The 127,406-nt window shown below is 68.1% G+C and overlaps 5 protein-coding genes across 11 annotated transcripts; 1 reads left to right on the plus strand and 4 right to left on the minus strand.

Moving 5' to 3' along the window:
* Positions 1 to 7,103: 7,103 nt before the first annotated feature.
* Positions 7,104 to 13,978, minus strand: LOC123357300 (HAUS augmin-like complex subunit 7). The gene is made up of 9 exons (XM_045000581.1): positions 13,807 to 13,978; positions 13,399 to 13,548; positions 11,697 to 11,823; positions 10,744 to 10,805; positions 10,057 to 10,166; positions 9,206 to 9,364; positions 8,541 to 8,637; positions 7,361 to 7,463; positions 7,104 to 7,270 (listed from the first exon to the last, which is right to left on the minus strand). The coding sequence occupies exons 1-9, from the start codon at positions 13,927 to 13,929 to the stop codon at positions 7,200 to 7,202; spliced, it is 1,002 nt and encodes a 333-aa protein (XP_044856516.1). The 5' UTR covers positions 13,930 to 13,978; the 3' UTR covers positions 7,104 to 7,199.
* A 2,309-nt stretch (positions 13,979 to 16,287) lies between these two features.
* DUSP9 (dual specificity phosphatase 9) lies at positions 16,288 to 29,681 on the minus strand. Of its 3 annotated transcripts, XM_045000590.1 has the most exons (5): positions 29,668 to 29,681; positions 28,425 to 28,545; positions 20,248 to 20,978; positions 19,608 to 20,024; positions 16,288 to 18,684 (listed from the first exon to the last, which is right to left on the minus strand). In XM_045000590.1, the coding sequence occupies exons 3-5, from the start codon at positions 20,573 to 20,575 to the stop codon at positions 18,338 to 18,340; spliced, it is 1,092 nt and encodes a 363-aa protein (XP_044856525.1). In that variant the 5' UTR covers positions 20,576 to 20,978; positions 28,425 to 28,545; positions 29,668 to 29,681; the 3' UTR covers positions 16,288 to 18,337. The 3 variants fall into 3 exon arrangements, with proteins under 3 accessions (XP_044856525.1, XP_044856527.1, XP_044856524.1); XM_045000592.1 differs by lacking the exons at positions 28,425 to 28,545; positions 29,668 to 29,681 and adding an exon at positions 29,212 to 29,304; XM_045000589.1 differs by lacking the exon at positions 29,668 to 29,681 and having other exon boundaries at positions 28,425 to 28,650.
* Positions 28,561 to 33,237, plus strand: CCNQ (cyclin Q). 4 transcript variants are annotated; one of them, XM_045000595.1, is made up of 6 exons: positions 28,561 to 28,577; positions 30,596 to 30,704; positions 31,026 to 31,212; positions 31,545 to 31,677; positions 31,892 to 32,119; positions 33,001 to 33,237. In XM_045000595.1, exons 2-6 carry the CDS (start codon positions 30,611 to 30,613, stop codon positions 33,088 to 33,090), a joined length of 732 nt encoding a protein of 243 aa, XP_044856530.1. In that variant the 5' UTR covers positions 28,561 to 28,577; positions 30,596 to 30,610; the 3' UTR covers positions 33,091 to 33,237. The 4 variants fall into 4 exon arrangements, with proteins under 4 accessions (XP_044856530.1, XP_044856529.1, XP_044856528.1 ...); XM_045000594.1 differs by lacking the exon at positions 28,561 to 28,577 and adding an exon at positions 29,549 to 29,822; XM_045000593.1 differs by lacking the exon at positions 28,561 to 28,577 and adding an exon at positions 29,894 to 30,033 and having other exon boundaries at positions 30,596 to 30,700.
* A 2,369-nt stretch (positions 33,238 to 35,606) lies between these two features.
* LOC123357305 (plasma membrane calcium-transporting ATPase 3) lies at positions 35,607 to 88,924 on the minus strand. Of its 2 annotated transcripts, none has more exons than XM_045000587.1 (23): positions 88,824 to 88,924; positions 71,756 to 71,936; positions 71,168 to 71,423; positions 68,075 to 68,272; positions 63,766 to 64,023; positions 63,348 to 63,473; positions 61,547 to 61,672; positions 59,318 to 59,359; positions 58,466 to 58,630; positions 57,919 to 58,133; positions 56,954 to 57,196; positions 51,922 to 52,160; positions 51,192 to 51,426; positions 50,355 to 50,534; positions 49,685 to 49,772; positions 49,360 to 49,466; positions 48,883 to 49,074; positions 48,215 to 48,428; positions 47,488 to 47,699; positions 46,945 to 47,052; positions 46,188 to 46,370; positions 43,051 to 43,164; positions 35,607 to 36,734 (listed from the first exon to the last, which is right to left on the minus strand). In XM_045000587.1, the coding sequence occupies exons 3-23, from the start codon at positions 71,370 to 71,372 to the stop codon at positions 36,462 to 36,464; spliced, it is 3,723 nt and encodes a 1,240-aa protein (XP_044856522.1). In that variant the 5' UTR covers positions 71,373 to 71,423; positions 71,756 to 71,936; positions 88,824 to 88,924; the 3' UTR covers positions 35,607 to 36,461. The 2 variants fall into 2 exon arrangements, with proteins under 2 accessions (XP_044856522.1, XP_044856521.1); XM_045000586.1 differs by having other exon boundaries at positions 43,008 to 43,164.
* A 3,971-nt stretch (positions 88,925 to 92,895) lies between these two features.
* Positions 92,896 to 110,929, minus strand: BGN (biglycan). The gene is made up of 8 exons (XM_045000588.1): positions 110,667 to 110,929; positions 103,572 to 103,819; positions 103,143 to 103,255; positions 101,511 to 101,724; positions 99,179 to 99,289; positions 98,790 to 98,883; positions 96,338 to 96,476; positions 92,896 to 95,256 (listed from the first exon to the last, which is right to left on the minus strand). Exons 1-8 carry the CDS (start codon positions 110,903 to 110,905, stop codon positions 95,059 to 95,061), a joined length of 1,356 nt encoding a protein of 451 aa, XP_044856523.1. The 5' UTR covers positions 110,906 to 110,929; the 3' UTR covers positions 92,896 to 95,058.
* Between the last annotated feature and the right edge of the window lie 16,477 nt (positions 110,930 to 127,406).

Consider the following 127,406-nt stretch of genomic DNA (forward strand, 5'->3'; position numbering starts at 1 on the left):
GCCCCCTCCCCCCCCGCCCCTTCCCCCCCCCCGCGTCCCGTCCCGGCCCCCTCCCCCCCATCCCGTCCCGCCCCCCGCCTCTGCCCCCCCCCGTCCCGTCCCGGCCCCATCCCGCCCCCCCTCCGCGTCCCAGCCCCCTCCCCCCCCGCCCCTTCCCCCCCCCCGCGTCCCGTCCCGGCCCCCTCCCCCCCCTCCCGTCCCGCCCCCCCGCGTCCCAACCCAGCCCCCTCCCCCACCATCCCGTCCCGCCCCCCCCGCGTCCCGTCCCGATCCCGCCCCTTCCCCCCACCATCCCGTCCCGCTCCCCCCCCCCCGCGTCCCGGCCCGGCCCCATCCCGCCCCCCCGCGTCCCATCCCGCCCCCCGCCCCTTCCCCCCACCATCCCGTCCCGCCCCCCCATCCCATCCCATCCCATCCCCCCCGCGTCCCGGCCCCATCCCGCCCCTTCCCCCCACCATCCCGTCCCGGCCCCCCGCGTCCCGGCCCGAGCCCGCCCCTTCCCCCCACCATCCCGGCCCGCCCCCCCCCGCGTCCCCGCCCGGCCCCAGCCCGCCCCCCGCCCCTTCCCCCCCCATCCCGTCCCGCCCCCCCATCCCATCCCATCCCCCCCGTCTCGGCCCCCTCGCCCCACCGTCCCGCCCCCCCATCGCCCACGGATGAGATCAGCGCCTGGCCCCATCCCTGGGGTGGGAGACGGGACCTTCGCGTCTAGGGGGCGTCACTGCCCTCAGTGACCCCCCCCCGGGCAGCTTCCCCCCAGGCCCAGCCAAGTCTCTGTCACCCCAGGTGACTCATGGCTGGGCGAGGTGGGGGGAGGGTCTGACCCATGGGCGTGGGGTCAGGGTGCGGCCCCGAGGAGAGTGGGTTTAGGTGGGGGACTGGGGGTGGATGGGGGTTGAATGGGTGGGGGGCTTGTTATGGGGGGAGAGGACTGCAGGGCTGGGGGCTGGCACAGGGCTGGGGGGCTGGCACAGGGCTGGGGGCGGATGGGGGGCTTGTTATGGGGGGACAGGACTGCAGGGCTGGGGGCTGGCACAGGGGTGGGGGCGGATGGGGGGACAGGACTGCAGGGCTGGGGGCAGGCACAGGTCTGGGGGCATTGTTATGGTGTGACAGGACTGCAGGGGTGTGGGGCTGGCACAGGGGTGGGGGCTGGCACAGGGGTGGGGGCTGGGGGTGGATGGGGGGCTTGTTATGGGGGACAGGACTGCAGGGCTGGGGGCTGGCACAGGGCTGGGGGTGGATGGGGGGACAGGACTGCAGGGCTGGGGGCTGGCACAGGGCTGGGGGCTGGGGGTGGATGGGGGGCTTGTTATGGGGGGACAGGACTGCAGGGCTGGGGGCTGGCACAGGGCTGGGGGGCTTGTTATGGGGGGACAGGACTGCAGGGCTGGGGGCTGGCACAGGGCTGGGGGGCTTGGTATGGGGGGACAGGACTGCAGGGGTGGGGGGCTGGCACAGGGGTGGGGGCTGGCACAGGGGTGGGGGCTGGGGGTGGATGGGGGGCTTGTTATGGGGGACAGGACTGCAGGGCTGGGGGCTGGCACAGGGCTGGGGGTGGATGGGGGGACAGGACTGCAGGGCTGGGGGCTGGCACAGGGCTGGGGGCTGGGGGTGGATGGGGGGCTTGTTATGGGGGGACAGGACTGCAGGGCGGGGGGGAGGCACAGGGCTGGGGGGCTTGTTATGGGGGGACAGGACTGCAGGGCTGGGGGCTGGCACAGGGCTGGGGGGCTTGTTATGGGGGGACAGGACTGCAGGGGTGGGGGGCTGGCACAGGGGTGGGGGCTGGCACAGGGGTGGGGGCTGGGGGTGGATGGGGGGCTTGTTATGGGGGGACAGGACTGCAGGGCTGGGGGCTGGCACAGGGCTGGGGGTGGATGGGGGGACAGGACTGCAGGGCTGGGGGCTGGCACAGGGCTGGGGGCTGGGGGTGGATGGGGGGCTTGTTATGGGGGGACAGGACTGCAGGGCTGGGGGCTGGCACAGGGCTGGGGGCTGTGGGTGGATGGGGGGCTAGTAATGGGGGTACACGACTGCAGGGCTGGGGGGCTGGCACAGGGCTGGGGGGCTTGTTATGGGGGGACAGGACTGCAGGGCTGGGGGCTGGCACAGGGCTGGGGGGCTGGCACAGGGCTGGGGGGCTTGTTATGGGGGGACAGGACTGCAGGGCTGGGGGCTGGCACAGGGCTGGGGGGCTTGGTATGGGGGACAGGACTGCAGGGCTGGGGGCTGGCACAGGGCTGGGGGCTGGCACAGGGCTGGGGGTGGATGGGGGGCTTGTTATGGGGGGACAGGACTGTAGGGGTGGGGGACAGGCACAGGGCTGGGGGCTGGCACAGGGCTGGGGGGCTGGCACTCCAGCAGTGGGGCAGGAAATGAGGCGGCAGAGCGGGAAAGCAGCCTGTGGTTGATAAGGGGTGCCCGGGTCATGCCTGCGGGCCCTAGATAAAACCGGGGGTGTGGGGGGAACGCACCCGCCCCATGGCCTGGCCCTGATACCAGCCCCCAGGGCAGCCCAGGGTCTCCATTGGCTACTGTCAGCTCTTTCAGGGGGACGTTAGTGTCGGGTCTCTCGGAGCCCCATGGCTGAGCTGGGGGCCGGGGTCTTTTCTCCCAGCCGCCCCTAGACAGGGCAGGGGAGGGACCCTCCAGGGACCCCCAGCTCCTGCCCGGCTCCTTCCAGGGCTCGGAAGCCGGCGGGTTCGGTTGTTTTCTGCTGAAGGAAGGAGCGGGGGAGACACGTGGGGGGGACACGTTTCACCTTGCCCCACCCCCCTCGTGCCAGAGTTCACTTTGCACCAGCACGTGCCAGGCTAGGGGTCAGCAGCACGGGTGGAGGTCAGAGGTCAGCGGGCCCGTGCGAGCCAGCAGGGTGGGGGTGTCAGCGCTCCCTGGTGGAGGGAGGGGATGGGAGATGCTGGGGGGTGTCCCTGTGCGTGTGTGCGCAGCACACGCGTGTTCCTTGGGGTACGGTGCACACGGCCCTGGTTCCTGTGCACACGTGACACGGGGACCCGCTGTGCAGGGCGAGTTTGAGGGCCAGTGTCTCAGTGCGTGCAGGGGGGGGCTCACAAGTGCACTGACCCCCCAGCTCAGGGCTCCCCTCAAACACAGCGACTCCCCCCTGCTCACCAGACCAAGATGCAGAAATGAACCGTCAGGGTCACGCCCACGTCCACACCCGGCCACACTCTGACACGCGGCCCCACGGCCGACACCTTCACACCCTGCTCGAGCCCCAGCCAGGGGGCACCGGCCCCAGCCCCAGGGCAGGGACTGGCTGGCGCAGGGGGGCGGGGAATGGGGCAGGGGCCTGTTCCCTTTGGGGGGCACCAGCCCCGATCTGGCCCCAGGGCAGGGACTGGCTGGCTCAGGGGGGCAGGGAATGGGGGGCAGGGGCCTGTTCCCTTTGGGGGACACCAGCTCCCACCCGGCCCAAGGGGGGGGGACTGGCTGGCGCAGGGGGGCGGGGAATGGGGCAGGGGCCTGGCCCCTCTAGGGGACACCAGCTCCCACCCGGCCCAAGGGGGGGGACTGGCTGGCGCAGGGGGGCGGGGAATGGGGCAGGGGCCTGGCCCCTCTAGGGGACACCAGCTCCCACCCGGCCCAAGGGGGGGGGACTGGCTGGCGCAGGGGGGCGGGGAATGGGGCAGGGGCCTGGCCCCTCTAGGGGACACCAGCTCCCACCCGGCCCAAGGGGGGGGGGACTGGCTGGCGCAGGGGGGCAGGGAATGGGGGGCAGGGGCCTGTTCCCTTTGGGGGGCACCAGCCCCGATCTGGCCCCAGGGCAGGGACTGGCTGGCGCAGGGGGGCGGGGAATGGGGGGCAGGGGCCTGGCCCCTCTAGGGGACACCAGCTCCCACCCGGCCCAAGGGGGGGGGACTGGCTGGCGCAGGGGGGCAGGGAATGGGGGGCAGGGGCCTGGCCCCTCTAGGGGACACCAGCTCCCACCCGGCCCAAGGGGGGGGACTGGCTGGCGCAGGGGGGCGGGGAATGGGGGGCAGGGGCCTGGCCCCTCTAGGGGACACCAGCTCCCACCCGGCCCAAGGGGGGGGGACTGGCTGGCTCAGGGGGGCGGGGAATGGGGGGCAGGGGCCTGGCCCCTCTAGGGGACACCAGCTCCCACCCGGCCCAAGGGGGGGGACTGGCTGGCGCAGGGGGGCGGGGAATGGGGGGCAGGGGCCTGGCCCCTCTGGGGGACACCAGCTCCCACCCGGCCCAAGGGGGGGGGACTGGCTGGCGCAGGGGGGCAGGGAATGGGGGGCAGGGGCCTGTTCCCGGGGGGGGGCACCAGCCCCGATCTGGCCCCAGGGCAGGGACTGGCTGGCGCAGGGGGGCGGGGAATGGGGGGCAGGGGCCTGGCCCCTCTAGGGGACACCAGCTCCCACCCGGCCCAAGGGGGGGGGACTGGCTGGCGCAGGGGGGCGGGGAATGGGGGGCAGGGGCCTGGCCCCGCGAGGGGACACCAGCTCCCACCCGGCCCCAGCGGGGGGTCTGGCTGGCGCCGGGGGGCGGGGAATGGGGGGCAGGGGCCTGGCCCCTCTAGGGGACACCAGCTCCCACCCGGCCCAAGGGGGGGGGACTGGCTGGCTCAGGGGGGCGGGGAATGGGGGGCAGGGGCCTGGCCCCTCTAGGGGACACCAGCTCCCACCCGGCCCAAGGGGGGGGACTGGCTGGCGCAGGGGGGCGGGGAATGGGGGGCAGGGGCCTGGCCCCTCTGGGGGACACCAGCTCCCACCCGGCCCAAGGGGGGGGGACTGGCTGGCGCAGGGGGGCAGGGAATGGGGGGCAGGGGCCTGGCCCCTCTAGGGGACACCAGCTCCCACCCGGCCCAAGGGGGGGGGGACTGGCTGGCTCAGGGGGGCAGGGAATGGGGGGCAGGGGCCTGTTCCCTTTTGGGGGCACCAGCCCCGATCCGGCCCCACAGCAGGGACTGGCTGGCTCAGAATGGGGCCGGACCCCAACCCCGGGGCCGAGGCTCAGTCCCGGCGCTGGCCCCCTGCCAGATGTGGTCACAGAGAGCTGGGGGGGGGGCAGCGGCCCTCCCTCCCCTCCCTCCAGCCCCATTACCTCAGCCCCTCAGGAATCCCGGCCCCAGAGGAGGTGGAAGGATCCTTGAGAAACATCAGCTGGGGCAGGGAACTGGAGTTAACAGGCCAGAGCCCGGATGCCTGGGTCCTCCCCCGACTCGGGGAGGGGAGTGGGGGCTGCTGGGATAGAGCAGGGGGGCAGGAGCCCCAGGACTCCTGGGTTCTCTGCCCAGCTCAGGGAGGGTGGCTGGTGGTTAGAGCAGTGGGGTGGGGGGACCCCAGGACTCCTGGGTTCTCTGCCCAGGTCAGGGAGGGTGGCTGGTGGTTAGAGCAGGGGGGCAGGAGCCCCAGGACTCCTGGGTTCTCTGCCCAGCTCAGGGAGGGTGGCTGGTGGTTAGAGCAGTGGGGTGGGGGGACCCCAGGACTCCTGGGTTCTCTGCCCAGCTCAGGGAGGGTGGCTGGTGGTTAGAGCAGGGGGGCAGGAGCCCCAGGACTCCTGGGTTCTCTGCCCAGCTCAGGGAGGGTGGCTGGTGGTTAGAGCAGTGGGGTGGGGGGACCCCAGGACTCCTGGGTTCTCTGCCCAGGTCAGGGAGGGTGGCTGGTGGTTAGAGCAGGGGGGCAGGAGCCCCAGGACTCCTGGGTTCTCTGCCCAGCTCAGGGAGGGTGGCTGGTGGTTAGAGCAGTGGGGTGGGGGGACCCCAGGACTCCTGGGTTCTCTGCCCAGCTCAGGGAGGGTGGCTGGTGGTTAGAGCAGTGGGGTGGGGGGACCCCAGGACTCCTGGGTTCTCTGCCCAGCTCAGGGAGGGAGGCTGGTGGTTAGAGCAGTGGGGTGGGGGGACCCCAGGACTCCTGGGTTCTCTCTCAGGCTGTGGGGAGCCAGAGGCAGGACCTGTGAAGCCGCCGCCCGGTCTCACTGGGGAAGTGAGAAACCCGGCAGGGTGGGGCCGGCCCCAGCCCCTCGTGTGGTTTGGGCTCCTCCCAGGAAGCCTCACCCACCCGGGCCCAGGGGGTGAATACGGCTCCCACCCTCTGCTGCCGAGAGCCGAGCCGGGGGGGGAAGGGGGGGAGCCAGGACTCCTGGGTTCTCTTTCCAGGGGGCTCTGGGAGGGGAGTGGGGGGTCCCTGTGCCTCAGTTTCCCAGCATGGGGCTCTGGCTCAGTGATCCTACCCAGCTCCCCCCCCCTTCGCTCCCAGGGCAGAGGAATTCGGCTCAGAGCTGAGTCATGGTGGCTCCCTGTAAACACGGCCCCAGGCTGGAGCCGCTTCCTTCTAGGGCAGAGATTCTAGCCCCCGCCAGCGCCCTGCTCCCTCCCCGTGCCAGAAATAGAACCCAGGCATCCGGGCTCCCAGCCCCCACTCCCCTCCCCGAGCCGGGAGAGAACCCAGGAGTCCTGGCTCCCAGACCCCCCTTCCTCCCCGAGCCGGGAGAGAACCCAGGAGTCCGGGCTCCCAGCCCCCCCTCCCCTCCCCGAGCCGGGAGAGAACCCAGGAGTCCTGGCTCCCAGACCCCCCTTCCTCCCCGAGCCGGGAGAGAACCCAGGCATCCGGGCTCCCAGCCCCCACTCCCCTCCCCGAGCCGGGAGAGAACCCAGGAGTCCTGGCTCCCAGACCCCCCTTCCTCCCAGAGCCGGGAGAGAACCCAGGAGTCCGGGCTCCCAGACCCCCCCTCCCCTCCCCTCCCCGAGCCGGGGCAGAACCCAGGCGTCCGGCTGCTTACGCAGGCTCCCTACAGCTGAGCGCCCTCTAGTGTCCGAACTGGGGCTGGGACTTGAGCGGGCCCTGCCCATGGGGGGGGGGGGGGGAGGGGAGCCGCTGTGGTCTCTGGCTCCCCCTGCTGGTCAGACACAGACATGCAGGGATCTCGAAGCGGGGGCGGGGCGAGGAGCAGAGCTGCAGGACACCTGGGTTCCCTTCCTGGCCCTGCCTCAGTTTCCCTGGCTGGGAAAGGGGAACGATGATCTGTCAGAGTGAGCTCCTTGGGGGCAGGAACCGCCCAGGGGGGCCCAAACCTCAGTTGGGGGGGGGGGGCAGGCTCCGCACGGGGGGGCGAGCTGGGATCGTTACCAGTAGTTGATAATTAATGACTCTTTTATTATCCCAGGAACAGCGGGACAGCAGCTCCCTTGTGGGATGGGGGCCCTGCAGCCCCCCAGCCCAGTCCTGGGGTCACCCCGGCAGCCCCCCGGCAGCGGCCAGGCGGGCCTGGTAGCGCCGGCGCAGCTCCTCCATCTTCGCGGCTGGAACAGAAACAATTCACGTCAGTTCAGCAGCTGCCCCCCAGCCCCGCCCGGACGCCTGGGTTCTCTGCCTGCTCTGGGGCAACTTACGCAGCGTCGCTGGGGGGCCGGTGCCTTCGTCGCCGTGTCTCCGCTCCGCCGTCTGCACCACCTGCTCCGAGGTGTCGCTCAGCTGGGCCAGCGCCTGCAGCCCCTGGGGGAGGCTCTGGGGGTGAGACCCTGGCCCCATGGACCCTCCCCTTCCACCCACCTGGAGGGGGACCCATAGAGACCACGCCCCTTCTCCTGTAGCTCCGCCCCTCCCCATATTGCTCGGTCAAAGGGCCCCGCCCCTAGGGGCGTGGCTAGCGCCTCCCCAGCCCCCTCAGTACCTGGGTGCAGAGGGTGAGGGCCTGGTGCAGCTGCTGGGCCAGGGGCCCACAGGGGCTGAGCTGTGGGGGGGCCGCGGCCGCAGTGTTCCCGCAGCTCCGTCTCGTACACCTGCCCGAAGGCCCCCATCAGCTGGTGCGAGTCGCAGGCCGCCAGCGCCAGGGTCTGCAAGGCCAGGCCAGGGTCCAGGGGCTCCGCGCCCCCCCGCAGGGAGGAGCCCTGTGGGGAACGGGGGTCAGTCCGGGTGCCCCACAGGGCTCCCTTGGCCAGCAGAGAACCCAGGAGTCCTGGCTCCCAGCCCCGCCTCCCCTCCGGGAGCCGGGGAGAGAACCCAGGAGTCCTGGCTCCCAGCCCCCCTCCCCTCCGGGAGCTGGGGAGAGAACCCAGGAGTCCTGGCTCCCAGCCCCCCACTCCCCTCCTAGAACTGGGGAGAGAACCCAGGAGTCCTGGCTCCCAGCCCCGCTCCCCTCCCAGAGCCAGGGAGAGAACCCAGGAGTCCTGGCTCCCAGCCCCCCTGCTCCAACCACCAGCCCCCCGTCCCCTCCCAGAGCCGGGGAGAGAACCCAGGAGTCCTGGCTCCCAGCCCCGCCTCCCCTCCGGGAGCCGGGGAGAGAACCCAGGAGTCCTGGCTCCCAGCCCCGCTCCCCTCCCGGAGCCGGGGAGAGAACCCAGGAGTCCTGGCTCCCAGCCTCCCTCCCCTCCCGGAGCTGGGGAGAGAACCCAGGAGTCCTGGCTCCCAGCCCCTGCGCTTCAACCCACCAGCCCCCCTCCGCTGACGGAGCCGGGGAGAGAACCCAGGCGTCCTGGTTCTGAGTCCCTACCCAGAGTGCACAGGGATCTCACTCTGTTCCCGGATGTACGGTTCCCCCAGAAGTCTCGGCTCCCCCCCCAGCGAGCCCACCTCTGCGCTCAGCCGCTCCAGTGTGGCGTTCGCCTCCTCCAGGGTCCTGGAGAGCTCAGCCAGCGTCTTCCCACTGGATCTCCCTGACAGCCGGCTCCTTCGGAGAAACGGGGGGTGGTTACAGCACGCAGCAGGGAGCCCGGACGCCTGGGTTCTCTGCCCAGCTCAGGGACGGGAGCGGGGGCTGGTGCGTTAGAGCAGGGGGCGCTGGGAGCCAGGACTCCTGGGTTCTCTCTCTGGCTCTGGGAGGGGAGTGGGGGCTGGGAGCCAGGACTCCTGGGTTCTCTCTCTGGCTCTGGGAGGGGAGTGGGGGCTGGGAGCCAGGACTCCTGGGTTCTCTCTCTGGCTCTGGGAGGGGAGTGGGGGCTGGGAGCCAGGACTCCTGGGTTCTCTCTCTGGCTCTGGGAGGGGAGTGGGGGCTGGGAGCCAGGACTCCTGGGTTCTCTCTCTGGCTCTGGGAGGGGAGTGGGGGCTGGGAGCCAGGACTCCTGGGTTCTCTCTCTGGCTCTGGGAGGGGAGTGGGGGCTGGGAGCCAGGACTCCTGGGTTCTCTCCCCAGCTCTGGGAGAGGAACTGGCAGAGTTAGCAGAGAGGAAATCTCCATGGAGCAGGATGGGGGCAGGGCCCAGCCTTGGCTGGGGAGGGTGGTCGGTGGAGGGGACAAACCTCGTGTGGGGGGCTGGCTCCTCCAGCAGCAGGGGCTTGATGTCGGCGGTGCAGGGGGGCAGGCTGGGGGCCAGCAAGGCCGGCAAGCTGGGGCTGGAGAAGACCTCGCGCAGGAACTCCTCATTCCTCCTCGCCGCCCCCCGGAGCGACTCCTCCCTGCTGCAGGGACAGGCAGGGTCAGCCAGGACTCCTGGGTTCCCTCCCTGGCTCGGGCGGGGGGGCTGGGAGCCAGGACTCCTGGGTTCCCTCCCTGGCTCGGGCTGGGGGGCTGGGAGCCAGGACTCCTGGGTTCCCTCCCTGGCTCGGGCTGGGGGGCTGGGAGCCAGGACTCCTGGGTTCCCTCCCTGGCTCGGGCTGGGGGGCTGGGAGCCAGGACTCCTGGGTTCCCTCCCTGGCTCGGGCGGGGGGGCTGGGAGCCAGGACTCCTGGGTTCCCTCCCTGGCTCGGGCTGGGGGGCTGGGAGCCAGGACTCCTGGGTTCCCTCCCTGGCTCGGGCGGGGGGGCTGGGAGCCAGGACTCCTGGGTTCCCTCCCTGGCTCGGGGCGGGGGGCTGGGAGCCAGGACTCCTGGGTTCCCTCCCTGGCTCGGGCTGGGGGGCTGGGAGCCAGGACTCCTGGGTTCTCTCCCGGCTCTGGGAGGGGAGTGGGAGCTGGTGGGTCAGAGAAGGGGGGGCTGGGAACCCGAACGCCTGGGTTCTCTCCTGGCTGTGGGAGGAGAGGGGGGGCTTGTAGGCTGGAGCACCCCCTAGTGCCCCCCCGCAGCACAGCACCCCCTAGCGCCCAGCACTGCCTGCCAGAGGAGAGCCCCCCGCAGACACCCCCCAGAGCTTGCAGCGCGCAGGCCCCCTGGACCTGGAGGTGGTCGAGTCCCCAGAGTCCGTCCCAGTGATGGCGTCCAGGTACCGGATCACATCCAGCAGCTGCTCCATGAACCGGAGCTGCCGCTCGGCACTGGCCTCTCCCTGCAGAGAGATGGTGGTGAGAGCGCCCCCTGCAGCTCGCTGCTACGCCACCCCCCTCCCCTCCCCTCCCAGAGCCAGGAGAGAACCCAGGCGTCCGGGCTCCCAGCCCCCATCCCCTCCCAGAGCCGGGAGAGAACCCAGGCGTCCGGGCTCCCAGCCCCCCTCTCCTCCCAGAGCCGGGAGAGAACCCAGGCGTCCGGGCTCCCAGGCCCCCTCCCCTCCCAGAGCCGGGAGAGAACCCAGGCGTCCGGGCTCCCAGGCCCCCTCCCCTCTCAGAGCCGGGAGAGAACCCAGGCGTCCGGGCTCCCAGCCCCCCTCCCCTCCCAGAGCCGGGAGAGAACCCAGGCGTCCTGGCTCCCAGCCCCCCTCCCCTCCCAGAGCCGGGAGAGAACCCAGGAGTCCTGGCTCCCAGCCCCCCTCCCCTCCCAGAGCCGGGAGAGAACCCAGGCGTCCGGGCTCCCAGCCTCCCTCCCCTCCCAGAGCCGGGAGAGAACCCAGGCGTCCGGGCTCCCAGCCTCCCTCCCCTCCCAGAGCCGGGAGAGAACCCAGGCGTCCGGGCTATCCTAGACTCCAACACCTTAATGAGATCGAGCTCGTCGGATCGACACAGCAGCAGGTCGGAGCCCAGTTTGGCCATTTCTGTCAGGAGAGAACAGAGCCAGTGAAACCCTCACGCTGGGACGGGCCTGCCCCGCCCCTGGGCTGGGGCCTGGTGGTAAAATCCAGAGCAGGGGGCTGGGAGCCAGGACTCCTCGGTTCTCCCCCCAGCTCTGGGAGGGGAGGGGGGGCTGGTGGGTTAGAGCTGGGGGGCGGGGCTGGGAGCCAGGACTCCTGGGTTCTCCCCCCAGCTCTGGGAGGGGAGTGGGGGCTGGGGGGGTTCGAGGGGGGCTGGGAGCCAGGACTCCTGGGTTCTCCCCCCAGCTCTGGGAGGGGAGTGGGGGCTGGGGGGTTACAGGGGGGCTGGGAGCCAGGACTCCTGGGTTCTCTCCCCAGCTCTGGGAGGGGAGTGGGGGCTGGTTGGTTAGAGCTGGGGGGCGGGGCTGGGAGCCAGGACTCCTGGGTTCTCCCCCCAGCTCTGGGAGGGGAGTGGGGGCTGGGGGGTTACAGGGGGGCTGGGAGCCAGGACTCCTGGGTTCTCTCCCCAGCTCTGGGAGGGGAGGGGGGACGGGGGGGTTAGAGGGGGGCTGGGAGCCAGGACTCCTGGGTTCTCCCCCCAGCTCTGGGAGGGGAGGGGGGGCTGGTGGGTTAGAGCTGGGGGGCGGGGCTGGGAGCCAGGACTCCTGGGTTCTCCCCCCAGCTCTGGGAGGGGAGGGGGGGCTGGGGGGTTACAGGGGGGCTGGGAGCCAGGACTCCTGGGTTCTCCCCCCAGCTCTGGGAGGGGAGGGGGGGCGGGGGGTTAGAGCAGGGGGCGGCGCTGGGAGCCAGGACGCCGGGGTTCTTTCCCGGCTTTGGGAGGGGACGGGGGGCTCTGGGGGCTGGGAGGGGGGTCAGCCCTCATACATGGGCAGCTCTGGGTTGAGCTGGACACACCTTGAGTTTTCTCCTCCGTCTGCGAGTCCGTGAGGGTGGCGAATCGCTCCCGGAGGGGGGGGTCGCTCTGGGGGCCAGGGGGAGAAAGCGTCACCGCAGGAGCCAGGCTGACGTGCCCAGCCCAGCTCTGGGCAATTCACCCCCCGCTTCGCCCTGGGGAGCTAAGGGGGGTCCCGGGGGGCGCTGGGGGGTGCGAGGGAGGTCCCAGGGGGGCACTGGGGGTGTCCCAGGTACTGGGAGGGAGGTCTGGGGGGGCTCTAGGAGAATCCCGGGGGCACTAAGGGGATCCTGGGGGGGCGCTGGGGGGGTCCCAGGTACCGGGAGCTGGGGGGTCTGGGGGCACTAGCGGGAGTCCCGGGGGGCGCTAGGGGAGGCGCTAAGGGGGGTCTCGGGGGGGGCCCGGGGGGCAATAGGGGGGTCCCGGAGGGGCGCTGGGGGGTCTCGGGGGGTCTGGTACCAGGCACTAGGGGGGCACTAGGGGGGGTCCCGGGGGGCACTAAGGGGGGGTCCCGGGTACGGGGCGCTGGGGGAGGCGCTAAGGGGGGTCGTCGGGGGGCACTAGGGGGCGTCCCGGGTACGGGGCGCGGGGGGGGGTCTGGGGGAGGCGCTAAGGGGGGTCTCGGGGGTTCCGGTACCGGGCACTAGGGTGGCACTAGGGGGGTCCCAGGGGGCGCTGGGGGGGCGCTAGGGGGAGTCCCTGGGGGGGCACTAGGGGGGTCCCGGGTACGGGGCGCTGGGGGGGGTCGGGGGGCACTAGGGGGAGTCCCGGGGGGGCACTAGGGGAGGCGCTAAGGGGGGTCTCGGGGGGGGCCCAGGGGGCACTAGGGGGGGTCCCGGGTACGGGGCGCTGGGGGGGTCTGGGGGGGCGCTGGGGAGGAGCTAAGGGGGGTCTCGGGGGGTCCGGTACCGGGCGCAGAGCCAGGCCAGCAGCTCCAGGCGCTGGGGGGGTCGGGGGGGCACTAGGGGGGGTCCCGGGGGGGCGCGGGGCGGGTCGGGGGGGGACTCGGGGGGGTCACGGGTACGGGGCGCTGGGGGGGCGCGGGGGGGGGCGCTAAGGGGGGTCTTGGGGGGGGCCCGGGGGGCACTAGGGGGGGTCCCGGGTACGGGGCGCTGGGGGAGGCGCTGAGGGGGGTCTCGGGGGGGGCCCGGGGGCACTGGGGGGGGTCCCAGGAACGGGGCGCTGGGGGGGTCTGGGGGAGGCGCTGGGGGAGGCGCTAAGGGGGGTCTCGGGGGGGCACTAGGGGGGGTCCCGGGGGGGCGCTGGGGGGGGTGGGGGGGGCACTAGGGGGGGTCCCGGGGGGGCGCTGGGGGGGTCCCGGGGGGGCACTAGGGGGGTCCCGGGTACGGGGCCCGGGGCGCTGGGGGAGGCGCTAAGGGGGGTCTCGGGGGGGGGGCCCGGGGGCGCGGGGGGAGGCGCTGAGGGGGGTCTCGGGGGGGGCCCGGGGGCACTGGGGGGGGTCCCAGGTACGGGGCGCTGGGGGGGTCTGGGGGAGGCGCTGGGGGAGGCGCTAAGGGGGGTCTCGGGGGGGCACTAGGGGGGGTCCCGGGGGGGCGCTGGGGGGGTCGGGGGGGCACTAGGGGGGGTCCCGGGGGGGCGCGGGGGGGTCCCGGGGGGGCACTAGGGGGGTCCCGGGTACGGGGCCCGGGGCGCTGGGGGAGGCGCTAAGGGGGGTCTCGGGGGGGGGCCCGGGGGCGCTGGGGGAGGCGCTGAGGGGGGTCTCGGGGGGGTCCGGTACCGGGCGCAGAGCCAGGCCAGCAGCTCCAGGCGCTGGGCCGAGGGGGCGCAGAGGAGCCCCAGGGCCGCCCCAGGCTCGGCCAGGAAAACTCCGTCCAGCAGGGGGCAGCGCAGCTCCTGGGGGGACACAGGGGGTCAGATGGCTCCCCCCCACCACGGCACAATGGTTCCGCCCGCCTGGCCCCCCCGTGTGATCCTCCCGCCCAGCACCCCCCTACCCCCACTAGGTGCGATGGTCCCGCCCGACAACCCTCCTCGGCACAATGGACTCACCCAGGTGCGATGGTCCCACCCGGCGCCCCCCTCCCCCCGGAGGTTTGATGGTTCCGCCCGGCGCCCCCTTCCCCCTCCGGGTGCGATGGTCCCGCTCGGTACCTTCAGTTGCTCATACACCGAGGCTGCCGCGAGCGCTGCCATCTTTCCTGCAGCCCGCGTAGCGCTGAGCCCCGCTCCAATTGGCCAGCGCAGCTGCCACTCACACTGACCTGCAGCGGTCATTGGCTGATGGCGTCACGAAAGCCACGCCCCTTTCCTATCCCGCTCCACTGTGCAGAGAGGGGCGGGGCCGGGTGACGATTATCGGGGCGGGGTGAAGGGCCGGGGCTGGGTTAAGGTTGGGGGCGGGGCCGGGTTAAGGTTATCATCGCGGGGTAAGGGGGCGGGGCCGGGTTAAGGTTAGCAGGGCCGGGTTAAGGTTATCGGCGCGGGGTAAGGGGGCGGGGCCAGGTTCAGGTTATCGGTGCAGGTTAAGGGGGCGGGGCCGGGTTAAGGTTACCGGTGTGGGGTAAGGGGGCGGGGCCAGGTGAAGGGTAGCAGGGCGGGATGAAGAGGCGGGCCGGGTTAAGGTTATCAGGGCCGGGTTAAGGTTATCGGCGCGGGGTAAGGGGGCGGGGCCGGGTTAAGGTTATCGGCGCAGGTTAAGGGGGCGGGGCCGGGTTAAGGTTATCGGCGCGGGGTAAGGGGGCGGGGCCGGGTGAAGGTTAGGGGTGGTGTTATTAGCAGGGCGCAGAGTCCGCAGCATGGGGGGGGGGCTGTGCCAGGCAGCTCTTGCCGTTAGCCCCTCCCCCCTCTGGCCGGGGGGGCCGGTCCATGGGCTCAGAGGAAGCAGCGTTTCCTCTGCTCACAAAGGCAGGAAGCCGGAGGCGCTGCAGGAGGGGGGCACTGGGGGGGGCCTGTGGCTCTTCCAGGCTGGATGGGAAGTCAGGGGAGATTTGGCCAGGGGAGAGCGCCCCCCGCCGAGGCCCCCAGTGCCCAGCCCTGCCCGCCAGAGGAGAGCTCCCCCTGCCCCCCCGCCGAGCCCCCAGCCGGTGCCCCCCAGCACCCAGCCCTGCCCGCCAGAGGAGAGCTCCCCCTGCCCCCCCGCCGAGCCCCCAGCCGGTGCCCCCCAGCTCCCAGCCCTGCCCGCCAGAGGAGAGCTCCCCCTGCCCCCCCGCTGAGCCCCCAGCCGGTGCCCCCCAGCACCCAGCCCTGCCTGCCAGGAGAGAGTGCCCCCCACCCCGCCAACGAGCACCCCCTGCCAAACACCTGGCCCCGCGCCCCCCGCCGAGTCCTCCGCCCGGTGCCCCCCAGCACCCAGCCCTGACTCCAGAGGAGAGCTCCCCCTGCCCCCCCGCCGAGCCCCCCAGCCGGTGCCCCCCAGCACCCAGCCCTGCCTGCCAGGAGAGAGTGCCCCCCACCCGCCAACGAGCACCCCCTGCCAAACACCTGGCCCAGCGCCCCCCCGCCGAGTCCTCCGCCCGGTGCCCCCCAGCGCCCAGCCCTGCCCGCCAGGGGAGAGCTCCCCCTGCCCCCCCGCCGAGCCCCCCCGCCGGTGCCCCCCAGCACCCAGACCTGCCTGCCAGGAGAGAGTGCCCCCCACCCTGCCGACGAGCACCCCCTGCCAAACACCTGGCCCAGCGCCCCCCGCCGAGTCCTCCGCCCGGTGCCCCCCAGCGCCCTGCCCTGACTCCAGGGGAGAGCTCCCCCTGCCCCCCCGCCGAGCCCCCCAGCCGGTGCCCCCCAGCACCCAGCCCTGCCTGCCAGGAGAGAGTGCCCCCCACCCTGCCGACGAGCACCCCCTGCCAAACACCTGGCCCAGCGCCCCCCGCCGAGCCCTCCGCCCGGTGCCCCCCAGCGCCCAGCCCTGCCCACCAGGGGAGAGCTCCCCCTGCCCCCCCGCCGAGCCCCCCAGCCGGTGCCCCCCAGCACCCAGCCCTGCCTGCCAGGAGAGATTGCCCCCCACCCCACCAACGAGCACCCCCTGCCAAACACCTGGCCCAGCGCCCCCCGCCGAGCCCTCCGCCCGGTGCCCCCCAGCGCCCAGCCCTGACTCCAGGGGAGAGCTCCCCCTGCCCCCCCACCCAGCCCCCCAGCCGGTGCCCCCCAGCACCCAGCCCTGCCTGCCAGGAGAGAGTGCTCCCCACCCTGCCGACGAGCACCCCCTGCCAAACACCTGGCCCAGCGCCCCCTGCCGAGCCCTCCGCCCGGTGCCCCCCAGCGCCCAGCCCTGACTCCAGGGCAAATCTCACAGTTCTGCTCCCCCAGCTCCGGACGCAGCTGGCTGCGCAGGGGAAGGGCGGTGCTGGGAAGGGAAGCTGCAGGATGGATGGGGATGGGGGGCTGCTCAGGGAAGGGGGAAAAGGCCTGATACAGGTTCCCTCCCCCGGGGCAGGCTCCAGGGACTGATCCCCAGCTTGATCCCCACCCACAGCCAAGGCCCAGCGAGAAACTGGCCATGGCCTCTGCTAGGGGAAAAGTGAGGTTCTGACCCACCAGCCCCACTCTGCTCCCGGAGCCAGGAGAGAACCCAGGAGTCCTGGCTCCCAGCCCCCCCCTGCTGTAACCACCAGCCCCCACTCCCCTCCCAGAGCCGGGAGAGAACCCAGGAGTCCTGTGCTGGGGAGAAGAATCCCCTGCTGGAAAACACTGCAGGAAGAGGGGGTTTAAGTCCAGCTTTATTGTCCCTGCTGGTTCCCAGCCCCGCCCCCCCTTCACAGCCCCTGGACACCCCGACAACAGCACGTCTGCTGCACTAGGTGGGGGGAAGTGTTAGAACAGTGAAAAAACAACCCCCCCCCCCAGCCACGGGCCCAAGCATCGGCTAGTGAGGATCAGTGTGACTGTCTGGCACCTGAACACACACACACGCATGGCACATCCCCTCCGGCAGAGACACGCCAGGGTTCCTCTCCTCCAGCAGGGACACGTACGTGGGGACACCCATGGGACAGCTCCTCCAGCAGGGATGGACAGACGGACACCGTTCTTTCCTGGCTCCCAGGTCTCTGCTGCAAACCCACCGCAACACAATCTGGTTTTCAGGCCGGGAACCCTACTGAGAACTGGTTCTAGAGTTGCCAACTAGCCCCAGTTCCAATCCAGTTGTTCAAAACCCACGAGCACATGGCTGGACGTGGTCCAGGTCAGCGTTCAGTCTCGGGGTGACATTCCAGTGTAGGCATTGCGGTGAGGTCTGATGGGGAAGTGTCCTGATTCAACTTCTGGAGCTGCAAGTTCTAGACTCCAGCAGCGTAGCCTAACTGGCTCTAGAACCAAAAGAGACCAGCAAGGCAGGCGACTGGGCTCTGGATCCTTGTTCTAGGGCCCAGGTTCCAGACCTGGCACTGGAGATCACTCGACCCACTTCGAGATCTGCCGGTTCTAGACTCTGGCATGATTATTACTCTCATGGTGGCTCTAGAACCAATGGTCCAAACAAGATGGGCATTCTCTAGCTTTGTTGTATAGCCAGGGAGGTTCCAAACCTGGCCCACATGGCTTTTAAAGGATAATGCTCAAGCAATAAGGTTCTAGATAGGGTGGATCACCAATCCTGGCTACAGGTCCCAGACCTGGCACTGGAGAATCCTGAACATGGTTCTAGGGCTGTAGCTTGTAGGTTCCATCATAGTAGATTGGTAGCTTTAGAACCAAAAGGTCTCAACAAGGCAGGTAAATGTTGGCTCTGGATCCTGGTTCCAGAACTGCTGTTCCAGACCTGGCACTGGCTAATGGGGATTCCTTCACCCACATCTAGAGCTGCAGGATCTAGATTGTGGAATGGTAGCTCAGTGTCTTATAACTCTCACTGTTGCTTTAGAGCAAAAGAAGGCAGTTAATATAGGTCCTCTGTCTTTGTTTTAGAGATGCATATTGCAGACCTGGTTCTGTAGATTCCTTAATCCACTTCTAGAACTGCGGGTTCTAGACTCCACCTTGGTGGTTTCTAACTCTTATTATGGCTCTACAACTACTGGCTCAAACAAGGCAGACAATTGTTGGTTCCACATCCTGGTTCCAGAGCTTCAGGTTCCAGATCTCGCATGTGGTTTTGAAATGGTAGTTCTGGTGCAATCAGATTCTAGGTGCAGCTGATCTCCCCCATTCTAGAGGCCCAGATTGCAGACATGGCATTAGCAGTCAAGATTTCTTAATCTGCCTCTATAGCTGCACGTTCTATGCTCCAGCATGATCGTTTACTGGCTTAATATTCTCCTAATTGAACCTCTAGAACCAAATGTCCAAACAAGATAGTTGATGCAGGTTCCAGGTTCACGTTCTGATGGTTCTGCAATGGCTCTGGGGCACCGCTGAATTCTAGAGGTCCAGGTTCCAGACGTGGCATGGCATTCAAGCTCCCATCTGTAGAGCGAAGAGTTCTAGGCTCCAGCATGACTTCACTGGGTTTTATTTTCCTTGTAGTTCCGGAACCAAAAGTGCAAACAAGGAAGTTAATTGCAGCTTCTGGGTCCCTATTCCAGAGCTGCAGGTTCCAGACCTGGCTCCAGAGCACAGATCCCAGAAAAGGCAGGTCTAGATTCATCCCCGCAGGTTCTAGCGTCCTGCCAAGGCCTAGGTTAGCCACATATCCCCTGGTAACCCCACCGACGCCTAGATTAGCCATGGGGCTCATGGGGGGTGGCAGGGGCTACGTGGGGTAACGCTGGAAGCTGCCACCCTCTTGCTCACATTCGGAGGGTGGCGGTGTGAAGAAGCAGCCTGGGGAGGAGGTGGGTGTCTGGCCGTGGCCGTCGGGGGCTCCGGGGGTCGCTGGCGATCCCTCGGCCAGCCCCAGTTCCCTTTCAAAGTCCAGCAGCTGCCCCATGAAGTTGAAGTTGGGCGAGATGTCGGCCTTCTTGCGCTTGACCAGGTCGTAGGCGTCGTTGAGCGACAGGTTGAGGCGCTGCATGAGGTAGGCCACCGTCACCGTCACCGAGCGGCTCACACCCGCCAGGCAGTGAACAAGGATGCCGCAGTTCTGGGACACGGCCTCGTCTGGGGAGGGGGAGAGACGGGGATGGGGATGGGGAGGGGGGTTACGGGAGCGTCGGCATTGTCGGCACCCTCTCTAGGGTATGGCCGTCGTTAGCAGCCCCTTGAAGTCAGAGAACTGCATAGACGAGCTCCGCTGGGTTCTCCAGTCCCTGGGGGAGGACGGGGGGAAGGGCTGGACCATGGTCAGTGAGATGGAGAGGGGGCTCATGGGGTGGGATGGGAACTCAGGCAGTGGGGAGGAGGAAGGGGGATGGAATGGACCACGGTCACTGGTCCATAGGGAGTCGGGGGACTGAAGATGGGAAGGACATACAGGGACATACGGGGCAGACCAGACCACGGTCAATGAGCCATGGGGGCAGTGGACGGGATGGACCACGGTCTCTGAGGTATGGGGGCAGGGGGAACAAGGAGAGGATGGATGGACAACAGCCAATGCGAGGCAGAGGGGGCTGATGGGATTGCAAGGAACCAAAGTCAATGAGCTGAGGGGGACATGGGGAAGGATTGGGAGGGGGTAGAGAGGGTTTACTGGGGGTGAGGGTACAGATGGGGGGCGCTGTGGGGGCGTCGTGGGGCCAGCAGGGCTCCCGGGCACGGGGGGCAGAGAGGCTGCACTGGGACTGGAGGCACAGGTGGGGGCACCGTGGGGGGCGCCGTGGGGCCGGCAGGGCTCCCGGGCACGGGGGGCAGAGAGGCTGCACTGGGACTGGGGGCACAGGTGGGGGCACCGTGGGGGGCGCCGTGGGGCCGGCAGGGCTCCCGGGCACGGGGGGCAGAGAGGCTGCACTGGGACTGGGGGCACAGGTGGGGGCACCGTGGGGGGCGCCGTGGGGCCGGCAGGGCTCCCGGGCACGGGGGGCAGAGAGGCTGCACTGGGACTGGGGGCACAGGTGGGGGCGCCGTGGGGCACCGGCACTCACCGATGAAGGCGATGGCCTCCGGGAAGAAGCGGGCCAGGTTCTGGCTCCAGTGGTCCGAGATGGGGATCTGCTTGTAGCGGAAGCCGCCCTGCTCCTCAAAGAGGTTGGGCAGGTTGGGGGTGACGTTGAGGATGTAGCGGATGCCGAGCCGGGCCAGCGTCTCCATGTTGGCCGAGTCTCGGGCGCTGCCCAGGTAGAGGTGAGGCAGGATCTGCACCGGGTAGGACGGGGGGCTGGCTGCCTCCGAGTCCCCCCCCCCGCCGCTCAGGGGTCCCGAGTCCCCGTCCGAGCCCAGGCTCAGCCCCCCCAGCCCCACCACCGGGGTCCCTGTAGGAGCGGGGGAGCTGCTGGCGCCGGGCACCTCCGGGCTGGTCTCGCAGTGATCTGGCCACTCGGACTGGAACTTGGAGAAGCCCCCTGCGGGCGGAGCAGGTGTGTTAGTATCAGTGATATTCTAGTGGGCCCTGGGGCAGGGCCGTCACCCCCAGCTCCGCTCAGACCCCCCTCTCCCGCCTGGGATCGCACCGGGGAAACTGAGGCACAGCCAGACCCTCCCCTAGGCCGCTGGGCCTGTGTCTCTGCTCTGCAGTGAGCGGGGGCGGGGGGCAGCGAGGGGCGGGGGCCCGGCCGCGGCACCGACCTTGCAGGTAATACGCCGTGCAGCCTTCCTCCCGCAGCTTGCGCAGGAGCGTGGCCAGCACCGACTCCTGGCCGCAGCGCGGCAGCGTGGCCGTGGCCTCGTCGTACAGCAGGACGGCGCCCGGCGCGGGCGGGAGCAGCGCCCGCACCGACAGCTTCCCCTTGCGCAGCCGCCTCAGCAGCAGCCCCGGCAAGGCCACGCTCAGCGCCCGGGCCACGTGGCAGGAGTCGTAGCGCTCCCGGCTGCGGCAATCCAGGATGTGCAGCCGGGCAGCCGGGGACGCCAGCTCCCCGCAGAGCCACAGGGTGGATTTCCCCAGGGCTTCCATGGGGACAAGCCGGTCCTGTCCCACGGCGCCACGGCTCAGCGTGGACCCGGGCTGGCGAGGCGGCCGCCTGGACTCAGGTCACCGGCTGCCCATCCGCCTCTGGAGGGGCCAGCGGACGCCCCCGTCGCTGTCCCCGTCTGTGCGCGTGGGGGTGAGGCCAGGGCAGATCTCAACCCCTGGAGCGAGGGCAGCTCGGGGTCACGGCTCCAGCCCCTGGCGGCTTCGCAGGGAGGCGTCCCCCGATCCCAGGAGCAGCTTCCTCTCCAGTCGCCGCTGCCTGGCTGGGCTGCAGAGCCTGGGGTGGCCGGAGAAAGGCCTCAGCCCGGGATAGAGCCGGGGCACAGGGGGCATCTGGGTGGTGAGGGAGACGAGGCCCAGCTGCCACTCGGGGCTCCACGCAGACCTGCCAGGGAGAGCGGATGGGAGTCAGCGAGCCGCAGTGGGGGGAGGGAGAGCAGGAGATCCTAGCACCATGCCGGCCCCCTGCATCCTGCCCCAGAGCCGTGACACATCCCCTGGGAGCGCAGGCCGTGGGGCGGGAAGTGTGACTGCTGGCGCCCCTCACTCCCGACCCGCAGCCCCTGCCAGCCCAGCCCTGCCCCCCCAGCCCTGCCGGTGCCCCTCACTCCCGACCCGCAGCCCCTGCCAGCCCAGCCCTGCCCCCCCAGCCCTGCCGGTGCCCCTCACTCCTGACCCGCAGCCCCTGCCCCCCCAGCCCTGCCGGTGCCCCTCACTCCCGACCCACAGCCCCCTGCCCCGGCTCCAGGCTGTAGCTGGCTCCCTGCGCAGAGGATGTGGAGGGCGTGGGGGGAGGGGAGCGGCTCAGCTGGCGTCCATGGGCCAGGCCCGGTGAAGGGCCCAGCCGAGGGTCTGGCCAGCTGCCAAGCGCTGATGTCAGCGTTAATTTGGCACCGGTATGAATAATTGATACTAACAGGAACCACAGACGTCCTCCGCCAGAGCATCCCCCTGGGACCCTGCCTGGGCTGGGGGGTCAGGATGCCTGGGTTCTCTCCCAGCTCTGCGAGGGTAGTGGGGCCTGGGGGTTTAGAATGTGGGGGGAGGGCTGGGGGTCAGGACACCTGGGTTCTATCCCCAGCTCTGCCCCCATGCTGCTGTGTGACCTTGGATAAGTCGCCTCCCATCTGTGCCTCAGTTTCCCCTATCACTTCTTTGTCTGTCCATGGCAGCGTGCCCTGGTGGGCAGAGCCCGGGACTCAGGACTCCTGGCTCGTATTCCCTGCTTTGCCACTGCCCTCCGGGGTGAACGTGTGCAATTCACAACACCGCTCTGTGCCTCGGTTCCCCCACCGGGCAGGATGCCGCCGAGCCCCTTGATCCAGCGCTCCAGGAGCGGCTGCTGAAATGCGCTGGACAGGAGCAAGTCGCCGTGCGGGGTCCCAGGGGACGACGGTTCTAGTGCGCAAACGGGGTAGCGCACAGGCCCAGGAAGAGGGGCTGAGTGGGCAGGACGGTTCTACCTCTGTGCTCTGCCAGCACCTGTGGCCTCACCTGCGCTGGCTCCTGCTCAGCAGTGCCCTGTGAGGTGGGGGCAAGCAATGCTCACTGCAGGTGGGAAAACTGAGGCACAGAGCAGGAAAGCAATTTGCTCACCTCTGCTCTAGTCCTGAATCTGTCATCAGGAGTCCTGGCTCCCAGCCCCTCCTGTTCTAACCACCAACCCCCTCCCAGAGCCGGGGAGAGAACCCAGGAGTCCTGGCTCCCAGCCCCTCCTGTTCTAACCACCAGCCCCCTCCCAGAGCCAGGGAGAGAACCCAGGAGTCCTGGCTCCCAGCCCCTCCTGTTCTAACCACCAGCCCCCTCCCAGAGCCGGGGAGAGAACCCAGGAGTCCTGGCTCCCAGCCCCTCCTGTTCTAACCACCAGCCCCCTCCCAGAGCCGGGGAGAGAACCCAGGAGTCCTGGCTCCCAGCCCCTCCTGGTCTAACCAGCACCCCCCACTGCCCTCCCAGAGCCGGGGAGAGAACCCAGGAGTCCTGGCTCCCAGCCCCTCCTGTTCTAACCACCAGCCCCCTCCCAGAGCCGGGGAGAGAACCCAGGAGTCCGGGCTCCCAGCCCCTCCTGTTCTAACCACCAACCCCCTCCCAGAGCCGGGGAGAGAACCCAGGAGTCCTGGCTCCCAGCCCCTCCTGTTCTAACCACCAGCCCCCTCCCAGAGCCAGTGAGAGAACCCAGGAGTCCTGGCTCCCAGCCCCTCCTGGTCTAACCACCAGCCCCCACTGCCCTCCCAGAGCCGGGGAGAGAACCCAGGAGTCCTGGCTCCCAGCCCCTCCTGTTCTAACCACCAGCCCCCACTGCCCTCCCAGAGCCGGGGAGAGAACCCAGGAGTCCTGGCTCCCAGCCCCTCCTGTTCTAACCACCAGCCCCCTCCCAGAGCCAGGGAGAGAACCCAGGAGTCCTGACTCCCAGCCCCTCCTGTTCTAACCAGCACCCCCCACTGCCCTCCCAGAGCCGGGAGAGAACCCAGGAGTCCTGGCTCCCAGCCCCTCCTGGTCTAACCAGCACCCCCCACTGCCCTCCCAGAGCCGGGGAGAGAACCCAGGAGTCCTGGCTCCCAGCCCCTCCTGTTCTAACCACCAGCCCCCTCCCAGAGCCGGGGAGAGAACCCAGGAGTCCTGGCTCCCAGCCCCTCCTGGTCTAACCACCAGCCCCCACTGCCCTCCCAGAGCCGGGGAGAGAACCCAGGAGTCCTGGCTCCCAGCCCCTCCTGTTCTAACCAGCACCCCCCACTCCCCTCCCAGAGCCGGGGAGAGAACCCAGGAGTCCTGGCTCCCAGCCCCGCCTGCTCTAACCCACCAGCCCCCTCCCAGAGCCGGGGAGAGAACCCAGGAGTCCTGGCTCCCAGCCCCTCCTGTTCTAACCACCAGCCCCCTCCCAGAGCCAGGGAGAGAACCCAGGAGTCCTGGCTCCCAGCCCCCCCTGCTCTAACCACCAGCCCCCACTGCCCTCCCAGAGCCGGAGCCGGAGAGAACCCAGGCGTCCGGGCTCACTCACCACAATGACCCCAGCCCCTGTCCGTCTGGATCCTGCTCCGCTCCGCTCCGCTCCCCCTGGCCGCTGCCCGCCGCCCACAGTCCGCGGAGCCCCTGGGCCCCGCCCGAGGCCCCGCCAGGCTCCCGGCGCTGGGGCTGCGGCGGGCGGTGCGCAGGGCCCGCCCGGCTCCACGTGCGGGCTGTGTACAGCCCGGGGCCACGCCCAGCCCGGCCCGGATTGGTGGGGAAGAGCCTGAGTGGGCGGGGCGTGACAACCTGAGGGGCTGGGAGCCAGGACTCCTGGGTTCTCTCCCCGGCTCTGGGAGGGGAGTGGGGGCTGGTGGGTCAGAGCCGGGGGGCTGGGAGCCAGGACTCCTGGGTTCTCTCCCCAGCTCTGGGAGGGGAGTGGGGGCTGGTGGGTCAGAGCCGGGGGGCTGGGAGCCAGGACTCCTGGGTTCTCTCCCTAACTCTGGGAGGGGAGTGGGGGCTGGTGGGTCAGAGAGCAGGCGGGGCTGGGAGCCAGGACTCCTGGGTTCTCTCCCTGACTCTGGGAGGGGAGTGGGGGCTGGTGGGTCAGAGAGCAGGCGGGGCTGGGAGCCAGGACTCCTGGGTTCTCTCCCTGACTCTGGGAGGGGAGTGGGGGCTGGTGGGTCAGAGCAGGCGGGGCTGGGAGCCAGGACTCCTGGGTTCTCTCCCTGGCTCTGGGAGGGGAGTGGGGGCTGGTGGGTCAGAGCAGGCGGGGCTGGGAGCCAGGACTCCTGGGTTCTCTCCCCGGCTCTGGGAGGGGAGTGGGGGCTGGTGGGTCAGAGCGGGGGGGCTGGGAGCCAGGACTCCTGGGTTCTCTCCCTGGCTCGGGGGTGGGGGCGTGTCTGGTGGGGGAGAGGAGGGTGGGGTTCTCCTCCTGCCTGTGGAACAGAGGAAGCGGCAGGACTCCTGGGTCCTTTACCTCTCCATGCCTTTGGAGGCAGGCCAAATCCCATGGCCTCTGTGTGTGACTCAGTTTCCCTGTTGGGTGCTCTGTCAGGCCCGGGCTCGGCGCCCCGCAGGCTGACTCAGAGCACCGGGGCGCGGGGAGACAGGAGCCCAGAATAGTCGAACAATCTCACCCTCCCACAACACAGCTCCTGTCGCCTTGGCAACAAGCAGAACTCCTCCAGCCGAGTGGGAGGGGGCTGGGGGGAGGATCGCTCGCTGGGAGGCTGACCCCTCATCGCCAGGTGTTAATTAATCCCAGCCACAGGGCAGGTAACAAATGCGGAAACTGAGTCACAGGCCTGCAGCCATGTCCCCCTCCCCCAGGAGGGGTGAGTCAGAGGCACGGGACGGCCTGATGCTCACTCCCTGTTCTGGCAACCAAATCAGACCCCTCTCTGCAGCTGAGGGGACCCAGGAGTCCTGGCCGCCAGCCCCGCACCCCCTGCTCTGCCCAGGCCCCGGCTCAGTGCTAGTTAGTCACCCGGAGCGGGCGGATGGTGTCATCTGGGCCCATGACGAGTCCCCAGAGACACGCTGGAACTCAGCGACTCATGGCAAACCCACGCAGCCTGCAGTGCACCCCCAGGACACGCGCTCACATCCGCCCCCCAGCACCCTCACACACAGGGCCCCCTGCTCTGCCCCACCTGACACACAGCCCTCCTGGAGCTGGGAGAGAACCCAGGAGTCCTGGCTCCCAGCCCCCCGCCCCGCTCTACCTCACCAGCCCCCACCCCCCTCCCAGAGCCAGGGAGAGAACCCAGGAGTCCTGGCTCCCAGCCCCCCTGCTCTAACCCACCAGATGCCACCCCCCTCCCGGAGCCAGGGAGAGAACCTAGGAGTCCTGGCTCCCAGCCCCCCTGCTCTAACCCACCAGATGCCACCCCCCTCCCAGAGCCAGGGAGAGAACCCAGGAGTCCTGGCTCCCAGCCCCCCTGCTCTAACCCACCAGATGCCACCCCCCTCCCAGAGCCAGGGAGAGAACCCAGGAGTCCTGGCTCCCAGCCCCCTACCCCACCCTATTAAAGCCATAGCTTTCTCTCCAGCCCTGCCACCCCCCTCCCAGCTCCAGGCTCGCTGCTGAGATAATCTTCAGGGCTGGGGGAGGGGAGACACGCCAGCAGTGGGGGCGGGAGGGAAGGGTGGGCACAGCCCCCTCCCTGCCCACAACATGCTGGCTGGCTGGGAGGGCCACCAGCCCCACAGGGTCCCGCTAGGGAGGGAGCAGGACGAATACGTTTGGCCGCTGAGCCACAGACTTTCTCGCCTCCCGGGGCCATGACTCCTGCAGTGCTGGGGGGCACTGGTCCCCTCTGGGGGGCGCCAGCTCCCATCCGGTCTCAGTGCAGCACTGCCCGGGGCAGGGGGGCAGGGAATGGGACCCGGGGCCTCTCCCCTTGCGCCAGTCCTTAACCACCTGCCTGGGCCAGAGCGGGGCCGAGCTTGGAGATGGGCTACCGGGCTCGATGGGCCTCGCGCCAGCCTGCCCTTCCTGCAGGCACAGCCTGGGCTGCTTCCTGTTTCTCCTGCGGCTCTAAATTTAGAGCGAGAGCAGAGCGGGTCCATGTGCCATCAGCTTCCCATGCAGCCCCGGAGCCGCAGGGCGCGGCAGGAGGAGATGCCTGGGGGCTGAGGCAGCCCCAGAGACGGGGGCCGTGCAGTGACAGGCCAGAGGGCACTGGGCTGAGAAGTGGCACCTCCGCAAGACCAGAGGGGAGGGAGAGGAGGGTCATTGGGGCCTGAGAACGCTCACATAGGGCCCCAATCTCGGCCGGGATCTGGGCGGCACCAGCACCGGGGGTCACGATCTCGGCCGGACTGTGGGTGGCACCAGCACCGGGGGCCCGGATCTCGGCCGGGGTGTGGGCAGCACCGGGGTCCCGGATCTCGGCCGGGGTCTGGGCGGCGCCGGCACCGGGGCCCTCGATCTCGGCCGGGGTCTGGGCGGCGCCGGGGGCCCCGATCACGGCCGGGGTCTGGGTGGCGCCGGCACCGGGGCCCCCGATCTCGGCCGGGGTCTGCGCTGCGCTGGCACCGGGGCCCCCGATCTCGGCCGGGGTCTGCGCTGCGCTGGCACCGGGGGCCCTGACCTCGGCCAGGCTGTGGGCGGCACCGGGGCCCCCGATCTCGGCCGGGGTCTGGGCGGCGCCAGCACCACGCTCACGCCTGCTGCCATAGTGTGCCCTGCTCGGCTGATGGACGCTGGGCCGTAGAGAGCTGGAAATGACGCGGCCCCGAGAGGCCATTATAAATAGACAGCGATCGATACCTCGCAGACCAGGCCTCGTGCAGGAGGAACCCGCTCCCGTTTTCCTGCAGCCTCTGCCCGCCTCAGAGAGCCCTGCCCGGAAGGCCCGAGATCAAGGCCCGACCGAGATCAGGGCCCCGTGGCCCCCCAGGCCCCAACCGAGATCAGGGCCCGTCACCCCGGGCACCCCCCAGACCCCGGCTGAGATCAGGGCCCGTCACCCCGGGCGCCCCCCAGGCCCCGGCTGAGATCAGGCCCCGTCGCCCCGTGGCCCCCCAGGCCCCAACCGAGATCAGGCCCCATCGCCCCAGGCGCCCCCCAGGCCCCGGCTGAGGTCAGGCCCCTTCGCCCCGGGCGCCCCCCAGGCCCCGGCTGAGATCAGGCCCCGTCGCCCCGGGCGCCCCCCAGGCCCCGGCTGAGATCAGGCCCCGTCGCCCCGGGCGCCCCCCAGGCCCCGTCTGAGATCAGGCCCCGTGGCCCCGGGCGCCCCCCAGGCCCCGGCTGAGATCAGGCCCCGTTGCCCCGGGCGCCCCCCAGGCCCCGGCTGAGATCAGGCCCCGTGGCCACGGGCGCCCCCCAGGCCCCGGCTGAGATCAGGCCCCGTCGCCCCGGGCGCCCCCCAGGCCCCGGCTGAGATCAGGCCCCGTCGCCCCGGGCGCCCCCCAGGCCCCGGCTGAGATCAGGCCCTGTCGCCCCGGGCGCCCCCCAGGCCCCGGCTGAGATCAGGCCCAGTGGCCCCGGGCGCCCCCCAGGCCCCGGCTGAGATCAGGCCCCGTCGCCCCGGGCGCCCCCCCGGCCCCGGCTGAGATCAGGCCCCGTCGCCCCGGGGCCCCCCAGGCCCCGGCTGAGATCAGGCCCAGTGGCCCCGGGCGCCCCCCAGGCCCCGGCTGAGATCAGGCCCCTTCGCCCCGGGCGCCCCCCAGGCCCCGGCTGAGATCAGGCCCCTTCGCCCCGGGCGCCCCCCAGGCCCCGGCTGAGATCAGGCCCCGTGGCCCCGGGCGCCCCCCAGGCCCCGGCTGAGATCAGGCCCCGTGGCCCCGGGCGCCCCCCAGGCCCCGGCTGAGATCAGGCCCCGTTGCCCCGGGCGCCCCCCAGGCCCCGGCTGAGATCAGGCCCCGTGGCCACGGGCGCCCCCCAGGCCCCGGCTGAGATCAGGCCCCGTCGCCCTGGGCGCCCCCCAGGCCCCGGCTGAGATCAGGCCCCGTCGCCCCGGGCGCCCCCCAGGCCCCGGCTGAGATCAGGCCCCGACGCCCCGGGCGCCCCCCAGACCCCGGCTGAGATCAGGCCCCGACGCCCCGGGCGCCCCCCAGACCCCGGCTGAGATCAGGCCCCGTCGCCCCGGGAGCCCCCCAGGCCCCGGCTGAGATCAGGCCCCGTCGCCCCGGGCGCCCCCCAGGCCCCGGCTGAGATCAGGCCCCGTCACACAGAGATTAACCTGGCTTTTGCTGCCAGCAGCTGAAATGGGGAAACTGAGGCACACTGCTGTGTGGCTGTGGCTAAGCACCCAGCTGAAACTGGGGAGTAGAATGGGGGAAACCGAGGCACAGCGGAGTGCTAGAGGTGACTGTAAGCACCACTTAGCATCTTTCCTGTCCGTAACCCCTCATTTCTCAAGGAGACCTGTTGCTCTCAGACCTGGGCCTGGTTCTGGGGCAGCCTCTTGGATCCGGCGGATTTGGGGTCGGTCCCGGTGCAGGAACCCAGCTGAGGGATCCACTTGTTCTCTGTGCTGCTCACTCCCCCCCACCCCCGCCGCCTGTGAATGGAAACCATGGCAACAGCAAGCGGGTGAGGATGAACTGAGTCATCTTCCAGAGCCCAGCCTGGTTCGGGGCTGCGGGACTGTTGATTCGGGGGGGGGGGATATTAACAGCCCCCCCAGCCCTGCCGGTGCCCCTCACTCCCGACCCGCAGCCCCTGCTAGCCGAGCCCTGCCCCCCCGCAGCCCTGCCGGTGCCCCTCACTCCTGCCCCTGCTCTCTAGGCCCCTCTCAACCCCTGCAACTCCTCCCCCTGCTCTCTGGGCCCCTCCCCCAACCCCTGCAACTCCTCCCCCTGCTCTCTGGGCCCCTCCCCCAGCCCCTGCAACTCCTCCCCCTGCTCTCTGGGCCCCTCCCCCAACCCCTGCAACTCCTCCCCCTGCTCTCTGGGCCCCTCCCCCATCCCCTGCAACTCCTCCCCCTGCTCTCTGGGCCCCTCCCCCAGCCCCTGCAACTCCTCCCCCTGCTCTCTGGGCCCCTCCCCCAGCCCCTGCAACTCCTCCCCCTGCTCTCTGGGCCCCTCCCCCTGCCCCTGCAACTCCTCCCCCTGCTCTCTGGGCCCCTCCCCCAGCCCCTGCAACTCCTCCCCCTGCTCTCTGGGCCCCTCCCCCTCCTCTCTGGGCCCCAACCCCTGCACCTTTCTAACCCCTCCCCCTGTCTTACAGCCCCAACCCCGCTCCTCTGCTCCGCCTCTCGTCCTGGCTGCTCCTCATGCGATTGGCCAGTGCCGCCTCGCGCCTCGCCTCGAGGTTGGCCAGTTCTCCCTTCCCGCCCAGCGCGGGAGGCGGCGTCGTGTGATTGGCCGCCGCTCAGGCCTCAGGGCCAATCAGAGGAAGGCGCGAAACCGCACGGGGAGCAAGAGAGCCGCCACACTCCGCCTCTTCCAGTTGGCCAGCCTGCCTCTGCCTCTAGCCAATCAGAGGCAGGAAAAGGCACCGCCCTTACGGAGGACCCCAGGGTCGGCTGACATGGCGGGTGCCTGTCCCGAAGTGGACGCGGACGGACGGAAGGGAGAATCCCACAGCTCCCCCGCATTGCGGAGAGCGGGGAGTCCAGTCACCAGCTCCGCCGAGATCGGGCGGCGCGGGTTATTATCAGGCACTTGTGGGTGACACCTACATCCGGACGGGAAGGACCCCGCAACCCGGAAGTGGGGGCCTCCCTGTCGTACAGAGCCGGCTACATCCGGGCACCGGCGCCGCGGGGCCTAGCGGTGACCGGAGCCCCAGGCTGGTTCATGGGGACGGCTCAAGCCGGCGAGGGCTCCTGATTGGGTGAGGGGCACAGGTCACGTGGCCCCAGGGCGGCGGGAGGAAGTGACGCGGTGGGCACGGAAGGGTCAAGGGCCACACGTGATGTCATCAAAGTATGCGGTGACGTCACTGTGTTGTGTCACATGACGCCGTTGTGAGGTGTATGCTGTCATCTCACTGCAGAGTGATGTCACAGAAGGGCGGGACGTCATGCCTCTCGACTGTTGTCATGGTGACAGTGCACAGCTGGTGATGTCATGGCACTGGGGTGATGATGTCTTGCTGGCTGATGTCATCGAGCGAGGTCACCAGCCCACCTGATGTCACACAGGGTCGCGGCAGTGCTGGGTGATGTCATCGAGCGAGGTCACCAGCCCACCTGATGTCACACAGGGTTGCGACAGTGCTGGGTGATGTCATCGAGTGAGGTCACCAGCCCACCTGATGTCACACAGGGTTGCGACAGTGCTGGGTGATGTCATCGAGTGAGGTCACCAGCCCACCTGATGTCACACAGGGTCGTGGCAGTGCTGGGTGATGTCATCGAGTGAGGTCACCAGCCCACCTGATGTCACATAGGGTCGCGGCAGTGCTGGGTGATGTCATCGAGTGAGGTCACCAGCCCACCTGATGTCACACAGGGTCGTGGCAGTGCTGGGTGATGTCATCGAGTGAGGTCACCAGCCCACCTGATGTCACACAGGGTCGTGGCAGTGCTGGGTGATGTCATACCAAACGCGGTCATGGTAGCGGGTGGTGGCGCCGGGGAGTGACTTGCTGGTCTCTCTGCACAGGCAGCGGCGGGCGCCATGGAGCCCGACCGGGCGGCGAGCGACCAGATTGGGCCGGGAGCCATCGAGACCAAGATCCATTTCAAGGTCACCCGGTTCATCATGGAGGCAGGTAAAAGCTTGGGGGCTGCCGTGCTGGGGGAGAGAGGAGGGTGGGGCGGTGTGGGGTACAGGGGCGACCGTGCTGCCGGGGGGGCAGTGCCTACTGGGGGATGGGAGGCCCTGCCAAATGGGCAGAATGGGAGGGACAAGGGGCAGCCGACCAGTGTGGGGCATAGACGAGGTGGCCAGTCAATTGGGGGATGCCTAAGGGGAAGCCGGCACCATATCCCTGAGGGGGAAGGGGGGCCATGCCAGTTGGGGAAGGGGTGGGTGGCATGTCGGTTGGGGGTGGCTCCCCCCTCCCTCACAGTGACACCCCCCTCCCCCCCAGGGGTGAAGCTGGGCCTGCGCTCCATCCCTGTGGCCACGGCCTGCACCATCTACCACAGTTTCTTCATGGCCACGGTGGCCCCAGGGCCCTATGACCCCTACCTGGTGGCCATGGCTGCGCTGTACCTGGCGGGGAAGGTGGAGGAGCAGCACCTACGCACCCGGGACATCATCAACGTCAGCCACCGGTAACCCCAGCCTGGCTCCGGCCCGGGGTCTGCACCCCGCATCCTAGGGGGTAGAGCTGGGGGCCGGGAGCCAGGACTCCTGGGTTCTCTCCCCGGCCCTGGGAGGGGTGGGAGTCTGGTGGCTGGGAGCCAGGATTCCTGGGTTCTCTCCTTGGCTCTGAGAGGGGAGCTGGGTCTGGTGGGTTAGAGCAGGGGGGAGCTGGGAGACAGGACTCCTGGGTTCTTCCCCAGCTCTGGGAGGGGAGTCGCGTCTGCAGGGCTAGAGTAGGAAGGGTGGGGGCCAGGATTCCTGTCTCCCCCGTCCCAGCCCCCGCTAACCTCCCCCTCCCCAGGTACTTACACTCCCAGAGCGACCCCCTGGAACTCGACTCCCATTTCTGGGAGCTGCGGGACAGCATCGTCCAGTGCGAGCTGCTCATGCTGCGGGTGCTCGGCTTCCGCGTCTCCTTCCGGCACCCCCACAAGGTGGGTCCTCAGGACGGGCCTGGGGGCGCAGCGGAGGGACACAGGGGATTTGCCCTGAACCTGCCGCTCTGCCCTGCAAGGAAGGGACTGGCAATGGAGGCTAGGATGCCTGGGTTCTATGGGGAAGGGGGGGCTGGTGGGTTGGAGCTGGGGGCTAGGAGCCAGGACTCCTGGGTCCCCCCTCATCCCATCATCCCCCCATCTCTCCCTGCAGTACCTGCTCCATTACCTGCTCTCCCTGAGGCAGTGGATGAACCGGCACAGCTGGGAGCGAACCCCTGTCTCGGCGGCAGCCTGGGCACTGCTCCGGGACAGCTACCACGGGGGGCTGTGTGTGCGCTACCCCCCTCAGCACGTGGCGGTGGCCGTGCTGTACCTCGCCCTGCACTGCTACGGGGTGGAGGTGCCCGCCCACGCACAGGCCCAGAGACCCTGGTGGCAGGTAAGAGAGGCAGGGACTCAGCCCGCACCTTGGGGCCCTTCTCCTAGGGAAACTGAGGCACAGGGGGAAAGTGGCTGGCTCAGGGTAACAGAGAACCAGTGGCGGAGCCCGGGACAGAACCCAGGCGTCCTGCCTCCCAGTCCCCCCTTCTCTGATGCTCTAAAACAGCTTTGCCCCAGCCAGCCAGTCCCTGCCCTGGGGCCGGGTGGGAGCCTGCGCCCCCCAGAGGGGACAGGCCCCTGCCCCATTCCCCGCCCCCCTGAGCCAGCCAGTCCCTGCCCTGGGCCTGAGTGGAAGCCGGCGCCCCCTAGAGGGGACAGGCCCCTGCCCCATTCCCCGCCCCCCTGAGCCAGCCAGTCCCCGCCCTGGGGCTGGGTGGGAGCCGGCGCCCCCTAGAGGGGACAGGCCCCTGCCCCATTCCCCGCCCCCCTGAGCCAGCCAGTCCCTGCCCTGGGCCTGAGTGGAAGCCGGCTCCCCCTAGAGGGGACAGGCCCCTGCCCCACTGCAGAGCTCCCCAGCGGTTCATAGGATCTCAGGGTTGGAGGGGACCTCAGGAGGTATCTAGTGCAGTGTCTCTCAGACTTTTCTACTGGTGCCCCCGGTCACACAGCAGCCTCTGAGTGCGACCCCCCACCAATAAATTAACAATACTTTTAAATATATTTAACACCATTATAAATGCTGGAGGCAACGCAGGGTTTGAGGTGGAGGCTGACAGCTCACGACCCCCAGTAATAACCTTGCGACCCCCTGAGGGCTCCCGACCCCCAGTTTGAGATCCCCTGAACTAGTCCAATCCCCTGCCCCAAGCAGGCCCAATCCCCAGCTAAATCAGGCTGCGGTCCCTGCGCCGCTGCTCCCCTCGCTTTCCTCCTCTGCAGGTGTTCAGTGAAGATCTCAGCCAGGCTCAGATTGACCAGATCGTATTGGACCTGATCCAGATTTACACCTTGGATGCGGAAATCTCCTAATGGGGTCCGGAGAGCGACCCAATGCTGGGGAGGGGACAGGCCCCATTCCCACCCCCCCAGCCAGCCAGTCCCTGCCCTGGAGCCAGATCGGAGCCGGCGCCCCCCAGAGGGGACAGGCCCCTGCCCCATTCCCCATCCCCCTGAGCCAGCCAGTCTCCACCCTGGGGCCAGATCGGAGCCGGTGCCCCCTCAAGGGGAAAGACCCCAGGCCCCATTCCCAGCCCCCTGAGCCAGCCAGTCCCTGCCCTGGGGCCAGATCGGAGCCGGCGCCCCCAGAGGGGACAGGCCCCAGGCCCCATTCCCCATCCCCCTGAGCCAGCCAGTCCCTGCCCTGGGGCCAGATCGGAGCCGGCGCCCCCAAGAGGGGACAGGCCCCAGGCCCCATTCCCCATCCCCCTGAGCCAGCCAGTCCCTGCCCTGGAGCCAGATCGGAGCCGGTGCCCCCTCGAGGGGAAAGACCCCTGCCCCATTCCCACCCCCCTGAGCCAGCCAGTCCCTGCCCTGGGGCCAGATCGGAGCCGGCGCCCCCAGAGGGGACAGGCCCCTGCCCCATTCCCCATCCCCCTGAGCCAGCCAGTCTCCACCCTGGGGCCAGATCGGAGCCGGTGCCCCCTCAAGGGGAAAGACCCCAGGCCCCATTCCCAGCCCCCTGAGCCAGCCAGTCCCTGCCCTGGGGCCAGATCGGAGCCGGCGCCCCCAGAGGGGACAGGCCCCAGGCCCCATTCCCCATCCCCCTGAGCCAGCCAGTCTCCGCCCTGGGGCCAGATCGGAGCCGGTGCCCCCAGAGGGGACAGGCCCCAGGCCCCATTCCCCACCCCCCTGAGCCAGCCAGTCTCCGCCCTGGGGCCAGATCGGAGCCGGTGCCCCCTAGAGGGGACAGGCCCCTGCCCCATTCCCACCCCCCTAAGCCAGCCAGTCCCTGCCCTGGGGCCAGATCGGAGCCGGTGCCCCCAGAGGGGACAGGCCCCTGCCCCATTCCCACCCCCCTAAGCCAGCCAGTCCCTGCCCTGGGGCCAGATCGGAGCCGGTGCCCCCAGAGGGGACAGGCTCCTGCCCCATTCCCCACCCCCCTAAGCCAGCCAGTCCCTGCCCTGGGGCCAGATCGGAGCTGGCACCCCCGAGGGTAAAGACCCCAGGCCCCATTCCCTGCCCGTTCCCCAGCTGTGGAAGCAGAGTGCTAGTTGCCTTCTGGGTGGCCTGTCCCACGGCCGTTCCCCTCGTTGCCCGTGCTCCTCCCGCGGGCTGGCTGCGCCTCGAGAAGGCCATCGGCCCCGAGCACCGTGCCAGCTCCGAGCCGCCAGGCCGCACACTCCAAAGCGCCACATTCCGCGTGGACCCGGGGCTCCTCTTCGTCCTGCTCCGGCGAGTAAAGCTGGGCCTGGGAACCAGCTGTGACCGGGTGGTTCTTTGGGCTTTGCCCCGGCACCCATTTCGCTTGCTGATGCCTGGGCCCGTGGAACGGTGCTGGGGCGCAACGGGGGCGTCGGTATAATCCCCACAGCCATGAGGCTGGTGGTGGGGGGGCCCCACACGTGTACCCGACTCTGCCTGAGTTTGCGGAGAGCCTGCATCACCCTCGTCTTACGGCTCCCCCCCCCGCCCCCCCGCAGGAGGAGAAAGGCGGCCGGGAGGGGTATTTTAGTAATTTTTAATAATATGAACAAACGTGATCGAGCCATTCAGTTGGGTTATATGCTTTGATCCGGAAATGGGCATGGGCGGGGGTGGTCACAATTTCAGTCCGAAATCCGCCCCCACACTGGGGAAGGGGGGGCACCCATAGAAACCTTGAATTGATTTTTGTTCCTTAAAAAACCCAAAACCATCTGTGTGTGTCCCCGGCCAAACCAGAGCGGCTCCTCCGCGTGGGCGTGGTTAGACCCGGCGCGGTTCTCACGGCTGAAAAGTGAGCGGGGAGTGGGGGGGGTTAACGGTTGGTTTGTTTTAAATATAGATCTATATATTCAGCCCCCCCCCCCGCCCATCAATATATCTACAATATTGAATGCGAACAAGCTGGCTGGCCGGAGGTGAGATTTCCTGCATTCGGCCCCCGGGGAGGCGAGGGGCTGGGCTGGGGGGGTACCCTTAGCCAGAAGGCTTTGGAGAGTGCTGGCGCTGGTGGTTGGACGCAGGCTTAGGTGTGGAAACAGAACAGGGGCCTCACAGGAAATATGGGACCCCCCCCACTCCTGCCTCCCACAGGGGGCTTTTGAGGATTGTGGCAGAAGGGGAAATTGAGGCAGCAGCAGCTACTTGCCCTGCCAGAGCCAAGGGTGGAACCCAGACATCCTGGCTCCCAAGCCCCCCTACTCTAACCACTAGACCCCACTTCCCTCCCAGAGCCAGGGAGAGAACTCAGGAGTCCTGGCTCCCAGACCCCCCTGCTCTAACCACCAACCCCCACTCCCCTCCCAGAGACGGGGAGAGAACCCAGCAGTCCTGCCTCCTAGACCCCCCTGCTGTAACCCACGAGCCCCCACTCCCCTCCCAGAGCCGGGGAGAGAACTCAGGAGTCCTGGCTCCCAGCGCCTCCTGCTCTAACCACCAGCCCCCACTCCCCTCCCAAAGTGGGGGAGAGAACCCAGGAGTCCGGGCTCCCAGCCTCAGGGGGGGGAGCTGAAGGTCCATAGGTAACACCTGAGGGCCAGCCCTAGCTGGTGTGAATGGGGCAGCTCCATCCACCCCCAAGGGCAGCTGAGGGGCTGCTCCTGTGCCACCCCCAATCTCCATGGGGACTGGTGGGTGCCCCGAAGAGGCGGGGGGGGCCTGGGCGCCGGGCAGTGCCGCCGGAGGGGTGTTGGGAACCAGAGCGGATGCCCCTCCCACGCTGTAGCGTCCCCTCCCCAGCAGTACTTGGGGGCGGGGGGGGGCTGCCTCTCACCCTGTATCTGCGCAGCACCCGGCGGGACGGGCGTCTCCCATCTGGCTCGGGGGGGTGACGCAGCGCAGCGGGGGCCCTGCTCGTGGTTGGGGGGCCGGGCAGGGTCCAGTGGGACAGGCCCCGATCCCCAGGCCCTTGTTACACAGCGGCTCCAGCGCCCGACGACTAAAAAGCAGCCAAAGAACCCGCCCCGCCCGCTGCCCAGCGCCTGGGCTGCCATGGGCCCGGGGGTGCTGGATGGGGGCCGGCATGCGCCGGGAGACAGGCCGTCGGTATGGTATAGAGTGAGGCTCTGGAGCGGTAACTGGGCCCTCGCCCCGCCCGCGGCGGGCCCTTCCCGGCCGGCGCTGGCCCCACAAGGAGTCTGCGGGCCCCGGGGCGCAGGCCTGGGCTGGGCGTGGGGCTCCCCACAGAAACGGGGGTGGCTCCCAGCCCCAGCTCGGCGCGGCCGAAGGAGCCGGTGGACTGGCCGCCCCGGCCGGCGGCGTCAGAGGGAGGTCTCCATGCTGTGCAGCGGGCTGGCGCAGGGAGCCGGCTTGGAGCCCTCGGCGCGGTGGCTGGCGTTGTTGTTGGTGTTGGGGGGGGGCCGGCGGGCGGCCTCGCTCTCCTCCACGTCGGTGTCGTCGATCAGGGGGATGTTGTGGGTGTAGTCGTTGAGCAGGAACTCCGGGGGGGCCATGAACTGGTGGATCGAGGTCTTGGAGTCCGGCTTCTCCAGGCCCTCGTAGAGCGAGCTACGGAACGCCTTCACCACGCGGATCTGGGCGCCGGGGGCAAAGCGGGGGAAAGCCGGGTGAGTCCTCGGTGCCAAGCCAGGCGACGGGGCGACTAGTGCTCCAGACGAGAACCCAGGAGTCCTGGCTCCCAGCCCCCCCTGCTCTAACCACCAGCCCCCACCCCCCTCCCAGAGCTAGGAGAGAACCCAGGAGTCCTGGCTCCCAGCCCCACCTGCTCTAACCACCAGCCCCCACCCCCCTCCCAGAGCTGGGAGAGAACCCAGGAGTCCTGGCTCCCAGCCCCCCCCTGCTCTAACCACCAGCCCCCACCCCCCTCCCAGAGCTGGGAGAGAACCCAGGAGTCCTGGCTCCCAGCCCCCCTCTGCTCTAACCACCAGCCCCCACCCCCCTCCCAGAGCTGGGAGAGAACCCAGGAGTCCTGGCTCCCAGCCCCACCTGCTCTAACCCACCAGCCCCCACCCCCCTCCCAGAGCTGGTAGAGAACCCAGGAGTCCTGGCTCCCCGCCCCCCCCTGCTCTAACCACCAGCCCCCACCCCCCTCCCAGAGCTAGGAGAGAACCCAGGAGTCCTGGCTCCCAGCCCCCCCCCCCCGCTCTAACCCACCAGCCCCCACTCCCCTCCCACAGCTGGGGGGAAAACCCAGGAGTCCTGGCTCCCAGCCCCACCTGCTCTAACCCCCAGCCCCCACCCCCCTCCCCCCTCCCAGAGCTGGCAGAGAACCCAGGACTCCTGGCCCCCAGCCCTGAGAATGCACAATTACCTCTAGCGTGATCTCTCTGTCCACCCCTTGTTCTGCACCCTCTGTATCTAACCCCAAACACGCCCCTGTGCAGCCACCCACCCCATAGACGCCCCGTCTGTATCTATCCTACCCCATCCATCCCCCGCTCTGTCCTACCCCACATCCATCCATCCACCCACCCCATAGACGCCCCGTCTGTATCTATCCTACCCCATCCATCCCCCGCTCTCTGTCCTACCCCACATCCATCCATCCACCCACCCCATAGACGCCCCGTCTGTATCTATCCTACCCCATCCATCCCCCGCTCTCTGTCCTACCCCACATCCATCCATCCACCCACCCCATAGACGCCCCGTCTGTATCTATCCTACCCCATCCATCCCCCGCTCTCTGTCCTACCCCACATCCATCCATCCACCCACCCCATAGACGCCCCATCTGTATCTATCCTACCCCATCCATCCCCTGCTGTGTCCTACCCCACATCCACCCACCCACCCCATAGACGCCCCGTCTGTATCTATCCTACCCCATCCATCCCCTGCTCTGTCCTACCCCACATCCATCCACCCACCCACCCCATAGACGCCCCCTTCTGTATCTATCCTACCCCATCCATCCCCTGCTCTGTCCTACCCCACATCCATCCATCCACCCACCCCATAGACGCCCCGTCTGTATCTATCCTACCCCATCCATCCCCCGCTCTGTCCTACCCCACATCCATCCATCCACCCACCCCATAGACGCCCCGTCTGTATCTATCCTACCCCATCCATCCCCCGCTCTCTGTCCTACCCCACATCCATCCATCCACCCACCCCATAGACGCCCCGTCTGTATCTATCCTACCCCATCCATCCCCCGCTCTCTGTCCTACCCCACATCCATCCATCCACCCACCCCATAGACGCCCCGTCTGTATCTATCCTACCCCATCCATCCCCCGCTCTCTGTCCTACCCCACATCCATCCATCCACCCACCCCATAGACGCCCCATCTGTATCTATCCTACCCCATCCATCCCCTGCTGTGTCCTACCCCACATCCACCCACCCACCCCATAGACGCCCCGTCTGTATCTATCCTACCCCATCCATCCCCTGCTCTGTCCTACCCCACATCCATCCACCCACCCACCCCATAGACGCCCCCTTCTGTATCTATCCTACCCCATCCATCCCCTGCTCTGTCCTACCCCACATCCATCCATCCACCCACCCCATAGACGCCCCGTCTGTATCTATCCTACCCCATCCATCCCCCGCTCTCTGTCCTACCCCACATCCATCCACCCACCCCATAGACGCCCCGTCTGTATCTATCCTACCCCATCCATCCCCCGCTCTCTGTCCTACCCCACATCCATCCACCCACCCACCCCATAGACGCCCCGTCTGTATCTATCCTACCCCATCCATCCCCTGCTCTGTCCTACCCCACATCCATCCATCCACCCACCCCATAGACGCCCCGTCTGTATCTATCCTACCCCATCCATCCCCTGCTCTCTGTCCTACCCCACATCCATCCATCCACCCACCCCATAGACGCCCTGTCTGTATCTATCCTACCCCATCCATCCCCTGCTCTGTCCTACCCCACATCCATCCACCCACCCCATAGACGCCCCGTCTGTATCTATCCTACCCCATCCATCCCCTGCTCTCTGTCCTACCCCACATCCATCCACCCACCCACCCCATAGACACCCCATCTGTATCTATCCTACCCCATCCATCCCCCGCTCTCTGTCCTACCCCACATCCATCCATCCACCCATCCCATAGACGCTCCGTCTGTATCTATCCTACCCCATCCATCCCCTGCTCTGTCCTACCCCACATCCATCCACCCACCCACCCCATAGACGCCCCCTGTGCCTGGCCGTGCCCCCCACAAAGAACAGGAGTGAGCCCAGCCTGCGGATAGTGCCCACGGGCCGTACGCTGCAACAGAGGGGATGGGGGGGGTGGAATGAGCATCGATTGGACACAAAGAAAGCGCAGCAACAGAAAAGTGGAAGCGCCTGTTTTCTGGGTTCAAGATCCCCGGCCCCCTGGGTTCTCAATGGCCCCCGCAGGCAGGGGAGGGGTGTTTACAGCCTCCCCACCCTTTGCTGGGCTCTTTCAACGCCCATTAACCCTGCCCCCCTCCCACGAGGTCAATGGGCCATCGCCCCATGGGGTCAGTGGGGCCAGAGCCCCAGGGGGGGTAAAGCACCGTCCCCGTTACACCTCCCACCCCTCGTGTGGGGCAGGGGTTGCCCCATTTGGGAGCTGTCACACCCGGGGGAGGGGGGGGCACAGGCTGGGCATGGGGGGGGCCCTGCACTTGTTTCGGGCTGTGCCAAACTCAGCCCTGGGGTGGGTCCCTCTGCCGCGGCTGTGCAGTGCATTGTGGGTAGGGCCTGCGCCCAGCCAGGGGACGGGGCGGCCCCCCCCCCGGGAGACAGCGCATGCTAGAGCGGGACGCCCCCCCCCCCCGGCCAGCAGGACCCAGCGCCAGGCCAAGCTGCTCGCGCTGGAGCAGGGGGGTTGCAAGCAGAACAGGGCCCTGACCCCCCACCCCACTAGCCGCCCTGGGAAGGGGGCTGCGCTCACGGGCTGGGAACTAGGGAGGCAGTGTGTGTGTGGCGGGGGCTGGGCGGGGGAGCGGGAGCCAGGACTCCTGGGTTCATTCCCCCGCTGGGGAAGAAGACTGGTGGGTCAAGTGTGTGGGACTCCTGGGTTCCATCCCCGCCTCTGTCCCATTCTCCACTCTCAACCCCCCTCTGTCGGGGGCGGGGCTGACCCATCCCCTCTCTGAGCTCTGTGGGGCAGGGCCCAGCCCCCTGCCACCCACCGCAGCCGGCCGGGTTTTTGGCAGCGCTGCCCCCTCGCCAAGCCGTGCCCAAGCCGAGCACAACAGGGCGCCCTGGGCGGGCAGAGCAGGAGGCCTCGCTCCCGGGCTGCCGTGGGGGGCAGGCGAGAGTGCGGGAAACGTTCGGGGCTTCACGCCCACCCTTGCCGGCTCTGAACGGGAGCCGGGGCCTCCAGGCCACGCACCCCACCCCACCCCCGGGGCAGCCAGTGAAGAGGTGCCGGGGGGGCGGTTAAAGAGGCTGGGACAGCAAATAGAGCCCAGTCCCCCCCTCCCGTTCTGGCTGGGGGGTGTCGGGATTGGGTCCCTGCAGAGGCAAAGGGGGGGAGGCGGAGTGGGAGAAAAGGGGGGCAGAGGTGGGGTGGACGTGGGCAATGAGGCGGGACTCTCCGCAGCTGTGCACTAGGTGGATGCCCCCCCCCGCCCCCCAGTGACCCCGGCTCACAAAAGCGGCTCAGAGGGAGGCTGGTTTGGGAGGCTGGAGGCTCAGGGCTCCTAGCTTGGGCTGGCTGCTGGGGCACATTGCCTCAGTTCCCCCCTCCGTCTATTCACCCCGTGAGCTCTGCGGGGCAGGGCCCCTGAGCGGGGGCAGGAGTGGGGGTGTCTCTAGGGGCCAGTGTGACAGAGGCTCCCGATCTCGGGGGGGGAGGGGGGGGTCCTGTGCCGCTCCTGGCACGAGAGGGGCTCTGCGGCCTCCTCCCATCGCTACGGGGTCAGGTTGGCGCTAGCAGCCCGGGTGTGGGGGATCTCTCACCCCTGGCCGTGAGCAGAAAGCAAAGTCAAGGATGGGATGGGGGTGGTCGGGGGATGAGGTGTGATTGAAGGACAGCCCCCCTCCCCCCCCCCAACACTCAAAAAGCACCAGACTCCTGGCGGCCAGACAAGTGGCTCCGTCCCGGCTCCTCGTGGCAGCTGGAAGGGGGGGAAAACGGGGCTTGAGGTGGAAGGATAGTGGGGGGGGGGGCAGGGATGGGAGGAGCGTCGGGGGTGACGGTTTTGAAAGGGGGGGGCGTCCCGGGAGGAAGGGGGGGCAGCTCGCTGCCAAGCGGGCCCTGGGAATGGGCAAGCACAGGGGTGTGTATTTGTCGGGGGGGGTGGCAGCTCCCGCCCCCCCAGATACGGAGTCTCCCGGTCTGGCCAGTGGAGCCAATGCCCCTGCCCTTGTCTCGAGGGCGGGGGCCGTGCAGCGCCCTGTGTGACGGGGGGTCCCCCATCCTGGTGTGGCCGGGACCGCGCTGTGCTAGGTGCTGCACGTGCGCCTGGGAGAGCTTCCGCTCAGAACCCCACCACCTTGGCCACCCTCAGTCCCCACCCGGCTTGACCCACTGCGTAATTTACGAAGGGCCGGATCTGAATTGACATTACTTTGAGCCTCGCCTGGGACGGGGGAAATTACACCCAATCCCCACCCCCTTCTTATATTCTGGAGGGGCCGGGGTGGGGGAAAGGTTCAGATTCGGTTTCCAATGGCTCCTGAAATGACCCTGCCAGGCCGCCCGGCCGCTGATCGGTTCCTAAAAGAAATCCAGCCTTTGCCACGACCCCGCTGGGCGCCATCGGGGGGGAGGGATGCGCCAGGACGGGGCGGGGCGGGGGGGTGGGGCAGAGGCGAACGAGACCCAGAGCTGTGTGGAGAGAAAAAGCAGCTAGAGAGAGAGAGAGATTGGGAAAAAAGACTCGCCAGCCAAAAGGGGGAGGGGTCCTGCGCGAGGGTTCCCCTGCCGGGACCGGGGCGCCAGACGCAAACGGACGACACCCGGCCACACGAGAAGGCACCAAGAGTCCGGCCCAAGCAAATCCCACATACCCCCCTGGAGGGATTTCTGCCACCCAGGACGCCGGGGTTCCGCCCCGGGGGAGGGAGCGACAGGCCCCGCCTACCTCGCCATGCGCTTCTCAGAGGAGGAGAAAGGAAGTTTATCGGGGGAGGGAGCGCCCCAGATTTTGAGGGAGGCTGGGGGAGAGGGGGGCTGAGCGGCCCATGCAGGCCCATCTAGCCCGGTATCCCGCCTGCCCCCATCTCAGAGGAGAGGACTAGAGACCACCCCCGTCTGAGTGCAACCCCGGCTAACCTAGCCCCCCGGGAGACCGGAATTCCTGATCTGGTTTCTCTAACCCACTCATGCCCCAGTAGCCCATTGATAAGCTTGGCTCATGTGAAGTGAGTCACTCCAGATTCACACCAGGTCAGAATCCGATTCACGGGTGTGTTCGGCAGTAGAATCTGGCCTGTTTGGGGGTCCCCAAGGGGCCAGGGCAGCATGGAGGTCTCTGACCTCCCCCCACTCCCAAACGGGCAGGCACAGAAACACGGAGAAAAGGACACGGACACAAACACCGACCGCGAATGGGGCCAGATCCCCAGCTGGCGTCAACCGTTCCATTTCAGCGGGGGAAGCCACCCCCGAGGGACAGAAGAGGGAGCCAGTAAAGGGGTGTGGGGCAGGGCGGGGGTCTTGAATCAACCGGCTAAAGGCAAAAGAGAGAAAGTGACCGTATGGCTTTAGGAAATGGAAATCCGGCTCGCCTGAGGTCGGGCAGAGAGCAGAGAGAGAACTGAAAAAAATAGAGAGGAGACCAGCAGTGAGCATGGGGGAGCTGGGGCGGGGGGGAGGAGGGGGGACGTTAAATCTGTCTGGTTTTGTTGTTCAAAAGCACACAAGCAGTAAGAGCAAAACGGTCACTCACTCCCGATGGTGGCAGAAGTGGGATTGCCAGCGGAGAGAATTACGTGAGTAGGGGTAGAAAGATTGGTTACTTCGTGCAGCTGGCTGAGGACCGAGGAGCGGCGCCGCACGGCCCCCTGAAAGGAGCCGCTTCTCTTGAAGGTGCTAACTACTTCCATCTACGAGAGAGAAAATGAGATACACAGAGACGTCGTCCACGCGTGGCACTGAGCATCGGGGGGGACAGCTGCAGAGATCTGGGGGGGCTTTAACAAAAAGCCCACGTCGCCGGCTGGGGTCGAGGGGATCTCGGCTTGGGGTTAAACCAACAAACCCGGCTCCAATCAGCTGGTGGCGGTGGAGAAACGCGTGGGAACGGGGCGCCCACCAGCGGCTCGGGAAGGGGCTGCAGAAGGAGCGGCCCCGTTTCCCAGCCACGCTTATGATTTGGGGGGGTTCCCCCTCCCCCAAGCCTATGGCTGGAGCCGAGGAGGCTGGGGAACCGGAGGGGGGGGGCGTGTGTCCATTGACGGCGGCTGGCTTGTGCAGAGCTTCCTGCTGGCTAAGGGACCGTGGGACCATCTGTCGGTAGAGAAACGTCCCAGCGTGATTTACACTGCGAATCCCCTTGGCGTTACGCAGCGGCCCCCTCGGGCCAGCCTGGTTCGACCGGCGGCTGCTGGCCCACGGGGAGGCTGCCCCCAGGCTCAGGGCCGGGCGACTGCCCGTGGGGAGGGGTGCCCTGTGGCTGCCGGCGAGGGTCAGAAAGTGTTGCCGGCTGGCAGGGGAGAGCTGCATGGGGGGGACCCTGATTTCTGGGAGCCAGGACTCCTGGGTTCTCTCCCGGCTCAGGGAGGGCAGTGGGACCCAGCAGTCAGAGCAGGGGGCTGGGTGGGTGCAGGGATGCACAGACGAGCGTCTCTCTGTCCTAGCACCACAAGCCGGGCTCTGCCCCTCACGTTAAGAAAGGAAGGAAACAGGTTACGAGTCGCCACGTCCCAAGAGATGCCGGCTGCAATCAGAAGGCAGGTTAGTAACCCAGGTCCTCTGAGGAGAGGCCCCGTACGCGGCCTCCTGCCCTCGCCCAGCCCCTGACCCCGGATTGCCGGAGCTCGGGTCACACCCTACACCGGCCGCGCTCACTCAGCTCTCCAGAGCCCAGAGCTGGGCCCAGAACGGGAGCCGGGGCTTTCCCTCGCCACCGAAAAATTCCAGGCAAGTTTCCCCCCCCGTTTTCCACAACATTTTCTGAGGAAAATTTCAACTTCTCCTGTTGCTGTAAGAAAGGGGGATTGGCAGAAAAATACAAACGTTCAGCCCCTATTTCAAAAACTGCTCAGTTTGGTGACTGAAAACGGGATCATTTGGGCCATAAACGGCCAAAAGTGGAGTGTTTGGGGCTGAAACCCCAATATTTTGGTCTGAAAATGACCCAAACTGTAATTTTTGGCCAAAACCAGTATTTTGGATGGAAAAAAATATATTTTCATCAACCATTTTTGGTTGAAAACTTCTGAAAACTGGATATTTTTGACCAAAAATGGCCCAAACCAATGTGTGTTTGACCAAAAACTGCATTTTTGGTCTGAAAACCAATTATTGTCATTCCAAAATGTGCCCGAACCAGAATGTGTCTGACCAAAGCCACATATCTGTGGCCCCCAAATGGCTGAAAACTGCCTTGTTTCACTCCAGCATTGAGTATTTTGTGCCCAAAATCGAAACATTTTTCAGGCCAAACCTATTCTTTTCCCCAGCAACCAAACAATTTGAATTTTTCCCACTGAAAACCTTAGGGGTCCGTCTCCGAAACAAAATCCTTGTTTTGTAGAAAACACTGGAGGAATCGTCTACCATTCGCCGATATTCCTCAGCTTTCTCCGATCGCATCTGCTGACCTCCTGCCTGGGGAATTCCTTCCAGCTCCCAAACAAGGATGCCCGGGGATGGCCCCAGGGTGAATTGGGCTGTCACCCCCTTAAGAACTGGCACCTTATAGCCAGCCACAGTCAGTCCGGCTCCCTCTCCCGCGTCCAAAATAACCTTAACTCTGCCCACTCCCCACACCCTGGGGTCAGAGGTGCATGATGGAGTGCAGTGGGCTCAGGAGGGGGCCATGCAGAGGGAAGAGTTAAGGTTTGGGGCAGGGGAAATCACATCTCCCGTCTGGGGCTCATTCGGCTACAGGGCCAGGGCTGAAATCCATCCCCCTAAGGCAGGGGTCCCCAACGCGGTGCCCGTGGGTGCCATGGCGCCCGCCGGGGCATGTAAGTGTGCCCGCATCCTGGCCAGCGGACGAGCATCCGCTGAAATGCCGCTGACAAGCTGCGTCATCCACAGGCATCGATGCCGAAATGCCGCCAATTTTCAGCGGTATTTCAGCGGCGACGCCTATTGACGTTACCGCTTGTCGGCGGAATTTCGGCGGATGCTCGTCTGCCGCCACGGTCCTCCCCGGCTTGTCATCTGGCGCCCACCAGACGAAAAAGCTTGGGGAGCACTGCGCTAGGGTATAAGGTCTGTGCAGAGCCCGACTAGGGGGCACTACGGGACTACACATAAAGGATGGTTGGAGAAAAACTCTCTGGGCAGAGGGAGGGTCAAATGACAGCAAAACCCCCGGGGTCCTGGCTCCTCACCAGCCATGCCTGAGTTTGCAGAGAGCCTGATCCAATCACTCAGAGTGGGGGAGCTGCCCCATTCACCTCACTAGGGTGCAAACACCGATGCCCAGTGCCCGCAAGTTAGAGGGGGCAGGTTATGAACTGGGCGACAAGAAACACCCCATTCTGGTGTCCTGAGAAGCCTCCCCACCCACCAATGGCTAATACCACGGGTGCCCATCTTGCCCGGTTTCCTGCCTGCTGCCCCAGATCAGACTCAGGACATCTGGGTCTCCTATTGGTTTGAGCGGGAATTGAAGGTGGAAGCAACAGGGCCATGAGCCAAGTGGCCACTGGCTCCCCTGCTCGGGGTTAGGAGATTCCTGGCCGTCTCTCCTCCCGTCATCTCTAGGCACAAAAGCAAAAAGGGGAGCGGGGAAGGGGGAAGGTGGGAAGGGGAGGGGGCGAGCTTGTTACACGTTGGTGGGGAAAGTGGGATCCCACATTCCAGGCATGAGCGTGAAGGGGCGTGGAGGGGAGATCAGAAAGGGAGGCGGATTAATGCGTTGGTGGGGGCAGTGGGATACCCCGGGCCCTACCTGGGTCTGGATGCGGTTGAGGCCGCGGAACCAGAGGATCTGGCCTCGGCGCAGCTCCCGCTCGGCGTGGTCTATCTCCTCCTCGTCCTCCGCCATCTCCTCGTCCGTGATCTCGTCCTTGCTGGGACCGTGCCCTGCCTCCTTCAGGCATTTCAGGTGGCTGGTGGGGACGGTGGCGATCACCTGCAGGGGCAGTCAGAGAAGGGGTTAAACCCACCCCCAGGAGCACACAGAACCCTGAACCCCTTCCCCTCCCAGTCACCATCCTGGAGCCAGGGAGAGACCCCAGGAGTCCTGGCTCCCAGCCCCCAAGCTCTGTCCAACTCTGGCTGACGTCTATGACTCCACACACGGTGAGCACCCTACTGAAAGCCTCAGCTCCGCTGCCGGCGAGTCACTGAACGGACAATGGGTGCCGTGATGTATGAACCCGGACGCCTGGGTTCCCTCCCCAGCTCTGGGAGGGGAGTGGGGGCTGGTGGGTTAGAGCAGGGGGGGCTGGGAGCCAGGACTCCTGGGTTCGCTCCCCGGCTGTGGGAGGGGAGTGGGGGCTGGTGGTTACAGCGGGGGGGGGGGGGGGGGGGGGGGGGCCAGGACTCCTGGGTTCTCTCCCGGCTCTGGGAGGGGAGCGGGGGCTGGTGGGTTAGAGCAGGGGGGGCTGGGAGCCAGGACTCCTGGGTTCGCTCCCCGGTTGTGGGAGGGGCGGGGGGAGGGAGCGGGGGAGCCGGGCGCTAGGGAGGCGGGTCGGGCTGCTCACCTGTCCCCACACGAGCTCGCCGACGCCCACGAAGAGGCACCAGAGCCATTGCTCGGCGTTGAGGGGCGAGCAGCTGAACGGCTTCCCCCCGAACTGCACGATGACGATCTGCAGGGAAAGGAGATGGGGGCTGAGCTGGGGAACAGCCTGGGACAGCTGGGCCGAGCCTTGGACAGGGCCCGTGCAGCGCCTGGCCCGGCCGCGCTCTGGCCCGGGGGGGGCAGGGTCTGTGCAGCGCCTGGCGCGGCAGCGCTCTGGCCCGGGGGGGGGCAGGGTCTGTGCAGCGCCTGGCGCGGCCGCGTTCTGGCCCGGGGGGGGGGCAGGGTCTGTGCAGCGCCTGGCGCGGCCGCGCTCTGGCCCGGGGGGGGGCAGGGTCTGTGCAGCGCCCGGCGCGGCCACGCTCTGGCCCGGGCGGGGGCAGGGTCCGTGGAGCGCCTGGCGCGGCCGCGCTTTGAGTCGGGGGGGCAGGGCCACGCTCTGGGTCGGGGCGGGGGGGGCAGGGCTGCACCCTGGCCCGGGGAGTCTGCCCGGCCCCCCAGGTACCTGGATGCCGAAGGTGCCCAGGACGATGGCGCAGAAGATGGGGTTCCCGAAGACGCCCTGGAAGACGTTCCGCTCGCCGTGGATCTTGCGGGCGTTGACCTCGTTGAAAAGCTGCATCAGGACGAAGGTGTTGAAGATGATGGTGTAATGCTCCGACGGGGGCGCGTGCAGGGGGGCGTTCCGCCCGCTGTCGATGTCGAAGATCATCTCCCCTGGGGGAGGGCAGGACGGGGCGTCAGGGGCAGACCCAGAGACCCCTGCTCCCCCGGCAGCCCTGGCACCCCCCCAGCCCCCCACGGGCCCGTCTGTCCCGGCATCCCACCTCCCCCTCCCCCATGGGCCCCTCCGCCCTGGCACCCCCCCAGCCCCCCATGGGCCCGTCTGTCCCGGCATCCCACCTCCCCCTCCCCCATGGGCCCCCCCAGCCCGGCTCCCCCCCCAGCCCGCCTCCCCCCCCCGCCCGCCCGCCCCCCCCCACCCCGGCGCCGCCCCCCGCAGGCCCGGCCCCCCCCCCCGCCCGGCTCCCCCCCCCGCAGGCCCGGCCCCCCCCCAGCCCGGCTCCCCCCCCCGCAGGCCCGGCTCCCCCCCCAGCCCGGCTCCCCCCCCGCAGGCCCGGCCCCCCCGAGCCCGGCTCCCCCCCCCCGCCGGCCCGGCGGCCCCCCCCCCCCCGCGGCCCGGCCCCCCCCCCCCCGCGGCCGGCCCCCCCGCGGCCCGGCCCGGGCGCTACCCGCGAAGAGCAGGCTGAAGATGATGCTCAGCTGGTAGACGCTGTGGCCCAGGATGCTTTTCATCATGGTGCGGGAGATGAGGGGCTTGTTGCGCCCGTAGGGTTTGCGCAGCAGCAGCGACTCGGTGGGCGGCTCCGTGGCCAGCGCCAGGGAGGCGAACGTGTCCATGATGAGATTGACCCAGAGCATCTGCACCGCCTTGAGCGGGGAGTCCTGGGGGGAGGCGGGGGCGGGGTCAGTGCAGGGAGGGGCGGGGCCAGGGCATGGAGGGGGCGGGGCCAGGGCATGGAGGGGGCGGGGCCAGGGCACGGGGGGGGGGTCAGCACAGGGAGGGGCGGGCCCAGGGCATGGAGGGGGCGGGGCCAGGGCACGGGGGTCAGCACAGACAGGGGCGGGGCCAGGGCAAGGAGGGGGCGGGGCCAGGGCATGGAGGGGGCGGGGCCAGGGCACGGGGGGTCAGCACAGAGAGGGGCGGGGCCAGGGCATGGAGGGGGCGGGGCCAGGGCATGGAGGGGGCGGGGCCAGGGTACGGGGGGGTGTCAGCACAGAGGGGGCGGGGCCAGGGCATGGAGGGGGCGGGGCCAGGGTACGAGGGGTGTCAGCACAGAGGGGGCGGGGCCAGGGCATGGGGGGCGGGGCATCCCTCTGTCCACGCCCCCCGCCCCACCTGGGTGATGCAGGCGCCGGTGAAGGCCACCACCACGGCCACCACGTTGACGGTGAGCTGGAACTGCAGGAACTTGGAGATGCTGTCGTACACGTTCCGGCCCCACATCACCGCCTTGACGATGCTGGAGAAGTTGTCGTCGGTCAGGATGATGTCCGAGGCCTCCTTGGCGACGTCGGTGCCCGCGATGCCCTGGGGGGGGGGGACGGCGGGGTCACGGGGGGGGCAGCGGCCCAGGGCCCCCCCAGCGAGGGCAGGGCTGGGAGCTCGGCCGCTCACCCCCTCCCCGGACGGACAGACGGACGGGGGGTGTTGGGGTGGGGACGGACGGGCACGTGCACCAATGCATTGTGGGAAATCCCCTTTCTGGGGCGGGTGGGGGCAGTGTGGGGGAGGCGCAGCTGAAGCGCTTGGGGCTTCGGACACCGGAGGGGCGCTGGAGCTTGCGGGGGGGGGGGGCGCCCAGGGGCATCTCACCATAGCAAAGCCGACGTCGGCCTTCTTGAGCGCCGGCCCGTCATTGGTGCCGTCCCCGGTCACGGCCACGACCTGCCGCTGCTCCCCGATGGTGCTGTCGATGATGCCTGCGGGTGTGGGGGGCTCAGCTGGGGGAGGGGGGCCCATAGCCCCCCCCCGTGCCCCCGGCTCCCCCGCCAGCTCCCCACCCCGCATGGGCCCCCCTCCCCCATGACCCCATCTCGGCCCCCTCCCCCCAGACCCCCAAAGCCCGCTCCTCCCACGGTGCCATAGCCTCACCCCCCCCCACGCCTGCCTGCGGGGCGGGGGGGAGGGGGGTCTGTACCTTTCACCAGGGTGTGTTTGTCAGTGGGGGACGATCGGGCCAGGACCCTCAGCTTGGGCCAGATCTTATCCAGTCGCTCCTGCTCGATCTGGGGGGCAGGGGAAACAGCTGAGACAGCGGCTCATGGAGGGGGACTCTCCCCACAGGGCCACCCCCCAACCCCAAAGGATGAACCCTCCCCCACTGGAGCTAGGGCAGTGGCGGGAGCAGCGGCATTATCCCCCGTGGGGCCGTTATCCCCTGCGCAGCTGGCGGCGGGAGCAGGGCCGTTATCCCCCGCGGGGCCGGGGGCGGGAGTAGGGCCGTTATCCCCCGTGGGGCCGGGGGCGGGAGTGGGGCCGTTATCCCCCGTGGGGCCGGGGGCGTTATCCCCCGCGGGGCCAGGGGCGGGAGCGGGCTGGAGGCGGGAGCAGGGCTGTTATCCCCCGCGGGGCCGGGGGCGGTAGTAGGGCCGTTATCCCCCGTGGGGCCGGGGGCGGGAGTGGGGCCGTTATCCCCCGTGGGGCCGGGGGCGTTATCCCCCGCGGGGCCAGGGGCGGTAGTAGGGCCGTTATCCCCCGTGGGGCCGTTATCCCCCGTGGGGCCAGGGGCGGGAGCAGGGCCGTTATCCCCCGCAGGGCCGTTCTCCCCTGCGCAGCTGGCGGCGGTAGTAGGGCCGTTCTCCCCGTACCTCTCCCTTCTCGTTGCGGATGCGTCGGTTGAACTCCTTCCCCTCCAGGCAGAGAAAGTCCTCCCCGGGCTGGAGGATCCCACACTTGGCGGCGATGGCCCGGGCCGTGTTGATGTTGTCGCCCGTCACCATCCGGACGGTGATCCCGGCCTTCTGGCACTTGCGGATGGCCTCGGGGACCTGGCGCGGAGGAGGACAGCAGGACTGGATGGAACCCAGGAGTCCTGACATCTCTCTAAACCCCTTCCCCTCCCAGAGCCGGGGAGAGAACCCAGGCGTCCTGGCTCCCAGCCCCCCTGCTCTAACCACCAGCCCCCACTCCCCTCCCAGAGCCGGGAGAGAACCCAGGAGTCCTGGCTCCCAGCCCCCCCTGCTCTAACCACCAGCCCCCGCTCCCCTCCCAGAGCCGGGGAGAGAACCCAGGCGTCCTGGCTCCCAGCCCCCCCTGCTCTAACCACCAGCCCCCCTTCCCCTCCCAGAGCCGGGGAGAGAACCCAGGAGTCCTGGCTCCCAGCCCCCCCTGCTCTAACCCACCAGCCCCCACTCCCCTCCCAGAGCCGGGGAGAGAACCCAGGCGTCCGGGCTCCCAGCTCCCCCTGCTCTAACCACCAGCCCCCCCCTCCCCTCCCAGAGCTGGGGAGAGAACCCAGGCGTCCTGGCTCCCAGCCCCCCCTGCTCTAACCACCAGCCCCCCCTCCCCTCCCAGAGCTGGGGAGAGAACCCAGGCGTCCTGGCTCCCAGCTCCCCCTGCTCTAACCACCAGCCCCCCCCTCCCCTCCCAGAGCCGGGGAGAGAACCCAGGAGTCCTGGCTCCCGCCCCCACAGAGCCGGCGGTACCTCGGGCCGGACGGGGTCCTCGATGCCGACCACGGCGATGCAGGTGAGCTCCCCCACGATGTCGTTCTCGTTGTCCCAGTCGGGCTCCGGGCCGGCAGCGAAGTCCCGGAAGGCCAGGCAGATGGTGCGCAGCCCCTCGCAGGCCATGGGCTCGATCACCTTCTTCACCATCTCGTCCCGGTCCCGCGGGCGGAAGCTGCGCAGCTCCCCGCTGCTGCTCAGGATGCTGGAGCACCTGGAAGGGGAGTCGCCTGGCTCAGAGCCGGCCCCTCGGGGGCGGGGGGGCTGGGAGTACGGGGCCCCTCGGGGGCGGGGGGGCTGGGAATACGGGGGCTGGGAGTACGGGGCCCCTCGGGGGCGGGGGGGCTGGGAATACGGGGCCCCTCGGGGGCGGGGGGGCTGGGAGTACGGGGCCCCTCGGGGGCGGGGGGGCTGGGAGTACGGGGCCCCTCGGGGGCGGGGGGGGCTGGGAATATGGGGGCTTGGTACACAGGGCCCCTCGGGGGCGGGGGGGCTGGGAGTATGGGGCCCCTCGGGGGCGGGGGGGCTGGGAATACGGGGACTGGGAGTACGGGGCCCCTCGGGGGCTGGGGGGCTGGGAATACGGGGGCTGGGAGTACGGGGCCCCTCGGGGCGGGGGGGGCTGGGTATACGGGGCCCCTCGCCGACAGCAAGGTGCAGCCACCTCTGGGGCAGGGCGCGGGGGCCACTCGCCGCGGCCGGGACTCACTTTTTGAGCAGGATCTCGGAGGCCCCCTTGCTGAAGACGCGGAAGCCGCCCTGGGGCAGGCGGGTGACGGTGCTCATGGACTTGCGGACCGAGTTGAAGGTATAAACCTTGTAGAGCTTCTCCTCCGGCAGCCGGTCGCGCACGGGCTGGTAGTCGCGGCGCAGCTCCAGCACCAAGCCCAGCAGGGCGCACTCCGTCTTGTTGCCCACCTGCCGCGGCAGCCCCCCGTCCTCTGGAGGCTGCGGGGCGACGGGCGTGAGGCCGGCGGGTTCCCCCGGCCCTTCCGCGTCCCCGTCCCGGCCCCCCAGCTCCGCCCTCCCGGCCCCCTCCCAGCCCCCCAGCTCCGCCCTCCCCAGCCCCCCAGCTCCTCCGCGTCCCCCTCCTGGCCCCCCAGCTCCTCCGCGTCCCCCTCCCGGCCCCCCAGCTCCGCCCTCCCCAGCCCCCCAGCTCCTCCGCGTCCCCCTCCTGGCCCCCCAGCTCCTCCGTGTCCCCCTCCCGGCCCCCCAGCTCCGCCCTCCCGGCCCCCCAGCTCCACCGTGTTCCCCTCCCGGCCCCCCAGCTCCGCCCTCCCGGCCCCCCAGCTCCTCCGTGTCCCCCTCCCGGCCCCCCAGCTCCGCCCTCCCGGCTCCCCAGCTCCTCCTCGTCCCCCTCCCGTCACCGCTGCTCCGCCGCGTCCCCCTCCCGGCACCCCAGCTCCGCCCTCCCGGCTCCCCAGCTCCTCCTCGTCCCCCTCCCGGCCCCCCAGCTCCTCCACGTCCCCCTCCCGGCCCCCCAGCTCCGCCCTCCCCGCTCCGCAGCTGCGCCCTCCCGGCACCTCAGCTCCTCCGTGTCCCCCTCCCGGCCCCCCAGCTCCGCCCTCCCGGCCCCCCAGCTCCTCCGTGTTCCCCTACGGGCCCCCCAGCTCCTCCGCGTCCCCCTCCCGGCCCCCCAGCTCCTCCGCGTCCCCCTCCCGGCTCCGCAGCTCCGCCCTCCCGGCCCCCCTGCTCCTCCCTCCCGGCCCCCCAGCTCCTCCGCGTCGCCCTCCCGGCCCCCCAGCTCCTCCGTGTTCCCCTCCCGGCCCCCCAGCTCCTCCGCGTCCCCCTCCCGGCCCCCCAGCTCCTCCCCTTCCCCCTCCCGGCCCCCCAGCTCCTCCGCGTCCCCCTCCCGGCCCCCCAGCTCCTCCCTCCCGGCCCCCCAGCTCCTCCTCGTCCCCCTCCCGGCCCCCCAGCTCCGCCCTCCCGGCCCCCCAGCTCCTCCACGTCCCCCTCCCGGCCCCCCAGCTCCTCCCTCCCGGCCCCCCAGCTCCACCGCGTCCCCCTCCCGGCCCCCCAGCTCCTCCCTCCCGGCCCCCCAGCTCCTCCCCGTCCCCCTCCCGGCCCCCCAGCTCCTCCCTGTCGGCCTCCCGGCCCCCCAGCTCCGCCCTCCCGGCCCCCCAGCTCCTCCACGTCCCCCTCCCGGCCCCCCAGCTCCTCCCTCCCGGCCCCCCAGCTCCACCGCGTCCCCCTCCCGGCCCCTCAGCTCCTCCCTCCCGCCCACCCCGCTCCTCACCGGCGCCCTCACGGCCGCCCAGCTCCTCCACGTCCCCCTCCCGGCCCCCCAGCTCCTCCACGTCCCCCTCCCGGCCCCCCAGCTCCGCCCTCCCGGCCCCCCAGCTCCTCCACGTCCCCCTCCCGGCCCCCCAGCTCCTCCGCGTCCCCCTCCCGGCCCCCCAGCTCCGCCCTCCCGGCTCCCCAGCTCCTCCACGTCCCCCTCCCGGCCCCCCAGCTCCGCCGCGTCCCCCTCCCGGCCCCCCAGCTCCGCCCTCCCGGCTCCCCAGCTCCTCCACGTCCCCCTCCCGGCCCCCCAGCTCCGCCCTCCCGGCCCCCCAGCTCCTCCGTGTGCCCCTCCCGGCCCCCCAGCTCCGCCCTCCCGGCCCCCCAGCTCCTCCCCGTCCCCCTCCCGGCCCCCCAGCTCCTCCGTGTTCCCCTCCCGGCCCCCCAGCTCCTCCCTCCCGTCGCCCCAGCTCCTCTGTGTTCCCCTCCTGGCCCCCCAGCTCCTCCGCGTCCCCCTCCCAGCCCCCCAGCTCCTCCCTCCCGGCCCCCCAGCTCCTCCGCGTCCCCCTCCCGGCCCCCCAGCTCCGCCGCGTCCCCCTCCCCGCCCCCCCGCTCCGCCCTCCCGGCCCCCCAGCTCCTCCATGTTCCCCTCCCAGCCCCCCAGCTCCTCCCTCCCGGCCCCCCAGCTCCTCCGTGTTCCCCTCCTGGCCCCCCAGCTCCTCCACGTCCCCCTCCCGGCCCCCCAGCTCCGCCCTCCCGGCCCCCCAGCTCCTCCGTGTTCCCCTCCTGGCCCCCCAGCTCCCACGCGTCCCCCTCCCGGCCCCCCAGCTCCACCCTCCCGGCCCCCCAGCTCCTCCACGTCCCCCTCCCGGCCCCCAGCTCCGCCCTCCGGCCCCCCAGCTCCTCCCCGTCCCCCTCCCGGCCCCCCAGCTCCTCCGTGTGCCCCTCCCGGCCCCCCAGCTCCTCCTGGTCCCCCCCCCGGCCCCCCAGCTCCTCCCTCCCGGCCCCCCAGCTCCTCCACGTCCCCCTCCCGGCCCCCCAGCTCCTCCCTCCCGGCCCCCCAGCTCCTCCACGTCCCCCTCCCAGCCCCCCAGCTCCGCCCTCCCGGCCCCCCAGCTCCTCCGTGTTCCCCCTCCCGGCCCCCCAGCTCCGCCGCGTCCCCCTCCCAGCCCCCCAGCTCCTCCCTCCCGGCCCCCCAGCTCCTCCGCGTCCCCTCCCCGGCCCCCCCAGCTCCGCCGCGTCCCCTCCCCGGCCCCCCAGCTCCGCCCTCCCGGCCCCCCAGCTCCTCCTCGTTCCACTCCCAGCCCCCCAGCTCCGCCCTCCCGGCCCCCATGCTCCTCCTTGTTCCCCTCCTGGCCCCCCAGCTCCTCCACGTCCCCCTCCCGGCCCCCCAGCTCCGCCCTCCCGGCCCCCCAGCTCCTCCTGGGTCCCCTCCTGGCCCCCCAGCTCCCCTTCGTCCCCCTCCCTGCCCCCCAGCTCTGCCCTCCCGGCCCCCCAGCTCCTCCACGTCCCCCTCCAGGCCCCCCAGCTCCGCCCTCCCGGCCCCCCAGCTCCTCCACGTCCCCCTCCCGGCCCCCCAGCTCCTCCGTGTTCCCCTCCTGGCCCCCCAGCTCCTCCGCGTCCCCCTCCCGGCCCCCCAGCTCCTCCCTCCCGGCCCCCCAGCTCCTCCACGTCCCCCTCCCGGCCCCCCAGCTCCTCCCTCCCGGCCCCCCAGCTCCTCCACGTCCCCCGCCCCGCCCCCCCGCTCCGCCCTCCCGGCTCCCCAGCTCCTCCGTCTACCCCCTCCCGGCCCCCCAGCTCCTCCGTGTTCCCCTCCTGGCCCCCCAGCTCCGCCGCGTCCCCCTCCCGGCCCCCCAGCTCCTCCGCGTTCCCCTCCCGGCCCCCCAGCTCCGCCGCGTCCCCCTCCCGGCCCCCCCAGCTCCTCCGCGTCCCCCTCCCAGCCCCCCAGCACCGCCGCCTCCCCCTCCCGGCCCCCCCGCTCCGCCCTCCCGGCCCCCCAGCTCCTCCGTGTCCCCCTCCCGGCCCCCCAGCTCCTCCCTCCCGGCCCCCCAGCTTCTCCGTGTTCCCCTCCTGGCCCCCCAGCTCCTCTGCGTCCCCCTCCCGGCCCCCCAGCTCCTCCCTCCCCGCCCCCCAGCTCCTCCACGTCCCCCTCCCGGCCCCCCAGCTCCGCCCTCCCGGCCCCCCAGCTCCTCCACGTCCCCCTCCCGGCCCCCCAGCTCCGCCCTCCCGGCCCCCCAGCTCCTCCACATCCCCCTCCCGGCCCCCGAGATCCTCCCTCCCAGCCCACCAGCTCCTCCCGGCCCCCCAGCTCCGCCCTCCCGGCCCCCCAGCTCCTGCGCTTCCCCCTCCCGGCCCCCCAGCTCCTCCGCGTCCCCCTCCCAGCCCCCCAGCTCCGCCCTCCCGGCCCCCCAGCTCCTCCACGTCCCCCTCCCGGCCCCCCAGCTCCTCCCTCCCGGCCCCCCAGCTCCTCCGTGTTCCTCTCCTGGCCCCCCAGCTCCACCGTGTCCCCCTCCCGGCCCCCCAGCTCCGCCCTCCCAGCCCCCCAGCTCCTCCACGTCCCCCTCCCGGCGCCCCAGCTCCGCCCTCCCGGCCCCCCAGCTCCTCCGTGTCCCCCTCCCGGCCCCCCAGCTCCGCCCTCCCGGCCCCCCAGCTCCTGCGCGTCCCCCTGCCGGCCCCCCAGCTCCTCCCTCCCGGCCCCCCAGCTCCTCCGCGTCCCCCTCCCCGCCCCCCAGCTCCGCCCTCCCAGCCCCCCAGCTCCTCCGCATTCCCCGCAGCCCCCCAGCACCTCCTCCGTGTTCCCCCGGGTACCGAGCTCCACTGTGTTCCCCTCCCGGCCCCCCGGCTCCGCCGCGTCCCCCTCCCGGCCCCCCAGCTCCGCCCTCCCCGGCCCCCCAGCTCCACCGCGTCCCCCTCCCGGCCCCCCAGCTCCGCCGTGTCCCCCTCCCGGCCCCCCAGCTCCGACCTCCCAGCCCCCCAGCTCCGCCGCGTCCCCCTCCCGGCCCCCCAGCTCCGCCCTCCCCGGCCCCCCAGCTCCGCCGCGTCCCCCTCCCGGCTCCCCAGCTCCGCCCTCCCCGGCCCCCCAGCTCCTCCGCGTTCCCCCAGGTACCCAGCTCCACTGTGTTCCCCTCCTGGCCCCCCAGCTCCACCACGTTCCCCCCGTCTTTCTCTGGAGGCTGCGGGGCAACGGGCGTCAGGACTGCGGGTTCCCCCCGGCCCTTCCGTGTCCCCCTCCCGGCCCCCCAGCTCCGCCCTCTCCAGCCGCCCAGCTCCGCCGCATCCCCCTCACGGCCCCCCAGCTCCGCCCTCCCCAGCCCCCCCACGTTCACCCTCCAGCCACCCTGAGACTCACCCAGCTGAGGTCCCCCCTCCAGCCTCCCAGCTCTGCTGAATCCCCCTTCGGGGAGGCCCCGGGGGAGGTTCGGAGGGCACCAGGGGAAGATGGATTGGGAGGCTTGGGGTGGGAGGTTCGGGGGCACCCCAGAGAGACGGGGGGGCAGGGGGCTCGCAGGGCCCCCACTCACTAGTATCTTGGTGGTGTAGGCACTGTTGATGGCGATGGCGTGCACCAGCAGGTCGAGGATGCGGGGCGTCAGGCTGCCGGGGTCGGGCGTCTGGCGGTAGTGGGTGTCGCCCAGGTAGGCCTGCACGACCGTCATGCGGTTGGTGGTGAGGGTGCCCGTCTTGTCGGAGCAGATGGCTGTGGCGTTGCCCATGGTTTCGCAGGCGTCCAGGTGCCGCACCAGGTTATTGTCCTTCATCATTTTCTGAAGGGCAGAGAGGACCCCCCCACCCCCGCGTCAGCCTCAGACCTGACCCCGACGCCGGGAGCCAACCGGAGACACCGGGGGCTCTCCAATGTGCTCTCATTATGGGGAGGGAGCCGGTTTCAGCTGTGCCCACTAGGGGGCACTCTCCCGGCACAGAGTCCCCGTGTACCACGTTCCCGGTGCCCACGGGGGCGCTGTGACACAGACCCGGAGCGACCCCCATGGGGCAAACCTCGGGATCCCTCTCTCCTGGAACTCTCTGGGCTCCCCTCCCCACGCCCCCTTCCTTCTGTCTGCTCCTGTGCCCGCCACCCCACAACAGCCCGGCTACATCTGCCGGCTGCATCCTTCAGCACCAGCGATGGACGGGCACAACCCAACAGGGCCGCGCCAGTGCACGGATGGGTATAATCCCAAATGACGTCCATCAGTGGATGGACGCAAGCCAACGTGCTGCCCAACAATGGATGGATACAAATCAATATGGCCGCACCAATGAGAAAAGCCAAAATGGTGCCCATGGATGGATGAGGTGGACAGGCACATGGCGGCGCCCATGGGTCAATGGGCACAAGCCAACATGGCGGCGCCCATCTATGGATGGACCCAAGCAAATGTGGCAGCACCAGTCCGTCAGTGGGCGCCACCCGAGAGGGCGGCAGTGCCAGGTGCACAGACACAAGCCCACGAGGCCGCCCCCCGCCCCGTCGCCCCCTCACCTTGACGGAGTAGGCCAAGGAGATGGTGACGGCCAAGGGCAGCCCTTCGGGCACGGCCACCACCAGCACGGTGACGCCGATGATGAAGAACTTGACGAAGTACTGGACATAGACGGGGGTGCACTCGGCCAGCCACACCCGCCCGTCCAGCACGAAGGTCTGGATCACGAAGTACAGCACCAGGATGATCACGGTGATGGCCGACATCACCAGACCTGCCCGGGGGCGGGGGAGGGGTTAGTGGGGGGGAGAGGGTCCAGCCCCAGATCACAGCTGGCCCCCCCGGAGGGGACAGGCCCCTGCCCCCTTCCCCGCCCCCCGAACCAGCCAGCCCTGCCCTGGAGCCAGATGGGAGCCGGCGCCCCCCAGAGGGGACAGGCCCCTGCCCCATTCCCCACCCCCCAAACCAGCCAGCCCCCACCCTGGGGCCAGATGGGAGCCGGCGCCCCCCAGAGGGGACAGGCCCCTGCCCCATTCCCGCCCCCCCGAGCCGGCCAGTCCCGCCCTGGGCCGGGGGGGGGGGTGCCCAGCACGGAGGGCTCAGCACCTGCTTTCCCGATCTGCACAGCCAGCTTGGTGAGCTTGCCCTGCAGCACCGATTTCTCTTTCTTGGGCGCGCTGCTCCTCTTCTTCTCCCGATCCTCCAGCTCGCCGCCCTCCGCGCTCTTCAGCGGCTGCATCTCCATGGCCACCGCGCCGTGCTGCTGCCTGGCTGCGCACAGGGAGGGAACCAGCTCAATGCCCCACCAAAGCGGGAGAGGAGGGGGGTTCGCCTCACCCGCTCCCAGAGCCGGGAGAGAACCCAGGAGTCCTGGCTCCCCGCCCCCACTCCTCTCCCAGAGCCGGGAGAGAACCCAGGAGTCCTGGCTCCCCGCCCCCCCGCTGTAACCACCAGCCCCCACTCCCCTCCCCAAGCCGGGAGAGAACCCAGGAGTCCTGGCTCCCCGCCCCCCGCTTTAACCACCAGCCCCCACTCCTCTCCCAGAGCCGGGGAGAGAACCCAGGAGTCCTGGCTCCCCGCCCCCCCGCTGTAACCACCAGCCCCCACTCCCCTCCCCAAGCCGGGAGAGAACCCAGGCGTCCTGGCTCCCCGCCCCCCCGCTGTAACCACCAGCCCCCACTCCTCTCCCAGAGCCGGGGAGAGAACCCAGGCGTCCTGGCTCCCAGCCCCCACCAGCCCCCACTCCCCTCCCAGAGCCGGGGAGAGAACCCAGGCGTCCTGGCTCCCAGCCCCCCCGCTGTAACCACCAGCCCCCACTCCTCTCCCGGAGCCGCGGAGAGAACCCAGGAGTCCTGGCTCCCAACCAGACTGTGAACGTGCAGAGCGTCCCAGTTCAAGTCCTCCCCCACCCCCCCAGCCTGAGACCCCAGCCGGCCCCGGGGCCCCCTGGCCCGTTACCTTTGTTCTGGATATTCTCCACCACACCGTCCTGGGGCTTCCCTACAGCAGAAAAGGGGCGACAGAGACAGGACACTTGAGCCCAGACAGACGGACGGGACAACACAGACGATGGAGCAACAGACACTGGAGCCCACGAGAAGCCGGCGCTGGGGGGGGGGGACTCCTGTCCGGGGGGGGGGCAGGCAGCGCTGGAGCTCTGAGTTCGGGGAGATAGCAGGGTCCCCCCAGCGCCGCTTAGAACTGAGGGTTCCCCGGGGTGTCCCTGCCGCCCCTGCTGGAGCGGATGAGCCCTGCCCTGTGTGTCCACGTCCGTCCGTCCGTCTCCGCTCTGTGCTGGGGCGGAATCTCGGGTGGGACTCCAGGGAAGTGGAAATCAGAACCCGGCCCTGCCCCCATTGTAAATCAGGAGTGACTCTGGATTGACACCGGGCAACTGAGCTCAGCAGCCAGCGCAGCCCCCATTGCAATCTGGGGTGACTCCGGATTGGCCCCGGGGGAGCTGAGCTCAGAACCCAGCCCTGCCCCCAATGCAATCAGGGGTGACTCTGGATTAACACCAGGGGAGCTGAGCTCAGCACCCGGCCCTGCCCCCATTGCAATCAGGGGTGACTCTGGATTAACACCAGGGGAGCTGAGCTCAGCACCCGGCCCTGCCCCCATTGCAATCTGAGGTGACTCCAGATTGGCCCCAGGAGAGCTGAGCTCAGAACCCAGCCCTGCCCCCATTGCAATCTGAGGTGACTCTGGATTAACACCAGGGGAGCTGAGCTCAGCACCCGGCCCTGCCCCCATTGCAATCAGGGGTGACTCTGGATTAACACCAGGGGAGCTGAGCTCAGCACCCGGCCCTGCCCCCATTGCAATCTGAGGTGACTCCAGATTGGCCCCAGGGGAGCTGAGCTCAGCACCAGGCCCTGCCCCCATTGCAATCAGGGGTGACTCTGGATTGACACCAGGGGAGCTGAGCTCAGCACCCGGCCCTGCCCCCATTGCAATCAGGGATGACTCTGGATTGACACCAGGGGAGCTGAGCTCAACACCCGGCCCTGCCCCCATTGCAATCTGAGGTGACTCCAGATTGGCCCCAGGGGAGCTGAGCTCAGCACCAGGCCCTGCCCCCATTGCAATCAGGGGTGACTCTGGATTGACACCAGGGGAGCTGAGCTCAGCACCCGGCCCTGCCCCCATTGCAATCTGGGGTGACTCCAGATTGGCCCCGGGGGAGCTGAGCTCAGCACCCGGCCCTGCCCCCATTGCAATCTGGGGTGACTCTGGATTAACACCAGGGGAGCTGAGCTCAGCACCCGGCCCTGCCCCCATTGCAATCTGGGGTGACTCCGGATTGGCCCCAGGGGAGCTGAGCTCAGCACCCGGCCCTGCCCCCATTGCAATCTGGGGTGACTCCGGATTGGCCCTGGGGGAGCTGAGCTCAGAACCTGGTCCTGCCCCCATTGCAATCTGGGGTGACTCCGGATTGGCCCCGGGGGAGCTGAGCTCAGCACCCGGCCCTGCCCCCATTGCAATCTGGGGCCGTGCTAACGCACATTGATTATGTGGAGTGAACACAGGCTGGGGATTGGGATGGTCAATGTGAACTGACGGGGAGTCAATACATGAGGGTGTCCGTCTGGACGGGTGTTGTGTCAGAGCTCTTCACCACCGGAGCCTTGGGCTTCAGAGGCCACAGCGGGGAGTGGAAGGGGGGTCGGACTGGCAGAGCTCTGCTTGGCAGACGGCTGTTTAGTGCGGTTGTCGGGTGCAGTTTGCAGTTGGGTTGGAGTCTATTGCTAGGACTGTGGATGTAGCTGCTGTCAGGGCATCCAGAAGAGGCACCTTGAACGGACAATGAAAGCCCGTGAGGCTAAGGCCAGCACCATCGAGCCAAAGCGGCGGGACACTAAGCCAGCGTGGGCTGGAGCTGGGGCAACAGGCTCTGCCCAAGGAAAAGGCTTTGAGTCCACATGGACCGTCGCTGGCAACACCAAACTCATGCAGCCAACGTGGGCTGGTGCAGACTCAAATGTCACACAAGCTGGGGCAGAGTCTCCATGAGCAACGTTGAGTCCACACGCCAGGAGGTGCCATCGGGAGCGGACGGAGCCTGCGCCAGGCACGACATGGCGGAGACCTTGCCCACGGCGCAGCAGGAGCTGGTAGAACCAGCTCAGGAGGAGACGATCATGGACACTGAGCCCGAGCCCAGGGAAGACCAAAAAGGCCCCTCACCTTTCTTCTCCTTCTTCTCCTCTTCCTCCCCACTGGCTCCCAGCAAGGTGAAGATGATCCCAGTCTGGGAGTTCACCCCGACGGCCGTGACGACCATGCGCCCCGAGCCCTCCATGACGTGGGTGCCTGGGACAGCAGAGGCCGAGTGAACAGGAAGCGACGCGCGCTCGGGCCGTCACGCAGGACACCTGGGTTCCATTCACGGCTCTGCGGCAGAGTCGCCGGCTGCCGGGGGAGAGCGCCCCCCACTGACCCCCCGCCCCATAGCACAGCACCCCATAGCGCCCAGCATGGACTGCCGGGGGAGAGCGCCCCCCACTGACCCCCCGCCCCATGGCGCAGCGCCCCATAGCGCCCAGCATGGACTGTCGGGGGAGAGCGCCCCCCATAGAGCCCCCTGCCCCATAGCGCAGCGCCCCATAGCGCCCAGCATGGACTGCCGGGGGAGAGCACCCCCCATACAGCCCCCCGCCCCATGGCGCAGCGCCCCATAGCGCCCAGCATGGACTGCCGGGGGAGAGCGCCCCCCACTGACACCCCACCCCATAGCGCAGCGCCCCATAGCGCCCAGCATGGACTGCCGGGGGAGAGCGCCCCCCATATAGCCCCCCGCCCATGGCGCAGCGCCCCATAGCGCCCAGCATGGACTGCCGGGGGAGAGCACCCCCCATAGAGTCCCCCGCCCCATGGCGCAGCGCCCCATAGCGCCCAGCATGTACTGCCGGGGGAGAGCACCCCCCATACAGCCCCCCGCCCCATAGCACAGCGCCCCATAGCGCCCAGCATGGACTGCCAGGGGAGAGCGCCCCCCACTGACCCCCCGCCCCATGGCGCAGCGCCCCATAGCGCCCAGCATGGACTGCCGGGGGAGAGCGCCCCCCACAGACCCCCCGCCCCATCGCGCAGCGCCCCATAGCGCCCAGCATGTACTGCCGGGGGAGAGCGCCCCCCATATAGCCCCCCGCCCATGGCGCAGCGCCCCATAGCGCCCAGCATGGACTGCCGGGGGAGAGCACCCCCCATACAGCCCCCCGCCCCATAGCGCAGCGCCCCATAGCGCCCAGCATGTACTGCCAGGGGAGAGCGCCCCCCACTGACCCCCCGCCCCATGGCGCAGCGCCCCATAGCGCCCAGCATGGACTCCCGGGGGAGAGCGCCCCCCACAGACCCCCCGCCCCATAGCGCAGCGCCCCATAGCGCCCAGCATGTACTGCCGGGGGAGAGCGCCCCCCATACAGCCCCCCGCCCCATAGCGCAGCGCCCCATAGCGCCCAGCATGGACTGCCGGGGGAGAGCGCCCCCCATAGAGGCCCCCTCCCCATGGCGCAGCGCCCCATAGCGCCCAGCATGGACTGCCGGGGGAGAGCGCCCTCCCATAGAGCCCCCCGCCCCATGGCGCAGCGCCCCATAGCGCCCAGCATGGACTGCCGGGGGAGAGCGCCCTCCCATAGAGCCCCCCGCCCCATGGCGCAGCGCCCCATAGCGCCCAGCATGGACTGCCGGGGGAGAGCGCCCCCCATAGAGCCCCCCTGCCCCATGGCGCAGCGCCCCATAGCGCCCAGCATGGACTGCCAGGGGAGAGCGCCCCCCACTGACCCCCCGCCCCATGGCGCAGCGCCCCATAGCGCCCAGCATGGACTGCCGGGGGAGAGCGCCCCCCATAGAGCCCCCCTCCCCATGGCGCAGCGCCCCCCAGCACCCACATGGACTGCCTGGGGAGAGCACCCCCCGCCCCATAGCGCAGCACCCCATAGCGCCCAGCATGGACTGCCGGGGGAGATCGCCCCACACACACACCCACCTGAGAGCAGCATGGGATCTTTCTCCACGGATTTCCGCACATGGTCCGATTCCCCGGTCAGGGAGCTCTCATCAATCTTCAGGTCGTTCCCCTGGATCAGAATCCCATCAGCAGGGAGCAGGTCGCCTGGCCAAGGGGAGAGAATGGCCCACATGGGACCTGTGAGCTCCTCTGCCCTGGTGTCGGGCCTCCCTGGATCTGCCCCCCTACATGGAACCTGCATAGCCCAGATGGCACCCACATGCCCCACAACCCCATCTCGGATCACACCGCCATGGCCATCTGCCCCAGCATCAGGCCGGCTGGGATCAGCGCCACATGCAATCTATTCCTTCCATGATCAGTCCCACGAGCCCCTCTGCCCTGGCCTCTGGGCTGCGCTGGATCACCCCCCGAGCCCGGCGTCGGGCACACTCACCGTATTTGATCTGGGCGATGTCTCCCACCACCAGCTCGGCCACGGGGATCTGGATCTGCTGCCCGTTGCGGACGACGGCGAATTTCTGCTCCTGCTCGATGCGGCTCTGCAGTCCCCGGAACTGCTTCTCCTTGCTCCAGTCGTTGAAGGCCGTGACCAGCACCACGCAGATGACGGAGAGCAGGATGGCCGCCCCCTCAATCCAGCCGGCCTCCGACTCGCCCTCGTCCTCCGCGCCCGAGGCCAGGTTCCCACAGGCTGCGCCGCACCACGGGGCAGGGACCACGGCAGAGCAGGAGAGAGAGAGAGAATGGGACAGGAAGGAGGAGTGGGAGGTCAGGCCAGAGCCAAGGAAAGGGAACATGCATTGAGGCTGACAGACAGGGACAGTGGAGGAGGAAGTCGTCCCCATGGTCCTGCTTCCCTCCCCCCGCAGGCCAGGTGGCATTAGGGTGGGGAGCCCCCAGCCAGGGGTGGGAAGGGTCTGCAGTGGGTGGGCTGATGGGTGAGCACAGGGACGGGGCAGGGGATGGATGGGTGGCTGGATAGGTGGGTGGACCGCTGCCCAGACGGATGGATTAGCGGCTAGCCGTATGGATGGATGGGTCAGCGGATGGACGGGTGGGTCAGTGGACGGACAGATGGACGGATCGATGGGTCAGTGGTTGGATGGACGGATAGATCAGCAGATGGACGGGTGGGTCAGTGGATGGACGGACGGATGGACAGGTCAGTGGATGGACAGACGGATGGATCAGTGGACGGATGGGTGATCGGACGGACGGATGGATGGGTCAGCGGACAGACAGGTAGGTCACTAGATGATCGGACGGATGGATGGATGGTGGAGTGGTTGGATGAACATGTCAGCAGTTGGATGGACAGACGGATCAGCAGACGGACAGGTGTGTCAGTAGACAGACGGACGGACGGATGGATGGAGGAGTGGTTGGATGAACAGGACAGTGGTTGGATGGACGGATGGATCAGCAGACGGATGGATGGATCAGCAGATGAACGGATGGACATAGGCGGCAGGTTTGTATAATTTTTGGTGGGGCCCAAAATGATGGTGCCCCCCCCCCACTCCCGCCCTGTAAGCCGATATAAAATGAAGCTACAACGCGTCAGTGCCACAAGATTACAAGGTTGGAGAAGGGGTAGGGGGTTCCAGGGGCCAGTCAAGGGACAAGGAGCAGGGGGGGTTGGATGGGGCAGAGGTTCGGAGGGGCAGTCAGGGGACAGGCAGCAATTGGATAGGCATGGGAGTCCAGGGGGTTTATCAGGGGACAGGTAGGGGGTGGGGTCCTGGGGGGAAGTTGGGTGGGGTCTCAGGAGGGGGCAGTTGGGGACAAGGAGTAGGGAGGCTTAGATAGGGGCTGGGGTCCCAAGGGGCAGTTAGGGGCAGTTGTCTCGGGAGTGGGTAATTGGGGGACAAGGACCAGTGGTGCTTAGATAGGGGGTGGGGGTCCTGGGGGGCAGTTGGGGCAGGGGTCTGGGGAGGGGGCAATCAGCGGCCAGGGGCTGGGATTCAAAGGGCTCTGAGCTGCTGGCAGCCGCGGGGAGCCCTGAGCCCTTTAAATCCCAGCAGCCGCGGCTGAGATTTAAAGGGCTCTGGGCTCCCCGCCGCAGTGGGCAGCCCAGAGCCCTCTGATTCCCAGCCGCGGCTGAGATTTAAAGGGCTCTGGGCTCCCCGCGCTTGCAGGCAGTCCAGAGCCCTCTGATTCCCGGCCGCGACTGGGATTTAAAAGGCTCTGGGCTCCCCGCTGCTGCCGGCAGCCCAGAGCCCTCTGACTCCCGGCTGTGGCTGGGATTTAAAGGGGCGAAACCTAGCTCCAAATATTGGTGGAGCAGAGCCCCTGATTGTGAATATTCCTGGGGCTTTAGCTCCACGAGCCCATATAAGTTGGCGTCCATGCGGATGGACTAATTGATGGAGGAGCAGACAGATAGATGGATGGGTCAGCAGACGGCCAGCCAGACGGATCAGTGGCCGACCAGATGGATGGAGGAGTAGTAGATGGACCGGGCTGGACGGATGGATGGGTCAGCGGCTGGCTGGATGGGTGGGTCAGTGGATGGACAGATGGATGGAGTAGCGGATTGATGGACAGACGGACCAGTGGATGGATGGGTGGGTCAGTGGATGGACAGATGGGTCAATGGTTGGATGGACGGACGGACGGACGGATGGAGGCATAGCGGATGGACGGACCAGGAGGTGGACGGACAGATGGAGCAGCGGGTGGACAAATAGATCAGAGGATGGATGGATGGAGGCATACCAGATGGACGGATGGATGGGTCAGCAGGTGGACAGCTGGATGGAGCAGCAGGTGGACGGGTAGGTCACTGGACGGATGGATGGAGGCATAGCGGACGGATGGATGGACGGGTCAGCGGGTGGACGGCCAGACGGAGCAGTGGGTGGACGGCCAGACGGATGGAGATGTAGCAGACGGATGGAGGCGTGCCAGACAGACAGATGGATGGGTCAGTGGCTGGACGGACGGATGGGGCAGTGGGTTGATGGGTAGGTCAGTGGATGGACGGATGGAGGCGTAGCGGACGGACGGGTCAGTGGCTGGACGGATGGATGGGGCAGTGGGTTGACGGGTAGGTCAGTGGATGGACGGATGGAGGTGTAGCGGACGGATGGACGGAGCAGCAGGTGGATGGATGGACGGATGGAGATGTAGCGGACGGATGGAGGCATGCCGGACAGACGGACGGATGGGTCAGCGACTGGACGGGTAGGTCAGTGGATGGACGGATGGAGGCATAGCGGCTGGACGGGTTAGCGGCTGGACGGACGGACGGGGCAGCGGGTGGACGGACGGAGCAGCGGGTGGATGGATGGACGGATGGAGATGTAGCGGACGGATGGAGGCATGCCGGACAGACGGACGGATGGGTCAGCGACTGGACGGGTAGGTCAGTGGATGGACGGATGGAGGCATAGCGGCTGGACGGGTCAGCGGCTGGACGGACAGATGGGGCAGCGGGTGGACGGACGGAGCAGCGGGTGGATGGATGGACGGATGGAGATGTAGCAGACGGATGGAGGCATGCCGGACAGACAAATGGATGGGTCAGCGGCTGGACGGACAGACGGGGCAGCGGGTGGACGGCCAGACGGAGCAGTGGGTGGACGGCCGGATGGATGGAGATGTAGCAGACGGATGGAGGCGTGCCGGACAGACAGATGGATAGGTCAGTGGCTGGACGGACGGATGGGGCAGTGGGTTGACGGGTAGGTCAGTGGACGGACGGATGGAGGCGTAGTGGACGGACGGACGGAGCAGCGGGTGGATGGACGGACGGATGGAGGCGTAGCGGACGGACGGAGCAGCGGGTGGATGGACGGACGGATGGAGGCGTAGCGGACGGACGGATGGAGGCGTAGCGGACGGATGGACGGAGCAGCAGGTGGACGGACGGAGCAGTGGGTGGATGGATGGACGGATGGAGATGTAGCAGACGGATGGAGGCGTGCCAGACAGACAGATGGATGGGTCAGCGGCTGGACGGATGGATGGGGCAGCGGGTGGACGGGTAGGTCAGTGGACGGACGGACGGAGGCGTAGCGGACGGACGGACGGACGGGGCAGCGGGTGGACGGGTAGGTCAGTGGACGGACGGACGGAGGCGTAGCGGACGGACGGATGGAGGCGTGCCAGACGGACGGACGGGGCAGCGGGTGGACGGGTAGGTCAGCGGACGGACCGATGGAGGCGTGCCAGACGGACGGATGGAGGCGTAGCGGACAGATGGACGGACGGAGCAGCGGGTGGATGGACGGACGGATGGAGGCGTAGCGGACGGACCGATGGAGGCGTGCCAGACGGACGGATGGAGGCGTAGCGGACGGATGGACGGACGGAGCAGCGCGTGGATGGACGGACGGATGGAGGCATAGCGGACGGACCGATGGAGGCGTGCCAGACGGACGGATGGAGGCGTAGCGGACGGATGGACGGACGGAGCAGCGCGTGGATGGACGGACGGATGGAGGCATAGCGGACGGACCGATGGAGGCGTGCCAGACGGACGGATGGAGGCGTAGCGGACGGACGGATGGAGGGGTGCCAGACGGACGGACAGAGCACCAGAGGAACAGTCATGTCTCCCTTATCCCACCTTGCAGCCCCGTGACCCAACCACACCTGAGCTACCTCCCAGGTGTGGAAAACGCCCCCCACCCGCCTCCTTCCTTCCCCACACCAAGCTGCTGTCCCTGGGATCTGGCTCCATGGAGGCGGCCTCGCCCCATCTTGGGGGGGGGGGGACGCCCCAGGCCAGGACTGACCTTCGCTCTCCTCTCCCGGGGGGGCGTAGAAGGAGAGACCCAGGGAGATGATGGCCGCGATCTCCAGGATGATCAGCGTCACGTCCTGCAGAGCCTCCCACACCAGCTGCAGGAAGGTCTTGGGCTGCTTGGGCGGGATGAAGTTCTGGCCGTAGATCTGCCGCCGCTTCTCCAGGTCGGCCGCGTTGTCCGACAGGCCTGAGCAGGGCCAGAGAGAGGGGAGATGAAGGTGGAGCCAGGACTCCTGGGTTCTCTCCCAGCTCTGGGAGGGGAGTGGGGGCTGGGGGGTCAGAGCAGGGGGCTGGGAGCCAGGACTCCTGGGTTCTCTCCCAGCTCTGGGAGGGGAGTGGGGGCTGGTGGTTAGAGCAGGGGGCTGGGAGCCAGGACTCCTGGGTTCTCTCCCGGCTCTGGGAGGGGAGTGGGGGCTGGTGGTTAGAGCAGGGGGCTGGGAGCCAGGACTCCTGGGTTCTCTCCCCAGCTCTGGGAGGGGAGTGGGGGCTGGTGGTTAGAGCACGGTGGCTGGGAGCCAGGACTCCTGGGTTCTCTCCCTGGTTCTGGGAGGGGAGCGGGGGCTGGGGGGTCAGAGCAGGGGGGGCTGGGAGCCAGGACTCCTGGGTTCTCTCCCCCACTCTGGGAGGGGAGTGGGGGCTGGTGGGTTAGAGCAGGGGGGGCGGGGAGCCAGGACTCCTGGGTTCTCTCCTGGCTCTGGGAGGGGAGCGGGGGCTGGTGGTTAGAGCAGGGGGGCCTGGGAGCCAGGACTCCTGGGTTCTCCCCCACTCTGGGAGGGGAGTGGGGGCCGGTGGGTTAGAGCAGGGGGGGCTGGGAGCCAGGACTCCTGGGTTCTCTCCCCGGTTCTGGGAGGGGAGTGGGGGGTGGTGGTTAGAGCAGGGGGCTGGGAGCCAGGACTCCTGGGTTCTCTCCCCGGCTCTGGGAGGGCAGTGGGGGCTGATGGTTAGAGCAGGAGGGGCTGGGAGCCAGGACTCCTGGGTCTCTCCCTGGTTCTGGGAGGGGAGTGGGGACCAGTGGTTAGAGCAAGGGGGGCTGGGAGCCAGGACTGTGGTGTATTTCTCTGCGGGTCACAGAGCCAGGTCAGTGCTGTGGAGAATTTTCAGATGGTCCCTGGGCCTGGTGACATTTTAAATATTTAACGAGCTGGCAGGTGAGAGCAGGCGGGGGGGGGGGGCATGGCCACCGGGGGCCTTTGATCGCCCAGGGGGTCGGATCCTGTCTTGGGCAGCTGGACCTCCTCCCCCGCCCCTGCCCCCCTTTAAAATCAATGAACCACACAGGGGCACTGGGGCTGCCTCTGCAGAGCAAGGCACAGATGTCACAGAGCGAACCCAGGAGTCCTGACTCCCAGCCCCCCTGCAGCCGGGCAGAGAACCCAGGCGTCCTGGGCGGGGGGCGCTCTCCCCTGGCAGGCGGGACCAGGCTCGGGGGGGGCTGTGCTGCAGGAGGGTCACGGGGGGGGGGGGGTGTGGGGCAGGTCGCTGAGCTCCGGGCAGGGGGGGGTCCTGCCGCCCCCCCGGCCCGGCCCGGCCCGGCTCGGCTCTGCCGCAGCCTGAAGGGCGAGTCAAGGGGAACCCGGCGCAGGAGCCGACGCTGCAGCTCTGCTCGGAGACCCCCCCCCCCGCCGGCCAGCCCCGCCCCCCCGGCCAGCCCCCTCCCAGGCTCCGTCCCCGCCCCCTCGGCCAGCTCCGCCCCCCCGGCTCCGTCCTCGCCCCCGCCAGCTCCGCCCCCCCGGGCCAGCCTCCCCCAGCTCCGTCCCCGGCTCTGGGAGGGGGGTGAGGGCTGATGGTTAGAGCAGGGGGCTGGGAGCCCGGACGCCTGGGTTCTCTCCCGAGCTCTGGGAGGGGACTGGGGGTTAGAACAGGGGGGGCTGGGAGCCAGGACTCCTGGGTTCCCTCCTGGCTCCGGGATGGGAGCAGGGTGGGCTGGGAGCCCGGACTCCTGGGTTCTCTCCCGGCTCTGGGAGGGCAGTGGGGGCTGGTGGTTAGAACGGGGGGGGCTGGGAGCCCGGACTCCTGGGTCCATGGGCGCCAGGTTTATATAATTTTTGGTGGTGCCCAGAATGGGTCCAAGCAGAGCTGTCCGGTCCATAGGATGGATCAGGGTAACGTCCCCAGGCCCCGTGCTTTGGGGGGAGGGGGGTGCCATGCTTCAGGGCGACGCAGGGTCCAGGGCAGCCTGGCGGCTTAGCCGAGGGCCTGGCGCTGGCTGCAGTGAGCGCCCCGGCCCCGGCCCCGGCCCCGGCCCCGGCCCCAGCCCGCTCTGCTCCATCCTGCTGGATCCTGCCATGGTGGGGGAGGAGGCGTAAGGCGGTGGAATGGGACGGGGAGGGGTCAGAGCAGGGGTGGGGAAAGGTAGGGTGGGGGTGGAACAGGGGTGGGAAGGGGTGGAGTGGGGGCGGAGGCGGAGCAGGGACGCTCACTGCTGCAGGCGCCAGGTACCCCGCGTCCCCCTGAAGCACGGGGCCCCCCCAAAGTTCATGGCCTGGGGAGGGTGCCCTGGTCCATCCTATGGATGGGATGGCTCTGAAAATATCAGCCCAAATATTGGTGGAGCCAGTCCCACGTTCCTGAATATTGGTGGAGCACAGGCACTACGGGCCCATATCACTCGCCACCCATGCTCCTGGGTTCTCTCCCGAGCTCTGGGAGGGGACTGGGGGTTAGAACAGGGGGGGCTGGGAGCCAGGACTCCTGGGTTCTCTCCCAGCTCTGGGATGGGAGCACGGGGGGCTGGGAGCCCGGACTCCTGGGTTCTCTCCCAGCTCTGGGATGGGAGCAGGGGGGGCTGGGAGCCCGGACTCCTGGGTTCTCTCCCAGCTCTGGGATGGGAGCAGGGGGGGCTGGGAGCCCGGACTCCTGGGTTCTCTCCCAGCTCTGGGATGGGAGCAGGGGGGGTGCTGGGAGCCCGGACTCCTGGGTTCTCTCCCGGCTCTGGGAGGGGAGTGGGGGCTGGTGGTTAGAACAGGGGAGGGCTGGGAGCCCGGACGCCTGGGTTCTCTCCCAGCTCTGGGATGGGAGCAGGGGGGGCTGGGAGCCCGGACGCCTGGGTTCTCCCCCACACCATGGACAGAGGAGCCAGTACCTTCAGTCGGGGAAGTTTTGAGCCGGCGGCAGAGCCCACTGATGTCGCTGTAGCCATCCTGGATCTTCTGCAAGGCCTCAGCCCCGCGCAGCTCCATGAGGCCCCGCAGCTCGGGCAGGGTGCAGCCCAGGCCGCCCGCATGGTTCAGCGCCCGCCGCTGGCTCCTGGGGTAGAAATCCAGCGCGCTGTTCGCCAGCTCACCCATGGCGGCGGGAGGGAGCCGGGCCTGGCGCTGGGGCGGGGCGGATGGGGAAGCCTGCACAGGAGCAGAGGAAGGAGTGAGGGAGGGGGCTGGGCAGTGGGGGGCCGGGGGCTGGGGGGGGCAGGGTGGGGGGCTGGGCAGGGGGCGCTCTCCCCCGGCAGTCAGGGCTGGGTGCTGGGGGGGGCAGGGTGGGGGGCTGGGCAGGGGGCGCTCTCCCCAGGCAGTCAGGGCTGGGTGCTGGGGGGCCCGGTGCTGGGGGCGCAGGGTGGGGGGCTGGGCAGGGGGCGCTCTCCCCAGGCAGTCAGGGCTGGGTGCTGGGGGGCGCAGGGTGGGGGGCTGGGCAGGAGGCGCTCTCCCCCGGCAGTCACACCCCTTCCCTCACTCACCGGTCAGCGCCTGCTCTGTGTCGGGGTCTCCATCCTCCGAAGCCGGGTCCCCCCTAGCAGCCGTGGCCAGCGAGCAGAGCGCGGCCAAACGGCCAATCCATGGACCAAGCTGGGCCGGTCAGTATGGGGGGACCCTGGTCAGAGCTGGGCAGCAGCCTGCCCCCCGCCGCTCCGGGGGCACCTGGGGGACTCACATGGAGAGGAGTGTCAGTGTGTGTGTCAGACCTGGGGGGAGCCCCCTCTAGCACCCACATCTGTCCATGCATCCCCATGAGCATCCACCCACCTAGCGGCACCCCGTCCAGCCCCCTCAACAGCGTCACCTTCAGCCACCCAGCCACCCAACAGCACCTTCACCCACCCACCCACCCACCCAACCCAACAGCACCTTCACCCACCCAGCCACCCAACAGCATCTTCACCCACCCACCCACCCAGCTGAACCTTCACCCACCCAGCCACCAACCCACACACCCACCCAACCCAACTGCACCTTCACCCACCCAGCCACCCAACTGCACCTTTACCCACCCACCAACCAACAGCACCTTCACCCACCCACCAACCCACCCAACCCAACAGCACCTTCACCCAGCCACCAACCCACCCACCCAACAGCACCTTCACCCACCCACCAACCAACAGCACCTTCACCCACCCACCAACCCACCCAACCCAACAGCATCTTCACCCATCCACCAACCCACCCACCAACCAACAGCACCTTCACCCACCCACCAACCCACCCAGCCACCCAACTGCACCTTCACCCACCCACCAACCCACCCACCCAGCCCAACAGCAGCTTCACCCACCCACCAACCCATCCAGCCCCCCACTCAACAGCTTCACCTTCACCCACCCAGCCACCCAACTGCACCTTCACCCACCCACCCACTCACCAACCCACCCAGCCACCCAACTGCACCTTCACCCACCCACCAACCCACCCAACCCAACAGCACCTTCACCCAGCCACCAACCCACCCACCCAACAGCACCTTCACCCACCCACCAACCAACAGCACCTTCACCCACCCACCAACCCACCCAACCCAACAGCATCTTCACCCACCCACCAACCCACCCAGCCACCCAACTGCACCTTAACCCACCCAACAACTAACAGCACCTTCACCCACCCACCAACCCACCCAACCCAACAGCATCTTCACCCAGCCACCCAACTGCACCTTCACCCACCCAGCCACCCAACTGCACCTTCACCCACCCACCATCCCACCCAACCCAACTGCACCTTCACCCACCCAGCCACCCAACTGCACCTTCACCCACCCAGCCACCCAACTGCACCTTCACCCACCCACCATCCCACCCAACCCAACTGCACCTTCACCCACCCAGCCACCCAACAGCAACTTCACCCACTCATCCACCAACCCACCCAACCCAACAGCACCTTCACCCACCCACCAACCAAAAGCACCTTCACCCACCCACCAACCCACCCAACCCAACAGCATCTTCACCCATCCACCAACCCACCCAGCCACCCAACTGCACCTTCACCCACCCACCAACCAACAGCACCTTCACCCACCCACCAACCCACCCAGCCACCCAACTGCACCTTCACCCACCCACCAACCCACCCACTCAGCCCAACAGCAGCTTCACCCACCCACCAACCCATCCAGCCCCCCACTCAACAGCTTCACCTTCATCCACCCAGCCACCCAACTGCACCTTCACCCACCCACCCACTCACCAACCCACCCAGCCACCCAACTGCACCTTCACCCACCCACCAACCCACCCACCCAGCCCAACAGCAGCTTCACCCACCCACCAACCCATCCAGCCCCCCACTCAACAGCTTCACCTTCACCCACCCAGCCACCCAACTGCACCTTCACCCACCCACCCACCCACCAACCCACCAGCTCCGGGGGCACCTGCGGGAGTCACATGGAGAGGTGTCAGGGTGTGTGTCAGACCTGGGGGGAGCCCCCTCTAGCACCCACATCTGTCCATGCATCCCCATGAGCATCCACCCACCTAGCGGCACCCCGTCCAACCCCCTCAACAGCGTCACCTTCAGCCACCCACCCACCAACCAACAGCACCTTCACCCACCCAGCCACCCAACTGCACCTTCACCCAGCCACCAACCCACCCAGCCACCCAACTGCACCTTAACCCACCCACAAACCAACAGCGCCTTCACCCAGCCACCAACCCACCCAACCCAACAGCACCTTCACCCAGCCACCAACCCACCCACCCAACAGCACCTTCACCCACCCACCAACCAACAGCACCTTCACCCACCCACCAAACCACCCAACCCAACAGCATCGTCACCCACCCACCAACCCACCCAGCCACCCAACTGCACCCTCACCCACCCAGCCACCCAACTGCACCTTCACCCACCCACCCAACCCAACTGCACCTTCACCCACCCACCATCCCACCCAACCCAACTGCACCTTCACCCAGCCACCCACCCACCCAACAGCACCTTCACCCACCCACCAACCCACCCAACCCAACAGCACCTTCACCCCCCCACCAACCAACAGCACCTTCACCCACCCACCAACCCACCCAACCCAACAGCATCTTCACCCATCCACCAACCCACCCAGCCACCCAACTGCACCTTCATCCACCCACCAACCAACAGCACCTTCACACACCCACCAACCCACCCAGCCACCCAACTGCCCTTCACCCACCCACCCACCAACCCACCCACCCAACCCAACAGCATCTTCACCCACCCACCAACCCACCCAGCCACCCAACTGCACCTTCACCCACCGAGCCCAACAGCAGCTTCACCCACCCACCAACCCATCCAGCCCCCCACTCAACAGCTTCACCTTCACCCACCCAGCCACCCAACTGCACCTTCACCCACCCACCCACCCACCAACCCACCAGCTCCGGGGGCACCTGCGGGAGTCACATGGAGAGGAGTGTCAGGGTGTGTGTCAGACCTGGGGGAGCCCCCTCTAGCACCCACATCTGTCCATGCATTCCCATGAGCATCCACCCACCTAGCGGCACCCCGTCCAGCCCCCTCAACAGCGTCACCTTCAGCCACCCACCCACCAACCAACAGCACCTTCACCCACCCAGCCACCAACCCACCCAACCCAATAGCATCTTCACCCACCCAGCCATCCAACTGCACCTTCACCCAGCCACCAACCAACAGCACCTTCACCCACCCACCAACCCACCCAACCCAACAGCATCTTCACCCACCCACCAACCCACCCAGCCACCCAACTGCACCTTCACCCACCCAGCCACCCAACTGCACCTTCACCCACCCACCAACCCACCCAACCCAACAGCATCTTCACCCACCCACCAACCCACCCAGCCACCCAACTGCACCTTCACCCACCCAGCCCAACAGCAGCTTCACCCACCCACCAACCCATCCAGCCCCCCACTCAACAGCTTCACCTTCACCCACCCAGCCACCCAACTGCACCTTCACCCACCCACCCACCCACCAACCCACCCAGCCACCCAACTGCACCTTCACCCACCCACCCACCCACCAGCTCCGGGGGCACCTGCGGGAGTCACATGGAGAGGAGTGTCAGGGTGTGTGTCAGACCTGGGGGGAGCCCCCTCTAGCACCCACATCTGTCCATGCATCCCCATGAGCATCCACCCACCTAGCGGCACCCCGTCCAGCACCCTCAACAGCGTCACCTTCAGCCACCCACCCACCAACCAACAGCACCTTCACCCACCCAGCCACCAACCCACCCAACCCAATAGCATCTTCACCCACCCAGCCACCCAACTGCACCTTCACCCAGCCACCAACACACCCAGCCACCCAACTGCACCTTAACCCACCCACCAACCAACAGCACCTTCACCCACCCACCAACCCACCCAACCCAACAGCACCTTCACCCAGCCACCAACCCAGCCACCCAACTGCACCTTAACCCACCCACCAACCAACAGCACCTTCACCCACCCACCAACCCACCCAACCCAACAGCATCTTCACCCACCCACCAACCCACCCAACCCAACAGCATCTTCACCCAGCCACCAACCCACCCACCCAACCCAATAGCATCTTCACCCACCCAGCCACCCAACAGCATCTTCACCCACCCACCAACCCACCCAGCCACCCAACTGCACCTTAACCCACCCAGACACCCAACTGCACCTTCACCCACCCACCCAACCCAACTGCACCTTCACCCACCCACCATCCCACCCAACCCAACTGCACCTTCACCCACCCAGCCACCCAACAGCACCTTCACCCAGCCACCCACCCACCCAACAGCACCTTCACCCACCCACCCACCAACCCACCCAACCCAACAGCACCTTCACCCACCCACCAACCAACAGCACCTTCACCCACCCACCAACGCACCCAGCCACCCAACTGCATCTTCACCCACCCACCAACCCACCCAGCCACCCAACTGCACCTTCACCCACCCAGCCCAACAGCAGCTTCACCCACCCACCAACCCATCCAGCCCCCCACTCAACAGCTTCACCTTCACCCACCCAGCCACCCAACTGCACCTTCACCCACCCACCCACCCACCAACCCACCAGCTCCGGGGGCACCTGCGGGAGTCACATGGAGAGGAGTGTCACGGTGTGTGTCAGACCTGGGGGGAGCCCCCTCTAGCACCCACATCTGTCCATGCATCCCCATGAGCATCCACCCACCTAGCGGCACCACGTCCAGCCCCCTCAACAGCGTCACCTTCAGCCACCCACCCACCAACCAACAGCACCTTCACCCACCCAGCCACCAACCCACCCAACCCAATAGCATCTTCACCCACCCAGCCACCCAACTGCACCTTCACCCAGCCACCAACCCACCCAGCCACCCAACTGCACCTTAACCCACCCACCAACCAACAGCACCTTCACCCACCCACCAACCCACCCAACCCAACAGCATCTTCACCCAGCCACCAACCCACCCAGCCACCCAACTGCACCTTCACCCACCCAGCCACCCAACTGCACCTTCACCCACCCACCATCCCACCCAACCCAACTGCACCTTCACCCACCCAGCCACCCAACAGCACCTTCACCCAGCCACCCACCCACCCAACAGCACCTTCACCCAGCCACCCACCAACCCACCAGCACCTTCACCCAGTCACCAACCCACCCAACAGCACCTTCACCCACCCACCAACCAACAGCACCTTCACCCACCCACCAACCCACCCAACCCAACAGCATCTTCACCCACCCACCAACCCACCCAGCCACCCAACTGCACCTTCACCCACCCACCAACCAACAGCACCTTCACCTACCCACCAACCCACCCAACCCAACTGCACCTTCACTCACCCACCAACCAACAGCACCTTCACCCACCCACCCACCCACCCAACCCAACAGCATCTTCACCCACCCACCAACCCACCCAGCCATCCAACTGCACCTTCACCCACCCAGCCCAACAGCAGCTTCACCCACCCACCAGCCCATCCAGCCCCCCACTCAACAGCTTCACCTTCACCCACCCAGCCACCCAACTGCACCTTCACCCACCCAGCCACCCACCAACCCACCCAGCCACCCAACTGCACCTTCACCCACCCAGCCACCCACCAACCCACCCAGCCACCCAACTGCACCTTCACCCACCCAGCCACCAACCCACCCAACCCAATAGGATCTTCACCCACCCAGCCACCAACCCACCCAACCCAATAGCATCTTCACCCACCCAGCCACCCAACTGCACCTTCACCCAGCCACCAACCCACCCAGCCACCCAACTGCACCTTCACCCAGCCACCAACCCACCCAGCCACCCAACAGCACCTTCACCCACCCACCCACCAAACCCAACAGCATCTTCACCCACCCACCCACCAACCCACCCAACCCAACAGCAGCTTCACCCACCCACCAACCCACCCAGCCACCAACCCACCCACCAGCTCCGGGGGCACCTGGGGGAGTCACATAGAGAGGAGTGTCAGTGTGTGTGTCAGACCTGGGGGGAGCCCCCTCTAGCACCCACATCTGTCCATGCATCCCGATGAGCATCCACCCACCTAGCGGCACCCCGTCCAGCCCCCTCAACAGCATCACCTTCAGCCACCCAGCCACCCAACAGCACCTTCACCCACCCAGCCACCCAACTGCACCTTCACCCAGCCACCCACTCAACAGCGTCACCTTCACCCACCCACCATGGAAATGGACACAGGGGGAAGCCTGTGGGGAACATGGAACGTGAGGCTCCTGCTACGCAGCCAGACACTCATCACACTAGGCTGGGCTTGGACCCCCACTTCCCTAAGAACAGTGGGACCCTAGAGCCAGCTGGCCTGGACGAGCCTCCCGCAGGGGGCTGGCTGGGCTGGGCTGGCTTCACTCCGGAGAGGCACAGGGAGCACTGGTGTCAAAGACCCGTGGGCCTCCCCTGGGGCAACTGTGTGGGGCCTTGGGGCCCGGTGTGCTAAAGGGGTCACTCCCGGGAGACTGGCTACAGGCTGGGGCATAGACCAGAGCTTGTGGATCTGTGACACCCTGTCCAGCCATCCACCCAACAACTCTTCCATTCATCCATCATGCAGCTCTGCCGACGCCCCTCACTCCCGACCCGCAGCCCCTGCCAGCCCAGCTCTGGGCTCCCACCAGCTCTGCTGACGCCCCTCACTCCCGACCCGCAGCCCCTGCCAGCCCGGCTCTGGGCTCCCCCTGAGCCCTGCCAGTGCCCCTGTCACAGAGTGTGGGGGAGTCTGGCCCTGCACCCCTCTTCCTGGGACTCACAGGGACTCTCAGCCAGTCAGTAAAACAGAAGGTTTATTGGACACAGGAACACAGGCTACAGCAGAGCTTGTGGGCACAACCAGGACCCCTCAATCGAGTCCTTCTGGGGGTTCAGGGGGCCTGGATCCCAGCCTAGGATTCCCTGAACTCCCCCCCCCAGCCCCAAACCGACACTGACCCCCCCCCCCGCTCGGCTCCCTGCCTTCGACCTCCCCTCCCCCCTGCCTAGCTCAGGTTACAGGCTCAGGTCCTGTCCCTCACCCAAAGTCCTCCCCAGCTCTCCCCTCCCCCACACAGATAGCCCCTGCTCCATCACAGCCCCTCACTCCTGACCCGCAGCCCCTGCTAGCCTGGCCCTGCCGGTGCCCCTCACTCCCGACCCGCAGCCCTGCCGGTGTCCCTCACTCTCCCGCTGCAGTCATTGCTCAGGTGTCTGGGTGGCTCCAGCCAGGCGCTGAGCCCTGGCTGCAGCGGGGCTGTTTACTCATTAGTGCATTGAGAGCAGCTGCTGGGAACTACCAGTGCAGCTGAAAGCGGCTGCTTGGGGGAGGGGGGGCAGGACCCCGGGGGCTGCTGGGGCCAATCCCGCCCTGGGAAAAAGGGAGCGAGATCGAATCCCAGTGGAGCAACGGGCCCGTGGAGTGTCAGGTTGCGGTGATGTGTCGCTCTAACCACCAGCCCCTACTCCCCTCCCAGAGCCGGGGAGAGAACCCAGGAGTCCTGGCTCCCAGGCCCCCCTGCTCTAACCACTAGCCCCCTACTCCCCTCCCAGAGCTGGGGAGAGAACCCAGGAGTCCTGGCTCCCAGCACCCCCTGCTCTAACCATCAGCCCCCACTCCCCTCCCAGAGCTGGGGAGAGAACCCAGGAGTCCTGGCTCCCAGCCCCCTCTGCTCTAACCACCAGCCCCCACTCCCCTCCCCTCCCAGAGCCAGAGAGTGAACCCAGGAGTCCGGGCTCCCAGCCCCTCCTCCCCCCCCTCCCCGCTCTCACCCACTAAAGTGGGGCCAAGGGATCTTTTCCTTTAGCAACCTCGGACCATCAGGAAATGAATTTTTTCCCCCACTGGAAATATGGCAAATTCATTCCCTAAAAGTGACCAGCCCCCTCCCTGCCCCCCAGCATGGTGCCCCCCAGCGCCCAGCCCTGCTGCCAGGGGAGAGCACCCCCCACCGAGCCCCCCATCCTGCAGCACAGGGCTCCCTGCTGTGACGAACTGGGACTGTTCTTAATGTTTGCTCTGAATCCGGTGTTGGTGCCTCAGTGTCCCCTCTGCAGTTCTTAAGTATCCAGGTGGTGGGGTCAGGGGGGGCGATTGCTGCAGAGGAAGGGGCCAGTGCACCTGAATGCCTGGGACTGTCTCCTAGCAACTGCTGGCCTGGGCCCCTCCTCTGCAAAGGTGCCGGCTGAAGGTGCTGGAGACAGAGGGGTCAGGAGACCCCTGGCCCGGGGAAGGGGCTGAGCAGAGGAGGGGCTGGGGGGGTCAGTCTGGGGACGAGGAGTGAGGGCAGACGGGGGGGTCTGGCTCCCTGCCCCCCAGAATGGACCCGGCCGAGGGGTCCGGCTCGCGGTACCTACAAGCTCTGGGTTAGCCCCTGTTCCTGGCATCGAATAAACCTCTGTGTCCCCGGCTGGCTGAGAGTCACGTCTGCCTGCGCCGTGGGGGGGCAGGACCCTGTGGCCCCCCCAGGACCCCGCCGGGGGGACTCGCTGGGGGAAGCGCACGGGGGGGCCGAGTGTCACGGAGTGTGGGGGAGTCCGGCCCTGCCCCCCCCCCCGGGACTCCCCGGGACTCCCAGCCGGCCAGGAGCACAGCAGGGTTATTGGACACAGGAGCACAGGCTACAGCAGAGCGCGTGGGCAGGGCCAGGACCCCTCACTCTGGCCCTTCTGGGGGTTCAGGGGGCCTGGATCCCAGCCTAGGATCCCCTGAAACCCCCCCCAGCCCCAAACCGAAACCTGACCCAACCCCCTCCCCTCATCTCGTTTCCTTTGTCTAGCTCCCGGGCAGAGGTGAGACCTCCCCTCCCCCAGGCCAGGCTCATGTGACAGGCTGAATACCTGGCTCTCACCTATCTCCCACACAGACCGCCCCCACTCCCCTCCCAGAGCCGGGGAGAGAACCCAGGAGTCCTGGCTCCCAGCCCCCCCTGCTCTGACCCACTAGAGCCCCCTCCCCTCCCAGTGCCAGGGAGAGAACCCAGGAGTCCGGGCTCCCAGTCTCCCCCACCCCTCCCAGTGCCGGGGAGAGAACCCAGGCATCTGGGCTCCCAGCCCCTGCTCCCCAGTCTAACCCACTAAGCCCCCATTACATTTTTCCATGGGTTGGAAACAGAGCTCTCAGTCCATGCCTCTGAACCTCCCAGCTGTCGCCCTTCTCGTGCCTCAGTTTCCCCAGCTAACGTGCCTCCCCCTTCGCACCCGGCTTCACCCTTGTGAGTCTGTTGGGTGCCCGTAGCCCGGTGGCCAGGAGCCGTGGCAGAGTCGCCGCTGACCCATCAGCTGCCACGTCCGTCCTGTGGAGTCAATCAGCCCGGATCAGAGGCCCGGGGACACCAGTCTGGAGCCCAGGGCTTCCGATCGGAGGCAAAGTCATGGGATCCGAATCCCCGAGTCGCAGGCTTCCAGCCCAGCAGGGACCCTGCTACCATCTCTTTCCGCCTCCCGCCGTGGGCTCTGTTCAGGGTCGCTCTGTCCTGAGCCCAAGGATTTCCCATTCCCCCCCCACCCGAGGTAGCCTGGGGGTTAATGCCACTGTCACCGCTGGAGAGGGGGCAGTGGGTGAGGGCGGGGGCCAGAGTTTGAAGACGCACCAGAGATGCCCGGCTGGTGGGTCATGGTGCGAAGTCGGTGACACGCCTGGCGGATGAGAACCGGGGCAGCTCCCACTCCAAGGCATTTCTCCCACTTCCCGCTCAGGCCCACCCCAATGGCCCAGGCTTCACCCCCCCCCCCCCCCCGAGAAGGGCCGTGACACTGGCGGGGGCTCCTCCAGGGTCGTAGGGAGCCGAGGGAGACCGAGGCTGGGACTGGCCGGACAAACACGTCTGCGTTTGCTTTCCTGACACAATGAAAAACCCACCAAAAACCCAGCTATGGGGGAGGGCAGGGGGGACCCCCATTGGTTTTTCCCTCCCCAATTTTTTCCCACCCAAATGTGAATCCCCCCCCTGCCCCCCCCCCCCCCCCCACACAAGGAGATTTGTTCTCCTGGGAACTGCCAACAGTTTTCACGGCGTCTCAGGCCACCAGAAAGCAGCCGCTTCCCGGGAGCAAAGAGCAGGAGGAGCCATTGGACGATCGAGTCCTGTCCAAGCTCCTGCCTCTTTCACTTCAGCCCATCTGCCCCGGCACTGGGATGCTGTCGGCAGCCACGGCAGACGCCCGGCTCTCCGCTCCTGCGACCCCTCGTCTGACTCCCCACAACGCAGCCCCCAGACCTGCCCAAACGGGAGGGAGCCTCCCCCGACCCGGGTTCCTCGCCCCAGGGTCACGTCTCTCCTGCCCGGCTTTGTGCAGCGTCACTGTCCAGCCTCTGGATCTCGTCAGAGCGTCTCTGGCCCCGACCTTCTCCAGCTGACGGGCACCCCGGGCGTCTCCCCCGCTAAGGCAGCGTTTCTGCTCCGTCACTCCCGGCTTGTGTCTGACCCCGTCCTTCCCGTGGGCACCGGATCCCAGCCGCGGTCATGCCAGGGCCACGCCCAGAGGGGAAACAATCTCCCCGTTGAGCCGGCCTGGACGCCCTGGAGCCCACAAGCCAAGAGAAGCTAAAGACTCCACCATGATGCCGGGAAATTCGTCCCTCTTCCTGGGACCAGCCTGACCCTTGTTCCTAGTCGGGTTTGTCTCGCTGCGGTTTCCAGCCCCTGGCACCCAAACCCTCCTCTGGGGACTCGCGCTGGGGCGAAATACAAGAACTTCTGCTCTTTGCTGGGGGGACAGGAGGCGAAGAAGCCGTGTGGCTCCGTCAATCCCCCTGAGCCCTCGATGGGACGCGGCTGCAACCCACCAACGGAGACTGGGACGTCGGGTGCCAGGCTGGGAGCCCTGTGCCCAGCGGGCAGAGACCAGGGGCACAGGGAGACTGGGACGTCGGGTGCCGGGCCGGGAGCCCTGAGCCCAGGGGGCAGAGACCGGGGGCACAGGGAGACTGGGACGTCGGGTGCCGGGCCGGGAGCCCTGAGCCCAGTGGGCAGAGACCGGGGGGCACAGGGAGACTGGGACGTCGGGTGCCGGGCCGGGAGCCCTGAGCCCAGCGGGCAGAGACGGGGGGCACAGGGAGACTGGGACGTCGGGTGCCAGGCCGGGAGCCCTGTGCCCAGCGGGCAGAGACCGGGGGGCACAGGGAGACTGGGACGTCGGGTGCCGGGCCGGGAGCCCTGTGCCCAGCGGGCAGAGACCGGGGGGCACAAGGAGACTGGGACGTCGGGTGCCGGGCCGGGAGCCCTGAGCCCAGCGGGCAGAGACCGGGGGGCACAAGGAGACTGGGACGTCGGGTGCCGGGCCGGGAGCCATGAGCCCAGTGGGCAGAGACCGGGGGGCACAGGGAGACTGGGACGTCGGGTGCCGGGCCGGGAGCCCTGAGCCCAGCGGGCAGAGACGGGGGGCACAGGGAGACTGGGACGTCGGGTGCCGGGCCGGGAGCCCTGAGCCCAGTGGGCAGAGACCGGGGGGCACAGGGAGACTGGGACGTCGGGTGCCGGGCCGGGAGCCCTGAGCCCAGTGGGCAGAGACCGGGGGGCACAGGGAGACTGGGACGTCGGGTGCCGGGCCGGGAGCCCTGAGCCCAGTGGGCAGAGACCGGGGGGCACAGGGAGACTGGGACGTCGGGTGCCAGGCCGGGAGCCCTGTGCCCAGTGGGCAGAGACCGGGGGGCACAGGGAGACTGGGACGTCGGGTGCCAGGCCGGGAGCCCTGTGCCCAGTGGGCCGGGGGCAGGGACAGGAGCTGATGTCCCGAGGGGTGCTTGGGCTGGGCTGGGCTGGGCTGGGCGACCCCAGGGATCCGGGGGGGCTACAGGACCTGCTGGGGAGAAGGTGCCCAGGGGCCCGCGGGGCCGGGAAGAAGACGGGTCCGACCCCTGGCGGGGGGAGGAGATGGAGCTGGGGCGGGTTAGGGGGGGACAAGGCCACGGGAGGGTCTGGGACAAGCTCCCCCCCCGGCCCGGGCCCTTCCCATCCGCTGCTCCAAGCTGGGAGGTTTCCCCAGCGGCAGCTCCCCCCGTTCCCAGCTGGTTGGTTCGGTTCCATTGGGAACCACCTGTAACCTCCCGACCCCCCCAAATCCTTCCATGGGCTTTGCTAGGCAGCCCAATGGGGAGACCGTACGGGAACGCAGCCCCCCCCCAGCCCGGCCGGTGCCCCCCACTCCCGACCCGCAGCCCCCCCAGCCCGGCCGGTGCCCCCCACTCCCGACCCGCAGCCCCCCCAGCCCTGCCGGTGCCCCTCACTCCCGACCCGCAGCCCCCCCAGCCCTGCCGGTGCCCCTCACTCCCGACCCGCAGCCCCCCCCTCCGGCGGGCAGAGCGCTCGGCCTCTCCTCCCCCACGGCCACCCCCCGCCGCTGTCACTCACGGCGCAGCAGCCAATGGGAGCCGCGCAGAGACCGCCCTGATCCCGCCCCCGCCCCTGCAGCTGCGAGTGCAGCCGGCCGGAGCAATGCGGCAAAGCGCGGGGGGCGAGACCCCCCCGGATCCAGTCTCCGCCCCCCCAAATCCGACCCCCCCGGATCCAGCCACGGACCCCAACAACTTCCTGGGTCCATCCTCTGCCCCTCCAGCATCCAGCCACCCCCAATATCCAGCCACTGGCCCCCAAACCAACCCTCTGCCCCCCACGATCCAACCAGTGACCCCCAAGTTCCATCCTGTGCACCACGATACCCGTCCACCCATCCTCTGCCCCCGCATCCCTGCCCTGCGCCCACCCCCGCGGCCCCCCGTCCGTCCGTCCGTCCCTCCGTCCCTCCAGCACTGCCCACCCGCTCAGCCAGCCGCCCTACCGGTCCCCAGGCGCCCCCTCTACCTACCTAGCTACCCCCGTCCACCCCATCCATCTATCTACCCCCATCCACCCCCTCTACTACCTACCTACCCCCGTCCACCCCATCCATCTATCTACCCCCATCCACCCCCTCTATCTACCTACCTACCTACCCCCGTCCACCCCATCCATCTACCTACCCCCATCCACCCCCTCTATCTATCCATTTATCCCCATCCTCCCCATCCTCCCCATCTATCTATCTATCTATCTATCTATCTATCTATCTATCTATCTATCTATCCTCATAAATACTCCTCTATCCATCCATCTACCCCACTACTTTCAATACCCTACATCCATCCATCATTTAGAGAGTCCAGCGGAGGGCAACAAAAATGATCAGGGGGCTGGAGCACATGACTTATGAGGAGAGGCTGAGGGAACTGGGATTATTTAGTCTGCAGAAGAGAAGAATGAGGGGGGATTTGATAGCTGCTTTCAACTACCTGAAGGGGGGTTCCAGAGAGGATGGAGCTTGGCTGGTCTCAGTGGTAGCAGATGACAGAACAAGGAGCAATGGTCTCAAGTTGCAGTGGGGGAGGTCTAGGTTGGATATTAGGAAACACTATTTCACTAGGAGGGTGGTGAAGCACTGGAATGGGTTCCCTAGGGAGGGGGTGGAATCTCCTTCCTTAGAGGCTTTTAAGGTCAGGCTTGACACAGTCCTGGCTGGGATGATTTAGTTGGGGTTGGTCCTGCTTTGAGCAGGGGGTTGGACTAGATACCTCCTGAGGTCCCTTCCAACCCTAATCTATGAGTCTATGATTTATGGATCTAACTCCTAAATATTCCTCCATCCGTCCATCCATCTAACCCCATACTTACCTGTCTGTTGATCTATCTGACTTTCTAACGCCCACGCATAGCTCTCTATCCATCCATCCATCCAAGCCCATAAATTCCTCTCTCTTCATCCACTCATCCATCTTTTCCCACTATCCTCCTGCATCTATCCATCCATCCATCTACCCCCATATCCATCCATCCATCTACCCCCATCTCCATCCATCCATCTACCCCCATATCCATCCATCCATCTACCCCCAGCCATCCATCAACTATGGATCTAACCACTAAGTGCTGCTCCCTCCATGCACTGCCACCAAGCTTACGCATCCATCCCACCAAAGTACACCCCATTTACCCATCCATCCCACCAAAGTACACCCCATTTACCCATCCATCCCACCAAAGTACACCCCATTTACCCATCCATCCCACCAAAGTACTCTCCATTTACCCATCCATCCCGCCAAAGTACACCCCATTTACCCATCCATCCCACCAAAGTACTCTCCATTTACCCATCCATCCCGCCAAAGTACACCCCATTTACCCATCCATCCCACCAAAGTACTCTCCATTTACCCATCCATCCCACCAAAGTACTCTCCATTTACCCATCCATCCCGCCAAAGTACACCCTACTTACCCATCCATCCCACCAAAGTACTCTCCATTTACCCATCCATCCCACCAAAGTACACCCCATTTACCCATCCATCCCACCAAAGTACTCTCCATTTACCCATCCGTCCCACCAAAGTACTCCCTACTTACCCATCCATCCCACCAAAGTACACCCCATTTACCCATCCATCCCACCAAAGTACACCCTATTTACTCATCCGTCCCACCAAAGTACTCCCTACTTACCCATCCGTCCCACCAAAGTACTCTCCATTTACCCATCCATCCCGCCAAAGTACTCTCCGTTTACCCATCCATCCCACCAAAGTACACCCCATTTACCCATCCATCCCACCAAAGTACACCCCATTTACCCATCCATCCCACCAAAGTACACCCCATTTACCCATCCATCCCACCAAAGTACTCTCCATTTACCCATCCATCCCGCCAAAGTACACCCTACTTACCCATCCATCCCACCAAAGTACTCTCCATTTACCCATCCATCCCACCAAAGTACACCCCATTTACCCATCCATCCCACCAAAGTACTCTCCATTTACCCATCCATCCCACCAAAGTACACCCCATTTACCCATCCATCCCACCAAAGTACACCCCATTTACCCATCCATCCCACCAAAGTACTCTCCATTTACCCATCCGTCCCACCAAAGTACTCCCTACTTACCCATCCATCCCACCAAAGTACACCCCATTTACCCATCCATCCTGCCAAAGTACACCCTACTTACCCATCCATCCCGCCAAAGTACACCCCATTTACCCATCCATCCCACCAAAGTACACCCCATTTACCCATCCATCCCGCCAAAGTACACCCCATTTACTCATCTGTCACGCCAAAGTACACCCTATTTACCCATCCATCCCGCCATCTCCACCTCTCTCCCAACCCAATATACCACTCTGTATTCATTCCTCCAGCCATCCCAGCCCACCAGTTCCCAACTCATCCATCCACCCCAATACCTCTATCCATCCATCCATCCATCCCCACATCCATCCATCCCCCTATACCTCTACCCATCCATCCATCCCTCCATACCTTTATCCATCTGTCCATCCCCCTTACCTCTATCTATCCATCCATCCATCCCTCTATCCATCCACCATCCATCCCTCCATACCTTTATCCATCTGTCCATCCCCCTTACCACTATCTATCCATCCATCCATCCATCCATCCCCGCATACCTCTATCCATCCATCCATCCATCCATCCATCCCCCCATACCTCTATCCATCCATCCATCCTTCCCCCCATACCTCCATCCATCCATCCATCCCCCCATACCTCTATCCATCCATCCCTCCCCTCATACCACCATCCATCCATCCACCCACCCCTCCATACCTCTATCCATCCATCCATCCATCCATCCCCCCATACCTCCATCCATCCATCCCCCCATACCTCTATCCATCCATCCCTCCCATCATACCTCCATACATCCATCCATCCACCCACCCCTCCATACCTCTATCCATCCATCCATCCATCCCCCCATACCTCTATCCATCCATCCCCCCATACCTCTATCCATCCATCCCTCCCCTCATACCACCATCCATCCATCCACCCACCCCTCCATACCTCTATCCATCCATCCATCCATCCATCCATCCCCCCATACCTCCATCCATCCATCCCCCCATACCTCTATCCATCCATCCCTCCCCTCATACCACCATCCATCCATCCACCCACCCCTCCATACCTCTATCCATCCATCCATCCATCCAAATATACCATATTTACCCCTCCCTCCCTCTCTCCCTCCCTCATCTGTGTAACCTCATACTTAACTCCACATCCATCCATCCCCCCATACCTCTCTCCCTCCCTCCCTCCATCCCTCTATCCACCCATCCATCCATCCCCCCATACCTCCATCCATCCATCCATCCATCCCTCTATCCACCCATCCATCCACCCCATCCCTCCCTCCCTCCATCCCCCCATACCTCTCTCCCTCCCTCTATCCACCCATCCATCCATCCCCCCCTACCTCTCTCCCTCCCTCTATCCCCCCATCCATCCATCCCCCCATACCTCCATCCATCCACCCACCCACTACACCGTATTCAGCCCTCCCTCCCTCCCTCCCTCTCTTCCAGGGATTCTCTGAGCCCATTGGCCAGAAAACGGGGGGGGGGTCTCGCTTTGTGGCAGGCCCCCAGAGCCTTTTCTCCGGGCACTGGAGGTGTCGGGCTGAAGCCAGAGCGTCCCCCCCGCACTGACTGCAGGAGCGATTGTGCTGCAGTGGGGGGGGACCCTGGCTGGCTATGAAACACCGCTGCCCCCCCAGTTCTCTGCACCCCCCCCGTGGCTCTGTCCCCTTGACCCCCTGGCCGGCTCTGAAGGGGCTTTGCCAATACCGCTCCGCTAAGGACCCCACTGCGATGGGGGGGGCTCTGCGGGAGGGTGCGTGACAGACCCGCCATGCCAGGCGGGGGGGGGGGGGGATGACATGCAAGGGGGGGCAGGTTTGGAGAATTATGAACTGCGGGGGGGAGGTGTCATTGCAACCTGCCGACCCTCGCAACAGGGGGTTTCTGTCCGCCCCCCCCCACTGCAATAGTCGCCCCCCCCACCCCCTCCTGCAGGCAGCTCTGCAGTGAACAGCCCATCCCCCACCCCCAGCATCTCTGCACCGGACACGGAATATGGGCACAGCGGGGGGGGGGGTCTGCACCGCCCCCCCCGCCCCTGCGGATCCACCCGCCCTGCCGGGGGGTCCCCAATCCGGGAGCCCCCCCCCCCGATTCGCTCCCGAGAGAAGAGCGGAGGGCGGCGACTCACCAGGCCATGCTGCAGCCGGCGCGGGGCGGGGGGGCGGGGGGGCCGCTGCTGGCTGCCCCACGGCCGTGGGGCGGGGCGGGGCGGGGCGGCGCGTGGGGGCCCGTGGGGCTGAGGCCGCTGCAGGCTCCGGGATCCCCGCCCGGCTTCACATGCTGCATCGATGGCGCGGCCGGGGCTCGGGGGGGGGGCGGGGGGAGGAGCAGGTGACAGCGGCAGCGGAGCCGAGGACAGGCCCGATCCTTCCGCCTCCCCCGCCCCCCCGCCAAGGGGCCCCCGCCCCGCCCCGCCCCGCCCCAGCAGGGAGCGGGCAGGGACCCCCCAGGCACGGCCGGCGCGGGGGGGGGCATGGGAGGGTGGATGCTTGGCCCCCCGCCAGCAAAATAGCGCCCCCTAGTGTCCGGCAGTGACCGCAAGGGCAGCCCCCCATCGGCCTGGGACCCGGGGAACCCCCCCATCAGCCATGGACCCAGGGGACCCCCCCATCGGCCTGGGACCCGGGTGACCCCCGCATCGGCCATGGACCCAGGAGAACCCCCCCATCAGCCATGGACCCAGGGGACCCCCCCATCGGCCTGGGACCCGGGGAACCCCCCCATCGGCCTGGGACCCGGGGGACCCCCCCATCGGCCATTGACCCAGGGAACCCCCCCATCAGCCATGGACCCAGGGGACCCCCCCATCGGCCTGGGACCCAGGGAACCCCCCCATCAGCCATGGACCCAGGGGACCCCCCCATCGGCCTGGGACCCGGGGGACCCCCGCATCGGCCATGGACCCAGGAGAACCCCCCCATCAGCCATGGACCCAGGGGACCCCCCCATCGGCCTGGGACCCGGGGAACCCCCCCATCGGCCTGGGACCCGGGGGACCCCCCCATCGGCCATGGACCCGGGGGACCCCCCCATCGGCCTGGGACCCGGGGGACCCCCCATCGGCCTGGGACCCGGGGGACCCCCCATCAGCCATGGTCCCAGGGGAACCCCCCCATCGGCCATGGCCCCCGGGGCAGCCCCCATCGGCCATGGACCCAGGAGAACCCCCCATCGGCCATGGACCCAGGCGACCCCCCCCATCGGCCTGGGACCCGGGGGACCCCCCCATCGGCCTGGGACCCGGGGGACCCCCCATCGGCCATGGACCCAGGAGAACCCCCCCATTGGCCTGGGACCCGGGGGACCCCCCCATCGGCCTGGGACCCGGGGGACCCCCCCATCGGCCATGGACCCAGGAGATCCCCCATCGGCCTGGGACCCGGGGGAACGCCCCCAGCGGCCATGGACCCAGGAGAACCCCCCCATCAGCCATTGACCCAGGGGACCCCCCCCATCGGCCATGGACCCAGGAAAACCCCCCATCGGCCATTGACCCAGGGGACCCCCCCATCGGCCATGGACCCAGGAGAACCCCCCATAAGCCTGGGACCCAGGAGAACCCCCCCCATCGGCCATGGACCCGGGGGAACCCCCCCATCAGCCATGGACCCAGGAGAACCCCCCCCATCGGCCATGGACCCAGGGGACCCCCGCATTGGCCTGGGACCCGGGGAACCCCCCCATCGGCCATGGACCCAGGGGAACCCCCCCATCGGCCATTGACCCAGGGAACCCCCCATCGGCCATGGACCCAGGAGACCCCCGCATCGGCCTGGGACCCGGGGGACCCCCCCATCGGCCTGGGACCCGGGGGAACCCCCCCATCGGCCATGGACCCAGGAGAACCCCCCCCATCGGCCATTGACCCAGGGAACCCCCCCATCGGCCATGGACCCAGGGAACCCCCCATCGGCCTGGGACCCAGGGGAGCCCCCATCGGCCTGGGACCCGGGGGAACCCCCCCATCGGCCTGGGACCCGGGGGACCCCCCATCAGCCATGGACCCGGGGGACCCCCACATCGGCAATTGACCCAGGGGACCCCCCCATCGGCCTGGGACCCAGGGGACCCCCCCATCGGCCATGGACCCAGGGGAACCCCCCATCGGCCTGGGACCCAGGGGACCCCCCATCAGCCATGGACCCAGGGGAACCCCCCCCCATCAGCCATGGACCCAGGGGAACCCCCCATCAGCCTGGGACCCGGGGAACCCCCCCATCGGCCATGGACCCAGGAGACCCCCGCATCGGCCATGGACCCAGGAGACCCCCCCATCGGCCATGGACCCAGGGGCAGCCCCCCATCGGCCTGGGACCTGGGGGAACCCCCCCATCGGCCTGGGACCCGGGGGACCCCCCATCAGCCATGGACCCAGGGGACCCCCGCATCGGCAATTGACCCAGGGGACCCCCCCATCGGCCTGGGACCCAGGGGCAGCCCCCATCGGCCATGGACCCAGGGGAATCCCCCAGCAGCCATGGACCCAGGAGAACCCCCCCCCATCAGCCTGGGACCCGGGGGACCCCCCATCGGCCATTGACCCAGGGGAATCCCCCATCAGCCATGGACCCAGGAGAACCCCCCCATCAGCCTGGGACCCGGGGGACCCCCCATCGGCCATGGACCCAGGAGAACCCCCCATCGGCCATGGACCCAGGGGCCCCCCCATCAGCCATGGACCCAGGAGAACCCCCCATTGGCCATGGACCCAGGGCCCCCCCCCATCGGCCTGGGACCCAGGGGCCCCCCCATCACCATGTGAATTACTGGGACCTCCTGCTCTGGAGGGTTCTGGGCTGCGGGTGGGGGAGCAGCGACGGCTGATCCCAGAAAGGGGGGACAGAGGGGAATAGAGGTGGCAGGTGGATGGAAACTGGGAAGGGGAGACGGGGGGGGGGGCAGAGAGAGAGAGAGAGAAAGCGATAGGGAGAAATGGGGGAAGGATACAGGGCTGGGGGGGATGGAGGGAGGGATACAGGGCTGGGGGGGACGGAGGGAGGGGGGATACAGGGCTGGGGGGGACGGAGGGAGGGGGGATACAGGGCTGGGGGGGATACAGGGCCGTGGGGGATGGGGGGAAGGATACAGGGCTGGGGGGGATACAGGGCTGGGGGGGATACAGGGATGTGGGAGATGGGGGGAAGGATACAGGGCTGGGGGGGACGGAGGGAGGGATACAGGGCTGGGGGGGACGGCAGGGGGGATACAGGGCTGGGGGGGATACAGGGCCGTGGGGGATGGGGGGAAGGATACAGGGCTGGGGGGGATACAGGGCAGGGGGGATACAGGGATGTGGGAGATGGGGGGAAGGATACAGGGCTGGGAGGGGACGGCGGGAGGGGGGATACAGGGCTGGGGGGGATACAGGGCTGGGGGGGATACAGGGATGTGGGAGATGGGGGGAAGGATACAGGGCTGGGAGGGGACGGCGGGAGGGGGGATACAGGGCCGGGGGGAAGGGCTGGGGGGGACGGAGGGACACCGGGCTCGGGCCGGGCGCCAGGGCCTCGGGGGGCCGTACCAGCTAATGGTATTGAGGGGGCCGTCGGCTAATGGGGCTGGGCCTGGCTTGGCTGCCACCGGCCGTGCCCCCAAGCGACGGAGCCGGGTTCTGCCAGGCTGGGAGCGTGGGGCGGGGCCTGGGGCCCGTCTGGCTGGGCGGGGGGGGACGCTGTGGGGCTCGGTGGGGGGCACAGTGCAGCAGGGGGCTGGGCCGATCTCTCTGTCTCTCTGCTGCACCCGGTTCCGTCTGCCCTTCGCGCTGGCTCCCCCGGCCCAGCACCCCGGCCCCCCATACTGGAAAAGTGGGGAGCTGGATGCCCTGCCCCATTCCCCGCCCCCCTGAGCCAGCCAGTCCCTGCCCTGGGCTGGGTGGGAGCCAGCGCCCCCCAGAGGGGACAGGCCCCTGCCCCATTCCCCGCCCCCCTGAGCCAGCCAGTCCCTGCCCTGGGCTGGGTGGGAGCCAGCGCCCCCCAGAGGGGACAGGCCCCTGCCCCATTCCCCGCCCCCCTGAGCCAGCCAGTCCCTGCCCTGGGGCTGGGTGGGAGCCGGCGCCCCCCAGAGGGGACAGGCCCCTGCCCCATTCCCCGCCCCCCTGAGCCAGCCAGTCCCCAGCCTCAGGCCGGATCGGGGCCAGCGCCCCCCAGAGGGGACAGGCCCCTGCCCCGCTCCCGCAGCCCCCCACACGCCACTCAGGGGGCGCAGCTGAACCCAACGCTAACTTTTATTAGCCGCCGTTCTCGGCGTTTCTATTGCACACGACGTTACACACCCAGTCACAACCGTGGGGGGGTCCTCGGCTCGCAGGTCGGGGTGCCCGGGGGTCCTGGTGCCAGGGGCGCAGTGGAAATCCAGGGCTTGGGGGTTGGGCACCAAGAGGGTGGCATGAACTCTGAGGGTGGTGGGGAGCTGCTAGGCGTACCCAGCAGGATCGTCCCTGGCCAGTGAGCCCCCCGCCGTGGGGGGGTGCACTCTCCCCATTGCCTGGCAGGGTCCTGGCCCCCCTGTGCCCCCATCCCACCAAATCTTGGCTGCAGCGGGAGGGAATCGGGTCTTGCAAGCACCGGCGCGTTTCAAGGAGCATGGCTGGAGCGGGGCCCCGGACGTGCATTTCGGGAACAAGAAGGAGGCGGCAGCAAACTTGTGCAAAGCGGGAAATTTCAGGCCCCCGCCCCCGAGGGGCTTCAGAGATGCAGGGCTGCACATTCTGATGGCTTGCGAGATTGGTACAGAGCTTCCAAGGAGTTGTGCACACGCGTGTCGGACAACGTAGCGGGAAATATTTGCACTAATTAGTGTAAAATGGAGCGCGCTTTGTATGCAAAATGTTTGCCACTTGGGGTCGGGAGATTTTTGCAACAGTTTTGCACGATTTTGTCATGTCTTTTCCACAGTTTTGTCTTTGCAAAATTTTCACAAGTCGTTATGCACATTTTGCACGATCTTCGGCCACGTTTTGCAATATTTTCAGTGATCGTTGGCAAATTTTGTCTAGAATTTTCATGATGACTTTTTCTCGTAAATTGTTACAGATTGTGTTTGATATTTCGTTTTCAAAAAGTTTTCAGTTTTCTTCTTGCCTTTTGGGGGGGTGTGCCATTTTGTGCATATGTTTGAGTTTTTCATGCACATTTCCAAATATTTTTAAAATAAATGTTTGCAATTTTCTCTGTGACTTTCTTGCATTTTATCGCCAATTTAATAACTTGTTTTTGCAAAACTGCCATGCGTTTTCATACAAATGTATTAAAGATTTTTTTCAAAATATTTGCCATTTTCTGCATGACAGCATTAGCAATTTTTTCCTTTTTCATGCAAATCGATACATTTTCTTTTGCAAATTTCCCAATGACTTTTTTGCAAAATACTTTTGTACTATAATGCAAATTTTAATTTTTGGGGGGTAAAATGTTCTTGGATTTTCATTCAAAATTATGGGATGATTTTGTTGTTGTTGTTGCAAAGCTCATGCATGTCTGTGCAATTGTTTTACAAATTGTCTTGCAACATTTTTGCACTTTTCTTCATGACTTTCTTTTTTTTCCATCTTTTCTTACATTTTCATGCAAATGTGGCAAGAAGTTTCTTGCACATTTTTTACAGTTTCTTCCATGACGCTCTTAGGGCAAAACATTCATGCAAACGTGTTTCCAAAAAAAGGTGCAAAAGGTGGGGCTGGGCTTTGAGGCTTCGGGTTCCAACCTCGGTGCCCTTTCTCGCCGATGTGCAAAGAAGTCAGCCAGCAAAATTCTCCTGCAGGCTCATGCAAGCTGCCGGCGAAGATTTTGGGGGTTTTGTTGCCACAATTGTTACAAATTTTCTCCACTCCCCCCCCCCCCCCGCAACATTTTCTCCCTGATGGTTTCAAGATTCCCTTTGTAGATGTGTTTGCAATTCTCTTGCGAGATTTTGTCACCTTTAGGGGCCTTCCCGCCCCCCAGTTGCACAATCCTAACCTGTTTGGGGCCAAACCGCAACCTTCCCGCCCTGTTGTCATGATGTGGGGGGCAAACGGTCCCGGGGGGGTTGGGGGAGGGGTAGGCAAACTTTCCAAGGATTGGCAGTAAGATCCCAGTGGCCCCGATCCTGCCGACGCTGGGGCACGTGCTTTGAAGCTACATAGCAGGGGCCCCACCTGCCCCCCGACCCTCCGTGGGTTACCGAGTCGCTGCCAGCGGGGACAATGCAGAACCGGGGGCCGCTGCTGCGGGGAGCAGCTGCCCTAGATCTGCTCCCCACGGCACGGAGCCCCCCCAGCACAGCAGGTAACGGGGCCCAGCGCTGGACCCAACAGGCCTCCGGTTTCCCTGCACCCCCAGCCCCCCTGCTGCCCCCTGCCCCCCGCCCCCCCCTCCCCGGCCCACTCATTTCTTGTAGTTGCCGAACTGGATGGCCAGGCGGTCGGTGACGCAGCGGAAGGCGGCCGGCTGCACCTCCCAGTAGGGCACCGGGTTCCCGAAGAGGCTGATGCCGTTGTAATAGGCTCGCTTCACCCCGAAGCCCACGGGGCAGAAATCGTTCACCCCCACCTGAGCGATGTCATTGGCGTGCAGGTACACCACCTGGGGGGAGGGGGGTCAGCGAGAGCCCGTCACCCCCCAGCCCCCCAACCCACCCCCCCGAACCCTCACATTCCCCCCAACCCCCCAACCCAACCCCCCGGAACCCTCACATTCCCCCCAGCCCCCCAACCCAACCCCCCCAGAACCCTCACATTCCCCCCCAGCCCCCCAACCCCCCAACCCAACCCCCCCAGAACCCTCACATTCCCCCCAGTCCCCCAACCCCCCAACCCAACCCCCCAGAACCCTCACATTCCCCCCAGCCCCCCAACCCCCCAACCCAACCCCCCCGAACCCTCAGATTCCCCCCCAGCCCCCAACCCCCCAACCCAACCCCCCGAACCCTCACTTTCCCCCCAGGCCCCCAACCCCCCAAACCAACCCCCCCGAACCCTCACATTCCCCCCAGCCCCCCAACCCCCCAACCCAACCCTCCCGAACCCTCAGATTCCCCCCCAGCCCCCCAACCCCCCAACCCAACCCCCCCCTAACCCTCACTTTCCCCCCAGCCCCCCAACCCCCAACCCAACCCCCCCGAACCCTCACATTCCCCCCAGCTCCCCAACCCCCCAACCCAACCCCCCCAGAAACCTCACATTCCCCCCCAGCCCCCCAACCCAACCCCCCCAGAACCCTCACATTCCCCCCCAGCCCCCCAACCCCCCAACCCAACCCCCCCAGAACCCTCACATTCCCCCCCTGCCCCCGAACACCCCACCCCACCCCCCCCAGACCCCTCCCATTTCCCCAGAGCCCCCCAACCCCCCAACCCAACCCCCCCAGAACCCTCAGATTCCCCCCCAGCCCCCCAACCCCCCAACCCAACCCCCCAGAACCCTCAGATGCCCCCCCAGCCCCCCCACAGCTCAGAGCTCACACCAGAACCCCCCAACACCCCCCTGGGGGAGGGAGAGGGGGGGCTGAACGCAGACAGCCCCCTGAAGCCCCCAAGCCCCCCATCAGAGGGAGCCGAGAACGGGGTTCATGGGGGGCTCCCCCAGTCTTGTGCGAAGGGAGGGGCAGATTTTCCCATCAGCCCCCTGCCCCCATTGCCCCCCCCGGGGCCCAGCCCCCCCCGCACCTGCAGGAAGCGGAGGCCGGGCAGCCCGGCGGGCACGCGGGGGAGCCGGTTGTGGTCGAGGTGCAGCTCCCGGAGCGCCGGGACGAAGGCCAAGCTCCCGTTCTCGATCATCCGGATGGCGTTGTGCCCGAGCCCCAGCCTGCGGAGAGCGGGAGATGCAGGGACAGAGCGGCGGGGGCTGGGCGGGGGTGAGGTATCTATGGGGTGGGGTATCTAGGGGGTGGGGTATCTATGGGGCGGGGGTTGGGCAGGGGGAGAGGTATCTATGGGGCGGGGGATGGGCAGGGGGTGAGGTATGAAGGGGGGGGGGTATCTAGGGGGCGGGGGCTGGGCAGGGGGTGGGGTATCTTGGGGGGGGGTTATCTTTGGGGCGGGGGTTGGGCAGGGGGTGAGGTATCTATGGGGTGGGGTATCTATGGGGCGGGGGCTGGGCAGGGGGTGAGGTATCTATGGGGTGGGGTATCTAGGGGGCGGGGGCTGGGCAGGGGGTGGGGTATCTAGGGGGTGGGGTATCTATGGGGCGGGGGAGGGGCAGTGGGGGAGGTATCTGGGGGGGGGGGTATGTGTGGGGCGGGGGCTGGGCAGGGGGTGGGGTACCAGTGGTGCGCGGGCTAGGCAGGGGGTGGGGTATCTATGGGGCGGGTGCTGGGCAGAGGGGTGGGGTATCTATGGGGTGGAGGCTGGGCAGGGGGTGGGGTATCTATGGGGTGGGGGCTGGGCAGGGGGTGGGGTATCCAGGGGGTGGGGTATCTATGGGGCGGGGGCTGGGCAGGGGGTGGGGTATCTAGGGGGTGGGGTATCTAGGGGGCGGGGCCGGGCAAGAGGGGTGGGGTATCTAGGGGGAGGGCTACCTGGGGGGCGGGGGCTGGGCAGGGGGTGGGGTATCTATGGGGCAGGGGCTGGGCAGGGGGTGGGGTATCTAGGGGGTGGGGTATGTATGGGGCAAGGGCTGGGCAGGGGGTGGGGTCTCGGGGGGGTGGGGTCTCTGTGGGGGGGGGGCTGGGCAGGGGGTGGGGTATCTAGGGGGTGGGGTATCTATGGGGCAGGGGCTGGGCAGGGGGTGGGGTATCTAGGGGGTGGGATATCTGTGGGGCGGGGGCTGGGCAGGGGGTGGGGTATCTATGGGGTGGGGGCTGGGCAGGGGGTGGGGTATCTAGGGGGTGGGGTATCTATGGGGTGGGGGCTGGGCAGAGGGGGGGGGTATCTGGGGGGGGGGATATCTGTGGGGCGGGGGCTGGGCAGGGGGTGGGGTATCTATGGGGTGGGGGCTGGGCAGGGGGTGGGGTATCTAGGGGGTGGGGTATCTATGGGGTGGGGGCTGGGCAGGGGGTGGGGTATCCAGGGGGTGGGGTATCTATGGGGTGGGGGCTGGGCAGGGGGTGGGGTATCTAGGGGGTGGGGTATCTATGGGGTGGGGGCTGGGCAGAGGGGTGGGGTATCTAGGGGGTGGGATATCTGTGGGGCGGGGCTGGGCAGGGGATGGGGTATCCAGGGGGTGGGATATCTGTGGGCAGGGGCAGTCGGGGGCAGGGGTAGTCGGCGGCAGTGGGGGGCAGTCGGGGGACGGGGCAGTCGGGGGGCAGGGGCAGTGGGGGGCAGTTGGGGGCAGTCGGGGGCAGGGGCAGTGGGGGGCAGTGGGGGGCAGGGGGCAGTCGGGGTGTGATGGAGCAGGGACTGTCTGTGTGGGTGGTAGGTGGGAGCCAGGTCTGCAGCTGTAACATGAGCCTGGCCTGGGGGAGGGGAGGTCTCACCTCTGGCTGGGGCTAGACACAGGGAAGTGGGGAGTGGAGGGAGTTGGTTTTTTGGGAGCTTGGTGGTGGGTTTCAGGGGATCCTAGGCTGGGATCCAAGCACCCTGAACCCCCCAGAAAGGCCAGGTTGAGGGGTCCTGGCTCTGAACACAAGCTGGGCTGTATCCTGTGTTCCTGTTGTTCAATAAACCTTCTGTTTTACTGGCTGGCTGAGAGTCACTGTGGGTCCAGGCAGAGGGGTGCAGGGCCGGACTCCCCCACACTCCGTGACACGGGGGGCAGGGGCAGTCGGGGGATGGGGCACTTTGGGGGCAGTCGGGGGGCAGTCGGGGGACAGGGGCAGTTGGGGGCCAGTTGGGGGACAGGGGCAGTCGGGGGGCAGTCGGGGGACAGGGGCAGTCGGGGGATGGGGCACGTAGGGGGCAGTCGGGGGGCAGTCGGGGGACAGGGGCAGTTGGGGGCCAGTTGGGGGACAGGGGCAGTCGGGGGGCAGGGGCAGTCGGGGGGCAGTTGGGGGACAGGGGCAGTCGGGGGACGGGGCAGTCGGGGGGCAGTCGGGGGACAGGGGCAGTCGGGGGGCAGTCGGGGGCAGTCGGGGGATGGGGCAGTCGGGGGGCTGGGGCAGTCGGGGGGCAGTCGGGGGGCAGGGGCCAGTTGGGGGACGGGGCAGTCGGGGGGCAGTGGGGGGCTGGGGGCGCTTACCGGCTCAGCCTCCCGTAGCGGATCAGATCCTCCAGCTCAATGGCCTGGATTTTGTTGTGATCCAGGTACAGCTCGTTCAGGGTCTCGGGCAGGTCTGGGGGGCAGAGAAGGGGGGGCAGCGGGGCCCCCCGGTGCCGGGGGGGCTGGGAGCCGGGGGCAGGTTACATGCAGGGCAGACTCAGGAGGATCCCAGGGGTGTGGGGGGAGCTGGGTTCGATCGGGGGGGATATTGTGGGGGGGGAGCGGGGTGCAGTGGGGCTCTGATGCCCTGACCTGAGGGGTCCCAGTGCTCCAGGGAGTGGGATCAGGGGGTCCCAGACATGGGAAGGGGCAGGCTGGGGGGGTGGGGGAAGACCAGGGGGCGGGGGGGGCGGCGGGGGGGCGGTTACCTTTGGGGACACCCGTCAGTTTGGCCTCTGAGATGCGCAGATAATTGAGCTTCAGGCCGTCAAAGGCGCCGGGTTCGAATCCGCTGTTCTCCAGGGGGTTGCCCCCCATCTCTGGGGGCAGAGGGACCGGAGTCACCCACAGCTCCTCCACCCGGGGGCACTCTCCCCCGGCAGTCAGGGGTGGGCACTGGGGGGTGGGCAGCGGGGCAGGGGGCACCCATGATCAGGGTTGGGCGGGATGCCGGGGTGATGGGCCCCTGGCAGGCGGGATGCCGGGGCAATGGGCTGGCAGCTGGGATGCCGGGGAAGCTGGGCCCCTGGCAGGCGGGATGCCGGGGCGATGGGCTGGCAGGCGGGTTGCCGGGGAAGCTGGGCCCCTGGCAGGCGGGATGCCGGGGCGATGGGCCCCTGGCAGGCGGGTTGCCGGGGAAGCTGGGCCCCTAGCAGGCGGGATGCCGGGGATGCTGGGCCCCTGGCAGGCGGGATGCCGGGGCGATGGGCTGGCAGGCGGGATGCCGGGGCGATGGGCGGCTGGCAGGCGGGATGCCGGGGCGATGGGCCCCTGGCAGGCGGGTTGCCGGGGATGCTGGGCCCCTGGCAGGCGGGATGCCGGGGCGATGGGCGGCTGGCAGGCGGGATGCCGGGGCGATGGGCCCCTAGCAGGCGGGATGCCGGGGCGATGGGCTGGCAGCTGGGATGCCGGGGAAGCTGGGCCCCTGGCAGGCGGGATGCCGGGGCGATGGGCGGCTGGCAGGCGGGATGCCGGGGCGATGGGCTGGCAGCTGGGATGCCGGGGAAGCTGGGCCCCTGGCAGGCGGGATGCCGGGGCGATGGGCGGCTGGCAGGCGGGATGCCGGGGCGATGGGCCCCTAGCAGGCGGGATGCCGGGGCGATGGGCCCCTGGCAGGCGGGTTGCCGGGGAAGCTGGGCCCCTGGCAGGCGGGATGCCGGGGCGATGGGCCCCTGGCAGGCGGGATGCCGGGGAAGCTGGGCCCCTGGCAGGCGGGATGCCGGGGTGATGGGCCCCTAGCAGGCGGGATGCTGGGGGCGATGGGACCCTGGCAGGCGGGATGCCGGGGCGATGGGCTGGCAGGCGGGATGCCAGGGAAGCTGGGCCCCTGGCAGGGGGGATGCCGGGGTGATGGGCCCCTGGCAGGCGGGATGCCGGGGAAGCTGGGCCCCTGGCAGGTGGGATGCCGGGGCGATGGGCCCCTGGCAGGCGGGATGCCGGGGCGATGGGCCCCTGGCAGGCGGGATGCCGGGGAAGCTGGGTGTGATGGAGTAGGAAGCATAGACTGCCTGTGCGGGGGAGGAGAAAGCCAGAGGTTTAGGTGAGATGCAGGAATTCAAAGGGTGAGCTGAGATGGGCCCGGGGGAGGGGAGGTGACACCTCTGGCCAGGGGAGACAAAGGAAGGAGGCGGAGGAGAGAGGAGGGGCCAGAGAGGACTGGGAGATGGAAGTTGGCTGAAGAAGAGAGGGGAGGCAGGGAGACCGAGCTCTGATCCCCGCAGGGGCTGTGAGGCCCCAAGATGGAGATACCCGGGGGAACCCGGTTATCTGTGCCTGCAAGACCTGTCCTGGCCTGTGTCCTGTCGTCTAAATAAACCTTCTGCTTTACTGGCTGGCCGAGAGTCCTGGTGAATCGGCAGGGAGGCTGGGGGTGCAGGGCCTGACTCCCCCACACTCCGTGACACTGGGCCCCTGGCAGGCGGGATGCCGGGGTGATGGGCCCCTGGCAGGCGGGATGCCGGGGAAGCTGGGCCCCTGGCAGGTGGGATGCCGGGGCGATGGGCCCCTAGTAGGCGGGATGCCGGGGAAGCTGGGCCCCTGGCAGGTGGGATGCCGGGGCGATGGGCCCCTGGCAGGCGGGATGCCGGGGCGATGGGCCCCTAGCAGGCGGGATGCCTGGGGCGCTGGGCCCCTGGCAGGCGGGATGCCGGGGCGATGGGCCCCTGGCAGGCGGGATGCCGGGGTGATGGGCTGGCAGGCGGGATGCCGGGGCGATGGGCTGGCAGGCAGGATGCCGGGGCGATGGGCCCCTGGCAGGTGGGATGCCGGGGCGATGGGCCCCTAGCAGGCGGGATGCCGGGGCGCTGGGCCCCTGGCAGCCGGGATGCCGGGGCGATGGGCTGGCAGGCGGGATGCCGGGGCGATGGGCCCCTGGCAGGCGGGATGCCGGGGCGCTGGGCCCCTGGCAGCCGGGATGCCGGGGCGCTGGGCCCCTAGCAGGCAGGATGCCGGGGCGCTGGGCCCCTGGCAGCCGGGATGCCGGGGCGATGGGCCCCTGGCAGGCAGGATGCCGGGGCGATGGGCCCGGCGTCCCTGTCTCACCGATGCAGTTCATGTTGGCGAGCCCCTTGAAGACGTCCTTGGGCACCTTGCGGATCTTGTTGTCGTGGATGCGCAGCTCGACCAGGGAGGGCGGCAGGTTGGCCGGGATCTCGCCCAGCAGGTTCTTGGAGATGTAGAGTTTCTGCAGCCGGTGCAGGGGGCTGAAGGCCTTTTCGTGCACCCGCGAGATCTTGTTGTTCACCAGGACCAGGGCCTGCAGGCGGAGACGCACAAGGGTCAGGAAGCCAGCAGGAGGCTGCAGTACCGGCCTCTACCCGCAGGGGGCGCTGTAAGGCTCAAGGAGTGCTATGGGGGGCAGGGAAGAGGTGCGGGGGGGCATAGAGGAGGCAGGACAGGGATGCAGGGGGCACCGTGGGCCCAGGATGTGGGCACAGGGGGCGCTGCAGGGCTGGGCTGTGGGGAAGGCAAGGGGCGCTGTGGAGGCCAGAAGGTGCTGTGGGGCAGGGTGCGCTGTCCATGCCAGGGGGCCCTGTGGGGCAGGGCAGGGGGCCCTGTGGGGCAGGGTGCACTGTCCATGCCAGGGGGCCCTGTGGGGGCAGGGCAGGGGGCCCTGTGGGGCAGGGTGCACTGTCCATGCCAGGGGGCACTGGGGGGCAGGGCAGGGGGCCCTGTGGGGCAGGGTGCGCTGTCCATGCCAGGGGGCACTGTGGGGCAGGGCAGGGGGCCCTGTGGGGCAGGGTGCGCTGTCCATGCCAGGGGGCCCTGTGGGGCAGGGCAGGGGGCCCTGTGGGGCAGGGTGCGCTGTCCATGCCAGAGGGCACTGTGGGGCAGGGCAGGGGGCCCTGTGGGGCAGGGTGCGCTGTCCATGCCAGGGGGCACTGTGGGGCAGGGCAGGGGGCCCTGTGGGGCAGGGTGCGCTGTCCATGCCAGGGGGCACTGTGGGGCAGGGGGCCCTGTGGGGCAGGGTGCGCTGTCCATGCCAGGGGGCACTGTGGGGCAGGGCAGGGGGCCCTGTGGGGCAGGGTGCGCTGTCCATGCCAGGGGGCACTGGGGGGCAGGGCAGGGGGCCCTGTGGGGCAGGGTGCGCTGTCCATGCCAGGGGGCACTGTGGGGCAGGGCAGGGGGCCCTGTGGGGCAGGGTGCGCTGTCCATGCCAGGGGGCACTGTGGGGCAGGGGGCCCTGTGGGGCAGGGTGCGCTGTCCTTGCCAGGGGGCACTGTGGGGCAGGGCAGGAGGCCCTGTGGGGCAGGGTGCGCTGTCCATGCCAGGGGGCACTGTGGGGCAGGGCAGGGGGCCCTGTGGGGCAGGGTGCGCTGTCCATGCCAGGGGGCACTGTGGGGCAGGGCAGGGGGCCCTGTGGGGCAGGGTGCGCTGTCCATGCCAGGGGGCACTGTGGGGCAGGGTGCGCTGTCCATGCCAGGGGGCACTGGGGGGCAGGGCAGGGGGCCCTGTGGAGCAGGGTGCGCTGTCCATGCCAGGGGGCACTGGGGGCAGGGCAGGGGGTCTGGGGGGCAGGGTGCGCTGTCCATGCCCGGGGGCACTGTGGGGCTGGGGGCGCTGTCCGTGCCAGGGGGCTGCTCTGGGGCAGGGCAGGGGGCGCTGTGGAGTAGGGGGCACTGTCCGTGCCAGGGGGCGCTGTGGGGCAGGGCCGTGGGGCGTTGCGGGACGCACGTAGAGGTGATGCAGCCCCTTGAAGTCGTCCCGCCGCAGCTCCGTGATCTGGTTGTTCTGCAGATCCAGCAGCTTCGTGTCGGGGGCGATTTCCTTGGGCACCGTTCTCAGGCCTGGGGGAAGAGATGGGGCAGGGGGCGGGTGAGACAGGGGCACCGGGAAACCCAAATTCCCCCCCCCCAAAACTGGGATTCAGAGACACCCCTGCAGGGGAGAGACTCACAGTCCATATACTGACCCCACTCCCCTCCCAGAGCCGGGAGAGAACCCAGGAGTCCTGGCTCCCCGCCCCCCCTGCTCTAACCACCAGCCCCCACTCCCCTCCCAGAGCTGGGGGGAGAACCCAGGAGTCCTGGCCCCCAGCCCCCCCGCTCTAAGCACCAGACACCCCCCCACTCCTGGGACAGGGACCCCAGCGTCCGGGCGTACCCAGGTCAGAGCACTGCACCACCCGCAGGTGGCAGTGGCAGCCGAACGGGCACAGGCCCCCGTAGGTGGTGACGACGTCCTCGAAGTCAGGGACCCCCGAGGTGGGGAAGACGCCCGAGGCCTCCTCGTCGTTCTGCAGGGCCGGGCCCTCGTCCATGGAGAAATCCCAGAAGGCCGTTTGCTCGAAGGGCAGGGCCCCCGCCAGGCCTAGCAGGGCCGCCAGGAGCAGCACACGCAACATCGTGGGGCTGGAGGCCAGAGGGGAGAATGGGGTTAGGGGGAGCATGGGGGCAGGGGCCAGTTAGCTGGGGACCCCTCGCCCGGTGCTGACATGCGGCTGGCTCTGGGGTGGGGCAGGGGCTGGTTATCTGGGGACCCCTCGCCCAGTGCTGACATGCGGCTGGCTCTGGGGTGGGGCAGGGGGCTGGTTTCCAGGGACCCCTCGGCCGGCGCCGGGCTGTGGCTGGCTCTGGGGTGGGGCAGGGGCTGGTTATCCGGGGACCCCTCGCCCGGTGCTGACATGCGGCTGGCTCTGGGGTGGGGCAGGGGCGTGTTATCTGGGGACCCCTCGCCCAGTGCTGACATGCGGCTGGCTCTGGGGTGGGGCAGGGGGCTGGTTCCCTGGGACCCCTCGGCCGGCGCCGGGCTGTGGCTGGCTCTGGGGTGGGGCAGGGGCTGGTTATCCGGGGACCCCTCGCCCGGTGCTGACATGCGGCTGGCTCTGGGGTGGGGCAGGGGCTGGTTATCTGGGGACCCCTCGCCCGGTGCTGACATGCGGCTGGCTCTGGGGTGGGGCAGGGGGCTGGTTTCCAGGGACCCCTCGGCCGGCGCCGGGCTGCGGCTGGCTCTGGGGTCGGGGGGGGCAGCTCCGTGGGGCCCTGTGCCCAGCATGCGAAGGGTCTTGGGGGAGCAGGGAGCTGGTTTCCAGGGACCCCTCGGCCGGCGCCGGGCTGCGGCTGGCTCTGGGGTGGGGCAGGGGGCTGGTGTCCGGGGACCCCTCGGCCGGCGCCGGGCTGCGGCTGGCTCTGGGGTGGGGCAGGGGGCTGGTTTCCGGGGACCCCTCGGCCGGCGCCGGGCTGCGGCTGGCTCTGGGGTGGGGCCGGGGGCTGGTTTCCGGGGACCCCTCGGCCGGCGCCGGGCTGCGGCTGGCTCTGGGGTGGGGCAGGGGGCTGGTTTCCGGGGACCCCTCGGCCGGCGCCGGGCTGCGGCTGGCTCTGGGGTGGGGCAGGGGGCTGGTTTCCGGGGACCCCTCGGCCGGCGCCGGGCTGCGGCTGGCTCTGGGGTGGGGCAGGGGGCTGGTTTCCGGGGACCCCTCGGCCGGCGCCGGGCTGCGGCTGGCTCTGGGGTGGGGCAGGGGGCTGGTTTCCGGGGACCCCTCGGCCGGCGCCGGGCTGCGGCTGGCTCTGGGGTGGGGCAGGGGGCTGGTGTCCGGGGACCCCTCGGCCGGCGCCGGGCTGCGGCTGGCTCTGGGGTGGGGCAGGGGGCTGGTGTCCGGGGACCCCTCGGCCGGCGCCGGGCTGCGGCTGGCTCTGGGGTGGGGCAGGGGGCTGGTTTCCGGGGACCCCTCGGCCGGCGCCGGGCTGCGGCTGGCTCTGGGGTGGGGCAGGGGGCTGGTTTCTGGGGACCCCTCAGCCGGCGCCGGGCTGCGGCTGGCTCTGCGGTCGGGGGGGGCGGCTCCGTGGGGCCCCCACCCAGCACACGAAGGGTCTGGGGGGAGCCAGGGCTCAGGGCCGGGCCGTGACCCCACCGCAGTGGCCAGGATAAAATAAGCTCGACAATGACAGGCTGGGCTGGGGCCACAATTAGAGACTCGCGAGGGACCAGCCCCGAGCGCCTGAGCCAGGGGGCGGGAGCTGAGATTGCTCTAAACAGCCGGGGGAGGGGGAGGGGTGCTATAGGGGGTGCAGAGACCAGAGCCCCCCAGAAATCTTCACCAGCATCCCCAGCGCAAGTCCCCCATCCTGGTAGCCCAGCCAGCTCTGAGAGGGGAGGGTGCGGTCAGAGCAAGGGGCCTGGGAGCCAGGACTCCTGGGTTCTCTCCCGGCTCTGGGAGGGGAGTGGGGGCTGGTGGTTAGAGCAGGGGGGCCTGGGAGCCAGGACTCCTGGGTTCTCTCCCGGCTCTGGGAGGGGAGTGGGGGCTGGTGGGTTAGAGCAGGGGGGGCGGGGAGCCAGGACTCCTGGGTTCTCTCCCGGCTCTGGGAGGGGAGTGGGGGCTGGGGGGGTCAGAGCAGGGGGGCTGGGAGCCAGGACTCCTGGGTTCTGTCCTGAGGAGTGGGGTTCAGCCCCCACCATTCTGTGCCTCAGTTTCCCCCATGATGAAGTGGGAACGTTCTTAATGTTTTCTCTGAATACTGTGTGGGTGCCTCAGTTTCCCCTCTGCAGTGCTCAAGGCTCTAGGTGGTGAGATAAGGGAGAGGCCAGAGGAGGGGCCGGGGGGGCGGAGGCCTGGCCAGTTGGGGACTTTGCCCAAGATGGACTTTGCTGAAAGTCCCTGATTCCTGTCGGCTCAGAACCCGTCTGTGTTCCTGGCTGGCTGGGGGGGGTGCAGACCCCCGACACCCCCATGCGCCGGGACCCCCCGTCTGGGCTGCCTGCAGTTACCTTGGGAAGGGAGCTGGGCACGACGCCACCTGCCCATTGCGTCGCTTTTCCCGTCCCCCCCCGGCTGCCGAGGGGCTCCCGGGCTGGGTGACCGGGGGGGACACGCAGCCCCGGGAAGGCCACATTAGAGCAAAGCAGAGACAGAGCCCCCCACCGAGCCCCCCGCAGCACAGAGCCCCCCACCGAGCCCCCTGCCCCCCGCAGCACAGAGCCCCCCGCCGAGCCCCCCGCCCCGCGCAGCACAGAGCCCCCCCGCTGAGCCCCCCGCAGCACAGAGCCCCCCACCGAGCCCCCCGCAGCACAGAGCCCCCCCGCTGAGCCCCCGCCCCCCGCAGCACAGAGCCCCCCCGCTGAGCCCCCCGCAGCACAGAGCCCCCCCGCCGAGCCCCCGCCCCCCGCAGCACAGAGCCCCCCCGCCGAGCCCCCCGCAGCACAGAGCCCCCCCGCCAAGCCCCCCGCTGAGCCCCCTGCAGCACAGAGCCCCTTGCCGAGCCCCCCGCCGAGCCCCCTGCCCCCCTGCCGAGCCCCCTGCCCCCCACAGCACAGAGCCCCCCCGCTGAGCCCCCCACCCCCCGCAGCACAGAGCCCCCCCCCGCCGAGTCTCAAGCCTCCCGCAGCACAGAGCCCCAATGGGGGCAGGGCTGGGTTCTGATCTCAGCTCCCCAGAGTCAAACCGGAGTCACTCCTGATTGCAAGGGAGGCAGGGCTGGGTTCTGATCTCAGCTCCCCAGAGTCAAACCGGAGTCACTCCTGATTGCAAGGGAGGCAGGGCCGGGTTCTGATCTCAGCTCCCCAGAGTCAAACCGGAGTCACTCCTGATTGCAAGGGAGGCAGGACCAGGTTCTGATCTCAGCTCCCCCAGAGTCAAACCGGAGTCACTCCTGATTGCAAGGGGGGCTGGGCTGGTTCTGCTCCTCTGTACATCCAGATGATCCTATCTCAGTCCAGCAGCTCCAGCCAGGAGTCAGGCCTGGCCCCAGCTCCTGCTCCGGGGATGCAGCCAGGAATTGCAGCCGGCTGCAGTCCCGGCCAACCCCCCGCGCCCCCCCGGTGCCCACAATAGAGCCTTTGTCCCCGCAGCCGGGCGGGTTTGCGCTCAGCGGCCGGAGCGGAATGAGGGGTCCCGCCCTGGGGTTTGGAGCCGGCGTGGGGCTGGGCCCATGGGGCAGACCACAGAGTTACTGCCACATCCTCGCCAGGCTAACGGCCGGGGGGGGGAGACGGGGCTGTGCCCACGAGGGGGGGGGGCGGCGTCCATCTGGCCCCAGGGTGGGGGTCGGGGAGGGTCACTCAACTGACTGCAGGGGGTCAAGGCTGGATCCTGCTTTCAATAGCAGAACCCAGGAGTCCTGGCTCCCCGCCCCCCCTGCTCTAACCACCAGCCCCCACTCCCCTCCCAGAGCCGGGAGAGAACCCAGGAGTCCTGGTTCCCAGCCCCCCTCCCCTCCCAGAGCCGGGGAGAGAACCCAGGGGTCCTGGCTCCCAGTCCCCTTCCCCTCCCAGAGCCGGGGAGAGAACCCAGGAGTCCTGGCTCCCAGCCCCCCTCCCCTCCCAGAGCCGGGAGAGAACCCAGGAGTCCTGGCTCCCAGCCCCCCTCCCCTCCCAGAGCTGGGGAGAGAACCCAGGCGTCCTGGCTCCCAGCCCCCCTCCCCTCCCAGAGCCGGGGAGAGAACCCAGGCGTCCTGGCTCCCAGTCCCCTTCCCCTCCCAGAGCCGGGGAGAGAACCCAGGCGTCCTGGCTCCCAGCGCCCCTCCCCACCCAGAGCTGGGGAGAGAACCCAGGCGTCCTGGCTCCCAGCGCCCCTCCCCTCCCAGAGCAGGGGAGAGAACCCAGGCGTCCTGGCTCCCAGCCCCCCTCCCCTCCCCGAGCCGGGGAGAGAACCCAGGCGTCCTGGCTCCCAGCGCCCCTCCCCTCCCAGAGCTGGGGAGAGAACCCAGGCGTCCTGGCTCCCAGCCCCCCTCCCCTCCCAGAGCCGGGGAGAGAACCCAGGCGTCCTGGCTCCCAGCCCCCCTCCCCTCCCAGAGCCGGGGAGAGAACCCAGGCGTCCTGGCTGCAGAGCACTCGCTCTCCTCAGTCCCTTCTCTTCCCCCACCCCCATGTCCAGGGAACAGCTGAGAGCCCCCTCTGCTGGTCACCGCACCAGGCGCTGCTCAGACCCCCCCCCCCCCCCGCCTGAGATCAGGGCCCCGTCGGGAGCTGAACGGACAAACGGGGGGTCACCGGCCGCAAGCACCATGGGACTGGGCCAAGGAGCCTGGGACGGCGCCGGGCAGGGAACCCAGGCGTCCCGAGCGCCGGGGCAGCGCCGGGGAGGGAACCCAGGCGTCCTGAGCGCTGGGATGGCGCCGGGGAGGGAACCCAGGCGTCCCGAGCGCCGGGGCGGCGCCGGGGAGGGAACCCAGGCGTCCCGAGCGCCGGGGTGGCACTGGGGAGGGAACCCAGGCGTCCTGGATCGGCAGCAGAGAGCAGATTCATCCTGGGCTCAGCTCCGGGCACAGGGCCAGGGCTGACGGGCCAGCAGATGCCACCTCACCAGCCCTTCTGCCAAGGGACGACCTATCTGCCCAGGGTGGGGGTGGGTCTCCTGGGGGTGCCCCAGGGTGGGGATCCTTGGGCTTGTCTATAGCAGTTGGGAAAGGGATGGAGCAGCAGGGAACCCAGGAGTCCGGGAGTGCCCAGCCCACGGGCTGCCTGGGAACACTCCTCAGCACAAGCCCTTCCAGGACTCTGGGAGGGGAGTGGGGGCTGGTGGGGCGGGGCTGGGAGCCAGGACTCCTGGGTTCTCTCCCGGCTCTGGGAGGGGAGTGGGGGCTGGTGGGTTAGAGCAGGGGGGGCTGGGAGCCCGGACTCCTGGGTTCTCTCCCTGGCTCTGGGAGGGGAGTGGGGGCTGGTGGGTCAGAGCAGGGGGGGGCTGGGAGCCAGGACTCCTGGGTTCTCTCCCCGGCTCTGGGAGGGGATTGGGGGCTGGTGGGGGGGGTCTGGGAGCCAGGACTCCTGGGTTCTCTCCCGGCTCTGGGAGGGGAGCTGCTGGGTCAGAGCAGGGGGGGCTGGGAGCCCAGACGCCTGGGTTCTCTCCCTGGCTCTGGGCGGGGAGCGGGGGCTGGGAGCCAGGACTCCTGGGTTCTCTCCCGGCTCTGGGAGGGGAGTGGGGGCTGGGAGCCAGGGCTCCTGGGTTCTCTCTCACCTCTGGGAGGGGGGTGGGGGCTGGTGGTTAGAACAGGTGGGGCTGGGAGCCAGGACTCCTGGGTTCTCTCCCGGCTCTGGGAGGGGAGCAGGGGCTGGTGGGTCAGAGCAGGGGGCCGGGAGCCCAGACGCCTGGGTTCTGTGCTGGGGGGGGGACTCCGGATGCATCTGGGACGCGATCCGCCCCATGCGGTCCAGAAAGCCTCAGTCCAAGACAGCTTGTTCGCCGGCTGGGAATCCCTCCCGCGCCAGGGCCAGAGGAAAAACCGACAGATCCTGTTTTCCATCCCCTCGGCGCCTGCCAAGCCGAGCTGGGAGCGCAGAACATGGGGCGCAGAGGGGAACATACCACCCCAGGGCAACAGCGCAAGCCCCAGGAGTCCGGGAGCCCCCCTGCACTGAGGCTACAGCCCCCCCCCAAAAGCCCAGAACCCAGGAAACCAGCACCAGGGAATTCCCCCGTGAACGGGGGCTGAGCTCCCAGAACAACAGAACCCAGGAGTCCCGAGTCCTGACGCTGGAGGAGACTTGCCCACTGGATTGAGGCTGCCCCCCCCCCAAATAAAACAGAACCCAGGAGTCCGCACATAGAACAGAGCCCAGGAGTCCTGGAGGCTGATGCAGGGGGAATTCTGCCCCCACCCCAGCATGGGCTGTGCCCCCCCAGAACCCAGGAGTCCGGGGAAGCTCTGTCTGTTTTGGGACAGGTGAGGAGCCCCCCCCCACATGCATAGAAAAGAACCCAGGAGTCCGGGGAAGCTCTGTCTGTTTTGGGACAGGTGAGGAGCCCCCCCCCCTCCCCCGCACATAGAACAGAGCCCAGGAGTCCTGGAGGCTGATGCAGGGGGAATTCTGCCCCCCAGAACCCAGGAGTCCTGGAAGCTGATGCAGGGGGAATTCTGCCCCCCAGAACCCAGGAGTCCTGGAGGCTGATGCAGGGGGAATTCTGCCCCCCAGAACCCAGGAGTCCTGGAGGCTGATGCAGGGGGAATTCTGCCCCCCAGAACCCAGGAGTCCTGGAGGCTGATGCAGGGGGAATTCTGCCCCCACCCCAGCATGGGCTGTGCCCCCCCAGAACCCAGGAGTCCGGGGAAGCTCTGTCTGTTTTGGGACAGGTGAGGAGCCCCCCCCCCAACATAGAACAGAACCCAGGAGTCCTGGAGGCTGATGCAGGGGGAATTCTGCCCCCCAGAACCCAGGAGTCCTGGAGGCTGATGCAGGGGGAATTCTGCCCCCCAGAACCCAGGAGTCCGGTGAGCTGATGCGGGGGGGTCTATCTGCCCCCCCGCCCCGCCAGCGCCAGCGCCCTACCTGTGGGGGGATTCGGGGCAATGCGCAGGCCAGGAGCAGCACAGGACAGTCCGGGCGGCGCCGTGGGTCTGGCTGGGTGGATTCACGCGCTGGGAGCTGGATGCCGGACGCTCACACGCACACACAAGCCAGGCCCACATCTGGATCCCATCAGCCACCTGCCAAAAAGCCAGAGGCCGGGAAAGACAAACCCACCCGCAGATGGGGGGGCGGATTCTAAGCCCCATTTGGGGCAGCATGGGGGGGTGAGGAGCTGGGAGGGGAACCTTGTACCTAGGGTGTGGGGGAGGGATGGAGGGGGCATGGACAGATGGATGGGGGGATGGACAGAGGGATGGAGGCGCAGGGGGATGGAGGGGGGATGGGCAGATGGATGGGGGATGGACAGAGGGATGGGGGGATGGACAGAGGGATGGAGGCGCAGGGGGATGGAGGGGGGATGGGCAGATGGATGGGGGATGGACAGAGGGATGGGGGGATGGACAGAGGGATGGAGGCGCAGGGGGATGGAGGGGGGATGGGCAGATGGATGGGGGATGGACAGAGGGATGGGGGGATGGATGGAGGCACAGGGGGATGGACGGACGGATGGAGGTTGGACAGAGGGATGGAGGCGCAGGGGGATGGACGGACGGATGGGGGGTGGGGGATGGACGGACGGATGGGGGGTGGGGGATGGACGGACGGATGGAGGGCAGGGGGGATGGATAGATGGATGGTGGTCCCAGAAGTGGAGTGGGGTCTGGAGGGTTATAGCAGGTGAGGGGCTGGGAGCCAGGACTCCTGGGTTCTTTCCCCGGCTCTGGGAGGGGAGTAGGGACTGGGGGTTAGAGCAGGGGAGGGGCTGGGAGCCAGGACTCCTGGGTTCTTTCCCCGGCTCTGGGAGGGGAGTAGGGACTGGGGGTTAGAGCAGGGGAGGGGCTGGGAGCCAGGACTCCTGGGTTCTTTCCCCGGCTCTGGGAGGGGAGTAGGGACTTGGGGATAGAGCGGGGGGGGGGGGCTGGGAGCCAGGACTCCTGGGTTCTCTCCCTGGCCGGAGTTGAGGGCTGTATCACTCCCGCCTAGTCCCGTGTCCAGGCCCGTGTCGCACTCTCTCATCTGCCGGGCCCGTCTTTGGCTCCGGTCACTGGGGGGCTGCGGGCTCAGCTGGCCGGGGCAGGAATGCGGCGGGAGAGGATGTGACGCCGGGAGAGCGAATTCCTGCTCTGATCTCTGGCCCGAGCGGGCGCCTGGCCTCAGCGGATTTGTCCAGCCCCAGAGCATCAGCCCCCAGCTCTGGGAGTGGAGTGGGGCTTAGAGCAGGAGGTCTGGGAGCCAGGACTCCTGGGTTGTCTCCCCGGTCCTGGGAGGGGAGTGGGGCCTAGTGGTTACAGATGGCCTGATGCAGGATCTCCACCCTCAACCCTGGAGCTTCGGAGATAGGAGACATTCCTCAAATAACAGCAGGGGGAGCATAACCCAGCCCCATCCCCGCCTGAGCCCCCATCAACCCCTCACGGCAGGACCTGATGGGACTGTGCAGCGGAGCAGAATTCTCTGCTCCTCTGGGGTGGGGCAGGGGGCTGGTTATCCGGGGACCCCTCGCCCGGCGCTGACATGTGGCTGGCTCTGGGGTGGGGAAGGGGCTGGTTATCCGGGGATCCCTCGCCCGGCGCCGACATGCGGCTGGCTCTGGGGTGGAGCAGAGGCTGGTTATCCGGGGACCCCTCACCCGGTGCCGACATGCGGCTGGCTCTGGGGTGGGGCAGGGGCTGGTTATCCCAGGACCCCTCACCCGGTGCTGACATGCGGCTGGCTCTGGGGTGGGGCAGGGGCTGGTTATCCGGGGACCCCTCGCCCGGTACCGACATGCGGCTGGCTCTGGGGTGGGGCAGGGGCTGGTTATCCGGGGACCCCTCACCCGGCGCTGACATGCGGCTGGCTCTGGGGTGGGGCAGGGGGCCGCTTACCAGGGACCCCTCGCCCGGTACCGACATGCGGCTGGCTCTGGGGTGGGGCAGGGGCTGGTTATCTGGGGACCCCTTGCCCGGCGCCGACATGTGGCTGGCTCTGGGGTGGGGCAGGGGCTGGTTATCCGGGGACCCCTCGCCTGGCGCCGACATGCGGCTGGCTCTGGGGTGGAGCAGGGGCTGGTTATCCGGGGATCCCTCGCCCGGCGCTGACATGTGGCTGGCTCTGGGGTGGGGCAGGGGCTGGTTATCCGGGGACCCCTCGCCCGGCGCTGACATGCGGCTGGCTCTGGGGTGGGGCAAGGGGCCGGTTACCAGGGACCCCTCGCCCGGTACCGACATGCGGCTGGCTCTGGGGTGGGGCAGGGGCTGGTTATCTGGGGACCCCTCGCCCGGCGCCGACATGTGGCTGGCTCTGGGGTGGGGCAGGGGCTGGTTATCCGGGGACCCCTCGCCCGGCGCCGACATGTGGCTGGCTCTGGGGTGGGGCAGGGGCTGGTTATCCGGGGACCCCTCGCCCGGCGCTGACGTGCGGCTGGCTCTGGGGTGGGGCAGGGGGCTGGTTATCTGGGGACCCCTCGCCCGGTACCGACGTGCGGCTGGCTCTGGGGTGGGGCAGGGGGCTGGTTATGTGGGGACCCCTCGCCCGGCACTGACATGCGGCTGGCTCTGGGGTGGGGCAGGGGCTGGTTATCCGGGGACCCCTCGCCCGGCGCTGACATGCAGCTGGCTCTGGGGTGGGGCAGGGGCTGGTTATCCGGGGACCCCTCGCCCGGTGCCGACATGCGGCTGGCTCTGGGGTGGGGCAGGGGGCTGGTTATCTGGGGACCCCTCGCCCGACGCCGACATGTGGCTGGCTCTGGGGTGGGGCAGTGGCTGGTTATCTGGGGACCCCTCGCCCGGCGCCGACATGTGGCTGGCTCTGGGGTGGGGCAGTGGCTGGTTATCTGGGGATCCCTCGCCCGGCGCCGACATGCGGCTGGCTCTGGGGTGGGGCAGGGGGCTGGTTATGTGGGGATCCCTCGCCCGGCACTGACATGCGGCTGGCTCTGGGGTGGGGCAGGGGGCTGGTTATGTGGGGATCCCTCGCCCGGCACTGACATGCGGCTGGCTCTGGGGTGGGGCAGGGGGCTGGTTATCTGGGGACCCCTCGCCCGGTACCGACGTGCGGCTGGCTCTGGGGTGGGGCAGGGGGCTGGTTATGTGGGGATCCCTCGCCCGGCACTGACATGCGGCTGGCTCTGGGGTGGGGCAGGGGCTGGTTATCCGGGGACCCCTCGCCCGGCGCTGACATGCAGCTGGCTCTGGGGTGGGGCAGGGGCTGGTTATCCGGGGACCCCTCGCCCGGTGCCGACATGCGGCTGGCTCTGGGGTGGGGCAGGGGGCTGGTTATCTGGGGACCCCTCGCCCGACGCCGACATGTGGCTGGCTCTGGGGTGGGGCAGTGGCTGGTTATCTGGGGACCCCTCGCCCGGCGCCGACATGCGGCTGGCTCTGGGGTGGGGCAGGGGCTGGTTATCCGGGGACCCCTCGCCCGGCGCCGACATGCGGCTGGCTCTGGGGTGGGGCAGGGGGCTGGTTATACAGGGACTCCCGTGAGTGCAGCCCCCTGCTGCTGATCGTGCCCCTCCCCAGGCCCCCAGCTCTCTCTGCGGAGCACGTTCCCCCTCCCCATGCTGCCCCCCCACTTTCTGCTGATGGGGCCAGAGCTGGGGGGGGGGAGAAACCAGCCCTTTATCCTGCCTGGAGGCCATGGATCCCCCAGCCTCATGTAACTGCCATGGGGGGGGAGCTGAGCCCTGGCCGCCAGCCTCGAGCTCGGGGGGTCTGGCCAAGCAGGGGACGCAGAGGGGAGACTCCCCCCACCTCTCCAGCAATCTGCTGTGCCCCTCCCCCCCAGCCCTGGGCTCCGTCCCACCCCCCGGCCCCCATCGTGTTTTCACAGCTGCAGACGGTACATGCCTTCGCCATCACATCAGCCCCCCCAGGCAGGACCCCTTCGTCTCAGCCCAGCTCCTGGCTCCACCCCAGAGGGGCTGCGTCTCCACACCCGCACCCCAGCAGCCCAGCCAGGGAGCTGATGTGTGCATGGGCCGAGAGCCCAGCCCGGCTATATATAACCCTGGGCACGGCCGCCACACAGCCCCACCCGCCAGCCGGGACACTGGCAGAGCCAGGGGCAGGGCGGGCTGGTTATCTGGGGACCCCTCGCCCGGCGCCGACATGCGGCTGGCTCTGGGGTGGGGCAGGGGCTGGTTATCTGGGGACCCCTCGCCCGGCGCTGACATGCGGCTGGCTCTGGGGTGGGGTAGGGGGCTGGTTATCCGGGGACCCCTCGCCCGGCGCCGACATGTGGCTGGCTCTGGGGTGGGGCAGGGGGCTGGTTATCCGGGGACCCCTCGCCCGGTGCTGACATGCGGCTGGCTCTGGGGTGGGGCAGGGGCTGGTTATCCGGGGACCCCTCGCTAGGTGCCGACATGCGGCTGGCTCTGGGGTGGGGTAGGGGGCTGGTTATCCGGGGACCCCTCGCCCGGCGCCGACATGCGGCTGGCTCTGGGGTGGGGCAGGGGGCTGGTTATCCGGGGACCCCTCGCCCGGTGCTGACATGCGGCTGGCTCTGGGGTGGGGCAGGGGCTGGTTATCCGGGGACCCCTCGCCAGGTGCCGACATGCGGCTGGCTCTGGGGTGGGGCAGGGGCTGGTTATCCCAGGACCCCTCACCCGGTGCTGACTTGCGGCTGGCTCTGGGGTGGGGCAGGGGCTGGTTATCCGGGGACCCCTCACCCGGTACCGACATGCGGCTGGCTCTGGGGTGGGGCAGGTTATCCGGGGACCCCTCACCCGGTGCTGACATGCGGCTGGCTCTGGGGTGGGGCAGGGGCTGGTTATCCCGGGACCCCTCACCCGGTGCTGACATGCGGCTGGCTCTGGGGTGGGGCAGGGGCTGGTTATCCCGGGACCCCTCGCCCGGTGCCGACATGCGGCTGGCTCTGGGGTGGGGCAGGGGCTGGTTATCCCGGGACCCCTCACCCGGTGCTGACATGCGGCTGGCTCTGGGGTGGGGCAGGGGCTGGTTATCCCGGGACCCCTCACCCGGTGCTGACTTGCGGCTGGCTCTGGGGTGGGGCAGGGGCTGGTTATCCCGGGACCCCTCACCCGGTGCCGAAATGCGGCTGGCTCTGGGGTGGGGCAGGGGCTGGTTATCTGGGGACCCCTCGCCCGGTGCCGACATGCGGCTGGCTCTGGGGTGGGGCAGGGGCTGGTTATCCGGGGACCCCTCGCCCGGTGCTGACATGCGGCTGGCTCTGGGGTGGGGCAGGGGCTGGTTATCCGGGGACCCCTCACCCGGTGCTGACATGCGGCTGGCTCTGGGGTGGGGCAGGGGCTGGTTATCCGGGGACCCCTCACCCGGTGCTGACATGCGGCTGGCTCTGGGGTGGAGCAGGGGCTGGTTATCCGGGGACCCCTCGCCTGCCCCTGGCTGCGAGGGGACAGTGCCCACCGCCCAGCCCCCTGCTCCCCAGCGCCCCCCCCGTGCCCCCAGGCAGGCAGCGGTCGGGGCACCTGCCATCCGGGCTCTAACTTGCCTTGACAGGTCCAGGCAGCTGGTGCTGTGGCCCCCCCCGGGGGTTCCTGGGGGCCAGGCGCAGGCGGGTGGCGCTAAAGGGGGCAGAGGGGGTGGGCGGGGCCCGGGGAGGGGGGATGTGAGAGCCTGGCCATGGGGAGGGGCGGGGGGAGACCCCCAGCAGTGGGGGTGGGAAGGGAGTGTAAGCCCCCCCCAGCTCCTCCCAACCCCCCTCCAGCCAATGCTTCCCAACTCCCATTACTGGGCCATGAGGAGCTGGGGGGGCTGGCAGGGGATGGGGGGCTGTCAGGGGTGGGCAGGAGCTCAGGGGTGCTGGCAGGGGATGGGGGGCTCGCGGGGGCATGGCAGGGGAGGGGGGGCTCAGGGGGAATGGCAGGAGAGGGGGGGCTCGGGGGGGCATGGCAGGGATGCGGGGCTCAGGGGACCATGGCCGGGATGGGGGGCTCGGGGGGGCATGGCAGGGGATGGGGGGCTCAGGGGGAATGGCAGGAGATGGGGGGCTCAGGGGACCATGGCCGGGATGGGGGGCTCGGGGGGGCATGGCCGGGGAAGGGGGGCTCGGGGGAGCATGGCTGGGATGGGGGGCTCAGGGCACCATGGCCGGGATGGGGGGCTCGGGGGGGCTGGCAGGGGATGGGGGCTCAGGGGGGAATGGCAGGAGATGGGGGGCTCGGGGGGGCATGGCAGGGATGGGGGGCTCAGGGGGGAATGGCAGGGGATGAGGGGCTCAGGGGACCATGGCAGGGGATGGGGGGCTCCGGGGGGCCATGGCAGAGGTGGGGGACTCAGGGGGCCTGGCAGGAGCTGGGGGAGGTCCCTGGATCCCGTATTTGGGGCATCGTGGGGCTGCGTAGGGTGGGGGGCCGGGGGCCGGACCAGGCACTGTCTGCCTTGGACACGCTCCCCTGGCCCATTGCTGACGCGCCCCCTCCCCCAGCCCCATAGAGCCAGGAGCCCCTCAAGGAGCAGCTAATGCCCCGCTGGGCTCCCCCGGCTAATCACAGGCACTTCCTGTTGTGGGGCGGCCGGGGGGGGGGGGCAGCTGTTGTGCTTGGCCGGCCCAGGGGCCGCTGGAGCCGGACGCCGTGTTTATCTAACTCCGGCCGGCTGGAAATTGGAACCAGGCAGAGCGCGGAGCGACGCCGAGACGGGCGGCTCTGAGCACCACCGGCCCCTGGCTCTGGGGTGGGGCGGGAGCTGGCTACCCGGGGACCCCTCGCCCGGCGCTGAGATGCAGCCACCTCTGGGGCGGGGCGGGGGCTGGCTACCCGGGGACCCCTCGCCCGGCGCTGAGATGCAGCCACCTCTGGGCTGGGGCGGGGGCTGGTTACCCAGGGACCCCTCGCCCAGCGCTGAAATGCAGCCACCTCTGGGGCGGGGCGGGGGCTGGTTACCCGGGGACCCCTCGCCCGGCGCTGAGATGCAGCCACCTCTGGGGTGGGGCGGGGGCTGGTTACCCAGGGACCCCTCGCCCGGCACTGAGATGCAGCCACCTCTGGGACGGGACGGGGGCTGGCTACCCGGGGACCCCTCGCCCGGCGCTGAGATGCAGCCACCTCTGGGGCGGGGCGGGGGCTGGTTACCCGGGGACCCCTCGCCCGGCGCTGAGATGCAGCCACCTCTGGGGCGGGGCGGGGGCTGGTTACCCGGGGACCCCTCGCCCGGCGCTGAGATGCAGCCACCTCTGGGGTGGGGCAGGGGCTGGTTACCCGGGGACCCCTCGCCTGGCACTGAGATGCAGCCACCTCTGGGGCGGGGCGGGGGCTGGTTACCCAGGGACCCCTCGCCTGGCACTGAGATGCAGCCACCTCTGGGGTGGGGCTGGGGCTGGTTACCCGGGGACCCCTCGCCCGGTGCTGAGATGCAGCCACCTCTGGGGTGGGGCAGGGACTGGCTACCTGGGGACCCCTCGCCCAGTGCAGGGGCTGGTTACCCAGGGACCCCTCGCCTGGCACTGAGATGCAGCCACCTCTGGGGTGGGGCAGGGCTGGTTACCCAGGGACCCCTCGCCCGGCGCTGAAATGCAGCCACCTCTGGGGCGGGGCAGGGGCTGGTTACCCGGGGACCCCTTGCCCGGCGCTGAGATGCAGCCACCTCTGGGGTGGGGCAGGGGGCTGGTTACCCGGGGACCCCTCGCCTGGCACTGAGATGCAGCCACCTCTGGGGCGGGGCGGGGGCTGGTTACCCAGGGACCCCTCGCCTGGCACTGAGATGCAGCCACCTCTGGGGTGGGGCGGGGGCTGGTTACCCGGGGACCCCTCGCCCGGCGCTGAGATGCAGCCACCTCTGGGGCGGGGCGGGGGCTGGTTACCCAGGGACCCCTCGCCTGGCACTGAGATGCAGCCACCTCTGGGGTGGGGCGGGGGCTGGTTACCCGGGGACCCCTCGCCCGGCGCTGAGATGCAGCCACCTCTGGGGTGGGGCAGGGGCTGGTTACCCGGGGATCCCTCGCCTGGCACTGAGATGCAGCCACCTCTGGGGCGGGGCGGGGGCTGGTTACCCGGGGACCCCTCGCCTGGCACTGAGATGCAGCCACCTCTGGGGCGGGGCGGGGGCTGGTTACCCGGGGACCCCTCGCCTGGCACTGAGATGCAGCCACCTCTGGGGCGGGGCGGGGGCTGGTTACCCGGGGACCCCTCGCCCGGCGCTGAGATGCAGCCACCTCTGGGGTGGGGCAGGGGCTGGTTACCCGGGGACCCCTCGCCTGGCACTGAGATGCAGCCACCTCTGGGGCGGGGCGGGGGCTGGTTACCCAGGGACCCCTCGCCTGGCACTGAGATGCAGCCACCTCTGGGGTGGGGCAGGGGCTGGTTACCCGGGGACCCCTCGCCCGGTGCTGAGATGCAGCCACCTCTGGGGTGGGGCAGGGACTGGCTACCTGGGGACCCCTCGCCCAGTGCAGGGGCTGGTTACCCAGGGACCCCTCGCCTGGCACTGAGATGCAGCCACCTCTGGGGTGGGGCAGGGCTGGTTACCCAGGGACCCCTCGCCCGGCGCTGAAATGCAGCCACCTCTGGGGCGGGGCAGGGGCTGGTTACCCGGGGACCCCTCGCCCGGCGCTGAGATGCAGCCACCTCTGGGGTGGGGCGGGGGCTGGTTACCCGGGGACCCCTCGCCCGGCGCTGAGATGCAGCCACCTCTGGGGCGGGGCGGGGGCTGGTTACCCAGGGACCCCTCGCCTGGCACTGAGATGCAGCCACCTCTGGGGTGGGGCGGGGGCTGGTTACCCGGGGACCCCTCGCCCGGCGCTGAGATGCAGCCACCTCTGGGGTGGGGCAGGGGCTGGTTACCCGGGGATCCCTCGCCTGGCACTGAGATGCAGCCACCTCTGGGGCGGGGCGGGGGCTGGTTACCCGGGGACCCCTCACCCGGCGCTGAAATGCAGCCACCTCTGGGGCGGGGCAGGGGCTGGTTACCCAGGGACCCCTTGCCCGGCGCTGAGATGCAGCCACTTCTGGGGTGGTGTGATGAAGTGTGACTGTTTTTAATGTTCCCTCTGAATACTGGGGGGGGGCCTCAGATCTGGCCGACCCTGTCGCCTGGCAACTAATGGCCAGGCCCTTCCCCCCCCCCTCCCAACCCCCCCCGCAAGGTGCCACTGAAGGTGTTGGAGACAAAGGGGTCAGGAGACCCCTGGCCTGGGGAAGGAGCTGAGCAGAGGAGGGTCTGGAGGGGGGGTCAGTCTGGGGCTGGCTGGGGACGAGGAGTGAGGGCAGACGTGGGGGTCTGGCTCCCTGCCCCCCAGAATGGACCCGGCCGAGGGGTCCGGCTCGCGGTACCTACAAGCTCTGGGTTAGACCCTGTTCCTGGCATCGAATAAACCTCTGTGTCCCCGGCTGGCTGAGAGTCGCGTCTGACTGCGCCGTGGGGGGGCAGGACCCTGTGGCCCCCCAGGACCCCGCCGGGGGGACTCGCTGGGGGAAGCGCACGGGGGGGCCGAGTGTCACGGAGTGTGGGGGAGTCCGGCCCTGCCCCCCCCCGCCCGGGACTCCCCGGGACTCCCAGCCGGCCAGGAACACAGCAGGGTTATTGGACACAGGAGCACAGGCTACAGCAGAGCGCGTGGGCAGGGCCAGGACCCCTCACTCTGGCCCTTCTGGGGGTTCACGGGGCCTGGATCCCAGCCTAGGATCCCCTGAACTCCCCCCCAGCCCCAAACCGACACTGACCCCCCCTCCCCACTCGGCTCCCTGCCTTCGACCTCCCCATCCCCCGCCTAGCTCAGGTCCTGTCCCTGCCCGGCCCCCCCACCCCCACACAGACAGCCCCTGCTCCACCACCTCTCCCCCCTCCGAGACTGAACTGAGCGGGGTCACTTTGCCCAGTGACCCGGGGAAGTTCGGGGCCCCCTCTCCGGGACAGCGCGTCCGCTATCAGGTTGGCGCTTCCCTTCACGTGGACCACGTCCATGTCATAGCTCTGCAGGAGCAGGCTCCACCTCAGGAGCTTGGCGTTGGCTCCTTTCATCTGGTGCAGCCAGGTCAGGGGAGAGTGGTCGGTGCACACGGTGAAGTGGCGCCCAAAGAGATATGGCTCCAGTTTCTTCAGGGCCCACCCCATGGCCAGGCATTCCTTCTCGATAGCCACGTAGCTCTGCTCCCGGGGTAGCCACTTCTTGCTCAGGTACACGATGGGGTGTCTCTCCCCCTTTTCATCCTCCTGCATCAACACCGCCCCCAGGCCCGTGTCTGAGGTGTCGGTGAACACCAGAAAGGGCTTGTCAAAGTCTGGGTTTGCCAGAACTGGGCCTCTGAGCAGAGCCTCCTTCAGTGCCTGGAGAGCCTCCTGGCACTGCTCGGTCCAGACCACCTTGTCTGGCTTCCCCTTCTTGCACAGCTCAGTGATGGGGGCGGCTATGGCACTAAAGTGGGGCACGAACCTCCGATAGTACCCCGCCATCCCGATAAAGGCCTGGACCTGCTTTTTGGTCTGGGGAGCGGGCCAGTCTCTGATCGCCTCCACCTTGGCCGGTTCCGGCTTTAGGCAGCCGCTCCCCACCCGATGGCCCAGGTAAGATACTTCAGCCATCCCCACCTTGCACTTCTCAGCCTTTACGGTTAACCCCGCCTCCCGGAGTCGGTCCAGCACTTGTCTAACCTGGAGCACGTGATCCTCCCAGGTCTGGCTGAAGACGCAGATGTCGTCAATATACGCCACAGCAAAACTCTCCATCCCCCGCAGTAGCTGATCCACCAGGCGCTGGAAGGTGGCCGGCGCCCCCTTGAGGCCGAAGGGCAGGGTCAGAAACTCATACAGCCCCAGGGGGGTGATGAAGGCCGATTTCAGCCTGGCATCTGCGTCCAGCGGCACTTGCCAGTAGCCCTTGGTAAGATCCATGGTGGTGAGGTACCGAGCGCCTCCCAGCTTGTCCAGGAGCTCGTCAGGCCTTGGCATGGGGTAGGCATCAGATACGGTGATGGCATTGAGCTTCCGATAGTCCACGCAGAACCGGATCGACCCGTCCTTCTTGGGGACCAGCACCACTGGCGAGGCCCAGGGGCTGGCGGACGGCTGGATCACCCCCAAGGCCAGCATGTCCCTGACCTCTCTTTCTAGGTCCTGGGCAGTTTTCCCGGTGACCCGAAAAGGGGAGCATCTTATAGGGGTGTGTGACCCGGTCTCCACCCGGTGGACAGTCAAATTAGTGCGTCCAGGCTGGTTGGAAAACAACTGTCGGTACAGATGCAGCACCCCTCTGATCTCAGCATGCTGGGCCGGGGTCAGCTGATCTGAGAGGGGAATCGCCTCCAGGGGGGAGCCAGCCTTTGTCCCTGGGAACAATCGTAGAATCATGGAATCTCAGGGTTGGAAGGGACCTCAGGAGGTATCTAATCCAACCCCCTGCTCAAAGCAGGACTAATTCCCAACTAAATCATCCCAGCCAGGGCTTTGTCAAGCCTGACCTTAAAAACCTCTAAGGAAGGAGATTCCACCACCTCCCTAGGTAACCCATTCCAGTTCTTCACCACCCTCCTAGTGAAAAAGTTTTCCCTAATGTCCAACCTAAATCCCCACTGCAACTTGAGACCATTGCTCCTTGTTCTGTCATCTGGTACCACTGAGAACAGTCTAGATCCATCCTCTGTGGAACCCCCTTTCAGGTAGTTGAAAGCAGCTATCAAATCCCCCCTCATTCTTTTCTTCTGCAGACTAAACAAGCCCAGTTCCCTCAGCCTCTCCTCATAAGTCATGTGCTCCAGCCCCCTAATCATTTTTGTTGCCCTCCGCTGGACTCTCTCCAATTTATCCACATCCTTCTTGTAGTGTGGGGCCCAAAACGGGACACAGTCTCCAGATGAGGCCTCACCAGTGCTGAATAGAGGGGAATGATCACGTCCCTCGATCTGCTGGAAATGCCCCTACTTATACAGCCCAAAATGCCATTAGCCTTCTTGGCAACAAGGGCACACTGCTGACTCCTATCCAGCTTCTCGTCCACCGTAACCCCTAGGTCCTTTTCTGCAGAACTGCTGCCCAGCCATTCGGTCCCTAGTCTGTAGCGGTGCATGGGATTCTTCCGTCCTAAGTGCAGGACTCTGCACTTGTCCTTGTTGAACCTCATCATATTTCTTTTGGCCCAATCCTCTAATTTGTCTAGGTCCCTCTGTATCCTATCCCTACCCTCCAGCGTATCAACCACTCCTCCCAGTTTAGTGTCATCTGCAAACTTGCTAAGGGTGCAGTCCACACCATCCTCCAGATCGTTAATGAAGATATTGAATAAAACCGGCCCCGGCACCGACCCTTGGGGCACTCCACTTGATACCGGCTGCCAACTAGACACGGAACCATTGATCACTACCCGTTGAGCCCGACCATCTAGCCAGTTTTCTATCCACCTTACCGTCCATTCATCCAGCCCAAACTTCTTTAACTTGCTGGCAAGAATACTGTGGGAGACTGTATCAAAAGCTTTGCTAAAGTCCAGAAATAGCACATCCACTGCTTTCCCCTCATCCACAGAGCCGGTTATCTCATCATAGAAGGCAATTAGGTTAGTCAGGCATGACTTGCCCTTGGTGAATCCATGCTGACTGTTCCTGATCACAGATCCACTAAAGCAGGGGTCCCCAACCCCCGGTCCGCGGCCCGGTACCGGCCCGCGGCCTCTTACAAACCGGGCCGCGAACCGACCCAGTGGACCTCCCGCAGGCGTGCCTGCGGGAGGTGTACCCGAGCCGCGGGACGAGCGCTCCCTCCGCAGTCATGCCTGCGGGAGGTCCGCTGCTCCCGGGGCTCCGGTGGACCTCCCGCAGGCATGACTGCGGACGGTTCGCTGGTCGCGCGGCTCAGCTGGACTGCCCGCAGGCACGCCTGCGGGAGGTCCACCGGCTCCGGTTGAGCTGCCGCAGGCACGCCTGCGGGCGGTCCAGCTGAGCCGCGGGACGAGCGCTCCCTCCGCAGGCATGACCGGTCCCTGGTCCTGAAAAGGTTGGGGACCCCTGCACTAAAGGGTCCTCTCCCGGCTCCTCCCAGTGCCCACACACGGCCAGCACCACATTCCCCCTGTCATAATATGGCTTCATCATATTCACATGGTACACCCGGCGGTGGTGCGCCCGGTTCGACAGCTCCACCACATCGTTTACCTCATTTAGTTGCTTGACAACCTTGAAGGGCCCTTCCCAGGCAGCCTGGAGTTTGTTTTTCCTCACGGGGATGAGAACCATCACTTGGTCCCCGGTGGCGAAGGCGCGGGCCCGCGCCGTGCGGTCGTACCAGACCTTCTGCTTCCTCTGGGCTCGGGCCAGATTCTCCCTGGCCAGGCCCATGAGCTCGGCAAGTCTTTCCCGGAAGGTCAGGACATACTCCACCACCGACTCTCCATCGGGAGCGGCCTTCCCCTCCCATTCGTCTCTCATCAGGTCCAGGGGCCCCCTTACCCGCCTTCCATATAACAGTTCGAAAGGCGAAAACCCAGTAGACTCCTGGGGTACCTCCCTGTACGCAAACAGCAGGTGAGGTAAGTACTTGTCCCAGTCCTGTGGGTGCTGGTGCATGAATGTTTTTAGCATCATCTTTAGCGTCCCGTTGAACCTCTCCACCAGCCCGTTGGTCTGGGGGTGGTACGCTGAGGCCCAGCTGGGTCGGACCCCACATTTCTCCCACAGGGACTGGAGCAGGGTCGACATGAAGTTGGACCCCTGGTCCGTTAAGACTTCCTGGGGGAACCCCACCCGGCTGAAAATGGTCAGCAGCGCATCCGCCACGGTGTCTGCTTCGGTAGAGGACAAGGCCACCGCCTCGGGGTAGCGAGTGGCGAAATCTACCACCACCAGGATGTGTTTCTTCCCTGACCGGGTCGCCTTGCTGAGAGGTCCCACCATGTCCATGGCCACCTTCTGGAAAGGTTCTTCTATGATAGGCAAAGGCCTCAGAGCTGCTTTCCCCTTGTCCCGGGCCTTCCCCACCCGCTGGCAGGGGTCACAGGATTGGCAGTACTGCCGGACATGGGCAAAGACCCCAGGCCAGTAAAAGTTCTGAAGCAGCCTCTGCCTGGTGCGCCGGATTCCCTGGTGCCCTGCGAGGGGGATGTCATGGGCCAGGTACAGCAGCTTGTGGCGAAACTTCTGGGGAACCACCAGCTGCCTCCTGATCCCCCCTGACTCCATCTTCCCTGGGGGGAGCCCATTCTCGGTACAGGAGCCCCTTCTCCCACAGGAACCTTTTCCGGCCATCTCGTCCCATGGTCTGTCCCCCCCCGAGGCTGGCCAGGTCCCCTATCCTCCGCAAGGAGGGGTCTCCCCGCACCGCGGCCTGGTACTCAGCCGCTGGGGCAGGGACGGGGATCTACTCTCTCTCACCGGCTGGGTCTGGGGCCACAGCCTCTCTAAGCCCTGTCCCTGGGCGTTCCCTCCCCACCAGGTCAGGGTCCGGTGCCTCGGGCAGAGTGCCTTCCCCAGTGTCAGGGTGCAGAGCCCTGCGTCGGCTCTGACTACGGTTCACGGCCAGGGCACCCCGGGTGTTACTGGGCCAGTCCTCGAGGTCCCCCCCCCATTAACACCTCCGTGGGCAAATGCGGGTGCACCCCCACGTCCTTGGGGCCCTCCTTGTCCCCCCACTTCAGGTGCACCCTCGCCACAGGCACCTTGAATGGGGTCCCGATCACACCCCTCAGGGTCAGGTAGGTGTTGGGCACCATCCGATCTTGGGCCACCACCTCGGGCCGGGCCAGTGTCACCTCTGCGCCCGTGTCCCAGTACCCAGTGACCTCCCTCCCGTCTACCTCCAGGGGAACAAGGCACTCGCTCCGGAGGGACAGCCCTGTGCCCACCCTGTAAACGCAAAACTCGGAGCCTGGGGCATCCAGCCCCTCAGAGGAGCTGACCTGGGGCCCCCCTCCCTCCTTCGCAGGTGGTGCGTGGCCAGCCCCCCTTTCCTGCGAACGCTGCCCCTCATCCAGCTGGGTCTCTACCAAGTTAACCCGGTGGGGGGTCGGTCTGCTCAGTTTGTCTGGGAGTTTGGGGCACTGGGACCGTATGTGGCCCCTCTGGCCACAGTGATGGCAGCGCATGTCCCGTTGGTCCCCTCGAACCGGTCGGTTGTCCCTGGCGCTGGCCGTTCCCTTTGGGCGGGGGCTCTCCCGATTCCCCTTTTGGGAGGTCCCCGGATGACTCTCTCTCTGCGTCGCGACGGGCCTGTTCCTTTGGGGCTCCTCCCTGCCACCCCCCGACCGGCTCTTCACAAACTCATCGGCCAGCCGCCCTGCATGTCGTGGGTTCTCCGGCTTTTGGTCCCTCAACCACAGCCTCAGGTCGGATGGGCACCGCTCATACAGCTGCTCCAGTACCAGCAATTTAACCAGGTCCCCCGTCGTCTGGCCCCCATCTGCCCACTTGCTGGCGTATCCCTCCATGCGGACGGCCAGCTGCAGATAGGAGACCTCAGGGGTTTTATCCTGACTCCGGAACCTCTCCCGGTACATCTCAGGGGTCAGCCCAAACTCGCGCAGAAGGGCCTGCTTGAATGGTTCGTAGTTCCCTTTCTCCTCCTCCCCCAGCTGGCCGTACAATGCCATGGCTTTGGGGTCCTGTAAGGGGGTGAGAACCCGGAGCCTGTCCGCAGGATCCACCTGGTGCAGCTCGCAGGCCGTCTCGAAGGCACCCAGGAAGTCACCCATGTCCTCCCCCTCCTTGCGCGGGGCCAGGATGCACTTATCAAAGCTCCGTGCCGGCCTGGCCCCCCCTCACTCACCGCAGCCCGGGTCCTGCTGCCCCCCAGCCTCGCCAGCTCCAGCTCATGGTGACGCTGTCGCTCCTTCTCCTCCAGTTCCCGCTCCCTCTGTCGCGCCTCATGTTCCCTCTGTCGCGCCTCATGTTCCCTCTGTCGCGCCTCATGTTCCCTCTGTCTCTCCTTCTCCTTCCGGCCATGTTCTCTGTGTCTCTCACGATCCTCCAGCTCTCTCAGTTTTAGCTCTCTCCCATTCCAGCCGCTTGCGCTCCACGGAGGCCGAGCGTCGCCGGGAGGATCCCCGGCTGGGGGGTGAGCGTCGCCGGGAGGATCCCCTGCTGGCCGGGGGGGTCACGGTGCCCTCGGTAGTCGCTGGGCTCCTCCTCCTCCTCCCCCTAGGAAGGGGGGGTCGCGGGAAGCCCTCAGCGGCCGGCTGACCACTCCCATCAGGGACAGACACTGGTGCCTGCGCTGCATCTGCCAGGCTGCTTCCCTCAGAGACAGGGATCGGTTCATTCACACGATCTCCCTCCAGCTGGGCAATCAGCAGGTCCTTGGGGAGCTTCCCACAGTGCAGCCCCCTCTGCTTGCACAGCTCCACCAGCTCACACTTGCGCTTCTGGGAATACATCTTCCTGCTGGCCGCTCGCAGGCCGGGGTGCTCGCCGCTCCCCACGGGTTCCAGGGGGACCCCTAGTGTGCCAGGCCTTGAGGTCACCCCCTCTCTGCCAGGGTCGAGCTGCAGCCTCCTCCGCCCCTGGGACCGCTCGCTGCGATCCCCCGGGGGACCCTGTTACTGCCAAGTCCTTCTCTCTGGTGACACTCTGCTAGGGGTTGATCGCCCCTACAATCGTCCCTTCATTTTACTGCTCCCCAGTCACTTACTGCAGGAAGCGCCGTCCACGGGGTGCAGTCGATCCCACCGCTGCCACCAGGTGTCACGGAGTGGGGGGAGTCCGGCCCTGCCCCCCCCCCCCGGGACTCCCCGGGACTCCCAGCCGGCCAGGAGCACAGCAGGGTTATTGGACACAGGAGC

This window comes from Mauremys mutica, unplaced genomic scaffold (genome assembly GCF_020497125.1).
Source record: "Mauremys mutica isolate MM-2020 ecotype Southern unplaced genomic scaffold, ASM2049712v1 000503F_np12_obj, whole genome shotgun sequence".
NCBI lineage: Eukaryota > Metazoa > Chordata > Testudines > Geoemydidae > Mauremys > Mauremys mutica.

Excerpts from the sequence above, each read along its gene's own strand:
- LOC123357300 (XM_045000581.1), bottom strand. The coding sequence starts at position 13,929 with ATGACCGCTGCAGGTCAGTGTGAGTGGCAGCTGCGCTGGCCAATTGGA. Across the intron at positions 11,824-13,398 it reads CGAGACCCCCCTCAGCGCCT|AGCTGGGCTGGGCACGTCAG; the intron begins CCCCCAGCGCCC and ends TGAATTGCCCAG. Across the intron at positions 10,806-11,696 it reads GACGGAGGAGAAAACTCAAG|AAATGGCCAAACTGGGCTCC; the intron begins GTGTGTCCAGCT and ends CTCTCCTGACAG.
- CCNQ (XM_045000593.1), top strand. The coding sequence starts at position 30,012 with ATGCCTCTCGACTGTTGTCATG. Across the intron at positions 30,701-31,025 it reads TCACCCGGTTCATCATGGAG|GGGTGAAGCTGGGCCTGCGC; the intron begins GCAGGTAAAAGC and ends CCTCCCCCCCAG. Across the intron at positions 32,120-33,000 it reads CCCAGAGACCCTGGTGGCAG|GTGTTCAGTGAAGATCTCAG; the intron begins GTAAGAGAGGCA and ends CCTCCTCTGCAG.
- LOC123357305 (XM_045000587.1), bottom strand. The coding sequence starts at position 71,372 with ATGGGTGAGCTGGCGAACAGCGCGCTGGATTTCTACCCCAGGAGCCAG. Across the intron at positions 68,273-71,167 it reads CAAAACTTCCCCGACTGAAG|GCCTGTCGGACAACGCGGCC; the intron begins GTACTGGCTCCT and ends GGCCCTGCTCAG. Across the intron at positions 49,773-50,354 it reads TCCGCAACGAGAAGGGAGAG|ATCGAGCAGGAGCGACTGGA; the intron begins GTACGGGGAGAA and ends CCTGCCCCCCAG.
- DUSP9 (XM_045000590.1), bottom strand. The coding sequence starts at position 20,575 with ATGGAAGCCCTGGGGAAATCCACCCTGTGGCTCTGCGGGGAGCTGGCG. Across the intron at positions 20,025-20,247 it reads CACGGCGTATTACCTGCAAG|GGGGCTTCTCCAAGTTCCAG; the intron begins GTCGGTGCCGCG and ends CTCCGCCCGCAG. Across the intron at positions 18,685-19,607 it reads GGAGGCCATCGCCTTCATCG|ACGAGGCCGTGTCCCAGAAC; the intron begins GTGAGTGCCGGT and ends CCCCCTCCCCAG.
- BGN (XM_045000588.1), bottom strand. The coding sequence starts at position 110,905 with ATGCTGCCCCAAATGGGGCTTAGAATCCGCCCCCCCATCTGCGGGTGG. Across the intron at positions 99,290-101,510 it reads CGCCAACATGAACTGCATCG|AGATGGGGGGCAACCCCCTG; the intron begins GTGAGACAGGGA and ends CTCTGCCCCCAG. Across the intron at positions 95,257-96,337 it reads CCGGCCTCCGCTTCCTGCAG|GTGGTGTACCTGCACGCCAA; the intron begins GTGCGGGGGGGG and ends CCCTCCCCCCAG.